We start from the raw sequence: 144,179 nt of genomic DNA, 5'->3' as shown, positions 1-144,179 counted from the left end.
AACATTCTCGTGCTTTCAAAAGTGAAGGAAATTACATTGTTGTGAAGAAGACAGCCTTAACCTGTTACCATAACCAAAGACAATGCAAAGAATCAGAATAATATCCCTCATGAATTTGACTCAAACAACCTTAACAATATATTACATCAAATACAGAAATATATTTTAAAAATCATATACAAATGGGATTTAATCCTTGAATGCAAGGTTAGTTCAAGATTTGAAAATAATTATTTTACTATATCAACGTTTACCATATCCATTATGTAACCATATCAACAGACTGAAAAAAATTATCTCAACAGACTCAGAGAAAGCCTTCAACAAAATTCAACATTCATGCATGATGAGAAAACCTCTATGTATACCAGCAAAAGAAAAAACAATTCCTTATTCTGACAAAGGACATGAGGAACTAAACTACCACTAATAGGATGCTTACTGGTAAAAGACTAAATGCTTTTCTCCTAAGAACCAGAGCAAGGAAAAAAAGATGACTGTTTTCACTTCTATTAATATTGTACTGAAGGGTCTAGCCGAAAATATTAACTATTAATTTAATTTTAGAATAGATATAAAACTTTTCAGATTATCCAGTTCATTTTGTGTGGTTTTAGTAGGTTGTCTTTTAAAGAATATATCCATTACACCTCAGTTACCAATAAGGCAAGAAAAATAAAATAAAAAGCATACAGATTAACATGAAACATGGTAGAACAAGGCAACACAAAGAGTTACCCCTTCATTCTGTGCAAGAGGATATTTACATTACGTTTTATAACAGTCATAACAGCTCTGTCAGTCTCCTTCCACCACTGCTCATGCTCTGCTCCTACTGCTGGCTCTCTACTTCCTAACCATCCCTTCTGGGAGAAATTCCATTGGCAGGTCCTTGGTGACTGGCAGACGAGAGACCAATTACATACCAGGAACAGAGGGGAGGAGAGAATGGCCATTATCTCTCCACCCCTTTTCCCAGAGGCTTTGGGAGACTGCAGCAGTAAACACCTGTTGATATGTAAATGTACTAAGGCCAGGCAGGAGATTCTGGAAATTCTCAGTTAATCCAACACACATGGTCTGTCTACAGTTAAGTTCTAAATATGCACCTTTTGAAAGAACATATAAACATAACCAAGGGAATGAAAGAGTAGGTGATTGAATCAATCAAAAGAGAGAGAGAGTCAGGCAAGTTTTTTAAATTATTTATACTAGTAAGCAATTATACAAGTTAAAAACAAAATGAAACCTTTTGCCTATCTAATTTGTGAAACACTATGATTATAACATCCAGTATGTGCAGATGTACAGAAACAGAGCTTTCAAATATTACTATTTTAGAATGAGTAATGGCTATCGGATAAATTTTCATAAAATAGAAATATTGGATTAATCTTAAAGTTCTAAACAATAAAGCACTCCCTAAAATATCAGGAATATCTCTGATGAAATGCAACGCTTCAGAGAAAACTTATTTTGCAGTAATAATGTTATGAAAATGTCTTCACTCATTAAGAAGCACTGTTTATATTTCTGAACATCTTTTCCCAAAAGAAAAAGCATGCACACAGACACATATACATTGCAAAAATACTGCAAGTGTACAAGGCAAGAAGTTCAAAGTGGTTATATCTTAATGCCAGGGCTATTTGTGTATTTAGATATTTTTCAGGTTTTCTATAGTGAACATATATGACTTTTTAAAGATAACGTTTTCAATAGAAAGTAAAAAGCTTGATTCTAAACTAGCAAAACAGCAAGACAAAAAAGGTAATGTAACACAGCTTCTATTATGAGACCTGGTCTTACAAAACAATGCTTTAAATCATTTATTTTTGTCTTTGGCATGAGCAGAGAATATTTCAGACTGGAGATGTGTTGGCATCTTTCTGCAATCTAAAGAACATGAGTTTGATTCTTATATATGGCTCCACTTCTCAAGGGGGTCTAGTCTAGCCTCTGTGCAACAGATTGTTCTTATGTGGATGAACAGTGGGACCACATAGTTATCTGCAAGGATAAACTCCCTTTAACTTCTCTGAGTCTAAAGGTGGTTAAGTGGTGCCAACCCCCCAAAATTTAACAAAATAGTGCTCATTAAAATGCCTAGAACACATTTATCTTAAGTGAATGCATATACATCACACATGAATAAGTTAGAATTAACATGCACTTTCTATAAGTAAATGGACACACAGATTGTATACCCATAAAAATGGAGATTTATAATCGCTTACCAAAATATGGAAGTGCATTATGGAAAGTACATTTTTATAAAGAGAAGAATAGATAGGCTTTCAAGTGGAATGTAAAATGCCAGGATATTTTCTGTCTTATATAGGCAATTTTAAGAATAAACAGAAGGGATTTACAGAATTTGGTTTATTAATAACACGTATTATATTTTGGGTTCAAAACTAGGTTTATTCTTTTAGGATGGGCAGAAATATGCAAGAAAGAAAGAAGGAAAGCCAAGATTTAAAGAAAGACTCTGAAATAAAATATGCACACACAGACTTGAAACAATCTGGTCCTAGGGTAACAAAGTAACAGGTTTTTCTCCACAGATTTCCCCACCCCCAGAGAGGCACTGAATCCCAGTGGGCAAACAAAAGGGACATATTGTAGAGGTGATTCATACAGCTGGGGAGGCGAAAGGCTGGACCAGGAAAGCCAACATTTAACAACGGCCTATCATGGAAAACTTGTTTCTCTCTTTTTGAGGAAAAGAGGCATGTTTGAATAAGTGACATGTTCATTAAAGTTTCCATTTTTAAACATTAACAGATATACCTCAAAATAACAACCAACTTTCCTTTTTTTTATAGAAACTCAGGTTTTTGTAAATATCTGTCTCTGCCTTCATCTACATATGTGCTGCTATCTTTCCATAAACTCAATCACAGTGTAATTTAGTCTGTATTGGTAAATGTAGAAAAGCTCTCAGATGGCTTAGAAGAAATAGAACAAAATTAGTTTGGATTTTTTTTCCAAGTGGATTGTCACAATCTGTGCATGTTATTTCCCTTATCGTTACATTTATGAAACATTCAGATCCCCTTTCCTCCTTTATCCATCTCCTATTTAACACAAACAAGGGAAAAATTAAGTGGATATAATCACCTCTCAATCCTTTACAAATTTTATACAATAGCTGAGAGACTGTAATGCTTGAAGAGCTGTTAATTGGCTCATATTTGGCATGTGACATAGAAGCAATGTATCTTCTGCTGTGCCCAGGAAAATCTTAATCAGTGCTCCAAACACAGATAGGCAGGGGAGAAATTTATGGTTATGCTGTCTTTTAACATTTCTGGATCTGGTTTCTGCCATCGCCATCCTTCAAAGGAATCTCCATTTTAACACAGCTGCCAATAGACTCCAGAAATAGTTAGGCATGAAAGCAACTTGCTCATAGAAATGTGCTTAGTCCCATTTCTAGAAAAGTCTGACTTTGACACAACACTCACTTGCTGTATTGAAACATGATTATTTACTATTTATAGAACACAATGATGATACATGTGCATGTCAAAGCCATAATCAAAATCCTTTCTTTCAAGTAACTCCACGATAGTCTCCAAGCGTCCATGCTCCTTTAATGTTCTATGGAATAAGGGTTGTTACTAGTATTCAAGTATCTTTTTCCCAACCAGTGACCATCTTATCAGAAATATTTAAAATAATCATATTTAAAAGATGTTTCTAATTCTCCTAGATTCAATTGATTTCTCCCTACTATGTGCGTACTAAACCCTTAATTCACATTTTTATAACGAACACTTCCAAAATGAATGTCAATTACCCATTTATGCCCTGTTTTCTCTCAGACTAGCCTTCCCTGTGTAGCAGAGTTCTTGTCTCCTCCCCTTTGAACCCTGTGCGCTCTTTTCCATTGTTTAAAATACAGTGCTGAAACATTCTTGTAATTGAATAAATTTCTATCATATGGTAATTTGGTTTAAGTCCACCACTACAGCTCTGGTATGCAGAAAACTTTTTTCACCATACTGAATTTAATTCCATCAGGGAACTCCATTTCTGCCAGGAGGTGGATAAACCACCATTTCTGATTCAACATAGCCTAGTCAGTTCCAGCTTAATATGGTCTCCATGGAAAAAACACATTTTCAGGATTTGCGTACACATTCCCTTCACCTTCATCTTTCATCAGATGATATCTGAGTTTAGGAGACACTTTCATAATGGCTGAGCATGGGATGTGACAAGTGAAAAAAACAGGGCAAACGGCCTATAATACTGTGTGTTCCATGGGATCATCCAGGGTTCAGATTCCTTATGGCATTTTTCTGGTCTTCACAGGGTCAAAGCTAACTTACCAATACTCCACCCATGTGCCAGACTTTGAGAAAGGAAAATGAGAAAAAGTGAAAGGCATGAAATTTCCTATTTTACAGCCAGGAAGTTGTATACATTATTCTGCTTATATCCAATTGACAGGAATTAGTTTCATGGATCATACTAAAGAAAGTAGAACATATGCCTTGATAACTATGCTTTAAGGAAGGAAGAAATAACTTTGACTAAATCGTTGAAAATAACAGGTAAAGTTGAACAGGAAGAATTAATTCATCTTGAGGAATTAAATAAGGCATTTTAGAGCATGCCTCCCATAAAAGGAACTGGAAGTACAATATTCAATTGATTTATTGAACAAATATTTATTGAATCTCATCCATATAAGTAATGGAAAGTTAGCAAATATGAAGTAAAAAATTATAGTATCTTCCTTAATGAAAGGTACTAATTATTAATTTTGCTATAATTTTATTCCTTGAACAAAATGGAAATATGAAGGTGAAACCTGGGGTTTTTGAAATAGTTTTTAAAGAGTTTAGAGTTTCCATGGGTCGCAAAACATGAATGTCAGGGATCAGATGTTAGTAAAGAGGACATTTTAGGCAAATTTTTTCTTTTTAACAGTACATAGTTACATAGATGTTTCCTAGAAGGGCTGTTTGCTTCTTTGACAAGAACTGCAAGAAAATTTAGGAAAATGAATAACCTGAAAAGGAGATAGTCTTGCAACTAACCTAACTTGATAATAGCTAGAATGACCCCCAGGATAGGAGCCCACTGTCACTCTAATAAAATCAAGGTTTGTACAATAAGTAGAAGGAGAATATATTTTGGGTAACCAGATAATGGCTTCTGCCACAGCTGTGTAATTATCCAAATTGTGGTCTTTATATGCCTTAATTCTTATGCAATTTAAAATCTCCTCTGCCTCCTCAGGCAGTCATTTGCTAAATAATTCCATCTCTCTCCTTAATAAATAATTCTCCATTTCTACAGCCTCTTCACTGTCAGAATTACAAACATGATCTTGTCTCCCCCAAAATAAAAATAAATCTCCCTTAACCCCAATGACCTATTCTAGCTACCTGGCAACTTCTCCTCTTTCTTCCACAGCCAAGTATTTCTAAAGTATAATCCTGACTCAGTGTCTCTGCTCATTTACTTCCTTTTCAATTTCTAGCCCAAAGCAGTCTGACCTTTGTTTCCACAACTACAACTATTGCTAAAGTCAACAGTGGTCAATGGTCTTCACTGTGTGTTCACTCAGGAGACATGTGTTCATTTTAGGAATATACATGCTAAATGGGAAGAATAGAAAGAAGATTAGCCTATCTTCTTTCATGTCTGACATTCAAATTTGTGAAAATTTCTACAATGTTTAGCATCAATGCCTAAGCCTTGATAGCACTGAAAATAAATCCACAAACTGATCTCACCCATGAATATAGACTAAAGAATCTTCAATCACATATCATCACATATATTAACAGCTGAATAAAAATATTTTAATATAAACAATTTAGGAATGCAAGGATAGTTCAGCATTAGATATTCCATTACTTTCATCATATTCATTTACGAAGGAGAAAACTCATAAGAATGTCTCTGGAGATGATTTAGACAAAATTTCAAAGCCCATAGCTGCTACAAATCATTTAGTAAAATAAGAATATGTAATACAAATAAGTAACCCTTATACACACCAGAATGGATAAAATGAGAAAGAAGGAAAGTGCCAAGAAAACAGTCTTCTTCCTTGTTCTTGGAACCTGACCCCCCTTTCCTAGGGCATTTACTTTAGAAAACTTGTTACGGTAAATTCTTTCTCTGCTGGAGGGTAGAAGACTAATTTGAATGGGTGCCTAGCTCCCCCCTAGGCACTCCCTCCTATCCTGAAGACAGTTAATTGAGTTTCAGTAGAGTTGAATTTAGACTGCATTCTAGGCTCTACTCTGTTGCAATAGCCTTGAATAAAGGTTTTATTATCTTCCTTTGTCTCGTACAAGCTTTGCCTCGCTGTTCTCAATAAAAATGCAAACATATGTACAGCAAAAAAAAAAAAAAAATGTACTAGAATAGTCATAGCAACACTATTTAAAATAACCTCAAATTGAAAACTGGCCAACTGGCCACCAACATTGGAGTGAATACATGAATTATGGTATATTCACAATATAATTCTATTCAACAATGAGAAAGAATGTAGTACAATTAGAGGCAAAAATATGGATCAGTTTTTACAAACATAATGTTAAGTAAAAGAAGCTAGTCACAAAGGAGTATATCCTGTTGATTCTATCCACATAAATTCCAAAAACAGGTGAAGTTATCTAAGCTTTTAGAAATCAGGTAGTTATTATCTGTGGCGGGTGCGGTGCCAGGAAGGGTTACTCAGTAGGTTTCTGGCTATGGTCGAGGGATATTCTGGTCAACATTAAAAAATGTGGATCATATTCTGTTTCTTAATCAAGGTGCTGGTTACATGGATGTGTTCAGATTGTGAAAATTCAGCACACTGTACAGTTGTGAACTATGCATTTTTCCTTATGGGTATTATCATGAATGTTTAAGTCACTTAAGGATCTTGTTAAACATGCAGATTTCAGTGCTATAATCCTAGAGATTCTGATTTAGGAAGCTTAGGATGAGGCTAGGATAGGTATATTTTAAAAAGCAGGTGGTATTGGCACCTTTAATAGTGTCTTAAATACTGCCTTACAAAGCCCTGGCACTGTTGTCAGTAAATATATTACATTCAGTTACTTTTCCCCAGAAAATATTGCTTAATATAATACCAGACCATCCTCTATTGCATCAGGAAAAAAAAAAAAGATGCTATTTTGAGTCATGAACCAAGGATTGACTTCTTTTAAGATACAGCATATATTTTATGTATTGCATCTAACTTTGTTAATTTGTCAGATTGCCTAGAAACCCCCATTCTCTCATCTGTGTTTGATCTAGGCAGCGTTCTGCAGAAGTGAGGAGTTATTTTTGTCTCTGCAGATTATACTACTATGTTCAATTCTACCTTCAGTCGTTTAGTCAAATGCAGTACTGAATGCTTCATGCACATGGTTCAAAGCTCAGCCCTTATAGTCAGAAAGCCTATGAAGAATCTTTAACACATTTCAACAACCTCTCTGAATCAATGTTTTCTCACCTCTAAAATGGAAATGTTAATAATAAAGTATTTTATGATTTAAGTGATCAAATGAGATGATGCATATGAAAGTGTAAACTGTAGAGCAATGTGAAAATGCCAGTCAATCCCACATTACAAAAAATTAAGCAAAGATTGTATCATAAGAAATAGAGATGTTAGCCCTCCAGCTCCTCCCATTGTCTGTTGTCCCACAGAAAGGTGGAATTTACCTCAAGGGGATCGATTGGATTAGCCACATTCTCTTCACGTGTCTCAAAGAGATGGCAGCTTCAGGAGAAAGCAGACAGTCCAGGAGATCTTGACACTACAAAACCATGCTCTTCAACCCTGGGGGCTAAACATGCCCTTTTTCTCAAGTCAGCTTTCATTACTAAACACCACAAAGACTCTCTGAAGCCACCCCCAGTCCTTCAATCTGCCTTTTCCTCTCTTCCCTCACTTTCAGCAGATGACTTCTCCCTCGTGTCCAATTTAACAAATACAAGGACACGGATGGGAAGTCTCACAATCTATCACCACTAAGCTCACCAACACGTCTCCATTCGCAGTCCCTACTATGGCAAGACAACTAGCCCTGGACAGCTAGACTCTTCCTTTCTACTTCATCATTCCTGTGAACAGTTCAAGATGTTTTAAGCCACCCCACCCTAAGAAGAAGTTTCCCTGGGATTCCATGTCCAGCTGGAAATGTACCTTTCTCTCACTTTTACAGCCAAATTCCTTCAGAGATTCAACTCATCATATCACTACGTTAGGACTTTCTACTCATTCCTTAACCCACTACAATCTGGCTGCTTCCCACTGTACCACCAACAGCTGTCTTTAGGACAAATGGAAACTTTTCAGTACTTATCATTCTTTTTCTCTTTTTTTCTTTTTGCCAAAGAGAGTATTTATTCTCCTATTGCTGTAGATTTTGCATCTCATTCATAAATATTCTTTTTTTTTCTTGGTATCATTAATCGACAATTACATGAAGGACATTATGTTTACTAGGCTCCCCGCCTTCACCAAGTCCGCCCCACATCCCCGATCACAGTCACTGTCCATCAACATAGTAAGATGCTGTAAAATCACTACTTGTCTTCTCTGTGTTGCACAGCCCTCCCCGTGCCCCCACACACACTATACATGCCAATCGTAATGCCCCCTTTTTTTTCCCCTCTCTTATCCTTCCCTTCCCACCTGTCCTCCCCAGTCCCTTTCCCTTTGGTAACTATTAGTCCATTCTTGGATTCTGTGCTTCTGCTGCTGTTTTGTTCCTTCAGTTTTCTTTTGTTCTTTTTTTTTTTTGAGAGGGTATCTCTCATATTTATTGATCAAATGGTTGTCTATAACAATAAAATTCTGTATAGGGGACTCAATGCACAATCATTAATCAACCCCAAGCCTAGTTCTCAACAGTCTCCAATCTTCTGAAGCATAACGAACAAGTTCTTACATGGTGAACAAATTCTTGCATAGTGAATAAGTTCTTACATGGTGAACAGTGCAAGGGCAGGCAGTCATCACAGAAACTTGGGGTTTGATCATGCATTACGAACTATAAACAATCAGGTCAAATATGAATATTCGTTTGATTTTTATACCTGATTTATATGTGAATCCCACATTTCTCCCTTATTATTATTGTTATTATTATTATTTTTTTTTAATAAAATGCTGAAATGGTAGGTAGATGCAAGATAAAGGTAGAAAACATAGCTAAGTGCTGTAAGAGGGCAAATGTAGATGATCAGGTGTGTGCCTATAGACTAAGTGTTAATCCAGGCTAGACAAGGGCAACAAAACATCCACAGATGCAGAAGATTTCTCTCAAAACACGGGGGGTGGGGTTCTAAGCCTCACCTCTGTTGATCCCCAATTTCTCACCTGATGGCCCCCCTGCGACTGTGCCTGTCTTAGGTTGTTCCTCCCTTGAGGAATCTTACCCGTCTCTGGCTAACCAGTGATCTTCTGGGACCATACAGGGAAATGTAAAGTTAGTAAGTGAGAGAGAAGCAATATTGTTTGAAAAGGTTAGCTTTTTACTTCTTTGCAGATTTATGCCCTGTGGCTTCTATGCCCAGCATTTGTCTTGAGGTATCTTTACCACTTGGAACAATTATGATACTCGGTAATTTTGTTATAAGGCACGAATTCTACTTAAGGGTTGTAATTAGGAAAGGAAGTAGAAAAGCTATAGAAGTAGCAGACAGAAGAAAACATGGAAAGATTGATCATTTCTTTGACATATCTTCTTGTAGAGTAACATAAACATGTATAGGTTTTAAACTACTAATTAAATTGCATACACACATTAACATAATAGGAATACAGCTACATAACCAAAGCAGACCTACAATTACCAGCCATCTCCAGTGAAACCAAAAAAACCAGTTAGGCACCCTAGGCATTTGTGAAAACTTATCAATGATATGATGGATATTGTCTAACTAAATTTGAATAGTTTGAGAAAAATCAGACAAATTAAAACAACACATTCCTGGGAACTGTTCACATCCCATATGTTCTTTTAACAGTAGATAGTCTGTAGTTGCAAGATTTTGGAGCGCTGCAACTTGCACTTCTCATAATTCTTGGTTGAGTTCCAACAGTCAAATTTGTTGTTTTACTGTATGCACAGGCCAGCTTAGATATCTCCTTCTTCATTCCCATGGCAAGTCCAGGAGCTGGTGGGATGAGTGCATCTACAGCTGTAGCAGTGCGTGGATCTTTGTTGGGGTTTTTTGATGATCATCTTCTGGAATGACTCTTCCAGAGAATGTTGATGTTGGAAGTTCTTCTTCATATCGTGTCTTAATTCATTTTCGGGGTAGCCAAATTAGGCTTTGATCCTCTGTATAAACACAAACAAACCCTTTGCCCACACTTTGATATGCCCTTTATATCATTGTGAAGAACTTATTGGAGATCACCACACAGGAACTGCTTTTTTTTTTTTTTTAAGAGAAAGGAATATTATCAGAAAAATGTACTTCCATAGCTGATCATCTGACACCCTTTAAGAGATCAAAATTAAGGATATTTAAAGCATGCATTAATAGTTGATTTACAGTTAGTTTTATCCTATCAGGGAGTAATCCCCTTTTTCTTTCCTTTTTTTTTTTTTTTGTTATCATTAATCTACAATTACATGAAGAATATTGTGTTTACTAGGCTCTCCCCTATACCAGATCCACCCCACAAACCCCTTTACAGTCACTGTCCATCAGCATAGCAAAATGTTGTAGAATCACTACTTGTCTTCTCTGTGTTGTACAGCCCTCCCCTTTCTCCCACCCCTCCATTATGCATGCTAATCATAATACCCCCTTTCTTCTTCACCCCCCGTATCCCTCCCTAGCCACCCATCCTCCCCAGTCCCTTTCCCTTTGGTACCTGTAAGTCCATTTTGGGTTCTGTGATTCTGCTGCTGTTTTGTTCCTTCAGTGTTTCCTTTGTTCTTATACTCCACCGATGAGTGAAATCATTTGGTATTTCTCTTTCTCCGCTTGGCTTATTTCACTGAGCATAATACCCTCTATCTCATTCCATGTTGTTGCAAATGGAAGGATTTGTTTTCTTCTTATGGCTGAGTAATATTCCATTGTGTATATGTACCACATCTTCTTTGTAGATTCAACTACTGATGGACACTTAGGTTGCTTCCAATTCTTGGCTATTGTAAATACTGCTGCAATAAACATAGGGGTGCATCTGTCTTTTTCAAACTTGAGTGCTGCGTTCTTAGGGTAAATTCCTAGGAGTGGTATTCCTGGGTCAAATGGTAAGTCTATTTTGAGCATTTTGAGGAACCTCCATACTGCTTTCCACAATGGTTGAACTAATTTACATTCCCACCAGCAGTGTAGGAAGGTGACCCTTTCTCCACAACCTCGCCAACATTTGTTGTTGTTTGTCTTTTGGATGGCAGCCATCCTTACTGGTGTGAGGTGATACCTCATTGTGGTTTTAATTTGCATTTCTCTGATAATTAGCGATGTGGAGCATCTTTTCATGTGTCTGTTGGCCATCTGTATTTCTTTTTTGGAGAACTGTCTGTTCAGTTCCTCTGCCCATTTTTTAATTGGATTATTTGATTTTTGTTTGTTGAGGCATGTGAGCTCTTTATATATTTTGGAAGTCAAGCCTTTATCGGATCTGTCATTTTCAAATATATTCTCCCATACTGTAGGGTTCCTTTTTGTTCTATTGATGGTGTCTTTTGCTGTACAGAAGCTTTTCAGCTTAATATAGTCCCACTTGTTCATTTTTGCTGTTGTTTTCCTTGCCCGGGGAGCTATGTTCAAGAAGAGGTCGCTCATGTTTATGTCTAGGAGGTTTTTGCCTATGTTTTTTTCCACGAGTTTAATGGTTTCATGACTTACATTCAGGTCTTTGATCCATTTTGAATTTACTTTTGTATATGGGGTTAGACAATGGTCCAGTTTCATTCTCCTACATGTAGCTGTCCAGTTTCGCCAGCACCATCTGTTGAAGAGACTGTCATTTTGCCATTGTTTGTCCATGGCTCCTTTATCAAATATTAATTGACCACATATGTTTGGGTTAATGTCTGGAGTCTCTAATCTGTTCCACTAGTCTGTGGCTCTGTTCTTGTGCCAGGACCAAATTGTCTTCATTACTATGGCTTTGTAGTAGAGCTTGATGGTGGGGAGTGAGATCCCCCCACACACTTTATTCTTCTTTCTCAGGATTGCTTTGGCTATTCGTGGTCTTTGTTGTTTCCATATGAGTTTTTGAACTATTTGTTCCAGTTTGTTGAAGAATGTTTCTGGTAATTTGATAGGGATTGCATCAAAACTGTATATTGCTTTGGGCAGGATGGCCATTTTGACGATATTAATTCTTCCTAGCCAAGAGCATGGGATGAGTTTCCATTTGTTAGTGTCCCTTTTAATTTCTCTTAAGAGTGACTTGTAGTTTTCAGGGTATAGGTCTTTCACTTCTTTGGTTAGGTTTATTCCTAGGTATTTTATTCTTTTTGATGGAATTGTGAATGGACTTGTTTCCTGATTTGTCTTTCTATTGGTTCATTGTTAGTGTATAGGAAAGCCACAGATTTCTGTGTGTTAATTTTGTATTCTGCAACTTTGCTGTATTCTGATGTCAGTTCTAGTAGTTTTGGAGTGGAGTCTTTAGGATTTTTTATGTACAATATCATGTCATCTGCAAATAGTGACAGTTTAACTTCTTCTTTACCAATCTGGATTCCTTGTATTTCTTTGTTTTGTCTGATTGCCATGGCTAGGACCTCCAGTACTATGTTAAATAACAGTGGGGAGAGTGGGCATCCCTGACTTGTTCCTGATCTCAGAGGAAAAGCTTTCAGCTTCTCACTGTTCATTATAATGTTGGCTGTGGGTTGATCATATATGGCCTTTATTATGTTGAGGTACTTGCCCTCTATATCCATTTTGCTGAGAGTTTTTTTCATGAATGGATGTCGAATTTTGTCATATGCTTTTTCAGCATCTATGGAGATGATCATGTGGTTTTTGTCTTTCTTTTTGTTGATGTCGTAGATAATGTTGATGGATTTCGAATGTTGTACCATCCTTGCATCCCTGGGATGAATCCCACTTGGTCATGGTGTATGATCCTTTTGATATATTTTTGAAATCCGTTTGCTAATATTTTATTGAGTATTTTTGCATCTACATTCATCAGGGATATTGGTCTGTAGTTTTTTTTGGGGGTGGGGTCTTTGCCTGGTTTTGGTATTAGGGTGATGTTGGCTTCATAGAATGAGTTTGGGAGTATCCCCTCCTCTTCTATTTTTTGGAAAACTTTAAGGAGAATGGGTATTATGTCTTCTCTGTGTGTCTGATAAAATTCTGAAGTAAATCCGTCCGGCCCAGGGGTGTTTTTTTTGGGTAGTTTTTTGATTACCATTTCAATTTCTTTGCTCGTAATTGGTTTGTTCAACTTTTGTATTTCTTCCTTGGTCAGTCTTGGAAGGTTGTATTTTTCAAGGAAGTTGTCCATTTTTTCTAGGTTTTCCAGCTTGTTGTCATGTAGGTTTTCATAGTAGTCTTTAATAGTTCTTTTTATTTCTGTGGAGTCTGTCTTGATTTTTCCATTCTCATTTCTGATTCTGTTGATTTGTGTTGATTCTCTTTTTCTCTTAATAAGTTTGGCTAGAGGCTTATCTATTTTGTTTATTTTCTCAAAGAACCAGCTCTTGGTTTCATTGATTTTTGCTATTGTTTTATTCTTCTCAATTTTGTTCATTTCATCTCTGATCTTTATTATGTCCCTCCTTCTGCTGACTTTAGGCCTCATTTGTTCTTCTTTTTCCAGTTTCAATAGTTGTGATGTTAGACTATTCATTTGGGATTGTTCTTCCTTCTTTATGTGTGCCTGGATCGCTATATACTTTCCTCTTAAGACTGCTTTTGCTGTGTCCCACAGAAGTTGGGGCTTTGTGTTGTTATTGTCATTTGTTTCCATATATTCCTTGATCTCTATTTTAATTTGTTCGTTGATACATTGAATATTTAGGAGTATGTTGTTAAGCCTCCATGTGTTTGTGAGCCTTTTTGTTTTCTTTGTAGAATTTATTTCCAGTTTTTTACCTTTGTGGTCTGAAAAGATGGTTGGTAGAATTTCAATATTTTGGAATTTACTCAGGCTCTTTTTGTGAGCTAGTATGTGGTCTATTCTGGAGAATGTTCCATGTGCACATGAGAAGAATGTGTATCCTGTTGCTTTTGGATGTAGTGTTCTATAGATGTCTTTTAGGTCCATCTGTCCTACTGTGTTGTTCATTGCTTCCATGTCCTTACTTATTTTCTGCCCTGTGGATCTATCTTTTGGGGTGAGTGGTGTGTTGAAGTCTCCTAAAATGAATGCATTGCATTCTATTTCCCCCTTTAGTTCTGTTAGTATTTGTTTCACATATGCTGGTGCTCCTGTGTTGTATGCATATATATTTAGAATGGTTATATCCTCTTGTTGGACTGAGCCCTTTATCATTATGTAATGTCTTTCTTTATCTCTTGTTACTTTCTTTGTTTTGAAGTCTATTTTGTCTGATATTAGTACTGCAACCCCTGCTTTCTTCTCTCTGTTATTTGCCTGAAATATGTTTTTCCATCCCTTGACTTTTAGTCTGTGCATGTCTTTGGGTTTGAGGTGAGATTCTTGTAAGCAGCACATAGATGGGTCTTGCTTTTTTATCCATTCTATTACTCTGTGTATTTTGATTGATGCATTCAGTCCATTTACATTTAGGGTGACTATTGAAAGATACGTACTTACTGCCATTGCAGGCTTTAGATTCGTGGTTACCAAAGGTTCAAGGTTAGCCTCTTTAGTATCTTACTGCCTTACTTAGCTCATTTATTGAGCTGCTATATACACTGTCTGGAGATTCTTTTCTTCTCTCCCTTCTTATTCATCCTCCTCCATTCTTTATATGTTGGTTGTTTTATTCTGTGCTCTTTCGTGTTTCCTTTAACTGCTTTTAGTGGGTAGTTGATTTTATTTTTTTGCCTTTAGTTAGTATTTGGTTGGTCTGCTTTCTTTGCTGTGATTTTATTTTCTCTGGTGACATCTGTTTAGTCTTAGGAGTGCTCCCATCTAGAGCAGTCCCTCTAAAATACCCTGTAGACATGGTTTGTGGGAGGCAAATTCCCTCAACTTTTGCTTGTCTGGGAATTGTTTAATCCCTCCATCATTTTAAAATGATAATCGTGCTGGATACAGTATCCTTGGTTCAAGGCCCTTCTGTTTCATTGTATTAAATATATCATGCCATTCTCTTCTGGCCTGTAAGGTTTCTGTTGAGAAGTCTGATGATAGCCTAATGGGTGTTCCTTTATAGGTGACCTTTTTCTCTCTAGCTGCCTTTAAAACTCTTTCTTTGTCCTTGATCTTTGCCATTTTAATTATTATGTGTCTTGGTGTTGTCCTCCTTGGGTCCTTTCTGTTGGGGGTTCTGTGTATTTCCGTGGTCTGTTCAATTATTTCCTCCACCAGTTTGGGGAAGTTTTCAGCAATTATTTCTTCAAGACACTTTCTATCCCTTTTTCTCTCTCATCTTTTTCTGGTACCCCTATAATGTGGATATTGTTCCTTTTGGATTGGTCACACAGTTCTCTTAATATTCTTTCATTCCTGGAGATCCTTTTATCTCTCCCTATGTCAGCTTCTATGCGTTCCTGTTCTCTGGTTTCTATTCCATCAATGGCCTCTTGCATCTTATCCATTCTGCTCATAAATCCTTCCAGAGTTTGTTTCATTTCTGTAATCTCTTTCTGGACTTCATCCCTTAGCTCTTGTATATTTCTCTGCATCTCTGTCAGCATGTTTATGATTTTTATTTTGAATTCTTTGTCAGGAAGACTGGCTAGGTCTGTCTCCTTCTCTGGTGTTGTGTCTGTGATCTTTGTCTGCTTGTAGTTTTGCCTTTTCATGGTGATGGAGATAGTTTGCAGAGCTGGAATGAGTGATGGCTGGAAGAACTTCCCTTCTTGTTGGTTTGTGGCCTTCCTTTCCCCCTTCGCGAGGCGCTATGTTCTCGCAGGTGTGGATGTGGTCTGGATATTGTCCTGTGTCCTCTGGTCTTTATTCTAGGAAGAGTTGTCTTTGTTATATTTTCATAAATATATGTGGTTTTGGGAGGAGATTTCTGCTGCTCTACTCATGCTGCCATCTTGGCTCCACCCTCAGTCCTTATCTTTCTTGATCTCACAGGTGGTTATTGTCATATATCTTCCTTCTTTTAAAGCAAAGTAATCCATCAAGGTGAAATTCATATAACATAAAATTAACCCTTTTTATGAACATTTCAGTGGCGTTTTGTTCTTTCACAATGTTGCGTGACCACCTACATCTGTCTAGCTCTCAAACATTTACGTCACTCCAAAACAAAATCCCTTACCCGTTGAACACCTCATTTTCCCCATTTCCACCTCCTTCTTAAGCCCTAGCAATTTATATCCCGTCTTTATGGATTTATTTATTCTATATATTTCACATAACAAATGGAATCCTGTAATGGGGGGCCTTTTGTCTGTGGTTTGTTTTACTGGGCATGTTTTGCGGGTTCATCCACATTGTAGCTTCCTTCCTTATTCTAATTGAATAATATTCCATTGTACATATACACCAAAATTTGTTTATCCATTCATCTCCCTTTTTTCTTGAAACATATTATCCTTCAGTTTTGGGAATATTACACCAAATTTTTCTTACTCCTTGCAGGCCCAACACTTACCATATTTTAGAGGTGTGCAGCTGTGCCGCAGCTGACTCTAAGCCAGAGCAGAGGATGACTGGAGAGACTGAAGAAAAGAATAAGAGATGGCAATCAAGATGTAGGTTTATAGGGGGAACTTATAGGGAGGCCAGGAGCAGCCACTTGGACACAGCATCTTCTACTGGGATGTACAGTTAGCAAGCTATTATGGTATAGCCATTAACCTAGCACCTGTCTGGAGCCAAACCACCCAGCACGGCCAGTGGAGATCAAGGAGCACCCAAGGAGATCAACGCCTGCCATCCGGACCTTCTTTGTTACCAAGGAGTTGTCCCCGGTTTGCCACCCTGGAATCTCTGACCTTGGCATACCCAGCAACATGTTTTGCTACATCTTACTTGATGGGAATACAGAGGGAGGATGGGAGCTATGTATTCTCAAGGTAATGAGGAACTGGGGCGTTCGGGATGTGCGTGAACAAACCAGCCGTCCAGCACACCTTACAGGAGGTTTGTCTCCATTGCAGCATATATCAGCACTTGATTCCTTTTTCAATGAAGAACGTATTCCATTATTTGCATATGGCACACTGTGTATATATGTACCAGCCTTCCCCAGAAAAATTCCAAGACATATATCTCTGTCCCAGGTATTTCTTCTGAGTTCCATGTACAACTGCTTTTTGATATTGCCACGTGGCAATTATATATATATGTATATACCAGCTTTAAATATACCTCAAACATAATATGAAAGGACTGATGTCACCATGTTTGCCAAAAGACATGCCTCCTTCTATATTCCCTCTCATTAAATGACATGGCCATTCACCCTGTCACCTAACGTAAAAACCTAGGTGTTGTCCTTGCTCTATTCCCCTCCTTCCTTTGCCGCAATGATCACCAATTTTTTATGTTTATCTATTTAATATCTCTTGAATCTAATCTCTTCATTCCAACCCCATCAGCATTAACCTTGTTCAAGCTACCATCCTATCTCCTGTGGATGAAAATCAGTGCTTTTTAGCTTGATGCCCCTACCTCTAGGCTCAGTCCTATTTTCCACATTGCAAGTAATCTTTCCAATGTACAATTCTTGCTGTGTCAGTCCTATGATAAAGGAATCTAATGATTCACATGGCTGTCAGTATAAAGTGCAAAGTCCCTTCAAGAACTGAGTCAGCTTACTTCTCCTCATCTCTGTCTACCTTTCCCAGAATCCTGTATCTCACACATAATAGGTTAACTTTAGTTGTCGATCAGGCCATTACCTTTCTCTTTAAAGGTCTTCGAACAAGCAGCTTTCTCGGTCTAGAACACTCACCTCACACAAATATCCCACCATTTCATCTTGCCAATTCCTACTCATTTCTGAAAGGTCAAGTCATTTCTTTCTGACTTCAATATAGATTTTGTTCTGATCCTGTTTTGGCGTCCTACAGTATGGCCTACTGTTCAGTCTACTGTGTTAGCTGCTCTACATCTGTCTCAGCATTATAGTTGTCTACTTCTGTTTGGTCAAGACTGTGTCTTCTTGCATCCTTCTTTTTTGAGAATATTAAAGCACAGTTTTCTAAAACTTACATGATTTCTGAATGAAAATATTTTTCAGATTCTGCACTTCTTTTAGTCTTCCCTTTGTGGGTGCGCAGTATATTTTTAAAAATTATCATTGGGTCTCAATGAAGCTACCCTCCTGCATTCCATCTACCATCTCTTCTGCATCTCAAGGTCAATTAATATAGAAAATCAATACACCCATCATGAAAATGTATTCAAGGTACCCCTGCAAAAGTTTGAGCTTTGGAAATTTAACTTGAAGGATTGTGATGAAAAGGGAAAATTGTGGAACACTCATTCTATTCACTCATCAAAATTCAAAGGAATAATAATTGAATACAAATAGTAAATATACTTTATTACTGAAGGAAGTCTTCTTTTAACATGTTTTGTACAAAGGTAATATTAAGAATTTAAATCATCTCGTAACTTTGAGAGCTTTAAATATGTCTTTGTAAAAGGTGGACAATCAGAAAATGCAAAGAAAACACAAAAGGTTTTTATGAAATATTTCAGAAGAGTCCTTCCAAGGAAACAGAGTAAAAGTCATGCAATGAAAAAAGATAAATCAAGAGCCCTCAGCAAGTATTAATGTCAGGGTAAAACACAGTGAATAGAATCAGAAATGAACACTCTGATTTCACTTTCAGTCTAAATGAAATAGAAAGCCAGCAATGAAACTGATGAAAAAGAAACTAGACTTTTCCTTAAGTGATCAACATTTTGAAATCACCCACATGTGACTTTTAAATAGGATAGTCTTCTTAGCATATGAAACAAAGTTAACAGCACTGCTTTATCTTTCTAAAGTCCACAAAAGGCACATTAACATATTCTCTAATTTAGCATTTATAAATTACCTTTTATTATGTAAGTCTCATAGAAAAAAAGTCCTCATAGGAATGCAACAGGATGTGATGGGCAGGATTTTGTATCAATGACCAAGGACCAAAATTCTAATCCAAGATGTATGACAAGCTACCTACCCTTGGACAAGTCATGGAGCTTCTGGCTTCTCTGTGCCACATTTTCCTCTCCTATGAAGTAATGAGTCAGTTGGACTAAACAGTCTCCAAGATCACTTTTAGCTCAAATTCTTGTATAAAATAAAACTGAAAAGCAAATGTCCTTTTCACAAAAATAATTACTTGCTACTGAGTATAATTGCTTCCTTTTGGTAAAAAGACATTTTAATGTGCATAGCACTGTTTTTTATTTACACAGTGTGCCTATCAAGACATGTGATGTTTTTGAATAAGCATGAAAACACTCTTTCAAATGAGTCTAGTTCCATCTGAGGTGGCTGAGTCCAGAGGTTGCAGACTTCTACTGACACTGAGATTTATCAGTTTGAAACTGTTAAAATAACCTATACAGAAAATATATACTTTTGAGTTAACTTAATATTCCATGCAATTATCCACATCCTAAAAATATGCTCCCTAGAGCCAAATCTTAATATTTTGACTGTGTTTTTCATTTTTCCTTTTTGGTAACAATGAAAAATATTTCATAGCCAGAATTGGACTATAGAGATAGAGTGATAAAGCTGGATAATGGCATTTGGTTTCTAAAATGTGTGGCTTAATTATAACATACAAAGATAAATTTTGTGTGCCTGGTAAAATAGTACTTTTTTTAAATCTCAAAAGAGTGATTCAAAATGTGGTTCAAAAATAACAGCATATTTAGAATAAATGTATGAATCCCCAGGGAGAATATTTTGAAGTTTAGCATTTCTCTGATTGTAGAAATTCTACTATGGTTTGTCTTTTTTAAAAAAAAATCAGTTCCATTACTCTATTAACAAACATATTTATGATAAACATAAAAATAAGATTTATGTTTAAAAGAGTACATATAAGTATATGTGTGTGTGTGTGTGTGTGTGTGTGTATATATATAATGTAATTTGCCTACTTTCAGATTCCAATTTCTTCCATCACTCTTTTTAAACCACCTTCATCTCCAATTTCCAAGATAAAATAAACAAATGATTAAAAAGAAATGTGAGAGTTTCCTTAGCAGAGTTATCCTTACACTTCATGAGGTGTAGGTACTTAATGAAAACTCATTCCTATGGCCCGAGTACTGGAGGACTTTCACCTTCTGGACAATCAGTGCTCTGGCTAGCTCTCCATTAGACTGAAAGAAACTGCTCTTGAAAGCAAAACGACATTTGGAAAGTAGGCAAATACCATTTACCCTGATGTGTTTTTTATTCCACAGATCTTTCATCAAGGGCATAAGTTGAGGAAACATCTCTATTAAGTCATAAGCTGTGTGACTTAAAGATTACTGTTTTTCTGTTCAGATCACGTCCCCCCAGTCACATGACAACAAACCCTTAGATTCCTACAAGCCACACACCTTGTTTGTTAAAACAAAGACAACACATATTGTTATCACCAAAATCTGTAGATTTCCTACATGAAAAGGTATTTAATTTCTGAGAAATGTAAGGAAAAAAAATTAAGAAAAAATAAAAATATATAGCCAGTTACTTCCTTCTATTCTCAAATTTTACTCCCTTGTCCCATGATTCTTTACATTCTTTTGTCTTTTATTCATGAATCTAGGTTTATTTTACATTCTACATTCTACCATATTGTCATTTTTCCATACTAAACACAAATTATCTTAAATAAGACTTTTTGTTTGTTATTCCATTTTACATAATTTAACACATTGCATTTGAAAGCCTGGTCAAGGAGAAAAAAAATTGGCAGATTTTTTATTTGGGTTTTACTTTTATATTATTGTCAATTCTGAGTCAACATCCTGTTTTTATGATCAATCATGGATTTGCAATCACTCTCTGAAGGAAAATTTTAAAACAGTTGTGGAAAAGTTAGTACCATGCGTTAAATTTTTATTAAATTCAAATTTGCACTTCTTACTATTGGTAGAAAAGTGCTACTATAATAATAATTCCCAGAACATGAACTCCGTGACTTAGTTCCTAAAACTCCTAAAAGTTTCTGACATTCATTGGCTGGAAAGATGCTGGCTGAGCCAGGTATAAAGAAGGTTGATTTTCCAAAGTATAAAGAAGGTGATTTTCCAAAGGAAGTTCCATCCTGTGAAAAGGTTCTTTTGTGTTGACTTAGAACAGGTTGATAAGCAGGTCATTTGTATGTGTGTGTTTCCTCTTTTAATTATGCAATGTACCAGACACCAATGAAAAACATTTTTCTTTATCCATGGAAGAATAAAATAATAGAAGGAATTTTTTCATGTCTTATAAACTCAGCAGCATTACTTGAAGTCCCAGCTCAATATATGAAAAGGAGACTCAAGATCCCAGAATCTATCTTTTCACACGTGCTTTTGTCCCTAGGATTCATCTTGCAGGCATTCCCAACTATAAGCCTTTGCACAGGTTCCATCCTGACTTCTTCCATTCTCTAGATAATTTTTACACCACTTTATGGTCTGTCTTGATATTATTCACCTGGGAAGTCTTTCCTGGCCATCTGAAATCATGTTCAGTGATGCTCCTAGTCCTTCCATAGTACCTTGTACAAATCCTCTGTAGCACTCAACAAATATATTACAATCTCTCATTTCCAGATGTGAGCCAGGACCATGTCTTAATCATTGTTTTATCATCAGCTCTTTCTATAGTTCTTGGAACATACTGGGTAATTAATAAATATGCTGTTGGATGAAGGCTCACTTAAGTGTTTTGCCAACCAATTTTACTCTGAGAGTAGTCTCTAACCATCCATAGCTTCCCAGCTTCATGTTGATCCTTGAAGTCAGCTGCTGTGCAAGCAGGTGAGGAATCAATAAGACAGACTTCCTAGAGTCTCAACTTAGTTCATGACCCTGAATTCTTCAGTGTCTACCCCTTCATGTTGACTCAACTCATGTTGTGTCAAAATATAAGCCTCTTTGGTCTGAATGCAGGACTCTGGTTCTTAGGTACTGACCTTGGCTGTCCTTAGCCTTGATTTGCCAATTGCTATGCAGACTGTCCATTTTGAAGTATGCTCAGAAACAACACTGCATAATTCAGCTCTTGGGCCAGAACTTGGCTTTGGCTAAATTTAGCTTAGCCTGTGGACAGAAATTTCACAGTATAATCACTTGGTATGGTTTTGTGTCCATGAAACAACATGACAACAGTCCTCATTATTTGTTTACTATTCTGTAACACATAATCCCCATCAAACACCTCCCCAATAATTTAAGGATTAAATAATTTAATGTTAAAATGTTCTAACAAAGAAAAGCTGTGGACTTGACTTCAATGGCTTCATTTTAATCTTAGTGAATTGTTAATCTTTTAACAAGTAGCATATAGCTACTATGGAAAAGCGTTGTGAACATGTATGTAATTTCTTAATTCATTATTTTTATTTTTTCATAAAATGGTCATCTATAAATTGTCTATATTCTTATGGTAATCCTTGTCTTTGTTTCCTCAGATTCACCAGTAAAATAAAAGTTATGACATTTAGGTACCTATGAGTGAGTTATAACAGGCTCTTCCTACCATTCCTCCCCAACTCAGTTCCTTGACAGTAAGAGAAGAGCCCTAAATATTTACCACTTAAGCCATAGCATTGCACACTAATAAATACTAAATACACTATTTCACTTTGTCTTTGCTGTATCCGTTTAATTCGCCAGTGGTATCAAATGCAAAAGCATCTGACTCACATTAAACCCAAGAGAATTAGGAGGATATTAAGTACAAACATGAAATTCATCTGATAAAAATACATTTAATACATTTATTCTATAACTTAGGGAGATAGTATAGTTTATTTGAACATCTTAAGTTTATTATTTTTTAAACCAAGCACTACCAAACACTGATTCTATACTCACTTCATAGACCCTATCAGGGCCTGTCCATAAGCCACTGGGGATGCTTTACCTGCACCCCTGTATCTGCCTCATGAGCACATCCAATCTTCAAATACTATTCTGACTTACATAATTCTGGGGACAAACATTCTGGACTTGCATGCTAACATATTTTCCCATAAAGAATAGCCATGCTTGAAAGCATGAATGAATATAGAGAGAAAATGAATATGAGAGAAATACGAGAGAAAAAAGAATATAGAAAGGAGATAAGGAAAAGGGAAGAGAACAAACTGCTCAATAGAAGAGACAAAGAAGAAAGGTAGACTATCAAGGATTACCTGATTTAACTGAACTAGAATCTTTCTGTGAAGGTATCAAGTATCAAGTATGCATTGTTAAAAAAATATTAAAGACAGAGTATCTGTAACCCAAATATGTTTTTAGATTACTTTCAATTGGTAATATATTAAATAAATTATATTTAATAGTTTATTATATTTAATATGATGTGTTATATGTAATATAATATATTTAGCATATCTGGGCATCTTGTATGGACTAGTGTGTCTGGTCTAAAGGTAAGTCATTTATAGGGATTAAGAAGGCTTCTGAAAAAGAATTTAAGTGTGACTTCTACTTAGGTTCAGACTATATGGACATGCTTTATAAATCATGGGGCAGTCTGGCAGATGCCTATTTGCAAAGGAAGCTGAACAGCATGCTAGCCTCCCAGGAGAGAATGCATTCTCAGAAAAGAAAGAATTGCCCTGCAGAATTTGAACAGGTAAATAAGAAATTTTAGATGTTGGAAAGAATGGGAGCACTGAGAAAAATGAAGTCGCTATTACTCAAATCTCCTCAGCCCCTAGATCATAGTTTGGCCCTAGGTTGGTGTACAAGCATAATTTGCACATAATTTTGATATCCTAGAGGGTCAGGTCTGCTTCAGTAGCAATTGTTGTGCCTCCTCGTGGGGACTGTGGAGCATCAGCAGAGAAAGGCAGTTCCTCCTGGGCCTGGCAGGAATGTGGTAGCCCTTGTCAGGAGCCACAGTGTAAATATCATAGTCAACATATACCTAAGCATAAGGGATATTAAATATCCCATAAAGGATGCTAATTTGTCTACCAACTTCATTCAAGTTCTCCTTGAAGTCCTTGAAGTCCTCAAAACAGAATCCAATCAGCGTGGATACCTTTTTCCCTGAATTTAAACTAGGCTATAGCTACAGAGTCTCCTTTATCAAACCTAAGTAGGATCTAGGGAATTTAGCAAATGCCACCTACATGAGGGTATAAAAGCTTAAAGTCATAGTGATAAGCCTTTCATAGGTGACCTCCTACAAATACAGTAAAGTTATTAATATTTACCATTTTTAAATTTACTATGTGCTTGCATTATTCCAAGCAATTATGTGTGTTAAATTTCTTAATCCTCACCTCTACAATTTGAGACAGGCTATATAATCCACATGGTACAGATGAGGAAACTGAGTCACAAGTAACAGTCACACCCCCTTCTCCTCCTGGAAAGTGAAGGATGTGGATCTAGAAGCCAGGCATTGTGGCTTCAAAGAACACACCCTTATCCTCTACTTCTGGCTAAAACTCAAGTCCTTCCACAAAGATTGTCAGTTTAGTTACTCTTGCTCTGGAAGGACTATTCCACTTCTGTGATTAACCAGCATCTTCTTTAAATAAGGTAATTTGAGGGTATTCAAAGGCTCCCCAAACCTTGACAAGGCAGGGAAGGGTTCTGTTTCTGATGGGAGTGGTGGCTCCGTGTTTCACAGGACATTTTGAAAAAATTTATTGTTTTAATAGAGGTAAGCTTGTTTTATAGGGAGGTAAGCTTCTTTTTTTCATCCCCTCTCTAGTCATTTTACTTTGTATTTTTAGGGAAAGAAATTACATTTAATCTTTTCTTCAAAGAAAAAAATTACTATCTTGCATTACTGATACAGAAATAATTCTATACTTTCAATAGTTTACGAGGTACTTCGAATCAAATATGTTCATGGTTGGGAAACTCGCCCTTCCCCCAAATGTATAAACTTACAGAAACAAGGCAGGAATTTAGAGTGTTTTCTTGTTAGACTCCATAAAGGTTACTTTAGTAAGTAACTTATAAGTTACATACACATATTACTGTTGAGGGAAAAGTAATTTGTTGTAATCATTTTTAATTATAGTTATTTTTAATTATCTTTGCTGTATGTGTAAACATTAAAAATACAAACGGTGCTGCTATAGCACAGATGGTTGGTGCTTGTTACCCGGGCTGTCAAGCATCATTTGAACACCACTGCCTCCTTTTCTCTAATTCTAAAGAAAAAGTGATAAAGTTGCTTCTTGGAAACGATTTTCATGTTTGAGAAAACTGTCTGTTACTAAGGATGGGAGAACCAATTTAGGAAAAACATTGTCACCTTCTCTCTGTCCCTCAGCAATGCTTTTGAAGTCCTCTCTATTTAAGACTTCTTTCACTCATAATGGCTCTAATTTATGCAGTCATCAACCTAGACATGCCTGTGTTTAGATTTGTTCTAATTCAATCAACTAACATCAAGAACCTGGAAGGGTAAAAAAAAGGCCCCCTTTTAAAACTTGAGTATGTGCATTGAAGTGACGATACGAGGTGTGCAGATGGCACCAGTGTTCCAAATATCTGGTTTTATTCATGTCCACACACACACACACACAAAAAATTATAAAACAATTGAAGATTTTTATTCTAGTAGCTCTCTAGTGTCAACATATAAAGAAAATAGAGCCAATTTTTCAGTTATTAACATGAGAACTATCATATCTGCCACCTGGCGACCAGCACTAGAGTGGGTTGAACCCCAGTTTGAATGCCCCCCAAATAGAAGATGAATTTGCTCTGTGAGCTTAGGGCCGAAAGTCAAAAGTTACATCATAATCCAAATGTTAAATCCCTCAGATCAATGCAATGAAAAAACCTACTGTTGGCTTAGCTTGACATTGGTCAATACATTATATTCCCATTTATTTTTTTTAGCTATTGCTCAATATTGAATGTTGTCTATGCTGGACTACAGCCATGAAAAAAGAAAAGAAAAAAGAGATCTTGATAATCAGGTTTGCAAAGAAAAGAATTTTCCTACAAACATGGAATCATTGACAAAAGAACAATTCAGGTTCCTAAAGGAATTCTACATGAAAATGAGCGTAAAATATTACAAAGAATTTGGCCCAGTGTCAGTCCCTTTAAGTTTTGGTGACAAAAGTGGGTAATAGCTGTCTACACCGAACCATGAGCTTTACTACCCATCATCCTGATGGTCTGTGAGGGCAGAAAGACCTGCAAGAAAAACAACCATATTTATTTCCTAAATTTTTTTTATTTCTCTATGTCTTAGGTCATCTAAATACAAATCTACATGAAGATATACAAAACACAAGAATAAATATTTAGATAATTTCTTCTCATTTGCAGATGTAAGAGATAAGTTAGTGAGATAGATATTTACACAAAAGTTCAGGAAGAAAATTCTGAATGTGAAAAAGAAGTTACTCTCTTTTTATCCAAGAATAATTGTTAATGAAAGCATAGTGAGATAATTGAAAATCAAACTGTATCACTGAAGGTGCTAGATTGACTGTCCCAGAGTGCATGTCTCTTTTTAGCACAGAAACAAGTGACAAAGATTACTCTGCCATTTTATATTTAATGATAAAATTGCCCTTATTAAAACCATAGTACTTTGCTAGGAACATGGATGAGTTATAGAGCACTTTCCTCTTAACTCTGGGAATGTGACAAATAGTACAGTCAAGATTAAACTCCAGTTTATTTGCATACATCCCAAAATGAATAAGTTAGAATTGAACAATTTCACATCCATTATTTAGGTTGGTGTCTATTACACAAGTCAGAATCTTAAAGTCTGCACTATAAAAGCTTATTTTAATTGCAGGTACAACTCATTCCATTGTAAGTCCAGTAACAAGCCTTGTAAAAATAGTGAGTCCAGCAATACATTCTTCAGAAAACAAATGAAGTGCATGAGGAGAAGTCTGTAGGCCTCTGAACCATAGTCCTTATTAAACTACACATAATGCATACTTAAAAAAATAATATTTTAAAGCATCATAGAGCTGCTAAAAAAAAAAAAAAAGAAGACAAAACTAAATGGAAAGCAGTAATCCAGAGAAGTGGGTCAGTACTGAAGCCAGTTTTGCCGTAAAGAAAAAGGTCAAAATCCAGTGACATACAGCTTCCAAAGCAAAGACTGGAGACTTCCCTTAATACTGGTATGATCCCTAAACTCCAGGGCTGCAAACATGATAAAAAGTGACGGAATGAACTTCCTCTGCAGAAGGAAGGATACAAGGAAAACGTTCTTGTCCTGACTTTGGAGCCAACTGGAAAAAAATAAAAATTCCCCTGAGAATACTTAACCATACATCAACCCTTACAGGAGATTTTAACACCCATTCACACTGTCTTTTGTGATTCCAAAAATCCCTTAAGCTTCATAAACTGGTCCTGATTTAGGATCGGTAGCATTGCTGGCACCTAAGTAAATGAAGATCTTCATGGAAGAAACTCACCTTTCACTCAAACCCTCAAAAGTCTTAAAATATAAAGTTCCAGAGACCACAGTTCACATTCGAAAGGAAAATATACAAAACAACACAGCACCTTGAGTGAGATGCAGCAGAAACACAAAGAACACTATCAAACACACAAAAACTTCCAAATGATCGGATACATAACAGTATGTTTGCTATTTCTAAACATACAATAAATATAATAAACTCTGATAACACTCTTTTTCTCAGTTGATAATGCATTTGTCCTGTTGTTCTCCTGAGCTCTCAGAGTCACAGGTTTGATACTTGTGCATCTGGCTCTCCTTGTCCCTGAAGTCCACTGAAATATCACGCTGATCTGCTGTCAGCTAGTCCCACTTCACACTTAACCCTAGTCATTTTCCTGATCCAAGAAAACTTGAACTTCAGGTAAGAAAGGACTCCTCCATTTTCTTTGTGGCAGCAAACCTCTTGTTACAAAATTACCCACATCTGACCCACTTTCCAGGTCAGATGCCTTCATCTTTAATTATTAGCCTTCACCTTTTTTGATTCACTCATGTAGATATTGCCTTCACATTTTTGTTTAGACCTAAGCAAACCTTAACCCAGATTTCACCATTTATTAACTTGTGTCTGGTTAGTCTCATGACTTTGTTACTTGTTTGCTGACCACTCTTATATTTAAAACTCCTGCCTAGAATTTCTCCCAAATGCTGCATTCATATATTGAACAAACTACTTGATATCTATGTGGATGTCTGATAAACATTTAAAATTTAAAATTAGACATGTTCAAATTTGAACTCATGATCTTCCTTCCAAACTTGCTCTTCTTTAAATCTCCGACTACACATGATGGTAGCTTTGTGCTATTCATGCTGGAATTCTAATCAGTTATAAACAGTGCCATCCCTTACCTGCTTAGAATGAAAACCTTTTATACAGATGTGTCATGTGTAGTTCCCTTGGGTACCAGTGACATCTCAGACTGAATCTCAGTTGAACAGGACATTTCAGGTACTAGATACTGGAACACTGGCTCAAATATATAAGCATCAAATATCAGCCCTACAGTTAAATCACGATACTGGCTCCATACTGCTTGGTTGACTTCTGCCCAACCTCATCTCACTTGCAACCATTTGCATATATGTAGTCCAGGACTCATGCAGTAGCTCAAATAGCCATAGAGACAAGGCCCTTCTGTCTTTATCCTCCAGTATATAGATGTAGATCTTCATCTGCTTTCATGTGCTCTCAAGGCTGTTAAGTGACTGCTTCTCCTCGAGACATCATAACTACATTCCATGCACAAAGAAGAAAAGATGCATATAAGGAGAAGTAACCATATTGGTAAAATGAAAGCTTTCCCAGAAATCCTCACCTTACCTTTCCTTGGAACTATGCCATATATCTTATCCCAATTGCAAGGAAGTCTGGGGAGCACATATTTTAGCTGTCACATTGGTTCTCTGAACATAATCAGGATGCCCTTAATCAGGAAAGAAGAGCAATGTATAACATGCAGACAGTCAATTTCTGCCATGTCCAGCAAAGTACATGGGCCTGTTTTGTAATCTAGAAGAAAGGTTATACAAGTTGAGTGAGTATGAAACAGTAGTTTAAAATTAAGCCCCCCTTTTCCTACAAATCTCTCTCATATTTAAAATTACAAAAATAATTGTTCATTGGAACATGCTTCCTTAGAGCCGACTCAGTGTTGGACTGTTTTGTTCACTTTGATTTTAAGCAAATTGGTCAGCTTGCTTCCAAGGTGAATGCCTGGAAGTTTAGGGAGTTTTGTTCCAATAAATTTTTCCAGTTCTTTTCAAATTCCTTCTGTCCCAGCTCCTTTTCATGGTTCAGAAGCTGAAAAGTAGAAGTGACTTGAATTTACTGATCTAAGAACAGTTATAAATTTATGAGTATGGTTGATTATAGTGTAAGGAATAGTGAGCCAACTAGCATTTTTTTAAGTAGGATTATAGTCTATATCTAATATGCCCCTTGTGAAAAAAGGGTTTGCTTCTGTGCAGGCTTCCTCTATCTGTTGACTGCCGGAAAAATTGGGGGTCAGCTCTGATCAAGGTTATAGGACTTAAGCAATATATATAGTTTTTTCAGAACTTTTTTCATGAGTCTGTTTTTCTTGGGTACATATAATTCATGCCCTCTAACTATATTATATACATCTTCATAAACTAGATGTTCTTTCAGAAAAGTAGAATAACATAAACTTAAATACTCCTGTAGAAGTAAAGCATTACATATGCCAAATATTTTCTGCACATGGTGCATTGTGTTACGACCTCTGAAGGCACTCAGAGGACTAGAACACATTGTCCTATTCACAAGAGTCATAAGCATATATACATACCCTCCTTCTTCATTTGAAACAGTGACGTTCACTGTGCAAATATTTCCATTAGTGAAATTTAAGTGTAAATTATGAATAACACGTGCTAGGAGATTTCCCATCTCATAATGGGAAGTAAGTAAAGAGAAGATTTGGAAAAGATGAATATACGGTTACTCTTTGCATGAGTGAGGCATGGCTGAAAGAAGGGGAGACCTATGGAAAGAAAGAGAATGAAAGAGGGAAAGGCACAGACACGGCAGTGAACACATCATAGGGAGAGCTGTGACATTACTTGACAGTGTGAGGGGCCCATAAAGATGTATTAGACTGATGAGAGCAAAATTCAAAAGGAGAAAAGTGAACAACCTAATATTTGATTCAGCAAGAAACCGGGAACCACGTCATTCTGAAACAGCAAAGAGATGTGATGAGACACTGTTTCAGGAAGATTAATTTTGTAAGCACTCTGAAGAATGGATTGGCATGAAACTGCATTGAAGGAGTATAGCTGGGAGTCTGCTGGAGTGACCCATGGGTGAAGTTATGAGAGCCAGGACAAAAATGGTAACTGCTGAAATGGAAATAAGTTTAAAAAGTAAAGAGTCATTATATGAAGCATCAGCAGTCTCCAGTTTTAAAGGGAACCCAGCTGACAACTGGAGGTTAAACTGACTGTGTGGCAGCATTAGCCATGGTTATACTAGTGCATACATCATTATGTATTTCTACAGATAGAACGGTTTACAAATAATGGACCCCAGGTCTATAATTGCTACCATTTCTAAAATAATCTCCCAGTTACTATAATTTGTGCTCTGATGATTTCATGAAAATGGTTATTTCTTGATTCTAATTACTTCGGTAGTTTCTGAAATAAATCACTGACTCTATCAGCTTTCTGAAATTTGTCTTACATTTGGCCTCTTCTTCATGAAGTGTTCTGGCTTATGCCATAGACTGATGATAAGACTAAAAAAAAAAAAAATCCGAAGTAGTATGCCACCTTGCCCAAGGGTTGTAGTAACAGATATTTTTAAAATGCTGACAGCTGTTCATATTTGAAATCCCCAACAGCATTATGCTTCCTAGATCTGATGAAGATGACTGACTGTTTATCAAAATCCATGCTTTTCTTTCTTCCTGAAAACTGGGCTGAGTAACATTTTCCTTTGGTATGACTACGTGACTGTTGCCAATGGGTTGTCAGCAGACTTATGTTCACCACTTCCAACCCTTGTCCGTATAACCACTCACATGGACTCTTTCATTCTATGAATTTTATAGAACTCCTATATGAATTCCAATTCCAAATGACCTTGTAAGCCACATGCCAAAGTTGTCCAGCCAGACCTCTGAAGAATTGTTCGAACCCCCCCCCACAAAGGCAGACTTGTTACAATCTTGGACTCGTAAGTAAATAAAATATAAACTTCTCCTTGTGCTTAATACCATATGACAAATGCCATATGATTTCACTTATTTGTGGAGTCTAAAAACAAAACAGACCAAAATGGACAAAATAGCTGTATAATCATAGGCACTGAAAAGTGACTGATGGTTACCATGGGGGAGGGGTCAGAATATGTGGGTGGGGATGGGGAGAAGGATTAAGGGCATAAAAATTCTCAATCATAATATAAATAAATTGGTCATGGAGATGGTAGTACAGCATGGAGAACATAGCTAATGATTCTGTGAGATCTTCCTGTGTTGACATATGGTGACTGCACTAGCTGGGGTGAGGATTTAACAATGTGGGTAACTGTTGAACCACTGTGTTGCATACTTAAAACCAATATAAGATTATATATCAACTATACTTCAATAAAAACAATTAAAAAAATAATTCTTTGGCTACCTCAAAGTTATAAAAATATGGACCTTTGTTTTATTTCAGAATATTTACAGTTCTGGCAATTATATTTAGGTCTTTAATCCATCTCAAGTTACTTTTTGTGTATAATGGTAAATATTGAAGTTTGTTATTTTTTTCATATGGTTATCTCATTGTTAAAGCCCATTTGTTAAAAAATAAATAAAACTTTCTTTTCCCTGGTAAGGTTAATTGATTCCTTTGTTTATAATCAATTGAATACAGATGTATGAGTCCACTTATTTATGGTCTAATTAGTCTCTTGTACATCTATACTTATGTCAGGACTACACTGTCTTAATCATCATGGCTTAAAATTACATACATAATATTATAACTTGAAATAGTATAGTGTAGGTTATTCAAGGTTATTCTTTTTAAAAAATTTTATGACTAATCTAGATCTTTCATATTTCCATTTACATTTTAGAACCAGCTTGTCAATTTCTATCAAAAAAAAAAACCTGCTAAGATTTTGTTTGGAATTGTGTTGAATTTATATATTAGAATAATACTGTACATCATCACTATGGTATATCACTATATTTATTTAAACTTTCATTACTTGCCCTCAGCAATGTTTTGTAGTTTTCAGGGAGCAGGTTTTTCTGATCTTTTATAATACTTATCCTTAAATATTCGTTTTTTATGCCATTTTAAGTTAAAGTTGTTTAATTTATCTTTTAACATTCATGCAATTTTAAGGTAAAAAAATCACTTCTTGTATACTGTCCTAGTAGCCTGAAACTTCACCCAAATCAGGGGAAAAATTAGGCTGCAGCGTTGAAAGTAGTGTCTCATAATTTATAATATGTATGTATGTATGTATGCAAGTATGTGTAAATATAGAGAGAGAGATTTAACAGGTTAAGGAACTTTTCTTCTATTCCTAATTTGCTGAGTTTTAATTATATTTTAAAATTCTCAAATGCTTTTCTTAGTTATTGAGATGATCATGGTTTATTTTTCTCTAATCTGCTAATGTGATAAATTACATGGATTTTTCCCAGTGTTAAACCACCTTTGCATTCCTGGTAAAAACGCTTCTTGTTCATGCTGTGTCTTTTCACTATATTGTTGGCTTTGCTTTTTAATAATAGTTGATTCTCATTATTTGTGGTATTTATGTTCTAAAGAGTTACCATAAACCTTGAATTAGCAAATATGGAACTATTGCACTTAGGGAAATACAGAGTTAGATTCCTGCAAGCTCAGGCCACATTGTCCTCAACCAATCAATACTTAATCTTGTTTTGTGTGGGTTATTTTGTTCAAAGATACCTTACTTACTACACACTGTTGAATCCTTAACATGAAGCCATGACTAACAGTACTATGACTCACGCCTGAGCAAAGCTTATTTAACACTTGATTTTTCTTCTGAGGGTACACGACGGCCTTCCTCCATTTAAGAACTCCAGACAGCAATTCAGCACGACACTTGGGGGCCATTTTAAACAGCAAAATCACCAACAAAAAGCACAGAAATGTTAAGAATGTGGCACTACGTGGACTGTGAAAATGACACTGTGTACAGTATGAACGCTGAAACAAGATAGCAGAATGCTGCCAGGTTGGACGTCAGCTGGGAACGTGCATCTAGTGACTCAAAGTTTTGGTTGCTCTGTATACTCAGGTCTGCAAATGACCTAGACAGCCACTTGTGTATTGGTTTGGAGTTATAAATAAGTTTCATCCAAGAGGCAAATTCATAAATATGAAACTTGTAAATAATGAGGATAGGCTGTAATTTGGTAAGGAATTTTTTTAATCAATGTTCATGAGTGACAATGGGTATAAAATATTCTTTTCTTATCAAAGTATTGACAAAGCTTTAGTATGAGGATTACACTGGCCACCTAAATGATGTGATTATTTTTCCCTTTTCATCTTTATTCTGAAAGTGTTATTTTTTACTTATTTATAGAAGTTCTCAGTGAAATGATGGGACCTGGAGTTCTATTTGCTAAAGTGTATGATTTTGATTGTTTAAAGAGATACAGGACTAATTTTACTTTTTAATGTTAATTTTTTCTTGTGTTTGTTTGGCTAATGGTGTTTTTAAAGAACTTATTTACCTTTTCTAACTTGTCAAAAGTATTGGCATAAATTTGTTTATAGTATCCACTAATTATTCTTGTTGTATCTATAAGATCTATAGTAATGTCTTTTCTCTCAATCCTTTTGTTGTTAATTTGTGTTTTCAGTCTCTTCCTGATCAGTATTACTAGCAGTTTATCGATTTTAATGCTCTTTTTAAAGAACTAACTTTAGAATGTGTTGACAATTATTTCTTCAATTTCTACTTTATTTTCATCATTTTTTTCCTTAGCTTATTTAAGATTTAATTCTCATGTTAACATAAATGCTATTGCAAAAGTCTTCACAGAACTAGGAAAAAACAAAGTTTTGATAACGGACTATAAAATTTCACCAAATATTAACAAACCCATCTAGCAATGGATATAGCCTAAATTTCTCAACTGTACATGACTTTCCCCCTCTGGCCAGGAGAAATTTGGCACTCTCTGGTGACATTTATTTAAGTCTTTGTTTCTTTCAAAAATATTTTGAAGATTTTAAGTTTTTCATGTCCTTCATTAAGTTAACTCCTAAGCATTTTATTTTTTTGAGGCTACTTTAAATGGGATTGTTTCTCTAATTTCCTTTTCAGATAGTTTGTTAATACCTGTAAATGGAACTGTAATTTCCTTTTCAGATTGTTCATTGATTGCAAGTAGAAATGCAATGGATTTTTGTTTGTTGACTTGGTATTCTCCAACTTTGCTGAATTCGTTTATTAGTTCTTACCTTTTTTCATATTTGGAATATTTAGGAATTTCTCTATATAATAAGAACACATCATCTGACTGATATTTGCCACAAAATTATCTGGGAAGCGTGACTGGATGGGGGTAAAGATGAAATAAACAGTCATAAATGGAAGACAAAAGAAAAGAATACATCATTTATAAACATAGAACATTTTATTTCTTCCTTTCCAGTTTGAATGCCTTTTACTTCTTCTTGTCCAGTTGCTCTGCTAGGATTTCCAGTACTATACTGAATGAAAGTGGTGAAAGTGGACATCCTCGTCTTATTCCTGATATGAGGAAAAGATTTCAGTCTTTCACCATTTAGTATGTTGAAACTGTGAGTTTTTCATACATGCTCTTTATCAAGTTGAGAAAGTTCCTTTCTAGTGCTAGTTTGCTAGGTGTTTTTCATGAAAGGATATTGAATTTTATCAAATCATTTTTTTGCATCAATTGAGATGATCATGTTCTCTTGTTTTCATTCTTTTAAAGTAATGTGTTTCATTGATTGATTTTCATATATTGGGCCATTCTTTCATTACAGAAATAAATCCCACTTTGTCATGGTGTATAATCCTTTTAATATACCACAAATTCAATTTGATGATATTTTGTTGGGTATATTTGCATCAATGTTTGTAAGGGATATCAACCTATTATTTCCTTTCCTGTAGTGTCTTTGTCTAACCTTTAATTTCAGAGTAATGCTCTCCTCAAAGAATGAGTTAGAAAGTGTACCTTCCTTTTTAATTTTTTGGAAAAGCTTGAGCATTTATAAAGTTAAATGGTTTATATAATTCACCAGTGAAGCCAAGTCCATGGCTTTTCTTTGTTAGGATATTTTTCAATTACAGGAGTTATTCTGATTCAAACTCCTAGTTTTACTCAATTTCCAAAGTTATATTCACATTTTCTATTTCTTTGTGATAATGTCTTGGTAGATTTTGTGTTCCTAGGAATTTTTATATGTCAATCTAGGTTATCCAATTTGTTGCAGTAAAATTGTCTATGGATAGTTGCTAGTTGGTCTTCATGTAAGGGGGACTGAAGTTAGGAACAACCTATGCCACTATCTTGATGTCATTCTGAAATTGGTTTGAATCTTAACCCTGATTAAAATCTTAGGTTTTATGAAAGATCCCAAATCATCTCCATTCTTTAATGCTGTTTCTCAATTGTCTCAGAATTCAGGCAGAGAAAAATGTGTTATTCATTGGTTCTTTATTAGCTGCATCCCAAACCCTCAACAAGGTTGCACCTCAATGTCCTCATGCGAAAACTAAAATTTATTACCAGGTGCCAGATACTCTATTGTGTTTTGCACATATTTTGACTAATGTAATCCTTCATAGTATCACGATGAGGAAAGTAAGTTATGAGGAATTTAAATACCTGAACTCTCATATTTAGTAACTAGGAAAGCCAGCCTTTGAGTGCAGGATGCTTGATCCTGAATTCTTAAACAAGACACTCTATCTCATGTGGTTTAAGGATTAAATGAAATAATTTGTGAAAAGCATTTAACACAGTAGCCAATGCATAATAGCTGTTTAATAGATGATATGATGTTTATTTTTGTTATTAGTACTTTTACAAGCTGAGTTTAACAGAAGACTCCCATGTATAAAGGAAAGAGAAAATATTTTGGAACATGAGAAATCTAAATCAAAATTTCAATTTTGCAATTAATTACACTACAATCTTCAAATTACTTAAGCTTTCTGTTTCCCCATTTCCTCTGCTGCAATAGAAGAGTAATAATATAAATTTCATAAGATTTTTATATTCATTCATTTAGCAAATTTTAGAAACTTCTGTTATATCATAACCAATTCCTGGGACTATAACATAAATATACTCTGGTGATGCAGAGTAGAACAGACCAATATCTGTTTTTCAACATTTTACTGATGACAATCTATGCACAAACTGAGCACTTAGATTTGCATTTTAAAGAGTGTATATCAATGATACCTTAATAATAAATAAATAAACAAACAAATAAATAAATAAATAAATAAAATCTACCTACAAAAAATTGAAAATTTTAAATATTCTTTTTAATTTGATAAGATTTAAATACCCTTTTTGGTTGAAATTTGGCAGCAAAATGTCAGTCTACAAAAGTGATGTAGCCTTTTCTGATCTGATTTTTAATTCTATGTTTAGATTTCAAAGAAATAGTACTGTATTTAATCTTTGCCAGGTGATTTCACTTTATGATTTCTTTATTCTCTTCCTTATTTCGCAAAGGGTTTGTAGTACTTGTTCTATATTTAGTCATACGTGTAAACTACTGAATAATCAAGTACATTCCTTTTTCAATTAACTATCCAACAGAAATATCCATTTAACTATGAATTGATGCAATAATTTCTCTAATGGCTGCAGTGATCTTAAATATGTATTCTACCAAGCACTTAATATGAAGTTTTCTCCAGCTACTGGGAAGTTCTCATAGGTTCGCTGATGATTCTTACTAAACCTGATTAGATGTGCTTGAATAGCACCACTTTAAACTGAAAACATGCCATCCTTATTAGCATCATCACTGATGAACTTCTTAATTAAGATGCTGATTCTAGCAATGATATAGTTTACAGGTACTTAAAAGTTGTAAACCTTTTCCTTCCACTGTGTTTCAAGTTTTGCTCCACATATTACAGACATTAGTGGTTGTATACATTTTAAAAATCATGAAATTATTTACCCCTAGAAATGATCTTAGGAGGTTCTCTAATCTCACTCTCATTTTTTGGCTTTGGATGATGAAGCTCCTTGCAGGTCACCTGGGGAATAATAAAACCCCACAACATTTAGTTCAGTATCATTTCCTCCTATAAACTCTATGTGCTCTATTCTTGGGGAGATCTACCTCTTTTTTTTCTTATTCTTTTTTTTCTTTGCTCACTTTTTTTTCTTCCTTTGTTTCTTATATCTAATATTAGTTTTATTTTCTGGCTTTAAAATTCCTTTCTCTTCTCCTTCATGGTTTCTCTGGCCACCAGTTACATTTATTTGCACTCCCGTGTTTGTTCTGTGACAAATAAATTGCAAGATAACCAAGAAGCAAATTGGTTCCATGTATCTGAGTAACCAAAGTAGCATAAAATACCTTTCAGAAAGTTAAAAACATCAATCTAGAAAAGAGTAGGGACTTAAAAAAATAGCTAGAACACAGAAAGATCATGAGTTAACTAAGGTGTAGGAAAACATCTCATAAAACAAAAAAGAGCAAAGTAGAGAATCTTAGCTGTCAGTTACCATATTAGGCACTTTGCAAATGTATTTAATCAAGTCTTTTGTAGCACTGTCAAGTGGTTAGGCCTGAAGAAAATTAATCTCAGAAAAGTCCATAATATACTACATAATATCATGCAACTACTTGTCAGAGTTGCGATTCAAATTCAAGTTCTCTACTACCAAAAATTCATGTTATTTTTTAGCTTATAACCCTTTCCATGATGGCCCCTAGTCTTTTCTAAGAGAGAAATATTGTGAAGTTGTTTACTTAGCTAATTATAAAGCCTAAAACATTTTCAAGGAAAATTAAGAGAATAAAATCATGTAAGTCAAATCAAGTTGATCATTTTTTTCTTTTGATTTGGTACATTGGCTTACTACCTAATTAACTAGTGGTTGGAACTGATTGGCAGGTGTGATAAACTCACTAAATTAATTTTTGTTGAAAAGGAAGTGATTGCTATCTATATATGGTTTGAGCTTAAGGATTCTCATATGTGTTACACTTTACTCAGTCTCAATGAATGGAAGTCAACTTTGCATATAAAGCATTCCATTCAAATTATTGCATTTGCTGCATGACAGTAAATTCCAATCAATAGGCTCTGATGCACTTTACATAAGCTTTTATTCTAAGATATAAAACAAATAATGCATTGATAAGAATCCAGAAGATTGCATATATTTTTTTTTGAAGTCACAGAATAGAGAAGATTAAAGATTGTGTCTATGATAATAGAGTCACTTGCTTGCATTTACACTAGTGAATGTTGATGGATAATTCTTTATGGGTCTCCTGTGCTTGAGCAGAGACACTTACTGCCCTTTGTTCTTGCCTGTCTTTTCAAGTGTAATTGTGTAGTAAACAGCCATGGAAGATTGTAACAGCACCTTCTTCTGGAGCAATAATAGGCAGGCAAATTTACTGTCTAATAGAAAGGCTTCAGGTTCCCTGAAAACAGGGTCCCTTTCCTGAACTTCATTGGTGAGTGCATGTATTACCTGTCCTCTGTGGGAGTTAAGGCTCAGGAAGTGAGCATGAAAATATGGTAGCCTGGTTATTGCTATTATTATGAGTAGCAAGCTGTCCTCTGACTTTGACCCAGGAGACTTTTGTCTTTTGCAACATCCATGATGCTGTGACAGGCTAACATATTAGCTTGCAAGTAGGGTAAACTCTTGCCCCTTCACAGTTCTAGACAATGAACAGAAAAGTTGCTCCTAAAAATTCTTCTAGAAAATAACAGCAGGCACTTGACAGAGGAACCAGTTTAGAAAAGGGATAAACTTAAAAGCTTTTTGTAGGGTTGCTTAGGTTTAGTTAGATCTCTGTGATCCTGGTCTAGTTATATCAACTTCCTTGGTCTGAAAGTTAGGATAAAATTGCTTCATTATTAACATGCTGTTATTTGTATTACAAACTACTTTTTGTTTACTGCCTTACAGCCAAATGTGTAGGATTGGTATAATTTTTTTTTAATGTTCCTTTAATATTTCATTATGCCAAAATTTTAATAGTTTGCCCAATCTACCAAAAACTCTATAATCTCATGTCCAGGAGAAAATTCAATAAAAATTCAGCCTTATTATCAAAATCAGTATTGTGAGTCAATATTACAGTAAGAAAAAATTAAATTCCTTACTTGAAGATATTTTATATTTCACTATTCTGTTCAGATTCAATAATTTTTTTCCATGAATTTGAGTTCAGGCTTTTTCTCACTTGTTTTTAACTCATGGGTTTATTCATAAAAATGTGTCATTACATGTTCAATTTTCAAAGAAATATTCTGGGAAATCAGATATACAGTGTAATATAGTTGGCCTATAAAATAATTATAATAAAAATTAAAATTTGCATTATTTAAAACTAACATTAACATGAAACAGAATTAAATAGTCTGGTAACCTAGAATGTGTAATTGGGTAGCAACAAATGTGTTTCTTTTGTTTAGAATGTTAGCATATGATGTTAATTGTTTTATAACAGGGCATCTTTATATACTCTCCAAATAAATTTAAGTTAGTTGTCTACAGAAATTTTGACCCTTCCCTTAATTTGAGAAAAAGTTTGTTAGGATTAGAAAATTAGAGATTTAAATATAGAATACCAAGAACAGTAGGTAGTTTTCAACACAAAATTATCTCTGCTTGTGTTGACATTTGAAACCTGAATGTACTTACAATGGAACATTTGCTTACATGGAACAATTGCCTTAATCTTAGTCTCTACAGTACTTTCCCATAGAATGTTCTATGTTACAGCTCACTACATAACCTGAAACATTGTGAGTGTGAGAGGAACCTTAGAAAGTGTGAACATCGCTTTCATAGATTCCTTCACCATCTTTCTTTGGTGTCTGCTACTAAACCCACTTAATCAGCACCCTGATAAATGGTGCATCCACTTAATTGGAATAATTGCCAAGGACAAAAATCAGTGTAGTTCATTTCCATGACTCCAAACAATGGATAAACTGCATACAGAGTCCATTTAAATAGCACCCCTGATGTTGTCTGTAGGCTTAGAACAGGTGTGAATTGGTATTTGCCAGCACGAACTTCCCACTGTGTAACCTTCTTGGGGCGTCATGCTGTTTTCCCGTTCTACCACAGCTGCTACATTAGGTTGTGTGACTTCAGATGAAAAAGTGAAATTCCTCAAAGTTCTGATTCCTCAGTAAAATCATCACATGAGCAATATACTGATAATACAAGCAAGAAGTATCTTGGGAAAGAGTAATTGAGTAATTAGGTGCTGAAAAAGAGAAATGAAATGTAGTCTACATCTTTTTTTTTTTTTAACTCAAAACACTACAATATCAGAATAATTCTCAGGCTTCTAATAAGAAAAGAACACCAGGGCACTTATATCCATGCATTTATCTCCTGCAAATTATATTAGAAACTTGGAATCGTTTTTCAGAAGAAGAGCTAGGTAGCAAAATATATCTTTCTAATTTCTGGTTTGTATGTTGTATATATATGGGTATGACCTTTTGATAATCAAGATGAGTGATTAATTAACACATTTATTTTCTCAGAATGTGCTAATTAAGCATATTCTACTACATTTTTCCCAGTTTCTTTTAAAACTAAATCCATATGCAAAATGTCTCTGTCTTCCTACATGTTTGTTTATTTATCTTGTGAATCTGTTTGCTGAAATCTGTTCATGAAAGAGGTTGAGTCTGGAGATGAAGAGGAGTGAGGCGAACTCAGATTCATTTCCCCTGGAGGTCCTGATGCACTTACTCTCTGTAAACTATGGCAACCTCCAGAGTGATGGAATTCATGAAACTCTAGAAGGGAAAGGTAGGCAGCGTGCTACCTTGATGTCATCTTATTCAAAGTCCTCATTTTAGAGATGAGGAATTTAAATCCTAGACAGACAGGTTTGGTGCAATTTCTCTTAGCTTGTTAGTGGTAGAATTAGATGTCTTGCCTCCCTTTCCCATAACCTTCACATTCTGCTTTATCTCCATATGACAGTAGCTATTTTATCAAACACTAAGTAGAAAATGGACCCTGGAGATTGCAAATGGTTTACATATTTATTGATCTACTGGATTGTTTCTGCGTGCTTTGCACCCCAAGCATTTATTCATGCAGTCATTTTTCTCATCCATTTATGCATTCTCTCAGCAAACTGTATGGGTTCTTGCTGTATTTCAGGCACCGTGAGGGGACCCAGAGATTCTAGAAATTGCTGTATCTCTGCCTTTAGGAATCTCCTGGGAGATTGGTTCTAGTATGATACATTTAATGGCCACCCTTTATTGACTGTGCTGTGTACCAACCTTTTTGTAACATCTCATTTAATCTTCACTGCAATCTTAGAAGGCAGGAATTATTGACTACATTATGTATCATGACAAAAATGAGATTCAACCCTCCTACACTGCTGGTGGGAATGTAAGTTAGTTCAACCATTGTGGAAAGCAGTATGGAGGTACATCAAAATGCTCAAAACAGACTTACCATTTGACCCAGGAATTGAACTCCTAGGAATTTACTCAAAGAATGCAGCAATCAAGTATGAGAAAGATCAGTGCACCCCTATGTTTATCGCAGCACTATTTACAATAGCCAAGAATTGGAAGCAACCTAAATGTCCATCGATAGATGAATGGATAAAGAAGAGGTGGTACATATACACAATGGAATACTACTCAGCCATAAGAAAAGGGCAAATCCAATCATTTGCAGCAAGCATGGATGGAGCTGGAGGGTATTATGCTCAGTGAAACAAACCAAGAAGAGAAAGAGAAATACCAAATGATTTCACTTATCTGTGGAATATAAGAACAAAGGAAAAACTGAAGGAACAAAACAGCACCAGAATCACAGAACTCAAGAATGGACTAACAGGTACCAAAGGGAAAGGGACTGGGGAGGATGGGTGGGTAGGGAGGGATAAGGGGGGGGGAGAAGTAGGGGGGTATTAAGATTAACATGTATGGGGGGGTAGGAGAAAAGGGAGGGCTGTACAACACAGAGAAGGCAAGTAGGGATTCTACAACATTTTGCTATGCTGATGGACAGTGACTGTAAAGGGGTTTGTAGGGGGGACCTGGTATAGGGGAGAGCCTAGTAAACATAATATTCGTCATGTAAGTGTAGATTAGTGATACCAAAAACAAAACAAAACCAAACAAAACAAAAAGGGCAGTTCCTGTGTGGTAACCTCCAATGAGTTCTACACAAGGGTATAAAGGGCATATAAAAGTGTAGGCAAAGGGTCTGTTTGCATTTATACAGAAGATCAAAGCCTAATTGGGCTACCCCAAAAATGAACTAAGATATGATATGAAAGAGAACTTCCAACATCAGCATTCTCTGGAAGACTCATGCCAGAAGATGATCATCAAAAAACCCCAACAAAGAGCCACGCACTGCTACAGCTGTAGATGCACTCATCCCACCAGCTCCTGGACTTGCCATGGGAATGAAGGAGATATCTAAGCTGGCCTGTGCATACAGTAAAACAACAAATTTGACTGGATCTATACTGTTGGAACTCAACCAAGAATTAGGAGAAGTGCAAATTGTAGCGCTCCAAAATCTTACAACTACAGACTATTTACTGTTAAAAGAACATATGGGATGTGAACATTCCCCAGGAATGGGTTGTTTTAATTTGTCTGATTTCTCTCAGACTGTTCAGGTTCAGTTGGACAATATCCACCATATCATAGATAAGTTTTCACAAATGCCTAAGGTGCCTAACTGGTTTTCTTGGTTTCACTGGAGATGGCTGGTAATTACAGATATGCTTTGGTTATGTAACTATACTCCTATTATGTTAATGTGTGTGCGCAATTTAAGTAGTAGCTTAAAACCTATACATGCTGAAGTTACTCTACAAGAAGATATGTCAAAGAAATAATCAATCTTCCCATGTTTTCTTCCGCCTGCTACTTCTATAGCTTTTCTTCTTCCTTCCTAATTACAACCCTTAAATAGAATTCGTGCCTCATATCAAATTTACCGAGTATCATAATTCTTCCAAGTGGTAAAGATACCTCAAGACAAATGCTGGGCATAGAAGCCACAGGGCATAAACATCCAAAGAAATAAAAAGCTAACCATTTCAAACAATAAGGCTTCTCTCTCAGTTACCAACTTTACATTTCCCTCTATGGCCCCGGAAGATGACTGGTTAGCCAGAGACGGGTAAGATTCCTCAAGGGAGGAACAACCTAAGACAGGCACAGTCGCAGGGGGGCCATCAGGTGAGAAATTGGGGATCAACAGAGGTGAGGCTTAGAACCTCACCCCCCCGTTCTGAGAGAAATCTTCTGCATACGTGGATGTTTTATTGCCCTTGTCTAGCTTGGATTAACACATAGTCTACAGGCACACACCTGATCATTTACATTTGCTCTCTTACAACACTAAACTATGTTTTCTACCTTTATCTTGTATCTACCTACCACTTCAGCATTTTATTAAAAATAATAATAATAACGAGAGAAATGTGGTATCCACATATAAATCAAGTATAAAAACCAAATGAGTATTCATATTTGAACTGACTGTTTATAGTTCATAATGCATGAGCAAAACCGAAAGTTTCTGTGATGACTGCCCTTGTTCTGTTCACTATGTAACTTATTCATTATGTAAGAATTTGTTCTCCATGTGAGAACTTGTTTGTTATGCCTCAGAAGATTGGAGACTGACAAAAATTAGGCTTGGGTTGGATTAATGATTGTGCATTGAGCATTGACTCCCCTATACAGAATTTTATTGTCGGTCAGACTTCCAATGGTAAAATAAATAAGTAACCGGGATGTAATGTATAGCATAAGGAATATAGTCAAGATATTGTAACAGCTTGGTAGGGTGATAGCTGGAACCTAGAATTATGTATATAAATGTTTTATCACTGTGTTGTACACTTGAAACTAATGTAATGTAATACTGTGCGTCAACTACCCTTCAATAAAAAATAATTATCTAAAAAAAAAAAAAAAATGAGATCCAAGCCTGTTTAGCCAATACACGGCAGAGGCAAATTTCTGATATGTCTGACTTCATGGTCAACTCTTCCCAAACTCTGATCCAAATTCTTTCTCTTTCTCTGCCTCTCCCACTGGTATTGTTAAAACAGTGACCAAAATTTAAAATGTATGTGTCTCATAGCTTTGTTTATTATAGGAAAATTTGGATGTAGAAAATGCCTATATTCATCCTATGAATGCTAACCTTTCTCATTCATTTCTCATCTAACAGGGAAGCCATGATTTCGCTCAGGACACAAAGCTGAAAGAAAACTGAAATATTCCCATCCACTCTAATTTATAAACTCAACTTTTTGCTCCCCTCTTAAAACATGCCTTTCCAATTTGCAAGGAGCTAAAAAGACACTTCTGGAAATAGAGGTTAATTATCAGATTTGTTTAGCATTTCATTTAGATGTCTTGCTCATTTCTTGAACTTGTGGAAACTGAAATAAACTATCCAACATCATTGCTACTACTGCTAAAGAGAACATGCACACCGGTGAACAACAAAGGCAACACTGCAAATGATACGGACTAATGTAACCCCCGGGGAGGGGGGGTGGCGGGGAATCCTGGGGCAAAATACTTTGAAACTGAAATTAGTCAAAGAGAGAAACAAAGTGGGAGAAACCCATTTATTTCTTAGAAGCAGTCGTCCACTTCTGCTTGCCCATGTCTCTTATGACCAGGCTGCAGAAAGGCCCCCACCCAACCTCTCTGGTCCAGATATGCCCTTGCTCACCCTTTTAATCACCTATTGACATGGAGATGGACTACTTTTCTCCATCCCTTGGAAACACCTACTGATATGGAGATGCACTAAGGCCGGGGGAGAGATTCTGGAAATATTGCAATTTTACCCACAACTAACAAACTGCAGGACAATAAGCAACCTGAGCAGAAAAAGTGGGCCCAGATCTATGTACATGACCCAGTTACACATACATAAACAACAGGCAGTTGGTTCAGCAAATCACAGTCTCAAGAAGTCATTGCACATCCCCTAGAATATGGAGCAGGGTGGAGGGCTTTGGAAAGAACCAAAAATCAGGATGCAGAGAGTACTTCTGATCAACACTTTGAATGTAAACATGAAAACAATATTGCAGGTATTAATCTTTGAATCTACTGAACTAAACAAATACTTAATGAATATTACTTTACACATGCCATCTCCAGTTCTGAATTTGCATCCATGGAACACATCCCAGGAAATGACACTTTGATCTATTTCAAATAGCAACACAAAGATACACTATATTGTCCTATAGCATTTTAATTCTGAACATCTAATTATATATTATACTCATGCTTTGCAAAATGAATATATAGTCTTTGAACACTGAAACAAAAATCAAAATGTATTAGAATTAAAGATAAAATGTTTTTTGAGAAATATTTAATGTAATGGTATCATTTTTGAACAGATGGCAAATCTTAAGTTTTATTTTTGCAACACACATATTGTTAACACTTGACCTGGTATGTTCCCTTTGGATAATGATTTTAACATGATAAAGTGAAGAAAAAAACAAGTAAAACTGTTATCCTGTTGGCAACTAAGATTAATTTGATACAGCAAATCATTGCTAAACAACTGGCAAAACATGAGGTATTTTGTGTATCTATTTTAAGAACATAAACTAGTTATTACAAAGGCTGGTGACAAGCAGGTATGTTGCAAATTTCAGATTAATTAAAATGCTGTTTAACAAGCCCTACTAGAATGTAAACGTTTTCCATGATTGCTGTCACAAGCTGGGTTTGGGTTTTGTTTGCTGGGCTTTCTATCCATTTAAGCTTTTCTATTCCCCCATCTCGGCCTCCATTCCTTTGCATTGAAGTGAACCCAAGCACGGCAACATTAGCCTAATGCATGAGAACAATGAGGTGAAGAAAAAGAGTCTGAAGGAGGAAGTCTAATTACTCTAGTTTCATAGAATAAGCTTTTAAGGCTAAGTTCACACTAGGGCAATTACCCACCTAATTGCTCTAGTTTGAAGCTGGTTTGAAAAGATGTTTTCAGCAATGTGAGGGGAAAACATGCAAATTTAGTGGATTGGTTTGATCCCTGTTGCCCTTTTTATTAAAGAAAAAACCCTCAAAGTATTGAGATGACATTCCTTGAACATACTTCTAAAGTAGCACAAAGCCCTTCCTGATAGACTGCCAGCCAGTGTGGAATCACTTCTAAATTCCCATGTCCTAACCTTACCCTAATAACTGATGAGTGAATAGAAAAAGAGTGTCGCTAAAAATACATAGCTTCCATTTGTACAGACACATCTGGCAATGTAAAATGTAATGAACTTCTTTTTTAAACTTTTTTTTATTCTCTTGTTTAACAGTATTTTCCAGAGTTAGGTCCTAATATGGCTGGTTAGTTTTATAACCTAAGCGCCTTAAACTGCAAGGTCTATGTATGTATCTGAGTTAGAACTGATTGATTAAATGCCCAGTAGGATGCAGTATTCAAATAATATCTGATGGCAAGGCTGTTTCACAGAAGAAGGGGAGAAGAGAGGAAGAGAGGGGGAAACGGGAGGGGAGCTTGAGGTGAGCACTGAACTAGAATTGCTGGGAGAGGTGAGAACTAAAATCATGAAGCCCATGCTTCTGGCTTCATGTGCTGCTATGGGCTGACATCTCTTACAGCAGCTGCTTGGATGAGAAGATAGAGAAAGAGATACAAAAAAAATTATTCAGAGCTAGCGTAGAGTTAGGGCTAAAGATTCCAATCATCTAAGCCAAACTCCTCATTGTAATAAGAAGAAAACTAAATTTTAGAGAGCTAGCAGAGTCACATAAAGAATTAATACAGCCTGTTCTCAGATCCAGGTCTCCTGCTGTCCGTCTGGGCATCAGCAGTTTACAGATGGGAAGAACAATAGAAATGTGTCCAGGTTAGTTTATTGCATTCGAAAAAAAGCGAAAGTACCATTGACCTTCAGGGGACCAGAGAGTATCAGACCTCTATATAAAGCAAGGTAGATAGGTCCGATAGGTCAACTGGTAAGAAATGTTGAAGGAAAGCTACAGAAACAATGGTACGGAGAAGGAATAAAGCTGACAAAAAGTATCAGAAGGTCTCTAACAGAAGAATGAGGGTTTATGTTCTAGTTTAATGCTGCTGGTATTTAGCGCATTCTTGATACAAGTTCACCTCCAAGTGCTAGGTGGTTTGAAAGAGATGCAGGCAGGATGTTGAACTTCTGCCCTTGATTCCACTTTATCACGTTGTTGGTCACTTTTCTTCAGATGCCTACCTTTGTGATGAGGATTGGGTGGGGATGTTAAGAGAGTAGACAAATGCAACAGGGAAAAAAAATGTTTGTCTCTTTAATATATAAAGCCATATATTTATAAAGAATAATGAGAAAGCTACTTCTCTTAAATTTAAGAAGAGTAAAGAGGAAAAGTCTACGGTTCATAATAGTTGAGAAATCATGAGAAAGGCAACAAATTGAACCTATGTTTATGCTAAAAATTTTTGTTCTAACATTATTTTAAAATTTGTGAGTATGCTTAGCTCTTTCAAAGATGAAAGGAAAATGAAAATAAGTAAGTTATTATCTTTGATTGCATTGGTGGTTATCAAGAAAAGGCTGTTTTATTGAGATCAAGGATGGCAAACATCTGGTATAAATGTTCCTATTTCTTACTGTTTCACCCATTGCAGACATTACTAATTAATCACTGTATTAGAGATAGTCGATTGATTTTTCATTAGCTTGGCATCTTTTCTTTAGACCAGTTGTCAGCAAATTATTTTTCTAAAGAGTCAGATAGTAGATATTTAAGGCTTTGTCAGTCATACCATCTCTGTTAAAACTACTCAACTCTGTGGCCTTAATTCCTAAGCAGCCATAGACAACATATAAAAGAGTAAGTGCATTCTATTCTAATAAAACTCTATTACAAAAACAAATTTAACTTGCAGACCATAGGTTGCCAAGTGCTGCTTCGGAGGTATTAAGTAGTACTTCTGTGCAGTCCTGAGTAGCTCTGGGTATTCAGATGCATATGATATGTGGAAAGAAGTCATCTACTACCGTGAGATTGCCTAAAAAAAGAAAAAAGAAAATGAAAACAACCCTTCATTTAGAAAATTTAGACCAATGTATAGGCAAGAAATGAATCAATAATCAATAATTTTTAACAATCTAATCTGACATCAGCTTAAATATACTGAATGTTTCACGTTGTAGGAAGCTATAGAGAAAGAGAACATTTTCTTCATATTCACTTCCTTTCAAAAGTTTTATGACTTAACATAGATCTTGGATACTGAAAAACCTAATTTTGTAGTCAGTGATTTTTTTGAAAGTTAAAGAATAGGTAATAACAAAGATGAGAGCTAGTACCATTTATTTTCATACATAATGGGAGATCTATTCAATGCCATAAGACAAGAAAAGAAAATGAGGCATAAGACTTGAAAATGAACAAAAATAGTCATTTATCAAAGAAAATTAAGTCATTTCTCCAGAAAATTAAGGAAGAGCTAGAGACATAATTAGAACTTGTAAGAGAGTTCAGGAAGATTGCAAAATACAAAATGGAGATGAACAAATCAATGACATTGATATATAAAACGCAATGATAAAGTAGTGAATACAATAATTATAAAATACTATCCCATCCAAAGAATTAAAATTGTGTTATCTAGGAATAAACCTAACAAAGTTCAAGAGTTATATGGAGAAAACTACAAAATCTTATTCATTATTACATATGACACCTAAATAAATTGGGAGTTATACTACAGTATAATATCAAGGGGGCTTGATATTAGGAAATGTCAATTTTCACAAGATTAATCTTTAAAATCAAATGAAAGTATGATCTAAATGTAATCAGGGGTTTCCATGAAACATGGAAAACTGACTACGAAATTCACATTAGTGAATATTGGGCTAGGAATAGTAAAGGACATTTTGAAAAATAAGAAAAAGGAGGAAGGAATGAATAGCCCTAGTAGATATTAAAAATTATTATGATTCTAAAGAAATTAAAAATGAATGATGCTGAGGTAACAATAGACAGATTTATGGAATATAATAGAAAGTCCTAAAAGACGCTCATATAAATATATAGGAACTGTTACAATTTAGAAGACAGTGTCACAAAAGAGAGGGAGAAAGACTTTTGAATGAGTGTATGGAAAATAAACACATACGTTAATACATTGGGTTTCCTAATTCAAACTCTTAAAAAATGAATTGCAAATACATTTAAGAACTGAATGTGGAAGGCAAACAGACTAGAAAATCATTTTAAAGGCATTGAGAAGATTGTTCATAATTTTTGTAATTCACAAAGGAAAGATAGAACATATCAAATTTAAAATTCCCATATGACAAAAGATAATGTGAACATAAGTTACAAAACAAACCACACACTGTGTATATACGCAAAGCATATGATTCACAAAGCGATAGTACCCAGTGTACAGCAGCAAGAAAGGACTAAATAGTAATTGCCCATGAGCCAAAGATCTGTCTTGGCAATTCATTGCAATTGAACATACCTACAAAAGATATGAAGGTATTTACAAATCCACTAGTAATCAAGACAGTATCAATTGAAAGAACAATTAAGACTTAATATATATTTAATTTAGCAAATTTAAAAGTTCCATGTTATCAAGTGTTTGTAGGCATGTGAGAACACTGAAAAGCTCTTAGTAAGTGAATTGATACAATATTTGTGGAGATGTATTTTTCAATACTTCATTAAAGTTAAGGATCCATAAGACCTAAAACTCAGCATTGCTAAATATGCAGTCTAGAAAAAAATCTCACCATGAACAATAATATTCATTTCCTAATAGTGAAAAAATGAAATTGACTTAACAAAGAAATAACAGGGATGACATATGCATTATAATATAGTCAGCAAAAATGAATGAACTAAGTTTACATTAGTCAACAAGATAAAATTTGAAAACAAAATATTGAGTAAAAAAATCAGATGTGGAACTATATGCTATGCTTGCATAGTTTTATTTTTTATTTTTTTTTTTTATGCTTGCATAGTTTTAAAACACAACGTAAAAATGTGAAACTAAGAGAGTGGCTTCTGCTCAAGGGAAAGAGACAAAGGAAGACAGGAAATAAGATGGCTTGGGGATAAATGTTCTGCTTTAATCTTATCTATTGTGTTTCATTTTTGGAGGAGTTAATAAAAGGAACAGAGGGAGGGAGGGAAGGAGGAATGAAGTGAAAGAAAACTATTTGTGTTTTAGATATGAATAAATATAGTATTTTCTACATGTTTGAAGTCTATCATTACTTTTAAAATGTTATACATAAACCCTGTCTTCACAGTGTTTACCTATTGAAAGTGTAGTTGAGACAAAGGTGCAATAAGCAGATACGTTTCAATAACCCCCAGTGTTCTAAGGATGAGGATTTATGTTGGAGCCCTGGAGAGTGCTTTAGGCCCATCCGGGAAAAGAAGATCATCAGGCTTTCTGTAGGTTTTAAAGAAGTAAAAAGGATTAAGTTGGTATACAAAGAAAACGATTGTCCTCTCATATTCTGGTCAAAACGTCTAGTTTAGAAGAGTGATAATAAATGAACTGTAAAGACACCAATTATAATAAAAGACTTAACCTTATTATATTTGTTAAGTATTTATAAGTAAAATGTACTAGAAAATGTTAGTGAAAATTCAGTTATTTTTATGTTTTCCTGGAAAATTTTAAAGAGTTCAAATCCTATTGTCAAGTAAAATAATATTTAAACATATTGTTTTAATTATTCTTGAGATTTTACATATAAAAGTTGCAATATCTGTAATTAGCATATCTCAGTACAAAAAATATGCTTTACAGATCAGGTACTACTATTATTTAGTTATTCATTTACAGTGTTATATTTTATTTGTGGCATTTATTGTCATACTTTCTAACTTTAAAATAGTCTAGAAGGGAGAAAATAAGTATCAATCACATATTACCTATAAATAAAATAAAAGTAGACTTTTTAAAGTGAAGATCTAATCAGTTTGATGAGGACACTACAAATCTAGCATTTGGATCATTTGTTCATGCTAAAGTTATAAATTTCATCTCAATAAAATTTTGTAAATATTTTTATTTATGTGTTTTATTTTATCTCCTAGTTTTAATGTATAAAGGAAAAGAATTTTTCCAGGGTTCTCAGGAAGCTGGTTAATTTTAATAATTATGTAAAATATTTTTGGATATTAAAACCATATATTTATATAAAGCTGTGTTGATAACTGTTTAACAAGTTTAACAAAGTTTCCAGAAAAATTCATATCTATCTCTCTATATATCTGTATCTATTGATCTATGCATGTTCACATATCATATCTGTGTGTGTTTATTGTACATTTACTGGTATTAAGCAATTATACAATATACAATATTTTATAAAATGTACAATATTTTATCTTAAATTTCATATAGCCAAGTGGTTCTCATAGAAGGATTTCATCAATTTTTTAGGACTCTTGTAGCTCTCCCAACCTATAGTTAGAATGAATAACTATTGGTTCATACTATAATTTGTATTAATGAGTAAGGAAGAAAATGAAACAATAAAGACATGTCAGAACTTCACTTTTTGTCATTGATGGGAGGAACTTCTTTGCTAAATCAAATATCATTTCCAAATGCTGGAAGAATATTTCCTCCAACTTTTGTGTTATTGGCAATGTAACAACAGACACAACATATTTTTAAGTTTAATCTGCATTATCAATATTTTCTCTGACACTTTAGTAAGTCAATGAACAAAACAAAAGTCCTGATTTGTAATATTTGCCTATTTCCATGGCACAGGTACTTGGACCATGTCCAGTACGAGACACCACTTTGACTTACTGAGAGTTAGGAAGAGATGTACCATTCTATTGTATAGCATTCCCATCATAGAGATAAATACATGTAAAGAACTTCAAGATAATAAATATAAAATGCAGAAAAATAATTAGGTGGTGATGAGTTTTGAGTATTTGTAAATATCTGTTTTCAATATAATTCATGTCATCATAACCTTATGCAATTTAATTTTTAGCTATGAGTAGGTTTAACAACCAGCTCAGAAAATTCCCCCAAATTTACCAATAGACTCTTGTTAATTGGTAGTAGTTGACTCTTAGACGTACATACATACATACATACAAACACACATGTAGAATACTGTGCAATTATAATAATATGGTCAGTATTTATTGCTTCTCTCAGTCCAAAATACTATATAATAAAAAATAAATAAAATAGAATGCCATATAAAATATCATCTTTTATCAGTATTTCAGTATGTTTGTCAACTACTTTTGCAATGACATGGCAGATTAATTCATGAGAAAAATATTATCAGTTATTCAATTTTATTCAGGTTGATTTGGACAGGTTAGAGGATATGGACTTTATTATATATCAGAAGTTCAGTTATCCTTAAATTATTCTGTAGGATTGCTTCCCCCCTTGCAATCTACTTAAACCTTAGGCACAAAGGAATTACCCCTCTGGAAATAGATGTTTCCCTGCAGAGGTGTATCATCTGTCAATTGCGCCCAACAGAACTAAATATGCTGTGAACTATTAAGCATGCAGTTATGTTAAGAGAGCAACCGTCATTAAGGTCACTGCACTTGAGGCTTTCATTTTAACTTCCTTTGGGTTCAAGGCAGACAAAAATCCTTTGCTTTACTACTTTCTTCCTCAGCCCAGAGGCAATGTAAGGGGGAATGAGAAAGAAAGCCCCTTCTCCCTAAGTTTTTGAAAACTTTAAAATGTAATGATAGAAAAAAGGCTGCAGTTTGAAACGTAAAAGGTCAAGGTAGCCTACTAGATAGACAGCGAATATATAACTTCTTATGGGAATCTCCCAGGCGTGAGATTATTCTGAGATTTTCAATCTTATAGTTAAATAGTAACATATCAAAAAAGACGGTGAAAATAGTTGCTTTATAAAATGTTCAGGAGTCAGTCATTTAGCTCTCACAAAATGTCTGTAGCTTTATTCACAGGCCTTAAACTTAGGAAATTTGAGATATGAGTATTTAGGAAAACATCCTTCAAAAATGAGCAAACTTCCTTTTAAGATTAACTTGGAATGAAACATTAAGTGTGTCATTTTCACAAAGCAATCATTTGCTTATTTCTAACCCCAGATATAATCAATATAGAACAAACTGGTGGTCAAATTCATGCATCAGTCACTAAGAAGTTTCCTTTTACAAAGCTGCAAGGAATATATAAGAAATTTACCATAGGTTCAGAGAAGTGAAAGCTCAGCCTCAAAGTTTCTTGGACCTTAGGAGCCAAACAGCAATAAGTTGCTGTTATCATCACCTGTACCAAATGTATCTAGTGCTGTGGCCCACATATTGGCCTCACTCCTGATTTTAGTGAAGTCTGGACACTCCTGTGCAGATTCTAATCCTCTTTTCACAGGCAATATTTTACCTCAACCACTGGCATCTTAGTTTTCTGCATTCAACTCTCTTTACTCACACATGAATAGCTTAGAAGTGGAGGGGAATGACTGGGGTGATTCTCAACCAATGGTAAACTTGAGTTGATGATTAATTATCTCTTCATTCTGTCTTTTTTAGGTGGACAAATCTCAAAGACGTTCTATACTCAGCCCTTCCTAGTTCAGTCTCAAGGCTCTAGTTGCCCACACATGCCACCTTTATGAAACTTTTTTTTCTCTCTTCTGATGTCCACCCTTGCTCTTTGGAGTTAGCTTTCAAATACCACCTGAATATAAGTCAGACTCTGCATTCAGGAGAACTTAAGCTAAAACAAAATCAAGTCATCACACAGGGATCTGTTATACCAGTTTTGAAATTCATTTTTCCTATACTCTCTCCCCCACAAGAAGTATTTTAAAAACACTCCTTGTTTTATTACTGTGTGCCATTTCTCTTTCTTCACTGTGTAGATTTTAGCTACCACCATACTATCCCAAATTTGCCCATTTCTCTATGCATGCAACTTTCTTAACGTGCCCTATTAAAGATATACTTCATCCTTCAGAGCTTGACTGGCTGCTGTCCCCATCCATGTTTTTCAAGTCTATGTCCTGGCCCTAGAAACCTTTGTGTAAGATAGAATCTAGACAAAGTGGTAGAACAATGGGAGAGAGAACAGGGCCATGAGTACAGTCATAAGTACATTTTTACAGTCACTTTGTGAAGGTAATGCCCCTTTCTTTATATCAAAACAAAAAGGAACAATCCTAGTGGTAGAAATCTTATAAAATTTATGCAATCATTTGCAAAGACTAAAATGAGCTCTGCAACAGAACCAAGACATAACTATAAAAAAACTAAAAATAAATAAATAAATTAGTGGTAAGCCATTTGCATTTCTATAGAAACATTCGAAGCGTTAATTTTTTTCTTCTTAAGGTATCATTGATATACACCTTATGAAGGTTTCACAAGAAAGACAATGTGGTTATTACATTCACCCTTATTATCGAGTCCCCCCCAAACCCCATTGCAGTCACTGTCCATCAGTGTAATAAGATGCCACAGAGTCCCTACTTGTCTTCTCTGTGCTACACTGTCTTCCGCATGACCCCACACATACCATGTGCACTAATCATGATACCCTTCAATCCCCTTCTCCCTCTCTCCCCACCCACCCTCCCGAACCCCTCCCCTTTGGTAACCACCAGTCCCTTGGAGTTTGTGAGTCTGCTGCTATTCTTTTCCTTCAGTTTTGCTTTGTTGTTATATGGAAGAGTTAATTTTTTAGTGACCTAGAGGTATCTTCTCTTTCCTTGATGCTTTCTTATATATACATGTTAAATTTGTGCAGAAAATATTGTACATATCCCTATAATCTACTGAAATACTACAGTTCTTTACAGTTGTTTCCATTTTCCACGTTTAAGGTATTGAGTTAACTCAGTATACACTGTGCCACACTCAAAACTCATTAAAGTAGACAAGAATAAGCATTTCCAACAATGTAACATCGCTTTATATGGAGAGATTGGCTTTCAATAGGAATTCCTATAAAGCTCTTTATTATGTGCTTATATGCAAACATATACAGATACATGTACAATTTAACTGTAATTTTTACACAGAGCCCATTGTACCTTACTTAAAATTTATAAGGTAGAGTATAAAATTTGCCAATTCCATAAGGAAGGAACTTGAAATACTGACAATTACACATAGCACGTTCATTGCCAGAGTTTACACACCATTTGCTACCAACCTAATGGCTAGAAATCGCACATGTATATTCACATGCATACATATATTTTATCTTCACATTTATTTTCCAATAGACAACCAGAGAAGAAAAATGGAAACCAAAATAAAAAATATGTTCACCTTCCGCTGTTTCAATAAGACATTTACATAAAAGTAGTGAAAGAAATACAGTTCACTACTTCAGTAAGGAATCTACAGAAATCATGATGATTAAAATTACCTGGATTTATTCTTGGTATAAAGAAGTAAAATAAATATTCTCTAAACACTTCTCTATTCTATCTTTATATTTTGGTGTTTGTGTGTGTTTTTCTTGCTTATCCAAGTCTGTGTTTTCTTATATTGGACAATGGTGAACACGTGTTGCTAAAGGAGACATGATTGTTTTTGCTTGGTCTTAAGACATCAGTCCATTTTCCACAAAAATGAGCAGCCTGAAATGTATCCCATCTTGGTGTATGTGGAAAATACTAACAGCAAAGGAAGGAATGAGAAAAAACTCAAAACAAGCAGGAACAAATAAAAGTAAATTGGCAGTAAGTGCATGAGTATTAGAGATAATCCATGCCTTTCAAATAGTTACTAAGTACTTATATACAATATGAATGTTGAGACATGCCAGATAATAATCTAAACAATTATCTTTCACACCAAAAAATAAAGATTACTAGTGATGGGGAAGGATGGTTGGGGAAGGAGGAGAGAGAAAACAACTCAAACCGAACAAAATAATTATGAAATCCTTGTGCTCATCCATTTGACTCTGTTTTCATATCTCACCAGTTTCTTCTCTTTCCAAAAATACCGCATTAGCCTCCTAGCTGGTCTCATTATTTGTCGTGTGTTCCTGAATGGTCTTTCATTTTCACTATAGCTGGAGCAACCTACTTGAAACATTTAGTTAAAGCAAAATAGTGCTAGTTGATGTGACAGATTAACTCATGTATATGTCATAATACACAAGTAATAGAAGTTTTACAAAAAGTTCTTTCTCATTAATGTCACAGTCCAAATTTATTTTGTGTATATAGGTGAGATGTTCTCCACATGATCGTTTAAGGACCCAAGTTCTATATTGCATTTGTTGCATTTCAGTCACAGGACTACATCAGAATTCAGGAGGCTTGAATATTGGTGAGAGTTGTGATTCCACGTGCTCTCAGATCCTGGGATAGTAGTTCTGGTTCTATGAATCCATTCCCATGGTTTCTGCATGTTTGGCACCTACAACCTTTTCAGGAGGTTACATTGGTCTGCTGAGCTCCTTCGTCCAGCAGCCCTGATATCCAGAAGGGCCCAGGGCTGCCCATCGCCAGTGACTGGGTACTGCAGAAGTTTGGAAACCCAGAGCCCATTCCTCAAAGTGGTACAGATCTGAAAATTAATTTACACTCCAGAACACCCAGAAGGATCAGGTGAGGATTTCACCTCAAATTGCACTTTTGTTTAGCTTTTATGTTTTCCCCTCACCCTCATCAGTTTCTTAATAAATCACTTGCACATGAATTCCCAGCTCAGAGGAACCTGCCCTAAGATCACCCTCTTTGTCCACTCTCCTCCTAACACACTGGTGCCGTGGCTTTTCTTGAACCTGCCAGAATGCCTCAAGGTCAGGGACTTGTAGATGCTCTTCTTTCTGCCTGGAATGCTGTTTTCCTGCCTATTGATATGGTTCATTCCTTTCTTTCCTTCTGGCCTTTGCTCAGATATCACCTAATCAGAGAAGTCTTCTGTGACCACCCTATATCCTCAGCACCCCCACCCCCAGTACATACTCTTTCCCCTCTTACTCTCCTATTCTTCATAACATTCATCTACATCTGACACACTCTATATTTATTTACGCTTCTAATCGACTGTATTCTGCATGAGGATATACATCTGATGTGAGGTGCTGATTTTATTTGTCTCCATTCCCCAGCTGCATTCCATCACCCAGTACCATGTCTAGATCCATAGCAGGCATTCAGCACATATTTTTTGATGAAGTTTACAAATGAATGAATGACTAGGCCAAACTTAACTATAAAAAAACCTGTACGTAATGTTCATTCTATAAAGCTTTGTGCTGTCTTTCTAATGTCCAAAATTAAAGAACCCCTGTTAAGAATAATTACTGGTAAATATCTTAACCAGTTGTGTCTCAACAGACTTACTGCAGAAATACCTGTTGTCTTCACTGTAGCAGACATCGTGAGCAGCATGTATTGTAGGATATTGTCTTGGCCAAGCTTAGCTGCAGCCTATATGGAATATGCTGTATAACAGTTCATGGAATCAAAAGTTCTGGTAATATTAATGAACAATATATGCTTGCTATGCCTGAAAGCTGCCAGGGAGTTGAGCACATTTATTGAAGATAAAATGTACAGCAGAGAGGCCTCTTCATGGAGTTTTGTGCTGTTAGAGAATAAAAAGGTACAGGACATGGATGACTTTCAGAATTAAATTCTTATACAACCGATGGAAGACAGTAAAACTTTCCCAATAGTTTTATAAGAATGAGTAAAGGTAATAAGGGAATAAACTGTAAAGATAATGCTGAGGTGGTAAGTGCATTAATAAATTAAAAGAGAAAGAATCAAAGCATGATATGAAATCAAGAGTTAATTTTAAAGTAACTTGATCAGAACATTAGTAAAGGCAGCTGGAGACAAGAGGCTGCTAGAGAGGTCTGAAGCATTGGGTCCACATAACCTCTCCCTTTATTTTTCTGTCCCTAAGAAACACATGCCGTCTGTCACTGGCTTAACTGGCTCTTAGGATCATTGGTAACTGTGTGGGAACTTTCAGTGAAGTTGAGTCAAGTCCTTTCTGGATGACACATACTGAGATGGAGTCAGGCTGTCTGTCCATTATTATCCACAATGTAAGCACCTAAGTTTTAATCTGAACAAGGGACTTAGGACTGAAAGTATATCACTATATTGGCGTATCATATTGACTTTCTGATAATGTTCTAAAGCCAGTTGAGTAAGAGAGAAAATGCCACTGGGTACAAATTGTGGCATCAATTCTCTGCCAGAATGATCAATTGGATTTATATATTACCTCTAGCTACATTCTTAAAATCTATAGTTTCACTTGCTCTTCAGTGCACAGCTCACAGCTTAAATAATTGCAGATTCAAATGAATTTTAAAAGGATTGAACAGGTTTTAAATTTAAAAATGTGTGAACATTGTTGTTTTAGCTACTTTTAGTTATTTAATAATTTAACTCAATAGATTCACCTTTTCTCTCTTTCCTTCTTCCTTTCTGTCTCTTTCTAATTCTCCTAAGAGTAAAGATTCAACAAAGCTTCCTGTTCATTTTTCAAAAGATTTGGAACTATTAATCAATAAAAGAAATATAATATGTGTGTGTAGATATTTAGATGCATTAAAATGGATCATCAAAAAATATTAGAAGCTCTGAATTTAAATTCTCTGCCCAGTCCTAACTACCTCTTTCTTATGATTAGATTTTTAAATCCATTCATTAGACATAAAGAGAATTAAACATATGTCTACTCAAAAAGTCTTCTAGCAGAATACAAAATACTGAAGCCTTTTATGCATGAAATCTTTGTACAAAATTGCAAAGCTCTGACAGTAACCCTAAACAGAATGTGATTTGCAGGAAATTCCACATAGACTAGATAAATTCAACAAAAATAAATAATACAAAGACTATTTTGATCTGTCTCATGATTTCACTTCATATTTTGGACAATAAAAAAATTACCTAAAAAATCTTTCACTAGAAAAATTAAAGTGAACAATTTCAAATTGTTTCAAACATTGGTAGCTTCTTATGCCATAATTTAAATGTATGATGTTTAAATTTACTGAACTATGTTTACTGAATATTTATGATCTGACAGGCAATATGCTAAGCCTTTAATATACATTAATTGAATTTGCTTTCACAAACACCCAGCAAGTTAAGAGTAATTACCTCTATTTGACAGATCTAGAAACATAGACTAAAGACAGATTTATAGTGGATGTGGGTGATTGATCTAAGAAGAGAATGTTATTCTCTACAGTAAACCCTTAGAACTATTGGAAAAAATAAAGCAAAAGCTATTAAAATAAGCAACCAAGAACAAAAGAAAGTTAAATTCAGACTTTTCAAAATTGAAACAGAAATCAAAATATTACTCCTTCAATGACTCAATACTGTAGTCAAAATTGTTCAATAGAGTATCAGAGCCAAGTATAGACCTCAGAGGTTTTATTATAAATCTCTAATGGGGAAGAAATCCATCCCATAAACTATAGGAGCTTAAATGATTTATTTACATTAAGAAGGTAGTTATGTACAACCATATCAATGAAACAAGAACCAGGAAAATTAAAAGCAAAAATACCTTTCAATTAACTGTGGTCATAACAGTACAAACAGACATAAGAAAAGATAAAAGAGAATCCTCATGGTTTGTCCACATCTGGCTGTGGGAACCAAATTCATAATAGGCGTACTGCTTAGGCACAAAACAAAAAGAAATGTGAAACTTCTGAGGACAGGTGCTTCCTAAGATGGGGCATACAGCTTTCCCACCAAAAAAAACCTTTACCAGGATAAACTCACAAAAACAAACTATACAGGACATGTGACATCATGAGAGAAACTAATATTCAAGGAATCAAAACACTTCTCACCAATACAAATAATGGAACAATCAAAATGGCTTTAAAATGAGTAGGGTTGTCATTCACCAAGCTAAGACATTAAGACATGGAAGCAACCCAAGTGTCCATTGATAGAGGAATGAACCACATTTTTGTAGTACTTAAATAGAGGGGAATATTACTCGGCCTTAAATAAAGCAAGAAAATTCTAATGTATACTACAGCATGGATTAATCTTCAGGACATTATGCCAAGTGAAATAAACCAACCACAAAAAAACAAATACTGTCTGATTCTACTTAAAGGAGGTACTAGAAGAGTCAAGATCATAGGGATAGAAATTAGGATGGTAGTTGCAAGAGGCTGGGAGGAGACAATGAGGAGTTGTTTCAGTTTTGCTAGATGAAAAGTACTCTGGGGATGAGTATGAGTGGTAGTGAAGGTCGCCCAACAATAAGAATGCACTTAATCCCCCAAACTGTACATGTAAAAATAGTTAAGATGCAAAATACCATTTTTATTTTACCACAAGAAAAAAATGTTAAAAATTAGTATAAATGAGAAGAAGCAGCAGTACCTTACCCATTACTAGTGTTGATGTTGTGACACTCAACAGAAGACTCAGAAATGACAGAAGGTAAAATCAGCAGACAAGGTGTTTAAAATAGTGATGATAAAGATACTTAGTAGAATACATGAAAATAGAAATTGAAGACAAAAAATTAAACCTAAGAGATAAAAAACATAAAATCCAAAGTGAGCAATTTACTGGATAGACACTCCAGAAATAAAAATGAGTGAAGACAAAGAGTTAGAAATAGAAACTACCCAAACTAAAGCACAGAAAGTGATACACCTGAAAAGAAAAACAAAGCCTCTGAGACCTGTGGTTAGTTTTAAGCAGTTACACCAATGTGTAATTTGTGTGCTAGAAAAGAAGTAGAGGAGAGTATTTTATTTGAAGATACAATGGTCAAATTTTTTGAAATCCCATGTATCTAAAAACTCAGCAAATCCCAAGCTGGATAAACAACAACAAAAATAAAAACATACTAAACAAAGTCATATTTAAATTGCTGGGACCAATGTTTAAGAGAAAATTCATAAAAGCTATCAAAAATACATTATTTGTATACATATATTTATATACACATATATGTAATATGAAAGAATGGCATAGTCTTTTCATCAGAAATTATGCAGATCAGAAGATAAGTCAGACCAAAATGCTAAAGGAAAATTCTGTCAATCTAAAATTACATATCTAGCTAAAACATCACTTTAAAAATGAAAGCAAATTGAAACATTTTTAGACAGTTTGAAGAAATTCATCACCTATAGACCTATAATCCAGGAAAAATTAGAAATTATTTAATGGAAAAAGAATAACTTGAGTAAAAAGTTGAATCTATACAAAGAAATGAAGAATACTGGATATGGTATAGATGTGGTGAATATAGCATATTTTAATTCATTTAAAACTTATTTACAAAATGATTAACTGTTTAAAGCAAAATGTAATGACAACGTATTAAAGGATTTATAATAAATGAAACTATATAAATATTACAGTGACAGTACATATGATACGATAGGAAAATTGAAGTATAGTGTAAGGTAATATATAAAATTTATATTACTTGAAGATAAACTCTCATAGTTAATACTGTATCTAACTACTGTATAATAGTACTCAAAGGTAAACTCTCATAAGTACATATTATAAGCCCCAAAGTATCCACAAAACAAAATAAGGAAAATACCCACAGAAATAAAGCAAATATGCCAACAGAGCAGATAAAATTGAATACTTAAAAAAATAATCTGAAAGAAATAATGAAAAGAGCAAAAAAAATTACAAAAAGTAGATGGGATGAATAGATAAGAAATAAGAAGATGATATATTGAAATAAAACATATTGATAATTACATTAAATGGTTTGAAAATGGAAATTAAAAGACAAAAATATGGTTAAACTGCATTAAACCCAATGATGTGTTGTGTATAAAAAACTCAATTTGAATGTTAAAGACATAGATAAATTAAAATTAAAGGATGGAAAATATTTTATTGTGCAAACCTTATGTTTTTATCGTATATAAATTAAAATATAATTTATATACAATCTTATGATGGTTTCAAATACACAACACAGTGGTTCAGCATTTGCCTGTATTATCAAGCCCTCACTACCTCCAGTACAGTCACTGTCCATCAACATAATAAGATGTTACAGAATCATTAACTGTATTCTCCATGCTGTACTACCATCCCCATGACTATCCTATTTTATGATTGTGAGTTATTGTGCCCCTTAATCCCCTTCTTCCTCACCACCCCCAACCCCTCCCCTTTGGTAATCACTAGTCCCTTCTTGGCGTCTGTGAGTCTACTGCTACTTTGTTCCTTGTGTTTTGCTTTGTTTTTATATTCTACAAATAAGTGAAATCACTTGGTATTTGTCTTTCTCCTCCTCTGCAAGCCATACTCTTAAGAAAGAAGGAATGACCATATTAATGAAAATTATACTTCAAGGAGTGAATAATATCAGTAAAAGGAAGAACATTTCATAACGATAAAATGATTAAAATGTTTTAGAAGATATAACGGTTCTAAATGTGTATATACCTAATATCTGAGCTTCAAAAAACAAAGCAAAAGCAAATAGAAATGAAAGGAGAACTAGAGAAATCTAATTGGAGTTGGAGATTTGAGGCATTTCTCTTTCAAGAATTAGTCTAAAAAGGTAAAAAGAAAATCAGTAAGGTTATAGAAAACCTGAGCAACACTATCAAATAACTTGATCTAATTGATGTATAAAGAATAATATACCAAAAAGCAATGGAATACACATTTTTTCCAAGTGCACAGGAAACATTCATTAGGATAAATTATATAACAGGCACAAAACAAGTCTCAAACCACTTAGAAAAATTGAACAATATAGAGTATATTCACTGACCACAATAAAGTCAAATGTGAAATCAATAAGAACATATCTGGAAAATCACTAATTTATGGAAATTCCACAATACTTCTAAACAATCCATGGGAAACTGAAGGAACAAAACAGCAGCAGACTCACAGAACCCAAGAATGGACTAACAGTTTCCAAAGGGACAGGAAATGGGGAGGGTGGGTGGGAAGAAAGGGATAAGGGGATTAAGGGGCATCATGATTAGCACACATAGTGTAGGGGGGCCTGCTGGGAAAGGCAGTATTGCACAAAGAAGACAAGTAGTGACTCTATAGCATCTTTCTATGCTGATGGACAGTGACTGTAATGTGGTATGTGGTGGGGACTTGATAATGGGAGAAACGTAGTAAACACAATGTTGCTCATGTGATTGTATATCAATGATACCTTAATGAAAAAAAAGAATCCTGGGTCAGAGAAAAATAACAACAAATAGCACCCGCTTCATATTCATACCAATTCTCCTTGATCTCTGAATGCTTATGCAGGGAAAGCAGGTGAATGCCACATATGCAATGGATTTATATTACAGCTAAGGCGCCCCAAATAAGGGATTTCTAATTTTTTATAGACTCAATAAGTAAACTTGACAAACATTTGCCCCAGAGATGATCTCTATCATACTGGATTATATTTCATGAAAAGTAAATGTTTTTTAGAGATTTTGTTACTGTTTATTGACTTCTCTCTTTTAATATAAAACAGATAAAATTTTATTTATCAATAGTCATGGTAAGGTCATTGGTCCCCCACTGGGAATGATTTTGTCCTGGAGAGAACATTTGGCAATTTCTGAAGATATTTTGGCTATAACAACTGGGTAAGTGTTACAGGCGTCTAGTGGTTAGAGGCCGGGAATGTTGCTGAACATCGTATAATGTGCAGGACAGTCCCCAACAACACAAATCACTGGCCCAAAATGTCAATAGTGCTAAGGTTGAGAAACATTCTCAGAGGTGAATTATGGTTATTATTATTTCCAAAATAATATAATATGATGATTTCATAATTATTTGTGTAGCATGTTCCTTCTGTTACATATGGGTTAATATCATTACAGAAAACTACATTATTTTCCAGTTTTAATCAGAAATGACTAACGTAGTGATAAAATAAAACTATTAAGTTAAAGTTATTATGTGTTAGGTAAGAACCTGAAATTTTTCTTCATCAAAAATACAAAAATACAGAAATTTTTAATGACAACTTTGTAATGTGGCTTACAAATTTATGGACACAATTCTCAATAAGGGAAATTTCATAGCATTACAAAATGGAGGTGTTCTTTTATACACTCAAAAATGTGTATAACTGATTTGTGAGCCCCCCTCTATTTTTCTCCTTACAACAAAAACTACTCAGTTATGAGAGGTAGTGGTATTTCACTAACCTATCCCCTAAAAGAATTCTTAAAAAATAGGAAACTTGCTGGCTAAAAGATAGAAAATAATGTCAAAAAATAAATGGCTCATTAGAAGCAAGGCACTTCTAGCATCATAACAGATTACATGATCGCTAGAAGTTTCCAGACTTACCTTTTTTGTTTATTGTGGCACTCCCTCTCCCCTTTCTTCCTTTATTTCTCTAATATCCATGTTTTCATATACTTTTTTTAGATCTATACAATTTTATTCTGAATCCATCAGTAAGCCTCTTTTTGTCCAAATTAATGAATTTTGGTAAACAAACAAATTTTAACTAGACTTTAACATTTAGAGTTTTATTTCCTTATTTGGTGATCTGCTCTGGATAAGATAGTTCACTTGCGTAACCACTTTCTCTGTAGAAATGTTTTAAATTATATGTTTCCTACTAAGCAAGTATACATCTGAAATATTCTTAGGATATTGACATTTCAAAGATTGTACAGTATAATGCATCCTTGAAACATTCTTTTAATTAGCAGCTTTCAGGTTCAGCCAATAATCAGTCAAATGACTACAAGAACAGCATCAAATTTATTATTCACTAAACACTATTTAAAAATAATAATAGTGTTTGATACAAATTTTGAAAAACATTAATTCAAAATATTTTATGTGAAAGTTTATTATATTCAAATATAAAGGCAAAAATTAGTTCAAGGAGTTGTAGTCTTTATATTGATTTTTCCAAAGAATGATTGACAATTTTTTTGCTTCAAAAAATAGATAAAATTTATTTTAGCATCTGAAATGTTTTCCCAGATAATTAATCTCCAACAATAGTTAGCTTATAAGTGCTGCTTTTAAAGAAATGTCAGTATTTTACTCTTTAGAAATTAATTTCAAATTATTTGAGGGAAATGAACCCTTATACGCATATACTCTGTTCGATAAAATGAATATAAATAATCAGCATATAATTCCCTTCCGTAGTACCTAGTTTGGACAAGCTAATGCAAAACCCACATGAAAAAAGAAATCAGTGAAATAAGAGTGATGGTTTTATGTGTACTTCAAACTGGAAGTGTTGGCCCATTTGCAAAAATCTGCATCAACAAATAGGGTTTGTTACTCTTCCTGAATTAAAAGTCTTTAATACCTATTAAAAATATGGTCACTAGAGTGAGAATTATTTTACCAAAAACAAAAGCCATTTAAACCTTTCATACAGAATCCATGTAGCAGGGAAGGTTCATGCTTAGGGAGGGCCCATCTGGCCTTGCTACAAATGGTAAGATTTGTACATATGGGCCATAACATATGCACAGCTAGCGGAACCAACCCCTGCAACTAAATAGTAATTAGTGTGGGGCAGGTTTTTTATGTCTCCTAGCACACTCGCAAGTCCTTCCTGACCTACATCCAAATGGACATATGATTACATAAAATGGGTAGTTTCTTTCTCAAGCATTTATTTGTGTGCAAAAATGTAGGATTTATTTAGCAGCCGCCAACGAAAGAACTGAGACCCATATGTTACCCCATAAACTTACCGGTTAGCAATTTGTTATAAGCAAGATGCAAATATTATGGTAAACATTCAGAACATTTATTCAATGAACCTTATGTTGTAAGTGGAAACAACAGTATGTCAGAAAATTTCATAATCAAGATTTCACCACTGGTCCCACTTTATGTGTAATTCAATATTTCCAGAATCTACAGTTTTCCAATTAGAGACATCAAGGTCAACAGAGTTGTAAATATAAATAAAGTAATATATGATTCAATTAGAAAGAAGTAGTGAAAACCTATAGGAGCTTGAGGAGATTGCACAATGCTTAGAAGTAGGTCACTGTGGACTTATTAGGTATGTCAGACAGAATACACTCTTGAATATTTGGTTGAATTTGGTTTGGATCTGAATGGAATTTGATGTGGTACTACACCATAGGGGAGCTTTAGGCTACAGAAAGGTCAGAGAACTGTAAATGAATATTAAATTAAGGGTTTAACTAATGTTTATCTGAAAGTAATTAATGTAGTCAACAATATAACAAGTACAGTGTGAATCCAACTCTGTTACAGATATAAAGGTATTGAAAGGCTGTTGGATTTTTAGCTTTAAGAGCTTTAAATTTTGCCAACCCAGACCACAGATTTATAATGAAAAATCAGAAACTGTGTAATCCAATAAAAAGTTAAACCCAGCAGTCTACTATAGTTTTGAGGGGTTAAACTCTAGTTTTATTAATTTCTCCTATTGCTTATAAATAGAAGAATGCTTTTTATTCAGTTTTGACCTGTGAAAAATGGAAAGAAATTATGGTAGGCTTTTGAATAGATCATTGTTATGTGCTTAACATATTGTCAAAATTTTTACAGACATTAAATAATGTTGATATAGATCAGTTTTTATTAGGAACTCTTAACTATTCACAAAGAGACATGGACCAAGATTTACATCTGGATCTTAGAATTTTGAAACATTCAGTGCATAAATTAAAATTCTTTCAGTTGTAAATATTGGAAACCTAACTTTAATGGCCTAAAATATACTGGATCACATTATTTCTGGAATATTTCTAACTTCAACCATGGCTTAATCCAAAAATCTCAAAAATGCCATAAGGATTTTTGGATTTGTTTGTTTCCACCTGAAAATTTTGGCTGTCTTCTTCTGTGTTGGCTTGATTACTGAGCTGGCTGCACACTTGGTGGTGGGGTGGCAGCCGGAAGCAGCTCCAGAGTTCACATCTCCACCCTTGAAATCTGGCGGAAGGGCTTCTCTTATACAGAAGCCCCATCGAACATCACCCCTCACCTTACAATCTTTTATCATCCCTGCGTAAGGGGAATGGCATTTTTTTGTTTGCTATTCATTTCCATATTTTCTGATTCTAGAATACTACACATAAGTCACTCGTTGAAAATTGTTCAGTGAGTGAATAAATGAATCAATAAATCCTTTCCAACAATATGACTTGGAATAAAGATAAATGGTTTCTCAAAAGCAAAATTTGTTTTTTTTAGAACTACAAGGACAGATGCAGAAGCCACATCAGCAGATGCTAGATGTCCAGTCTAACATTTGTAGCAAGGAGATGTCAAAATCTGCTTGTGCCTGGGTTATCTTTGAAAGAAACTCTCTGTTTCTAAAACTTACTTTCATTGTTGTTGTAGTGATCACTGGTAATGTTTCTTGAAGGAAATTATTCATTCAATATTTTAAGACAATAATTTAAATTCTGTTAGTATATATTAACAAAAAATAAGAATATTTTATGCTAAAACACTCAAAAATGAAATTTATTTTACCATTCTTCTAGAAGTATTAAATTTCCCTATGCCCAGAGGTAACTAATTTCATGGTCATGTATAATCCAACCAAAACATGGTTGGAAACCTTAATTCATATTCCTATTTAACCCATCTTTGTGTTACTTCCTAACAACATTCTGTGAAAGTCATTTATAAAAATTGTATGTCCTACAGATGATCAGATCAAAGTAACTTGGGTTACATGGAGCTCCAGAACTAAATCCAAGAACAGTGATCAAGGGGACTTTAATTTCTCTTAAATGTCTCTTGGGCAATGATTATAGATACTAAAATTCTGTAAACATATCCATTTTCCACTTAGAATAACTTTTACTATATCCTCCTAGAATTTCATATCCTTGTATAAGCATTTGTGGGATGTTTTTATATTATAATAAGAAAATTTATGAAAAGCTCTTAGAATAATTACTGATGCAGAAAGTGCTTAATAATTATCAACTATATTCATCTTTATTATTATTACTATGTGACAAATGTTCTTTCTAAAAAGAGGAATATAACTGGTTTAAATTAACAGAAAATGCTCAATACAACCTCCTGGCCCAAAAATACTTAATATATTTCACCAAAGGGAGATTTTCTGACCTTCCACATGAGAGAACAGGTGTCAGTTAATAAATGTTTTGATCTCTATCAACATGACTGGGTACTCAATAGCGGGTAGAGTCAGGACTTCAGTTTTTAACATTCTCTCAATTTCTCATGATAGCATAAAAAAAATCAACCCTATAATATTGTTGTATTACAGTTATCATCAATGTTGCCAGTAGAGTGGTTTTAGAAAAAAACAACTTTATGCATCTATGAAGTGGCCCAAAGGTCGTTTGGTATTGTCGTGATCATATACTCATAGGCTCAGTGTAGGGGCTTTAAATATTATAAACATACTAAAGATACTAAGAAATTAGCAGAATTCAATAATTAAGAAGATGATGTTGCAAAAAAGAAATAAAAGAACAAAGGGAGGGAGGGAAAGAGGGAAGAAGGAAGGGAAGAAGAGAAAGGAGCAGAGAGAGGAAAAAAAGGAAAGAAAAAGAGAGAGGGAGAGAGATGAAAAAAATACCACTAAACTATAAAATACACTACAGGGAATAAAGGTAGAGTCCTCCTACAGAAATATGGTAATTTCAAGTTTCCTACATATAAAATGATGGTTTTAAAAGCTCTTGTATTAATAAAATTCTCTTTTATTTCTATTGTCTTTTTTCAGTACTGAATATTAACACTAATTATTGAAAGTACCTCTGCATATGGCTCTCAATCCCAAGTTTTGGTAAGTTCAGGGCTGGTTTTGAGTTGAACCATTGTATCCAAGTTTGCTTCTTGCCAATGGTGTGTTTTTTCTTCTTGTCCTCAGTCTTAACCATAAAATGGCCAGCAAACTGCTCAGTGGAAGTATATTTAAACTCATAAATGTAATTTGCATTAAAGGACATTATATAGTTAAAATGCAAAGATGAAACAGAATGAAAGGTACAAGCTTTCAGTCTTAAAACATGGGGATATAAAGTACAGCATGTTGACTATAGTCAATAATATTGTGTTGATCTCGAAAGTTCTCACCCCACACAAAAAAATTTGTGACTATATGTGGTGATGGATATTCACTTATTGCCTGCCGTGATCATTTACAATATGTACGAACACTGATTCGTTATATTGTGGATGTGAAACTAATGTTATATGACCTTATGTCTCCATAAAAAAATAAATTAACCAAATATCTACATCCGTAGGATACACTGCATTCTATTTTATGTGCATATAAATGAAAGAGTTCTAGACAGATTGTTTATAAAAAACCAAATGGCACTGAGTATTGTCTTGTGTAATTTTAAAAAGATAACACTAAATTTGAAGCATTTAAAAGTATGTGATTATGCCACATTTTCCCATGTGTCTTCTACAATTTTCCCCAATTAAAAACCACAGAACCCCAATTCAGATTACACTTGTTTTTTCTTAACAGTTCCCTACAATTCTACAGAATCCAGGAACACAAGTGCTGTATCATGGAATCTTGGCGGGTGGGGTACTCATTAGTGGCAAAGCCAGGGCTAAAGACCATCTCTCCGGACTCCACCTCCAGAATGTTTTAATCGTCCCCATCACAATGGCCCTGGCCCCATCCCACACCCTGCATAGCCATAGTGGACCTGGTCTCTTTATTCTCCCGCTTCTGTCTACATCCACAGTCCAACTTCAGTATAAACTTCTGCTACTCATTCATTTATTTTATATCAAGTCAGACATTTGAATTCTACTTAATTAGACACCCCTCTCTGTCTAATTATGATGACTTCTTCAAATACTAGAACCAAAAAAGCTAAAATTCAATAAAAGAAAACTCCTGTTTTGCTGCATGTTGCCAGGTAGTTCATGCTTCTGACTGGTGCCTCCTTTGGGTCCTTGTTTTTATTTTTCTGATGTTTATTATGGGGAGAAGGGAAAAGAGATATTGTAGTGGGAAAAGACGGAGGGGTGTTGGGGAGAGCAGAAAAACAAATAAGGATGTATTTCATGCAGTATACGGCTTCTGAGTTTGTCATCCTTGAACCATCCTCACGCGCCATGCCAATGTGCCTGTTGATTTTACCTTGGCAGTATCTCTCAGGTCCACCCACTTCTTCCCATCTGGACCATCTTCACCCTAATTCAGCCTTCTCCCAGTTAGCGCCCATCAACTTGCACCCACTCTTGCCATCCACTGTGTGACCCACACTGGAGACAGAACAACTGAAAAGGACTTGGCAGCCTCATGCTACACTCCATAGAGAATAATAATAATCATCACCTTTGCTGAAATTTGATAAATACTTGTTACGTGTCAGGCACTTATTTTTTTTCGGTAAACTGAGCCCTTAAATGTAAGAAATTATTTCCCTTTTTCCTTTCTTTCTTTCTTTTTTTTTTTTTTTTTGCATGCCCTAAATGGCAAGTCAGTCTTAGTACTTGCTTATACTGCTTTTTATGTCTTGGTGGGAAAGCGCATGCACACACACACATCAGTGTATGGCAGGTATTGTACATGGTTTGAGATAAACCATGATTTAGGACTATGTTTTCTTGGTTCCTGAAAAAAATATTTTTCTCAATTGAATTACATGTTTTAATTTTATATTAAAACCTATGGTTTGGGAAAACCCTGCAATCTCTGTGTCTATGGTATGTTTGCTATCTTTTTTTTTTTTTTAATGTCAGTGCCCAGAACACAAGGTTTCACCTTTTATCATCAGTCTCAGGTTTGCTTGCATTTTTTTGAGGTATATATGTTTTATTTTTGTCTTTGACACCCACACTCATTTTTAATGTAACTAAACACACACTTTCTACTTCATGCAACATTTAAAAAGCATAATGCTAGGTTATAAAAGGAAACTACCATATATCAACTATATGAGATATCTTTCAGAGTTTTATATTTGAAGTCATACAATCTACAAAGAAGTAATACAACTGACTCTTGAACAATGTTGGGGTTGGATCAGTGACCCTCTGTGTCCCCTGGCCATGCAGTCAAAAATCTATGAATAATTTTGGGATCTCCCAAAACTTAGCTACTAATAGCCTACTGTTGACTGGAAGCTTTACTACTAATAAAAAGAGTCAATTAACACACATTTCATATATTGTATATACTATATACAGTATTCATAAAATAAAGTAAACTAGAGAAAATCATTTTTAAAAATCCATGTATAATTGGACCTGGGCAGTTCAAATCCTTATCATTCAAAGGTCAATGCTTCTCCAACAATCCTCTTTCTAACAGATTTAACAACTTAGAAACTTTCCAAAATATATTCATTGTTCCCAACATTACTTCTTTTATTTCATACGAAACTTGTGTTTATCATGATTGCTAATACAATTATACAGCAAAATAAAAAGCATCATCAAATAGTTTAATAGGAATATAGGAAAATGTAGTTTGGTTCATCAAATGATGCGGAAAATAATGTGAGCACAAAAAAAAATCCGATTGCAAGAAAAATATTAGTTGTACTAGTATCTGTATCTCCTCCACACTACAGTAAGAAAGGAAGCACAGATTCTTGAGAACACAAACAGAAGTGTATGGATACATTTAAGATTCTAAGTTAAATAAAATGGCAATATAATATAAAATATTTATGCCTACATACTCAATGTGCAAATTGTAAGTTGTATGAGGGAAAAACATACCTTGTTCAGATTTGTATTAATGATTATCACCTTTCACACTGATAATATTATTTCTCATATTATTTAAGTATTTAGCAGATAATGAGAAACAAAGAATTATTCTAAGGTCATTATTTTCCCTAAAAAACAAAATAGAAAAAGAATGATATGTCTTGTGTGTGTATGTATGTATATATGTATACAAAATTTCTGCAAACTTTCTCTTTCTGAATTACTTTTGTCTAGTGAATTCTTTCACTGAATTATCTGTTCATATCTATCACAAACTGTACAGTCATAATATGATTTTTTTAAAAATCTCTGTAGGTCTAGCTGAATCCTGCAAACCAAATCTCCTAAAGTATTTTCTTATATTATCATAAATGTTTAGATATGCTGTTTTCTTGATTAACTTGAAGCATATGCCTTTGTAAAAATAGGATCACTCATCTTTACTTTTTCTCCTCTATTTCTGGAGTCAAGGCAAGGCAGCAGAGCATCCCTTGGTCTAATTAGATTTCTTTAAGGCAAGACAAAAATGCAAGCAGGGAAGGATACCACGGACTTGCCCACTCCCTCCCAGCGGCCGGCCTGGCCCAGGCCAGCAGTGATGGGCCTCCAGATAGGAGAGCAAACAAACTGACATCACGTCCACAGTTTATCATTATCATCTTTTGTTTTTTAAACTTGATCGATCCCTCCCTACCACAATGATGCTTCAGGGCAGCTCTCTCCCTGCTGGGGAGTGACTGACCATCGGGTATCATTAAAGATGGTAGGTAGAAAGGAGGTGGGGAGTGTGGGCGAAGAGTGGGGGTGGGGGGTGGGCGCCGCGGCAGGAAAGTCAGGGTCAGAGGCAGCCACCGGCGCCTGCTCCTCCTTGTGTCTTTTTTCCTTTCTGAACTCCACTGACCTTTCACTCAGGAGCGGCTGGAGCCGAGAGAGCTTTAATTGAATGGATTCCTCAGATGGGTTTGGAGTGTGGGTGATGAAGCAAGGAGGAGGGAGGGCGGAAGGCCGGAGACTGTGGTGAACAGAGAGAACAGGGGGAGGGCACTTCACATGACCTTCAAAGGCTAATTGCCTGGCCCTCGCTGGAGCTGGACTTGCGCAGGCGCCTGCGGTCTGGGGTCGCCAAAGCTCTCCGGCCGCTGCCTGAACCCCAGCTTCAGAAACAGTGCTGGCAGCCGCCCCCCCATGACCTCGGGTCCGATCAATAGCAAGCTGGCCAAGGTGGCTGCAGCACCCCCCACCCCCTTGCCCTTCCTGGGCAGAGCTACATTAACAGGCTCTGCTCCCCAAACCTCCCTCATTAATCTGAGCCCAGGAAGAAGAAAAAAAAAAGAGGGGGTGCAGGACTGACCAGTACTGGGGTGTGCGTGTATGTGTATTTCAGTTTACTTCACTGTTAGTTTAATGGAGTAAAATCGAAGCCAGTGAGAGAAACCAAACCTCTCCTCCGGTAGTACTTTCTCTCTTGTTTCCATTGTTTGTTTCTGAAATTATAAATCACAGGGAGTAACCAGATTAAGAGTTTATCCACGAACACTGCCTCTCCCTACTTCTCCGGGCTGTCTAAACACTGCCTTTATGGGGCTTTTGTGTGTGCATGTGTGTTAAGTGGGTTCTTTTTTTTTGAACATAAGTAAAAAGGAGTCAGTGAATGTCAGCTGAGTTAAATGGGTGACAAGGGAGATGGAAAGAAGAAAATTCATCCCTTCTTGTCTTTGAGAGCAATTTAATTAGGCCCGAGCCCCCTGTGAGTGGGTAAGAAAAAGGCTGGGGGTGGCTTGTCTAGGCTTCCTCTAAAGGCAAAAGCGGCCTTGGCCACTACATAAGTGCTTGTGCACACACACAAAGGATTTTTAAAGGATCATGTAAGAAGATCAACCGATAAGCAGCTAATTTTGTGTACTTAGGGAAAAAACGAGTGAGCACGCTCCCGCTGGAATACCCAGGGTAATGGGATAAAAAAAGAGGGAGGAAAGATCTTAAGTATTTTACTGTTAATGCTGATCACTAAAATTAAAGATTTATAGTGCTTGCCAGGGTGGCTAGCTGTGACTCCTGGGAAACCCCTGTGGGGGTGTGTCTATGTGCATGTGTGTATCTGTGCTTGTATATGCCTTTGTGTGAAGTAGGAGGTGATATAGGCATATGCATACAAATATGGATTTCTTTATGTATGCACCATTCAGTTATTTTGAAAATTGTCATCAGAAACCACTTTTTAAACTAATTGGAGTGTGCACAGAGGAAACCTCATTTTTGGTTCAAATGAATTTTCTGAAATGTCATTTGATTCTGGAAATATGACTGATCTGCTCAATTTCTTGATAAGAAATGAAATGAGCCGTTGTCCTTCAGGATATCATAGACTTGAAATGGGGGATTTTATGGTTAATGCCATCAGATAGAAGTGTCCTACTTTGAAAGGAGAAGTCCATCAGCCTCAGGGGAAGGCTAAAGTCTGCACTCATCTTTAAATCAGCTGCTGCAGTTAAAGCTGGCATAAAGCAATGATAGATTTTCTTTTTCCTGAGCAATAATTACAAAATAAATGGTAATAAATAATGAGATGGTGGATACAAAAAAGTTAATAGTTTTACAGCTTAACATTAAGGATTCCACATTGAGTTCCTAACGTCAAAGTTCAATATGGAAGTCAAGAGTGAACAAAGAGGCTAAACTAGTATTTTTGGACTACAATATGGAATATCAAAGTTTTGGAAGTATGATTAATGTAGTCATTCTTATAAAACACTATATCAACAATGAAGATAGAAAATCAATAAGAGAATGAAACTGATGACAGCATTCATGAAAAAGTACACATAACCAGAAGCAAGGAGAAGATGTGGGCCATTGACCCCAGGCACAGCTGAATGAGAAAATACATAACCATGCTTAAGAAAAGGTAAGCAATGAAAGGGGGCACATTGAGGTGTGTGCATTAAATGGACTGCAACAGGCAGAAGAAAACCATTGCAAAATATTGCACAGGAAGAAAGCTCACTGTGACTAAAGCTTTTATCAACAAGCTTACACAACTACTGACCAATCCCTTCACTCTTAACAATCCCAAACTGGGTATTAATATCATCTTCTCTCTCTGTATGTATGTTAAGAGATTGTATACCATGGTCAGGTTGTATTTAGAGTTCTGCAACAAATAAAGATTCCCATGAAACTTAGTCAAAATGTAATAGAAAATATCTGTGAGAAAGGAAAAGATAAAAGATAAGATAAGAAAAAGATATGTTTCAAAGTAGTGTACTTCAAGGCAGAGGCAAGAGTGAGGGAGATAAGGGAAGAAAGAAGCAAAGAGAGCCTGTAGACATGGGGAATGGAAGAATAAAGAGAATCAAAGGAACAGAATAGATTTGATGAAAGGAAAAGGGGGATGGGGATAATGTATTTTACATGTTTTAAATTACCTAGCTCTTATTATTTAAATACTTTCTAATTTCAGTTACTACCCAGAAATATGAGAACTTTATTTTTAGACCCACATACCAATGAGTTAATGTTCATCAGTACTTGCTTACATGCAGAAAATAACATAATCCTAAAATGTTTTATATTCTATCAATGACATAGAAATGCACATACTCACCACATGATATCAAATTGTGTTCATTGACTCATTATAAATGCTAGCATAGCACAGCTTTCTCATGGCCTTCTTAGAATAAAATCTACATTATTAAAGGAAAATTGCTTTTAGAAATTCAGGACTTCTTTGAAAATAGGCAATCAAAATTCTCACATATTTAGAGGAGTCACCTTAGTCTAACCCATTGTAAAACTGAAATAAGAACTTTCCATTTGGCTTTCTGTTTAACATGCAGCTATTCCACAAAATGGCAATAGAGGCAAAATTTTGATACCTCCATAATAGTTCGATTCTTTTTTAAATGTCATCTCTCTTTGCCTGACCAATAGTTTGTATATACTTGTATATATTAAAGAGTTAGCTATATATAACTATAATGTTTCTTTTTTTAACATTTCTTCCTTGTCACTCCAGCTATATCTGCAAAAGAATATAAAACAGAATAGTACACAGTTGGGGTGTAGGTTATTTACTTTAGAAATTAAATGATTTCCCATTTTAGAGTGTTTAATGCTAATAAAAAGGCATTAACTTCATGAATTTCAAATCCTTAAGATAAATCAGCTCAGTGTGTGTAAAAAACAATAGATTTGTTTAAAAGGTGTCAATCTATTCTGTTTCATGTAAACCAGCCAAAAATGAAGATTTTATTTAAGTCTTAACACAGGAGTTTCTACATAAAGATGCATCCTGTGTATTTTCTTTCTTTTTTTTTAAGCTCTTGTAAACTCACATGGCATACAGGAGTCTTAGAGCATGACATACATTTGTTTTGTCCCGCATTTTGTATAGCAACCACTGAAAAAAGAAGGGCCCAGAAAGAAATACAATCACACAGGCATTGATACAGCAGTGCTAAGAGGAGAGGATATAACTCAGCCTTAGATTGCACCCTCAAGAAATCATGTTGCATTTCACAACAGGTAAGCATCTTGACGAATCCTTCTGAGTATGATGAAAGCAGCTTGCAAAAATAGCATAAGACAACATCCTGGATAACATCTCAGATACATCAATTTTGTTCTGGGGACCTTTACAGTATTATACTTCACTAGAGGTATAGCAAGGTACTTCTTCAGCCGCATCATCTATCTTATTAAGCCAATGCCAATAATTTTTTTTTTATAACTCCAGATTTATCAGTTTCTTAAATTTATACTTTTCCAATTGTGAAATTTTATTAACATTGCATTGATAAAAGTATGAACATAGAAAGAGTACTCTGGCTCTCACAAATAATACAAATCCTTTAAACTACAGAGATTCCTCAGAGTGACATTATTTTCAAATTTAGATATTTCATATTATTCTTTTAAGTGCTATTATTTGAAGAGTGCATATGTGGAGCAGAAGAGAAACTAAATTTTTCCACAAATACCCATCTTCTGAACCCTGCATTTACCTATTTATTTCTTCTTTACTCAACATCTCCTCGATGAACTCCTCGATGTGTCTAAGTGTATGAAGTTTGTTCACTATTATATCCTCAACCCTGAGCCCAATGTCTGACATATAGTAGGCATACAGCAAAAATAATAAATATATGTAGATTAAAATTATTGATACTGTTAAGCAATAATAGAATAAAAGCTATAATTTTAAAAAAACTGAATTTCTATGTTTCCTTTTTTGAATTCCAGCAGGAAATTATCACTCAAGCCATAACACACTTACATACATAATAAGCACATATATTTGCCATAGACTGTGTGAAAATGGATATTACCCTGTAACTACCCTAGAACATCAAGCACACAAAATGACATATGCTGGAATTTAAAAGTAGAACAAGATCCCAGATGAAACACAGTAAGAGACTTCTCTATTCTATTATAAAAACCAGAGAAAGGGAGGTTAAGAAGCCTGATCAGGAAGAATGTCAGAGACTAGAAAAGAAGGTGCTGAGGACAGAGGCATACTTGATTTCTAAGACTTTTTTAACATATTAAACATAACTTTGGAGAACCATTAAAATCTATGAAATACTATAAGCAAGTGGCAGTTGAAGAATTCACTTGAAATGGCCCCTTTCATCTGCTTCATGTTCAAACCGGCTTCCTGGCAGAACCAGGTGATCATACTCATATGGAGAGAACTCTCCTCAAGTGCTGTTAGTATCCCGTTATGAAGGAACCAGCCATTCAGTGGGTAACATAAATACTGTTTGTTCACATTTCTACTGGCAGAACTTAATCATGGTACTGCCTCTGACCGCTACTGGTTAAGACCACAGCTACAAGTAAGAACATTTAAAATAACTAATATAACTGTAACACCATAGGATCTCAGAATTTTGCAACATGCTGTGACACTGTTGAACTTAGAAAACAGATTCAGCCATGTAGATAGGAGAAGATTTAGACCTTTACATTCTTTTTACTATTTTCAGGTTTCATGGGGTTAGTAAGATCATTGATGATACCAACAGATTTAAAATAAAAAGGGAAAGGTGTGATATAATTTAAATTTTAGATATTACATTATTCTTACTTTTTTTCCTAGGGTTATGTACTACATAGTAGGCAAACGAATGGTGACTGAAGAATAAATTAATGAATAGATATAAATAATCTCTCTCAGAAAGACATTTTTTATAAAAAAAACATTATTGGATGCTAAATATATTATTTCCCATGCCATTATATATTTCTAAGATACTTCATAATTTAAAGCAATGAATTTGGATGTTTTTCTGAGGATATTTCCAAGCAAAGTGTTGAATATGAAGCCAAATTTCTTCTTGGAGCTTAGAGTCAAATGTGAGAAACAAGAGTTTAAACTAAGGGAAGAACTGCTTAGGAAATGGAACCAGGAAATTGTCAACTTATTCAGATTGCAAAAGATGGCAAAAGTAAGAGACTAGCTGTCAGGAAAGTGAATCCTGGAGAGAAAGGCAAATATGTGCTGGTTAATCTTTTGCTAGTGCTTTGGAAGGAAGAGAAGTCTCAGTACTCTAAAACAAAACCATGCAGAGGGCTCTTTGAGTAGATTAGGCATCTGACTCATGGATACCCTCCTCCATCATTTCAGTAGAAACCAGAAATAAAATTGAGATTACCCAGGAAAGATCTGTGGAGAGATCTCTATTTTTTTTTTTTATTTAAATTTTTTTTTTTTTTTGTAGATAATTATTTTTTATTGAAGGGTAGTTGACACACAGTATTACATTAGTTTCAGGTGTACAACACAATGATTCAACATTTATATACATGATAATTCTAGGTACCAGCTATCACCATACCAAGTTGTTACTATATTTTGACTATATTCCTTATGCTATACATTACATCCCGGTTACTTATTTATTTTACAATTGGAAGTGTGTACTTTTTTTTTTTTTTGTGAGGGCATCTCTCATATTTATTGATCAAATGGTTGTTAACAACAATAAAATTCTGTATAGGGGAGTCAATGCTCAATGCACAATCATTAATCTACCCCAAGCCTAATTTTATTTTCGTCAGTCTCCAATCTTCTGAAGCATAATGAACAAGTTCTTACATGGAGAACAAATTCTTACATAGTGAATAAGTTACATGGTGAACAGTACAAGGGCAGCCATCACAGAAACTTTCAGTTTTGCTCATGCATTATGAACTATAAACAGTCAGTTCAAATATGAATCCTCATTGGATTTTTATACTTGATTTATATGTGGATACCACATTTCTCTCTTTATTATTATTATTATTTTTAATAAAATGCTGAAGTGGTAGGTAGATACAAGATAAAGGTAGAAAACATAGTTTAGTGTTGTAAGAGAGCAAATGTAGATGATCAGGTGTGTGCCTGTAGACTATGTGTTAATCCAAGCTAGACAAGGGCAATAAAACATCCACGTATGCAGAAGATTTCTCAGAACATGGGGGTGAGGCTCTAAGCCTCACCTCTGTTGAGAGATTTCTTTTTTTAATAAAGTGAATTCCATGAGAGATCCAAAGGGTTTCCAAAAGTATTTATATCCTCAGAAACACTTGCCAATTTGACTGAAAGGGACAGAAAGAGGACAAAGTGAAAGAAGACTGCTAGATCCTCAAAATTCCACTAGCACGAATTAGGCAGATAAAAACTACTCAGTTACATATGGCCACTCAGTGGGCAGAGCTGTGGGCCTTGGGGCAGAGCCAGTGGCCCAGAGGGCAAACCCATAAACCCAGGCTTTGAAACCCTAAGGAGTTTGTCCAGTTGGATTTTAAAACAGCTTGAGACTTCTTTTTTTTTTCTTTAATTTTGTTTTCCCTTTTGAATGGGAATATCTATAGCTTTTAATTAATGCCTATCCCACCATTGCATTTTGGGAATTGATTGCTTGGTTTTGATTTTCACAGGTTAACAGTTGGAAAGGAATTTTTTCCCCAGGAAGGATTATACAAAGTGTCTCAATCATATCTAATTTATATGAATTAGATAATGAAATTTGATATTTCTGAGCTAATGTGACTTAAAGGAGATTGAACATTTGAGTTGATGTTGCAGTGGGTTGCTGCTTTGGGGAATCTGGGTTAAAGCACATGTTATTTTGGAGTTGAAATAGATGTGAACTTTTGAGGGCCAGAGTGTGGACTGTAGTAGGCTGAATAATGGACCCTTAAAGATATCCATGTACTAAGCCAAGGAACCTATAAATATGTTACATGCACAGGGACTTTTCAAATTTTATTAAATTAAAGTCTTAAAATGGGAAGACTATCCTAGGTCTGGGTAAATGTTATATAATCACTAGGCTCCTTATGAGACAGAGACAGGGGTCAACAAAGAAGACCAGATGACATAAACAGAGGCTGAAGGAAGGGACCACACTTTGAAGATAGAAAAGGAGGCCATGAGCATAAAAATGTTGATAGTCTCTAGAATCTGGAAATGGCAAGAAAATAAATTCTCCCTTGTGTTCAGATGGAGCACAACCCTGAAGATCAGTTTTGAACTTCTAACCTCTAGAACTTTAAGAGAGTAAATCTCTGTTGTTTTAAGCCACAAGATGTGTACTAATTTGTTAAGCAGCATTAAAAAACTATAATTCAATGATATGAATAGAATATGTAGATATAAAATGTCCAATAAAAATAGCATGAAAAATGGGGGAGAAGAGAAATGGAAGCAGTTGTAAGTTTCTTACACTACTTATGAATTGATCTATTATTACTTGAAAGTAGACTGTGCTAGGTTAAAGATGTATCTGTTAGAACTAGAACAACTAGTAAGAAAAAAAAAGAAGATAACAAATAATAGTGGAGATAGAATAGAATCCTAAAAAATACTCAATCCTGTCAAAAGAAGGTATGTAAAGAGTAAACGCAAAACTACAAATAACAGAAGAGAAAAATAATGTGACATAGTTTAACCATTCTGATAATTAAGTTAAATGGAAATACTTAAATTTCTAATTAAAAGAATCGAACATTATCATTAGATTAAAAAGTGAGATGAAACATATAATTAACAATAACAACAAAAAGCAACTTTATATATAATGTCACAAGTAGATTAAAAGTAAAAGATGGAAAAGTGATATATTTTGTTAAGACTAGTTATAAAAAAGCTAGAGTTATGGTATAAATATCAAAGAAGATTTCAGAGAAAGAATAAAAGAGATAAACAGAAAAATTTTATAGTGATAAAAGGTTTATCAAGAGACTGAAACTGTCTTAATGGTGTGTAAAACTAGTAACTTGACTTTAAAACACATAAAGCAAAAACTCATAGAACTGAAATAGGCAAATGCAAAATTATAATTGGAAATTTTCAACACTTGTTCCAAGTAATTCAGAGAATTATAATTATAAAATAACTAAGATATAATAGAATTCAGTAACACAACATTCTTGACCAAATGATTTTGTATTTATAGAATACTCCACCAATCAGCAAAAGAATACACATTATTTTTGAATGCAAATAGAATATACAGGTATTTTGAGAAATAAAAGTAATTTTAAGTTTGAAAAGAAAATAAACATGTATACTTTTTGACCAAGTAAAATTAACTAGCGTTAATATCAAATGATATCTGGAAATAAAATACTGACAAGATAAATATTTTCTCAATAACTAGTAAGTGAGGAAATCATAAGGGAAATTACACACAGTACATTTAACTGAATAAAAATGAATGCAAAGTCTTTTAAATGTTGTGGGAAAAATATAAAGCAGCTTTAAAGGAAAATTTATAGCATCTAAAGCAAGAAGTCCTCAAAACATTGACCTAAAGATTTTACTTTAAGTGAGTAGACTGTAAGAAAAGATAAATTAATCAACAAATAATCAAAAAGAAGAAAATACCAAGAATAACAGCAAAAGAAAATTAAATGGGAAGCAGAAAAACAATGAAGTCAAAGAATTCCCTAAATTGATTTTTTTATTCAACAATGTTTACAAACTTCTAGCAAATTAATAAAAAAATAAAGAGAAGACACAATGACCAATAACAGAATTTAAAAAGGGAACATCACTACAGATCCCATGACACAAAAATGATAATAAGAAAATACTTTGAACAACTTTATGCCAATTTAATTACTGAGATAATGTAGGAAGTGAGTCAAAAAAATACTCATTGAAAAAACATAATCTAAATAATCCTATGTTTTAAATGAATAAAATGACCAAACTTACAGTTAAAAACCTTCCTACAAAGAAACCCTAGGCCCATAGAATTTCACTGGTGAATTTTAATGAACATTTTAAAAATACAATTCCACAACTCTTTCTGGGAAATAAAAGAAGAGGATATACTTTTCAAATAATTTGATGAAAGAACATTAATATGATATGAAACTTGGAAATATTATTCCAAAAAATTACAAAAAATATCGCTGCACATAAACACTCAAATACATATCTCAAATTTAGCAAATTCACTTCAGCCATACATATACATAAAAAGGATCATACATCATAACCAAGTTGAGTTTATCCTAGGAATGCAAGGATGGTTGGAAACGTTCAAAAAACTATCATTGTAATTCACTCTACTAATATATTAAAAAATGAAAAATATATAACCATCTCAATAGATTCAGAATGGTGCAGAAAAGCATTTATAAAAATTCAATAGCAATTCACATTTTAAAAAAATCTTAGCAAGCTAGGATGTGGCAAGAGCAGTTCTAAGAGAGAAGTTCATATCAATAAAGGTCTATCTCAAGAAACAAGAGCAATCCCAAATAACAATCTAAGTTTACAAGTAAAGGAACTAGAAAAAAGAAAAACAAAGCCCAAAGTTAGTAGAAGGAGGAACAAAATAAAGGCCAGAACAGAAATAAATAAAAAATAACAAGACAATAAAAAAAATTCAATGAAACCAACAGCTGATTCTTCAAGAAGATAAACAAAATAGACAAATTATTCTTATCAAGATGAAAGCAGAGAGGACACAAACAAATCAGAAATGCAAAGGGAGAAGTTATAACTGACACCACAGAAACTCAAAGAATTACAGAGTTCAATGAAAAATTATATGCCAATAAATTAGACATCCTAGAAGAAAGGGCTAAATTCCTGGAAACATGCAATTTTCCAAGTCTGACCCAGGAAGAAAGAGAAAAATCTGAAGAGATCAATTACTAGCAATGTAATTGAACTGGTAATCAAAAAGTCCCAGCAAAGAAAAGTCCTATAACAAATGACTTCACAGCTGAATTCTACCAAAAATTTAAAGAAGAGCTAATACCCATCCTTCTTAAATTATTCCAAAAAAAAATGAAGAGACCTGCATTCTACAAGGCCTGCACTACTGTAAAACAAAACCAGGCAAAGACACTACAAAGACAGAAAATTACAGACCAATATCCATGATGAACATAGATGCAAAAATCCTCAACAAAAGATTAACGAACCAAATTCAAAAATGCATTAAAAGGTTCACCCATCAAGTAGGATTTATAGCAGGGATACAATGATGGCACAATATTCATAAATCAATGTGATACACCACATTAATAAAAGGAAAGGTAAAAACCATATAATCATCTCAATAGATGCTTAAAAATCATTTGACAAAATTCAATATCCCTTCATGATATAAACCCTCAACAAGGTACATGTAGAGGAATAAAGCTCAACATAATAAAGGCCATATATGACAAACCCACAGCTGACATCATATTCAATTTATGATGACTATAAAAGCTTTCCCTCTAAGATCAGGAAACAGACAAGGATGCTCACTCTCACCAGTTTTATTCAACATAGTACTGGAAGTCCCAGCCATGGCAATCAGATAAGAAAAATAAATAAAAGTCATCCAAATTGATAAGAAGTCAAATTATCACTATTTGCAGATGGCATGATACTCTATATATGGAATTCCCTAAAAATCCCCCCAAAATCAATTAGGACTAATAAGTGGAGTTGGTAAAGTTACAGGATACAAAATCAATGTACAGAAATCTGTTGCATTCTTATGTACTAATAACAAACTAGCAGAAAGAGAAATCAAGAAAACAATTCCACTTACAATTGTATCCAAAAGAATAAAATAACTAGGAATAAACTTAACTAAGGAAGTGAAGACTTATACTCTGAGAGCCATAAGTCACTGATGAAAGAAACTGAAGACAAAAATAAATAGAAAGCTATCCTATGCTTATGTACAGGAAGAATTAATATTGTCAAAATGGCCATCCTGCTCAAAGCAATTTACAGATTCAATGGAATTCCCATCAAAATACCAATGATATTTTTCAATAAATTAGAGCAAATAATCCTAAAATTTATATGGAACCATAAGAGACCCTGAATAGCCAAAGCAATCTTGAGAAAGAAGAACCAATCTAGGGGTATCACACTCCCTGTTTTCAAGCTAAAGATACAATGATTGAAACAGTATGGTACTGTCACAAAAATAGGCACATAGATCAATGGAACAGAATACAGAGCCCACAAATAAATCCACACATATATAGTCAATTAATATATGACAAAGGATGCAGGAATATAAAATGGGGAAAAGACAGTCTGTTCACTAAATTGTGTTAGGGAAACTGGACAGCTACATGCAAGAGAATGAAACTGGATCATTAACACCATACATAAAAGTAAATTCCAAATGGATTAACAACCTAAATATAAGACATGAAACCACAAAACTCACAGAGGAAAACATATGCAGGAATCTCCTGACATCAGCATAAATAAATTTTTTCTGGATATGTCAAGGGAAATAAAAACAAAAGTAATTAAATCAAACTAAAAAGTTTTTGTAAAGCAAAGAAAACCATCATCAAAACAAAAAGGCAACCTTTTTATGTGAGAATATATTTACAATTATTTATCCAATAAAAAGCTAATATCCAAAATATATAAAGAATTCAAATGACTCAACACCAAAAAATTAAATAACCCAATTAAAACATGGGCAGAGGACCTAAATAGATATTTTTCTAATGAAGACATACATCAGCCCACAGGCACATGATAAGATGTTCTACATCATTAATAATCAAGGAAATGCAAATCAAAACCACAATGAGATACCACCTCACACCAGTCAGAATGGCTAATATCCAAAGAATGAGAAATAACAAGTATAGGTGAGAATGTGAAGAAAGGGAACCTTCCTACACAGTTGGTGGGAATGTAAATTAGTGCAGCCACTGTGGAAAGCAGTATAGAGGTTCCTCAGAAAAATAAAAATAAAAATACCATTCTACCCAGTAATTCCACTTCTAGGAATTTACCTAAAGAATACAAAATCCCTGATTTGAAAAGATATAGGCACTCCTATGTTTATTGCTGTATTATTTATAATAGCCAAGATATGGAAGCACCTAAGTGTCCATTATTAGATGAATGTAAAGAAGAGGTGGTACATATATACAATGGAACATTATTCAACCATAAAAAGGAAAGAAATCCTGCCATTTGCCACAACATGGATGGACCTGGAGGGTATTATGTTCAGTGAAATAAACCAGGCAGAGAAAGAAAAATACCATATGATTTCGTTTATATGTGGAATCTAATAAACAAATAAATAAATGAACAAAACAGAAATAGACTCACAGACACTGAGAAGGGACTAGTGGTTACTGTGATGAAGGGGATAAAAAGGCACAAAATCTCAGTCATGTTGTAAGACACAGGGATGAAGCAGAAAATAGAGAATCTAGTAAAAAATTCTATAATATCATTCTATGTTAACAGTTATTGGGATGGACATTTAATAATGTAGTTAACTGTCAAATTGCTATGTTGTATACTTGAAACCAGTATAATACTGCATAGTAACTATACTTCAATAAAATATAATAGTAATTAAAAATCTAAGAAATCTACAGATAAAAGCTATGAGAATAAATGAATTCAACAATGATAAACTCAATATGCAAAATTAAGCTATATTTTATATAATGTCCATGAATAACTAAAAATTGAAATAAAAATATACCATGTACAATAGCTTCAGAAAATTATGAAATTCTCAGGGATAGATTTCAATAATACCTGTCCAAAATCAAGACACTGAAGATTATAAATCATTGTTGATATTAAAGAAGAGAAATTCCATGTTCCTGAAGTAGAAAATTCAATCATCTTAAGATGTTAGTTTTCTTACTTTGGTCTATGGATTCAATGCAAACTCAATTAATGCCTAGAATTCTTGTTTTAAAAAAATTGAAAAAGCTGATTCTAAAATTTATGTGGAAATAGAGTGGACTTAGGTTAGTCATCAATTACTCATTCATGGCATCATGGATGAATCTCAAAACATCATGCTAATTGACAAAAACATAGAGAAAGACCATGTATTTTATGATTCCATTTACATAAAGTTCTAGAAAAGGAAAAATTTTATAGTGACAGAAAGCATATCAATGGTTGTAAAGGATGAAGGTTTAGAGGTTAGGATTGATTAAAAAGAAGTATGACTGAACCTTTGAGGAGATAGTAATATTCTATATCATGATTTTGTTGATTAAACAACCATGCATATTTGTCAAAATTCATTGATTTGTGTATGTAAAATAAGTATATTATGTTAATATGCCTCAATAAAGCTGATTAAAACTAATTTGAATAAAATTTCTTTGAGGAAACCAATTTGCTACCTGATTTAAGAATGTTGATGTCATAGGGATTTGCAAAGACGAATCTACCTTAGTGTTTCCTAAAAATATATGGCCCTGGATAAGTGAATAATTGAAAGAATGAATAAATAAATGCTATAATAAATGAATAATTGAGTTTGTAAACAGAGTAGGCACACCAGTGATTGCTTCATAATTAGAAAACAATAAATACTTGTAGTTTTGATGTGATTATACTTTGAAGTTATATAAACTAAGACATCTTTTATGAATGTGTATACAACTGTGTATCTGAGAGTGATGGAAAAGCATTAAGTAAAATAATAATTAAAATAACAATAAAAATTTTATAGACCAAGTCAAAAGATTCAGGCAAGTTCAGTATCTATGTTCAGATGAAGATGGAGAAAGGGAATGTTATTTTAGTTATGAGCAAAATTTCTAATACTAAATAATACAGAGAGCCAATATTTCATGTGGGGAAAAACAGCTTCCTGAAACACCAGTTAGCTACCTTTATATTAAAATGATACTGATAAAAATCTCTAGCACAAATGTAAGATTTTCCCAACATGGGCACAGTGGTCAAAACCTCCATATGGCAAGCAAACTCAGAAATAGCTAATGTTACAATAGAAAAAATAAAATTCTTGAACAGGAAGGCCATTCAGACATGATCCTTTCTAAACATCACTGTTACCTCCTCCACTCACTCCAGTTACAGATTATAAAATGAAAATTTTGCTATGTGTTTTCACTTACCTAAATTCGTAGTATGGTAGAGCCTAAAACAGGTAGCCCCAAATGGGTTTTTACCAGAGTGTTCTTTCTATAATGTTGCACTGCCTTTTATATTCATCAAAACATGATTCAACTGGGAATAGGCAATGCTAACATTATACAAAAATATCTCTAAGCACCTCTTGGGAAATCACAAACTTACTCCTTAGATTTAGAGCAGTCCCTGGGGCAGATTTGTAGTTTCCTGTCAAATGCAACAAGTCTTTCGCCAGTCAAATTACACCTACCTCACACATTTTCAAAGCTGAAAAATCATAGATCCCAGCAATGACTGGCAGCAAGAATGGACTATAAAACACACTCAAGACCAATACCGAATCTAGATACCAAAGGAATAAAAAGCCAGAATTTCAGGGTCTGGATAATAGACATGTAGTCGACTCTCAGTGCAGTGTTACAAAATTGTTATCTAAATATCATTGATAGCTTGTTACTATACAATTATAATACGTTGTACTCTTTTAAAAGAAAAGATATTTCAAGTAAATTCACACTATATCACAAATTTAATCACTTCATAAAATATTTACTTAGCTATATAGTTCAAAGAAGGGAGAATGTTCTGCAAAATAACATAGTTTATGTGTTGTCTTAGAAAAAAATATCTTTGCTTAGCCCTTTTCTGTGACAGAATGAATGCAAAGTAAGATATTCTGAATAAATACTTTATGTCCTTCAGAATGTTTTAGTGATGATTTCTGTGGTACTGGGAAGAGGCTACATGAAATAAATTTGCTTGGGAGGATTGTTTTGATTATTTTTATTGTCCAGGATATGTTGGTAAATTATTATAGTTGAAATGTGAGGGAAGGAACAAGTTCAAATGTAATCGTAATAGATATTTTGAAACTGCTCGATTGCTAAATTAAATGGGGAGATATGATGGATGCCGTTATCCTTGAATCATTTGTGTTTTTGAGGGTGGCACCAATTTTACCTTTGCCTCTGGAATACAATATCATTTTTTACTTATATTTTCCAAAAAGGGAAAATTAGGTGATTCCACTTGGCCTTTCCTGCTAGAATAGCTTTCACAACATGGTAAGGAACAGATGTGAGGGATCTGCCTACTGCTAGTACTGCCAGTCCCATTATAAATTTGGGGACTAGGGGTATACCCAAGTGGTAGGTCTGAGGAATTAGTGGACCCACTATAAGATAGCCCTGGGCCAAGAATTCAGCATAGTCAGTTGGTAGGTATTTTTGCTTTTTAGTCGACCTATTTGAAGCATGTCCCCTTCTCTGAGTTTGGTGATATTTTTCCTAGAGTCTTACATGACACTTTTGGCATTTCTGCTCTTTTTAATATGGGATATTATATTTTCAAAGTTCAAAATATTATCTCAAAATTCATATTAGAAACATATCCATGGCACTGACTAAAGGAGAGTACCCCCATATTCACAAACTTTCCCTTATTCGACCTTATATTCTATCCACTAGAACGACCACCCTCAGCATCCACCACCTAGAATACTTTCCTTACGCTTGACAATACATGTTAGTCAGCTACTGTAACTCCCTTAGCATATACTCCTGATAGTCCTTTAGCTGAGTCAGCACTTCTCATGAATTACATTAATGTCTGACTCCCATTATGGGTTTGCTGAACATAGGGGTATCTAAGGTAGATTTTGAGGAGAGCAAACATCATCCTTTAACCCATTTAATGCTTCTGCATAGTCTCCAAAGAAAAGGGGATCTTCCAACTGGGAGAGTAGGTCACTTCTGTAAGCTTAAAGGGTTCAGGAGATCTTGGGTTCAAGGTTCTCCAGTGTATCTTTTCAGATATTTCTTTCATATATCAGAGTCTAACTTCTTTCAAATCAGGACCCTGAATTTGGCATTAAAGATTTCCCAAGCCTAATAAGTCAGCCTTTTATTTCAACCTTACATTGAATACCTGGGGTGAGACTTCTGCTCTATCATTCTGTTATTGGTGATAAATGTCTCATTAAACCTTCAAGTATATCAATCATGTATATCAATTATGTATATCAATCATGACATCAGTCAAATATATCAGTCATCACATTTTGCTTTAATTTGTGATTAATCATCCTGAATGTGTTATTTTCTTTCTTCAGATCATCAATTCTACTCATTGACAGTAACCCAATTTTATAGGTTTTACCATCACTCCCATAACTATCAGCACCATATAGATTACATAATTCAGTGTATCTCCTTCCACTGTATTTCACTAACTTTATCACAGTTGGAATTCTTATCACCGACACTTATATAACTCCACTTTCCACCAATGATGTGGTCACAATCCTCAACCACTATTGGGTGATCCAACTCAGAATTCCATCCTTAGTATCTATTTTTTAGGACTTTCCTGGTACCAGCTATCTTAGTTGGATTCTCTAGAAGTGAGCACAAGGCAAGGACTCATGTGCACACAATTTATTGATTGAATACTCTTCAGAAAAACATGTAAACAAATAAAATATAACTTTTGAGAAGATTACTTAAAAAGCAAGGGTGAAGTCTTAGGCAACATGTATCCTTTTCTTGATTTACCAGTGCTCTGGAAAGAGATGTAAATGTGAGACATTAGCAGCAAATATCCATAGCATCTGGATCATTAAAAAACCTAGCCTGGCAAAGGGAATCTGAACAGGACACCAAGAGTGTCTACTGTTCTGATACATAGTAAATAATGCTAATTTATATAAAAACAATATTTCCCAACATCTATTAATTATACATGACCGATATCATCATCATATAACTATAATTTTATTAGAGTCACTTGAGGAATTTTTCATAATGTATATACCAAAAAATTATCAGAATTGCTTTGAGGATCAAGATGGAGAACATAATTGTATTTTGAAAATAATTCCCAGGTACTAATATCCACTTTACAGACACACACACACACACACACACACACACACACGCCATTTCAAATCATTAAGAAGTCCTTAGAATTTGACTCTTCACTACTATTTTTTTTTCACCTGAAAATGTCTTTATTCCACTTTTGTTTCAGTAGGATGTTTTCACTGAATATAGGATTTGGGCTTGACAGTTTTATTCTCTTAGCACTTTAAAGATGTCATCTCACAGTCCTCTGGCTCCCACTGTTTTTGATGAGTAGTCAACATGATTTACATTGTTCCTCTATATGTAATGAGTCATTACATCTGTCATCTGATTGTTCTTTCTTTTCTTTTTATTTTTGAGAGGGCACCTCTCATATTTATTGATCAAATGGTTGTTTACAAAAATTAAATTCTGTATAGGGGACTCAATGCACAATCATTAATCAACCCCAAGCCTAACTCTCAACAGTCTCCAATCTTCTGAAGCATAATGAACAAGTTCTTACATGGTGAATAAGTTCTTACATAGTGAATAAGTTCTTACATGGTGAACAGCGCAAGGGCAGTCATATCACAGAAACTTTTGGTTTTGATCACACATCATGAACTATAAACAATCAAAAATCCACTGACATCATCCACCACATAAACAAAAAGGACAAAAACCACATGATCATCTCCATAGATGCTGAAAAAGCATTCGACAAAATTCAACATCTATTCATGATAAAAACTCTTCACTACTATTTTAATCTTCATCTGTGACAACAACTCCATTTGACTTTATTTCCATCAATATATTTTCCCAAATACATAAAGCCATTTTATACAACTGTACTTCAATAAGTCTTAATTTCTTCCTCAATCTTTCTCTCCCTCTCTCTCCTTTACCCACCTCCCCCACCCTCTCTCTCTCTCTCTCTCTCTCTCTCTCTCTCTCTCTCTCTCTCACACACACACACACACACACACACACACACATATACACATAGCTTCCTGGCCTCTTTTGGTCTTCATGAAAATATCTACTCTTGTCAGATTCTACTTACACACCACTATTATTGTAAGATTATGCCTCTACACTTAATTTATTACTCTATTCTTAGGGATCCTGCAGTTATATTCAAATTCAACTCACTGTAGTACATTTAAACGTTTATTCTAAAATTTCCATTTACTAGACTATAAAATCATTGAAAGGACAGTCTGAGTTGTATTTTCTGAGAGAGATTTTCATTGGATATAGAATTATTGATTGACAGTTACTTCAACACCTCAAAGATAGTATTCCAAAGTCATCTTACTGTATTTGAAGTCATATCTCAGTGAGGTTTTGATTTGCATTTCTCTAATGGCTAATTGTCATTCATTGTTTCTGTTGGGAATTCAGCTGTCCATCGTATTGTTGCCCCTTTGTAAGTAACTTCTTTCCCTCCCTCCAGATGTATTTTTGCATTTTTTTCTTTATCTTTGTTTTTATCAGTGGTTTTACTTGATGTCGTAGGTGGTGTTTCCCTTTTATTTGTTCTGTGTGAAAGTCTATGTTTTAAGTTTTTCATGGACTGTGACCTTTAATTCACTAATTACCTTTTTCAGCTGTTTCTAATATACTCCTAAATATATCCATTCTTAATTTTGGTCATTATTTTTTAATTCTAGAATTTCAGCTTATCTTTTCAGATTACATTTTTAAAACAGACTTATTGGGATATAATCTATACTATAAAATTAAGCGATCTAAAATATGCAGCTCACTGTTTTTTTTTGTATCATTAATGTACAATTACTTGAACAACATTATGGTTACTAGACTCTCCCTATTATCAAGTCCCCACCACATACCCCGTTACAGTCACTGTCCATCAGCATAGTAAGCTGCTACAGAATCATTACTTGTCTTCTCTGTGTATATTGCCTTCCCCATATCCCTGCCCACTCACTAGATTATGTGTGCTAATCATAATGCTCCTTTTTCACCCTTATCCCTCCCTTCTCACCCATCCTCCCCAGTCCCTTTCCCTTTGGTAACTATTAGTCCATTCTTGGGTCTGTGAGTCTGCTGCTGTTTTGTTTCTTCAGTTTTTTCTTTGTTCTTATACTCCACAGATGAGTGAAATCATTTGATACTTGTCTTTCTCTGCCCGGCTTATTTCACTGAGCATAATATCCTCTAGCTCCATCCATGTTGTTGCAAATGGTAGGACTTGTTTTAGCTCACTGATTTTTAATCTATTTAATATAATATACATTATAAATTAATATAATTAATATATTTAGACTTAATATATTTTATATGTATATTATTTATATGTAAAATATATATTTTTATATGTTTAGAAACTAACACTACAATCAAAATTAGAACATTTTCATTGTCATAAAATCTGGTATTTATTAGCATTCATTCTTCATTTTCCCCCATTTCACTGAGCTCAAGGTAACCACTAATTTATTTTACGTCTCTCTAGGTCTGCCTATTCTGGATATTTCAAGATTTATACAATATGTAATCTTTTGTGACTTTCTCTTCACTTAACATAATATTTTCAAGATTCATTCATGTTGTGTCATTCCTTTTTATTGCTGTGTAATATTCTATTATGTGGATACAGAACCCTTTCTTCACCCAAACACCAACTGAGAGATAGTTAGGATTTTTCCCATGTTTTGTCTTTTATGAATAATGTTTCTGTAACATTTGTGTACAAGATTTTGTGTGGACATAGTCTTAATTGTTTTTGCATACATAGTTAGCAGTGGAATTGCTGGGTCATATGGTGATTGGATGCTTTTGAGGGACTAATAAACTGTTTTCCAATATGGTTGCACCACTTTACATTCCTACCAGCAGTGTGTAAAAGTCTAATTTCTACAGACCCTTGCCAACACTTGTTTTCTGACATTTTCATTGTAGCCATCTTACTGTATGTGAAGTGGTATCTCAGTGAGGTTTTGATTTGCATTTCTCTAATGGCTAATAATATTCAACATACTTTCATGTATTTATTATTTCTATATCTTCTTTATAATGTGTTTTCAGATTCTTTATCCATTGTTCAATTGGGGTTTTTGTCTTCCTAATATGGAGTTTTAAGAATTCAAATTTTTTAAATCCCTGATGAGGGTAAAAGCCCCTTATTAGATATATTGTCTGCAAATATTTTCTCCCAGTTAATGTGCTGTATTTTTTATTTATTTATGGTGTCCTCTAAGACATATAAGATTTTCATTTTGAAAAAGACCAAATTATCTTTTTTCTTTATTTTCAATATTATTTATGTTTTTGGTGTCATATTTGAGATTTTTCTCTTTGCCTTTTTTTTTTTTTTAGCATTTTGCTATGATGTGTCAAGGTGTTGTTCTCTGTGTTAATCCTATTTAGATATTTTATTCACTTGTTGGATGTGTAGTACTTCTCATTCAATTTCAACCATTATTTCTTCATATATTTTTCTGTTCCATTCTCCTGCTTCTCTCCTACTAGTACTTCCATTCTGTGTATGTTGGTATGCTGAATCATGCCTCACGTTTATTTGAGGTTTTGTTCTCTTTTCTTCATTTTTTCCTGATCTTAACAATCCATAATCTATCAGTCTTCAAGTTTACCAGTTCTTCCTTTTGTAACTTAGAACTGCTGTTGAGCATCTCTATTGAATTTTTCATTTCAGTCATTAAAATTTGCAATGAAAGCATTTCCCTTAGTTACCTTTTATAACTATTTCTCTTATATTAATATTATTTATTTGATAACATATTATTCTGGTTCCTTTTATTTCTTTGAGTATGTTGACCTTTATTTCAGCGATGTATATTTATAATAATTGCTGTGAAGTCTTAATCTTACATGTGGATTCTGTCAAAGGCAGTTCTATTGCCTAATTTTTATTTATTTTTTCCTATGTAAGGATCACACTTTACTATTTCTTTGACTGTCTTACTATTATTTTTTTTTGAAAACTGGATATTTTAGATAGTATATTGTAGCACCATGGGATCTTGTTTTTTTATTTGGTCAGTTACTTGAGTATATTATTGTCATGATGTCTATTTCCCTACCGTGATAGCCAGACATGATGTATTCTCTGTTCTGATGTCACATCATAGTGGGAACAGCCTTGGGCACGTGCACTATCTCCTTATGAGGACAGTACACATCCCTAGGCCCTCTTTTGGCTGTCTCTTTGTGTAATATGTCCATGTAGTTGTCTGCCCCTGCTAACCAAGGTGTTAGCCCCCAATACTGTCAACTATTTGCTCTATGCTGGAGTGTAAATTTCTCCTGAATGTCTTCCAACTAAATGTAGGCCTCTTTTCATGTCTTCAAGACTTAGTCTGATTCTGTGAAAGCTCATCTTAACTTTATTCTCCCAGAGTCTTCTTTCTAAATGTCTATAGTTGAGCTTGTTGCTATCATGAAGCTACCATATGCTTGTTAACTGCTTGACCCCCAAACCTCCAGTTTTCAAGAATACCTTTAAATTTGAACTGCCTGGCACTCCTTTACAAATAAAATCAGTGCCCCTAGGGAGAGCTATGGAGCTCCTCTTCTTATGGCCTACCTCTCTCCCCTGGGAAAAATCTCTGTGCTATTTCTTCAGAGCTGTGGGTAGTGACCCACTTCTTTCAGATACACATGTCTGATTTATGAGCTGGGTGCTAGAAGTAATATGCATTTAAGTTTCTTCCATGTTTTGTCATGACTTGGTAGGTCATTTCTTTTTAGTACCCTTTGGTCTTCTCATTTTGTGTTTTCAGATATGGAACTTCAACCTCAAGGTCAATTGGGATGAGAGCCACAGAACTCAATGCATCATAATCATCCAAAGTCCATAGTTTACAGTTCACTCTTGGTGTTATACATTCTATGTCTTTTGACAATGACATATATCCATCATTATAATATAATAAATGAAAATTATTTTCACTGCCCTCAAAATCCTCTGTGCTCTGCATATTCTTCTCCCCTCACTACTCCCTGTGCCTTCCTGGCAACCACTGATCTTTCTACTGTCTCCATAATTTTGTCTTTTGCAGAATGTCATATAGTTGGAAGAAAATAGTACATATCTTTCAAGATTTGTTTATTTCACTTAGTAATATGCATTTAAGTTTCCTCCATGTCTTGTTATGGCTTGCTAGGTCATTTCTTTTTAGTGCTGAATAATATTCCATTGTTTGTGTATAGCGCAGTTTATTAGTTAATTCGCCAACTGAGTATATCTTTGTTGCTTCTAAGTTTTGGCAATTATAAATAAAGCTACTATAAACAACTCTATATGAAAGTTTTTTGTGCGCATAAATTTTCAACTCCTTTTTGTTGAATAACGAGTATGATTGCTAAATGAAATGGTAATAGTTACATAGTTTTGTAAAAAAAAAAAAAGCTCCAAACTATCTTCTTAAGTGTCTGTAGCTTTCCTATCAGCAGTATACAAGAAGATCCACAACTTTATCAGCATTTGATGTGGATGTTCCAAATTTTGGCCATTATAATACATATGTAGTGGTATCTTATTTTTGTTTGAATTTGCATTTCCCTAGTGATAGCTGAATATCTCAGATTTGGAACATCTTTTAATTTGCTTATTTGTTATCCATTTGGAGTTAATTTTCATCGTGGCTATGATGCCCATGTCTACATTCATTATTTTGTATGTGTACATCCACTTGTCCCAGGACCATTTGTTGAAACTATTTTTGCCCCATTGTATTGCATTTGCTCTTGTCAAGTATCACTATATTTATGGGAATCTTTTTTTTCTGGATTTCTTTTCTGCTCCAATGATCTAGTTGTCTATTCTTTCACCAACTCCACACTGTCTTAATTATTGTAGCTTTTCAGTAAGTGTTGAAATTAAGTAACATCAGCCCTCCTGCTTTGTATTTTTAAATAGTGAATTATATATTCTGTGTCTTTTGCTCTCTATATAAACTTTAAAATAATTTTTAAGTACTTGTGATATAATTTGGTGTGATTTTAATTTTGACTGCGTTGATTCTGTGGATCAAGTTCAGAAGAACTAACATCTTGACAATATTAAATCTTCCTATCTGTGACCATGAGATATTGCTCCATTTATTTAATTCTTCTTTAATTTAATTCATCAAAGTTTTAAAATTTTCCTTATATAGATCTTGTACATACTTTCTTAGATTTTTATAAGATATTTCAACTTTGGAGTGCTGTTGTAAATGATATTATATTTTTAATTTCAAACTCTATTTGTCCACTCTTAATATGTAGCAAAAAATAGAATGACTTTTATATATTAATCTTGTATCCTGCAACCTTTCTACAATCATTTAATAGTGTTTATTGATTCTTTGGATTTTCTATGTAAACAATCATGTCATCTGTGAACCAAGACAGTTTTATGTCTTCCTTCCCATTATCAATACTTTTTATTTCTTATCTTGCCTTATCGCATTAGTAAGGAGTTCTAGTATGATACTGGAAAAAAATGATGAGATGGGACATTCTTGTCTTGTACATGATCTGGTGGGAAAGCTTAAAGTTTCTCGCCATTAAGTATGCAAGCTGTAGGGTTTTTGGATATAGTCTGTATGTCAAGTTGAAAAATCTCACCCATCCTAAGTTTCCCGAGAGTTTTTATCATGAATGGGTGTTGGATGCTGTTAAATGTTTTTCTGCATCTGTTGGTATGATCATGTGATTTTTCTTTTTTAGCCTGTTGATGTGCTGGATTACATTAATTTATTTTCAAATACTGAACCAGCCTTGCATAACTGGGGCAATTATCACGTGGTTGTGGTGTGTAAAAATGTATATTCTGCTGTTATTCCATGAAGTAGCCTATAGATGTCAATTCTATCCAGTTGATGGATAGTGTTTCTTGAGGTCAGCTATAGCATGTATGGCATTCATTATGTTAAACCTTAGTCCTGGTCTCTCAAGTTTGATGCCTTTGTCAAAAATTTCTCCTCAGCTTCTCCATCTTCCATTTATTCCTCCCAGATTTGTCAACGAACTACCTCTGTGGTAAGAAAGACTCCAAATGCTAGCTCACTTCCAGCATTGCTTCCTCTTCAAATATTTGTTTTATATTTCATAACTTATTTATTAGCTCTTTAATGTTAAATATTGAAGATTATTTTTTTAAATGTTTCATTCAGACAGTTTAGGTCTTCTCAGCAGGAGTGTTAATTCAGTATCTATTTCAGAATATCGCCCTTCATCACTGGATCTTATTCATCTTTCTATCCTGGTAATAGCCCAGTAGAAAAGAGGTACTCAATAAACATTTCTCTCTGAATGATTTCAATTAGCATTAATATTTATCGCATCTAGTGTAGACAATTATTTCTTTCAGGGGAAAGCAAACAAATTAGCAATTGCCTTCATGTTTCAATATGACAACCTTTTTGCACTTTTATTAATAGATTATATTGTACAGTTTTAAGTCTTGGTTGAAGTAAACATGTAGGATAAAATATTAATCCCAATTTCTAATTGTGCCATGCCACTTCCCCTGTTCAGTTTTCATTGCACAGAATCTGCCAGAAGCATTCTCAAACCTAACTACAAAAATCTTACCTGGGAGTATATTTCTTAACTACTGATAAAGTAGGAATAAAAATCATTCATCGCTGTATGATAAATGTGTATTACTGGGCTTTAATTGCCCAGTAAACACCATATTGTATCCTCCTGACTTAATTATTTCATATTATGTGGAAAGTCTGCCCCAATGCCCCTATACCTTATTTCTTTTGAAATCCAGGGTCAGTTGGATACTGTGTTTATTCCATTGTTTAGGTTCTTCATATGTCATTTATATTCCTCAGTTGAGACTTCTTTCTTCTAACTGCCCAGAAAATGAACCGCTCCTGTATGTCATATAGACCTTGTTATGGTTTTTGAGTTTTCCTTCTAAAAGAGCTTTTCTTTCTTAGTCCTTTTGAATGGTGCACTTGACTTTGGCTTCTTCCTTGGCAAAAAAAAAAAAAACCCAACATACCATCTCTGAGACTTGATTTTTCTCAAGAAAATGTGTTCACTTCACACATTCATTCATTCATTTATACAATAGACATGTATTGAGTATATCCTCTATACATGTCTATTGTATAATCTCTAAGAATGTAGAGATGAAAGAATAAAGGCAGTCCTTTCCCTCATGTCATGGGAAATGAAATGTAACAAGAGCTTCTATTGACATAACCTCTATATTTGAATATAGATGAATCTCTGTATAAAACAATCTGGCATACTGATGCCGTTTTCCTCACTTTTAAACAGTATGGATTCAATATATTAAAGAGGGTGAGTTTTTAATTTTTTCAAGCAATAGCCATTAGTTTTTTTCATAAATAAAACTAAAATTCTAACAGTCCAAAGCCCCACATCAACTCAGTTCATTATTCCTTTAAATCATAATGCTTGAGAGACACAGATTGTCTGTCACGTGTTCCTTTGAGTGTAGCTTATATAGTTGTTTCAAAGTTCATTCTATTTTCTAATGCCTAAAGAAGCTCCAGGAACACCTCCAACTCTGCTTTTTTGTTTACAGAAATCCTGTAGGTAGACTTAAAATCTGTAATCCTAGCATTTTTAGCTCACTGCGTGTGCCATACCCACTGCTTCAGTGCTCAGCCATCAAGACTCCAGTCTCTTACGCATTTCATATATATCACAGCAAACCATATACACCTGTAGGTATTTGCAGGATGTCTCAGAATTCACTTGAATTTTTGTATTAACTACTTTTCTCGAAATCTTTGCTCTTAGTCAAAGTTGCCATAACAACAATGGAATTTTTGATGCCATGATATTTTGTTTACCTATAAATATCTCTGGATAATATCATTAAACTCTACTTTTTTCTTTGCCAGTTTTACTCCTTTCTGTTTCACTCTCCTTTGTCCTCATGTTAGGTGAGGGTGATTATCACTAACAGGTCACACAAAACCTGGTCTGCCATCGTCTTTGATTGATTGGGAGAGGAAACTCTCAAAGCTCATACATGCACACTGGAATTCTGTAGGAACACTGGGACCAGTAAATAACGAGCTCGGCGAAACTATTACCTTAATCCATGTGAAAAAGTATTTCAAGTACATTCTCAGGAATGTCAGAGCTTAATCTGCTTACTAAATTCATATTACAGAATGATGACAATAAAAACTATTTTATCTCACTTTTATTATACGGCAGGCACTGAGTTAAGTGTTTTTTAAAAGCTTCCTTTAATTTAATCCTTACCCAAATCTTGTCAAGCAGGTGATATTACAACAAGATGAAAAACTGAAAACTGAATCTTATAAATGCTAAGGAATTTACAGAAAGTCTTATTGTTACCAAGAGAACATGTGCATGTTGAATACATGTCTGTCCTATGAAAAAACTCTGCTCTAAACCAGGGTTCTGTGAACGTTTTCTGTAAGGACCAGATAGGAAATACTCTAGATTTTTGGGGCCACACTGTCTCTGCAACAGCTCCTCAACTATTTGCAATGTCCTGTAACAGCAGCCAGAGACAACAGGTAAACAATACATATGCCTGTATTTCAACAAAACTTTACTTAAAAAGCAGGTGACTGACCAAATATTCTAACTTAATTTAAAATTATTTTAGTGGCTGACTAATTTCTGTTTTACAATATAGTGATATTAAATGCAAGTTATTCTTTATGGGGTATTCACACCAATATATAACTTCACCAAAAAGGAATCATGCTCTACTGAGTAATTTTTCTTCAAAAATGGGTTAAACTGCAAAACCTTTTCCATGTTCAATCTTACACAGTTTATCATAACAAAAACACTCTTCTATATTTAGCCTCTCCCTGTCAAGGAGCTCAATCTTTTTTAAAACATTATCTCATTAATTCTGCCTACGACCCTGTGAGGGAGGGAGATGACAAGTATTAAGAAATGTTCAGAGTCTTTTAGATTCAACTCAAAAGTTGAAAGAAGCCGAGTGACAAGCGTTTGCTGCCCTCACAGTCACCCAATATCCTTAAAATACGGACTTTGAGTCTTTCAAAGGCAGGCTGTTCCTCGGCTGGGTGCTTCTGGGAAAAAGGGACCCAGCACCAGAAAATCCATTTTCCTAAAATGTCCTTATTTGGGACTATATCTCCCACAAGGATTTGATTTCCATAGAGTTTTTCATCACTTTTTGCATTATAAAGATGCTCTGTTCTACAAACCAGCTGTTCTCTTTCTTCTAGCTGATGACTATATTTAAGCAGTGGGAAAAATAATCCAGAAAAGTAAAGTATTTAGGGTCTTTATGCTATATATACATGTATACACATATACATATATATGTGTGTGTGTGTATTTACATGTATAGATGTTCCTATGCCTAGTAATATAGTATCTGAGAGTAATTTAGGTTTAAAATGAGGCAATAAAAGTTACCATTTTAGGTCTTGAGTGATAATCATCGTAAGTATAATACTGAAATTTGTTCAAATTTAAAAATAATCTTCCTCAATTCCTTTCATCAGGACATACCTTCGTGCCAACACATATAACAGACCTATATTATTCTTATGAAATCCAGCTCATCTGACTTATCTTTTGAGCTTTGTCAGCAACTCAAACCTGTGCCGCTGATGACATTTCTCAAACTTCCTGATTTGTGCCTCCATATAGTTTAAGCAAACCTGTCTAATGTTATCCACAGAGTACATACATATTCATGGAAATACATATCTGAACATGCATCTCCTCCCACCAAGAATGTCTGACTCAACTTTTCCACTCTTTCACGATCCTCCTTTTAGTAAGAACATTGGTTCAAGTTCCTATTTTTTAAGATGTCTTTCATGATCAAAGCACCTAAAAGGAGGTATCCATTAATTTTTTTTAATTTTGGAATGTCATTATATAAAAGGTACAACTCTAGAGACTTTGGGGCATGTTTTGACAAATTAGTGTCTCCTTAAAGTATATATAAAAAGATAAGATATAAATTATAAGATACAAAGAAAAAAAGGATAAATACATAAATGAGTATACTATATGTATTAGGATAAATAAAACACACAGGTGTTCACACACATGCATGCATAAGAATAACACAAAGTAGAAAATTTATATTGCCAAAAATAAGGTAGTATACAAAATTGTACATATACAAAAATAATGCATAATGTGAAGGTTATGTGAAGGAGACATTTCTTTCAGGGTTAGGTGAAGAAAAGATTTACTCAGAAGATGTTTGAGGGAAAGCATGCAGCACCTACAGAATTTGTATATGTAGAAACAAGAAGCTTGAGGAAATGCATTTCAGGTCATACCACAAAACAATGAATAAGTTAGCTTGATAAAATATATGGTATATGAAAGAAAGTAGTAAACCATACAGCTAGCTACAGATTGTGGAAGATCATGATGGGTAGATGTCATTTTGAGTATCGGAGCAAAAGTGGGACTTGATAGCTGTGCTTTAGGAGCATTAATCGAAATATAGAATATAAGATGGGTAAGATAGATTGGAAATGGGAAGATGCAAGTGAGAAAGACTAGCTCAAGTTTTCACATTAGTTCAGAATAGACAACAATGGCAGCGGAAATGAAGAAATAAATGAAAGCAGATAAAAGAGATCATATAGAAATAGGACTGAGGAAACAGAAGAAGAAGGAGATATCAATCAGTCTCTGCTTTAAAAAGTACTTCCAACTACATAGTCTTGTGCTGAATTTAACTACGGGATTTTATATTTGACAGCCTAACCTTATTGTCCACTAGATGTCTAATAGTCATCTTATCCTGCACATGATTGCCACCAAGCCTGATCTGCCTACAGCTGCCTTCAGCTCAGTAAATGTTAGCTATATTCTTCAGTTGCTGAGTACTAAAACTAGTCATTCTAGACTGCATTCTTTATCTCATACTTCATATCAGATTTGGTAGAGAAATCCTATTTGATCTATATTCATTTGCAGTTCAAAAGAGAGTTACCTCTTACTATCTCCATCACCACCCCTGCTCATCCAAACCACTACCGTGCCTCTCCTGGATTATCACAATAACTCCTAAATCTCTACTTTTGTCTTCCTACTGTCTACTTTCAACACAGCAACTAGAACTATTATATTCCTACTCTATTCAAAACCCTGTAATGGATTTATAAATAGAATAGTGATGCAAAGCTTGTGGCCAAGATTATGCCATATGGTGCTGAGAATGATGTCATAAAAGATTCACTGCTTGCAACAATAAACAAGTTAAAAAACCTTCAAATGGCTTCCCATCTCACTAAGGAAAACAAATCCGAAGTCCTCACAAAGGCCTACAAAGAAATATATAACTTGATTTCCTTTTACTTCTCAAATCTCACCTTTTACTTATATATTTCCCCATCTTTGCTATTTCTAAATGTGCCACACATTCTTTTCTTTTTAGAAACTTCACACTTTTCTCTCTTTCTGCCTAGATAAGTTTCCCTAGATAGTCACATGTTTCTCTTACTTATTCATTCAGATATCTGCTAAAAAATCACTGTGTCCAAGAGATCTTCCCTGACTATCCATCCCCCCAAAATTGTCAATATCCATTATGACTTCCTGTTCCTCTTACCTTGCTTAATTTTCCCCATAGCATTTCTCCTAATCTCACTTATTATATTTATGTTTTTTCACATCCATTGCATGTCTTCCCCATTAGCATACAAGCTCCGTGAAGACAAGGATTTGTTTTATTCACTGTTACACATATAGGATCTAGAACAGTATGTGGAACATAGTAGGTACTTATGAAATATCACTCATGGTTTAATTAACAATGAAAAAGCCAAAGAGATATAGTGATTTGAAGAATGTTTCTACCAATAAAATTAATGAAGGAAACAATACAAGAATACATTATAGATAGATTGGATATTTTGCTTTTGGACATTTTGAGTTAGACCCAATACTGTATCACAGACAGATGTGCAGGAACTGTGGGAATAAAATGTAAGAGGGTGGTGATAAAAGAATTATCATATAAATCTAGGGTTTCACAAAATTTTCAGATATGCAAAGAGTAAAACAAAGGAATAAAGAATACAGAAGATGAACAACAAAAATGAAGTCAATGTGATCAGAAACTTATAAAAGCCAGAAGGGTATGTTTTCATAGAAGCCATAACCAGTTGCAAGAACAGTTTATTCAGCAATTTTACATGCTGCATATCCATGGTTTTGAGAACTAAGAGATTACTGTGACTTTTAGAAAAGTAATGCTTTGTGATGGAGTGTTAAGAGAATGAAGTTTCCTGGTTTCCAACATGAATAGATAATGAAAAACAGAAGTAACAAATATTGATTACAATAATATGTTTGTTCGTTCTTTCCTTCAACAAATGTTATCAAGTGTATATGAAGTATATAGCAGGATAATAATGATGATAGGATGGTATATAAAAATGAATCATAGGGAAAACAGTTCCATTCACAATTGCATCAAAAAGAATAAAACACCTAGGAATAAACCTAACCAAGGAAGTGAAAGGTCGGTACCCTGAAAAATACAAGACACTCTTAAGAGAAATTAAAGAGGACACTAATAAATGGAAATTCATCCCATGCTCTTGGCTAGAAAGAATTTAGGCCATCCTGCCTAAAGCAATCTATAGATTCAATGCAATCCCCATCAAAGTACCATCAGCATTCTTCAATGAACTAGAGAAAATAGTTCTAAAGTGCATATGGAACCACAAAAGACCCCAAATAGCCAAAGCAATCCTGAGAAGGAAGAATAAAGCAGGGGGGATTATGCTCCCAGACTTCAAGCTCTATTACAAAGCCATGGTAATCAAGACAATTTGGTACTGGCACAAGAACAGACCCATAGACCAATGGAACAGAATAGAGACCCCAGATATAAACCCAAGCATATATGGTCAATTAATATATGATAAAGGAGCCATGGATATACAAGGGGGAAATGACAGCCTCTTCAACAACTGGTGTTCACAAAACTGGACAGCTCCATGTAAGAGAATGAAACTGGATTATTGTTTAACCCCATACACAAAAGTAAACTCAAAATGGATCAGAGACCTGAAGGTAAGTCATGAAACCATGAAACTCTTAGAAAAAGACATAGGCAAAAATATCTTGAATATAAACATGAGCAACTTTTTCCAGAAAGCATCTCCTCGGGCAAGGAAAACAAAATAAAAAAATGAATAAATAGGACTACATCAAGCTAAAAAGCTTCTGTACAGCAAAGGACACCATCAGTAGAACAAAAAGGCCTCCTACAGTATGGGAGAATATATTTGTAAATGACATATCTGACAAGGGGTTAACATCCAAAATATATAAAGAACTCACATGCCTCAACACTCAAAAAGCAAATAACCCTATTAAAAAATGGGTGGAGGATTTCTTCTCCAAAGAAGAAATTCAGATGGCCAACAGGCACATGGAAAGATGCTCTACATCACTAATTATCAGGGACATGGAAATTAAAGCCACAATGAGGTATCACCTCATACCAGTTAGGATGGCCAACATCAGAAAGACTAAGAACAACAAATGCTGGAGAGGATGTGGAGAAAGGGGTGCCCTCCTACACTGCTGGCAGGAAAGTTCAACCATTGTGGAAAGCAATACAGAGGTTCCTCAAAAAACTATAAATGAAATACCATTTGACCAGGAAAGTCCACTTCTAGGAATTTACCCTAAGAAAACAACTTCTCAGATTCAAAAATACATATGCACCCCTATGTTTATTGCAGCACTATTTACAACAGCCAAGATATGGAAGCAACCTATGTGTCCATTAGTAGATGAGTGGATAAAGAAGAGGTGGTACATGTACACAATGTAATACTATTCAGCCATAAGAAAGAAACAAATCCTACCATTTGCAGCAACATGGATGGTGCTAGAGGGTATTATGCTCAGTGAAATAAGTCAGGCAGAGAAAGACAAATACCAAATGATTTCCTTCATTTATGGAGTATAACAATGAAGAAAACTTGAAGGAACAAAATATCAGCAGACTCACAGACTCCAATAAGGGACTAGTGTTTACCAAAAGTGAAGGGTGTGGGAGGATGGATGGGGAGGGAGGGAGAAGAGGATTGTGGGGTATCATGATTGGTGCACATGGTGCGTGTGGGGTCACGGGGAAGGCAGTGTAGCTCAGAGAAGACAAATAGGGTCTCTGTGGCATCTTATCACACTGATGGACAGTGAATACAATGGTGTATGGGGGGACTCTATAATAAGGGTGAATGTAATAACCACATTGTTTTGCTCGTGAAACCTTCGTAAGAGTGTATATCAATGATACCTTAATAAAAAAAATGAATCATAGATGAATCCTGACCTGATAAACTTAATTAAAAAGCATGAGTGCCCAACAATGCGTCAAGGACTGAGCTCGCCTTGGGGGATTCAACAGAAAACACGGCTCTTTTTTTTCAACCATACATTCATCCATTCAACATTACTATGTGGTACAAATGGGAAATACAAGGGACAAACATGATTCTTATCTCAGTGGCGTTGACATTCTCATAATAAAGCAGACAAGTGGATGCAAATAATTAAGATTCAACATAAGCACTCAAATTATAGCACATATAAGAAGTTATGGGGCATAACAGAAGGCATAGTTTTATTTTTCAAACAACGATAAATTTAAAAAATTCCCTTTGGACTTCAGAAATAATGAAGAAGAGTATCTATAAAATGTTGGGATTATGGGAGTAGAGTTATTGAAGACTCTATTTGTATTTGCTTGTCTTTAAGATGAAATGACTTAAGCACATTTGCAAATTCTGAGAATGGTCCCAGAGAAGGACAGGCCAGAGAAAAAAAAAAAAAGAATGAAAATTATAAATAAAGCAATAAATTCTTGAATCTACATTATATGAGACTGATATGATCAGCTTTGAATTTACATGTTCACAATTAAAATAATAAAATATGATTCTAACAGTATACTAGTGGAACTAAATATATTTAAAATTTACTTATTGTGCACTGACAACTCTAAGGCACATTTTACACACCAAATTTAGATGTTTAACACTTTTAATGAATGGGAATTTTGAGCTATCACTTGGGGGCACTGTCTCCCAGACAACAGTTTTGTGTCAACAGTGTTACCATTTTCATCTCTACAACTGTGCCTATGTAATTATTTGAAAATTTTATGCATTTTATCTTTATTCTTTCCTAAAGAAGAGTTGACAATGGAGAAATGAGAGTAATGATACAAGTATAAAGAACAGTAATTCTTACAAATTAAATAAAACTGGCTTACAGAGATAAAAATCAACAGACAGAACAAAGATGGTAATTCTCTCCCCTCCATTAGAAACTCTCCAAAATTAGGCTTACTCATTGGGTATTCAATTATGAGGGATAAGGAAAATATTTTAAAACGTATACAAAATATTCTAAATACACAATCGTTTGTATCTAAATATGTAATTGTGTTGAGAACTTTATAATAACTTTTTAACTTTCTGGGAAAAGAATCTTTCCTCTACATGGAAAATTTCTCCTTTGTATTTTAAACGTTTGGAAAAATGTTCAAAATGTATTATGCATCAATTTTAGGGATTGCTTTATTGCATATTAATTGCTGTTTCCAAAACTAATATTCCAAGCAACTCTATTCCTTCTGGTTGCAGATAGGTATACTGTAAAAATGCTGTATATTTAAGTTCAGAGAGTGTCGTGTTATTCTAAGTTAAAAAGGATTTTTAATGCAAGACTGCTCAGAACTTTTACTATGAAAATGTGCATTTTTATTCTCCAAAAAGAGAGTATGGTAAACAATGTTACCAAAGTAATTTGACTACAGAGTCGTTTCTTTTCTTTTTTAATTTTCACAAAGCACCTATTAACATCCACCAGAACTAGCCTTCTGCAAAACATAGTTTAGAAAATGCTCTGCACATTCTTTAGTGGAATTGTCATGATTCAAATGATAGTCAAACTCTTAAGATTTGGAGGTGGGAGTGATCCTAGGAGCAGTCCATTACAAACTCCACAAACTCCATGCAGAAATCATTTCAGCATCTACCCTGACGGTCATCCCCATTTTAGGTCTCTATTTCATGGAACTACATTCTATGCCAATCCTACTTTTTTGAAGTTCTTCCATTTATTGAGTCTACATGTGACTCATTGGCCCTCATTCTGTTTGCTCTGTCTTCTATGTGAAAATTCTTCAAATATTTAAAGACATCTTACATATCCTCTACTAGTTCTTTCCTTCTAAATAAACACACCCCAGTTTTACAAATCCCCCACATAGAAAGGAATTATCAGCCTCCCCATTGTATCAGCTCTTTCCCTATGTACACTAGACTAGACAGCTGAACATGATGTTCAACAATTCCCAATGAAGTTTAGACATTCATTAAGGGTCATTCTTATCTAGAGTGTTGTTTTTTTAATGGAAGGATATTATTAGCTGCTATCAAGCTTACTTATGGTAAAGGGAAATCACAGCTCTAGCCAAATAAGATTTCCCCATCTATACTTACACAGTTAACATTTTACAGTTAAGTTTTGTGGGTAAACCTCTCTCACTACAGTCAAGAGATTCCCATACTACAGATTGCTTCCAAATGCAACTTTCTATCCCTCTGCAAAAGATCAAATAATTTGTAAGTGGCAAAAAGACAGGCTCATGTTTCTAAATCTAGAATAGCTGATTCTTGGTGTTAACGTGTTTGCCAAATTTTTGCTTGTAAACTGAACAAAAATATATTACATATATGCATTTTTGTGTACATACAGTATATACACACATTTTTTACTTCAAAAAAGAAGTGAAAAACATTTAAGTAATACGATTCTTATTGTTAAAAAGAAACTTAATCAATTTCTAAACTGCAATATTTTTTCTTTCCCTCTTGCACCCACCTCAAAATAGTCTGATTTTTAATTCAGTGCTAGAACAGTCAGAGTTCCCAATTGAAGCAATAGAGTGTTATCTTATTTAAAAGACAAAAGAGTGAAAAAAAAAGCATTTACTTTGGATTAGGGCCAACATATTTACTAAGCTACAAAGATTTGCTCAATGTTATCTCACTAAATAATTATTTCTTCTATGTCCTTATAAACCCTCTTTCTGGAAAAGAAAAATAGAAAGTGTTAATAAGATTGTGGTGTTGCAGGAATAGTGCAAAAACAATGTAGGTAAACGTGTAGAGAAATTAGTTCTGAAGTGTGGGATAATTGTAGTGGGCCCTGGGCAAAAAAACAAAACGTAGACATGCAGGAGTCATAGCACATCTTGTCTTCACTTGTCTTTGTTAATGCAAGTGAAAAGGTTAATGCCGTTCAGTTCCATCAACACAGAATGAGGAACTGTAGCACCTTTGAATTCTAAAGTTACCCACAGTGCAACTGATTTAATTCCTGTGAGAACGCTACTATTTACAAGTTTGCTCAGGAATATGAATGTCAATTAACCACGGACTCCCCGCTCCTGGACAATCTCTTTCTGCTTTATTTATTGTTGTTGTTAAAAGGAAATTGTTTTTTAAATCATTATCACATGGAATGATTCACTGTTACTCGAAACTATTCTTCGATTGGAAGAAAAACTGTGAGATGCATGCTGGCCCAAAGCAGTAAATCTCTAGGCTCAAGATCACCAAATAATCACATTCTCACCCGGGTCCTTAAAATCTAAAACTCCAGATAATCTTTGGCATTTTTGGACTTTCTGCACCAATCGAGTGTAGCTAAGGATTGCATTACCAGCTTTCAATGTTCTGGTGTAGCTTATCATTTTTAAGTATCAAAATACCAACATGTATATGTATGCATAAGCATGTGCCATGTTATTCCTGACAATTGGCCATCAGGCAATAGCTTTCCTGGCCCTTCTTGCTTCAGCGTTGTCTCCCTACAGCCTTCTCCTTGGCTGAACATCACCCACTCCATTCTCAAAATGCCTCCCCACACACTCTCCTAACCCTTATTACTATTCACTTCCTGCTACTACCGTCATCCTCATTTTGCTGCCCTTTCCTCATTCTATTCAAGGCTGAGCTCAGATCTGGGGAGAAAACTCCCTTGATGCTCTTAGGGTTAAAGGGAGGAATCACACCAGGATTTACGTGGTGGACAGGGTCAACCTCTTTCCAAGTTGATGGTTGTGAAATATCAACTTCCATAGCTTGAAGACAGAGGCAGTGGACCTAAATGCTCCACTAAAGATGCTCAAAAGGACTTGGACCTGACCAGCAACACCAGCGTGGCTGTTCTGTGGGCACTGCTCTATGGAGGGGGCTGAGAGAAAAACAGGCAGCATGCTCAGCCTTTGCTGAAAGTTTATAGTACGATAATAAACCTTTACCACATGTTTTTATATCTTCACATGGTCCCTTGGAGCTTTATAACATATTCATTCATTTTAAAATTAAAATTTATGGAAACATTAGTTGCATTGATGTTTTAAATTTTATGTGTTAAACACAATATAAAATACAAGTATTCACTCTGGTATTTCTGTTTAATGTCAATATGCAGAAATAAGTTGGTATTATCATTTGCTTTAGTTTTGCACCTATGATACTGGGAATATAATGTGGTCTCTTTGTCAGCAACAAATTCCTTATTGATGTCCATTCTTCTCACCAACAGCCATCTAACTGACTATAAAATTCTGGCTCTTCTGTCTTTCTTGTTGATCTTTCATTTGCCTAGCAATGTTTTGATTTTTCTTGTCCACCTCTGCAAAGGTCATCTACTTCTCACCAGTTTCCTGCAATCTTCAGATAGACTAAAAGCTTATATTAGAATATGTAGGCAATAAACCCATATTACTCTTTTTGAAATAATGCTTAAACATTACAACATAATTTATCAGGTCTTTTTCATTGGGAGTGAGATGCATGGAACTTACTTTTTTTTCTCTTAGTATATAAAGTATATGTTGACTTCCTCATGGTCTCTCCTAAGAGATGAAAAATAGAGAGACAGCATCACTGAAAGGTGTCCAAGAGCCAGTTTTCTGCATGACTTTATTTATATGAAACATGTACTTTATGCCAACAGAGGCCATAGAAATGAATGGGCACATACTCCAGACTGTGCACCAAGACGGGCAATTCACTTTCATACCTCACACTTCACCTAAGACCCACATTAGCGTTTCTTATCCAATGGAGGGACAGATAAGTCAGGAGATGCATGTCTGAGCCAGGAAATAACAAACATGGATACGATCTCTGTGAGGTGTGGTGATCATCTTTTTTAGCACCAATAACATAAGTGAATGAACATTTAGAGACTGATATAACCCAGGAATTTTTAGTATCACTGACTGCCTACCTGCTTAATGCTAATTATGCTATTTATTTTCCTTTAATTAAAGTTCTTTCTGTATTATGAGTAGATATAGTTTCATGTAACAGATATTTCCTTGAATGAGAGGAGGAAAAATGTCCTGGAAAGGCGGCATTCCTAATGACTATGGTATTTACACAAGCATGCCATTATATGAGTAGTTTGGATGTACTCTTTAGCAAAGGAACTAAAAAAAAATTGCTGAATGAATCAGTTGCAGTTCTGTGGCTGCAAGCTAGAGGAAATCTCAGCAGAACATTTTGTAGGCAATGTGTGTGTGTGTGTGCCTACCTGTAGATGAGAAAGAGAGAGAAAGCTTGGAAGAAACTTTAATGTCATTATCTTGTATTTGCTTCTATGAACAACTAGAAATAGCAAGTAGAAGACTTGCAGATTCAGTTTTCAGGCCCTAGAGGAGCAGCCTCTACCCTTTATCTCCCTTTGATGAAGGTCTCACCAGAGTCACCCTCCTTTTTCTTATTCTTGATCTCTGCTGGTTCGGGCTCCCTTTTAACTTCTCACAATCCTCCAGACTAGATGACACAAATTAAAACAGCAACAAAATTATTTTATGAGAAAAGGAGTAATTGAAGTGGGTTGAAGGAAGAAAGAATAGACGGGTGAGGACAGTGGTAAGGTCACTTTTTCACACTTTGTCTGTAATTCTCCCACGAAATCTATTTATTCTGAAGGTAGGGAAGCCAGAAGTCTCCCATCAGGGTTACAATGCCCTGGAGCATTCTGTGTACTCTCTAACAAGAATTCTAAATCCAGTGTGATTGAGAAAACTTGAAAGCTTCTTGATACGTTAAAAATGTGGTAAGGAGTACTGACTAGGGAGGGATAGCTGTAATTTAGGAATAGTGTCTCAGAGACTCAGGAGAAATTGAGGGGAATAGCTTAGACCTTTATTCCTATAAGGAACACTATGTAATTGCAGAAGGAGTTTAAGAGACACTTTTGATCCTTTTTCTCAAATGGATTAATAATATTCCAGTGGGAATTAATCTCCCTTATTCACAGGTTAACACTTAAGCACATCATCTCAAGAGGTAAGGTTCTACAGCCACTTTCCTGGATTCAAATCTTGTCTATGCCACTCTCTAGCCATGTAACATAAGGCAAGTTATATACCTTCCTGTACCAACCTCCATTTCTTCATCTGTAAAATGAAGATAATAATAGTGATCATTTCATAGTTTCTTATGAGGATTAAATAAGTTAACACATACTAAGTGCTTAGAAAGTGGCCTGGCTTGGAGTTAAGTATAAATGTTCATCACAATTTTACTCATTCATAGATAATGAATACTTCAAAGACAATAAATATATTATCTTTCCACAGGATGGGCACAGAACAAATGTTGGTAACACACTGTTATCTCCAATGTACAACTTCTCTGAATCTCAGTTCATTTTCAGATAGGGCAGGGTGGTGGGATGGTGGGAATACTCATTTCCTAAGTATATGTTGAATAATAAATATATAATCATTTCTTCCAGATTTTTTCAACATTTTGAATGTTTCATCGCAGGATTCTGATACAGTTTTTTAATTTATTGTACATACAAATTGAAATTTATATTGATTATATGCATTTGGCCTAACTCTCTTAGGGAAGAATAGCTCTTTTATCAAATACCCAAGTTTAAGAGACCAGCACCTCAGATAAAACATCTCTATGAATCCTTATTAACATAACAGGGTCAAATATAAGAACAGAAGCAGGTCATGCAGAAGATGTCACAGAAGGAAGGAGTAACATCAACTGTGGAAAAATATAAAAGGAAATATGTTTTAAAAGGTCTGAGATTGCTTTAAGAGAGATTGACAGACTCAAGGCAACCAGGAAAAAAAAGATCAGCAATGAACAAGATTTAACAATGAGTTCTTAACCTATATTCTTTAAATTCCAAAACATTCAATTTGCCAGCATGCCAGACAACACAGACGTTAATTATAGATTCTAAAGACTTTGCCAACAGCCACAATGTATAATTATTAAAATGTATCTCATTCTTTGCCCGAATCTATACAGGTGGTCAAAAGACAATGCAATATTGGGACAAACAAAGCCTCCTCCCTTGAGCCAGCCTTGAACTAGAGTCAGGCTTCCTGAGAGAGTAAGGGTTTCGGTGGCTCCCCTTTGCGTTTTCATTTACACCTCCTGCTTTAGATCAACATCTGCCCCCACGCTCTACTGAAACTTCTCACTCTAAGGTCACTAACTATTGTTTCACAGCAAAATCAAGTCAATGATCCTTTTATTTATTTTTTGCTCATATTTAGTAAAGTTTTCTACCATATTTAACACACTTAATTCTTGATAAGCCTTATTTCCATAACAATTATTTCTTCTTTTCCAACACTTCTGGCATTTCTGACCATTTATCTCCTGATTTCTGCGCGATTCTATTCTTTTTTTTTTTTTTATTTGAAATAATACTTTAAGGGCCTCTTTTACATCTTGATATTTTTTTTTATTTTGGTATCATTAATCTACAATTACATGAAGGACATTATGTTTACTAGGCTCCCCCCTTCACCAAGTCCCCCCCATATCCCCGTTCACAGTCACTGTCCATCAACATAGTAAGAAGCTGTAAAATCACTACTTGTCTTCTCTGTGTTGCGCAGCCCTCCCCGTGTCCCCACACACACTATACATGCTAATCGTAATGCCCACTATCTTTTTTTCCCACCCTTATCCCTCCCTTCCCACCCATCCTCCCCAGTCCCTTTCCCTTTAGTAACTATTCGTCTATTTTGGGTTCTGTGCTTCTGCTGCTGTTTTGTTCCTTCAGTTTCCTTTTGTTCTTATACTCCACATATGAGTGAAATCATTTGGTACTTGTCTTTCTCCGCCTGGCTTATTTCACAGAGCATAATACCCTCTAGCTCCATCCATGTTGTTGCAAATGGTAGGATTTGTTTTTTTCCTTATAGCTGAGTAATATTCCATTGTGTATATGTACCACCTCTTCTTTATCCATTCATCTACTGATGGACATTTAGGTTGCTTCCATATCTTGGCTATTGTAAATAGTGCTGCGATAAACACAGGGGTGCATCTGTCTTTTTTCAAACTGGAGTGCTGCATTCTTAGGGTAAATTCCTAGAAGTGGAATTCCTGGGTCAAAAGGTATTTCTATTTTGAGCATTTTGAGGAACCTCCATACTGCTTTCCACAATGGTTGAACTAATTTACATTCCCACCAGCAGTGTAGGAGGGTTCCCCTTTCTCCACAACCTCGCCAACATTTGTTGTTGTTTGTCTTTTGGATGGTAGCCATCCTTACTGGTGTGAGATGATATCTCATTGCGGTTTTAATTTGCATTTCTCTGATAATTAGCGATGTGGAGCATCTTTTCATGTGTCTGTTGGTCATCTGAATTTCTTCTTTAGAGAACTGTCTATTCAGCTCCTCTACTCATTTTTTAATTGGGTTATTTGCTTTTTTTTTGTTGAAGTGCGTGAGCTCTTTATATATTTTGGATGTCAACCCTTTATCGGATCTGTCATTTATGAATATATTCTCCCATACCGTTGGATACCTTTTTGTTCTATTGATGGTGTCCTTTGCTGTACAGAAGCTTTTCAGCTTGATATAGTCCCATTTGTTCATTTTTGCGTTTGTTTCCCTTGCCTGGGGAGATATGTTCAAGAAGAGGTCACTCATGTTTATGTCTAAGAGATTTTTGCCTACGTTTTTTTCTAAGAGTTTTATGGTTTCATGACTTACATTCAGGTCTTTGACCCAATTCGAATTTACTTTTGTGTATGGGGTTAGAGAGTGATCCAGTTTCATTCTCTTACATGTAGCTCTCCAGTTTTTACCAGCACCATCTGTTAAAGAGACTGTCATTTCACCACTGTATGTCCATGGCCCCTTTATCGAATATCAGTTGACCATATATGTTTGGGTTAATGTTTGGAGTCTCTATTCTGTTCCATTGGTCTGTGGCTTTGTTCTTGTGCCAGTACCAAATTGTCTTGATTACTGTGGCTTTGTAGTAGAGCTTGAAGTTGGGAGTGAGATCCCCCCCACTTTATTCTTCCTTCTCAGGATTGCTTTAGCTATTCGGGGTCTTTGGTGTTTCCATATGAATTTTTGAAATATTTGTTCCAGTTCATTGAAGAATGCTGTTGGTAGTTTGATAGGGATTGCATCGAATCTGTATATTGCTTTGGGCAGGATGGCCATTTTGACGATATTAATTCTTCCTAGCCAGGAGCATGGGATGAGTTTCCATTTGTTAGTGACCTCTTTAATTTCTCTTAAGAGTGTCTTATAGTTTTCAGGTTATAGGTCTTTCACTTCTTTGGTTAGGTTTATTCCTAGGTATTTTATTCTTTTTGATGCAATTGTGAATGGAATTGTCTTCCTGATTTCTCTTTCTATTAGTTTATTGTTAGTGTATAGGAAAACCACAGATTTCTGTGTGTTAATTTAGTATCCTGCAACTTTGCTGAATTCGATATTAGCTCTAGTAGTTTCGGGAGTTGTTAGGGTAATTTATGTACAGTATCATGTCATCTGCAAATAGTGACAGTTTAACTTCTTCTTTACCAATCTGGATTCCCTGTATTTCTTTGTTTTGTCTGATTGCCGTGGCTAGGACCTCCAGTACTATGTTAAACAACAGTGAGGAGAGTGGGCATCCCTGTCTTGTTCCCGACCTCAGAGGAAAAGCTTTCAGCTTCTCGCTGTTCAGTATGACGTTGGCTGTGGGTTTATCATATATAGCCTTTATTATGTTGAGGTACTAGCCCTCTATACCCATTTTGTTGAGAGTTTTTATCATGAATGAATGTTGAATTTTATCTAATGGTTTTTCAGCATCTATGGATATGATCATGTGGTTTTTGTCTTTCTATTTGTTGATGTGGTGGATGATGTTGATGGATTTTCGAATGTTGTACCATCCTTGCATCCCTGGGACAAATCTCACTTGGTCATAGTGTATGATCCTTTTGATGTATTTTTGAATTCGGTTTACTAATATTTTGTTGAGTATTTTTGCATCTATGTTCATCAGGGATATTGGTCTGTAGTTTTCTTTTCTGGTGGGGTCTTTGCCTGGTTTTGGTATTAGGGTGATGTTGGCTTCATAGAATGAGTTTGGGAGTATTCCCTCCTCTTCTATTTTTTGGAAAACTTTAAGGAGAATAGGTATTATGTCTTCTCTGTATGTCTGATAAAATTCTGAGGTAAATCCATCTGGCCTGGGAGTTTTATTCTTTGGTAGTTTTTTGATTACCGCTTCAATTTCATTGCTGGTAATTGGTCTGTTTAGATTTTTTGTTTCTTTCTGGGTCAGTCTTGGAAGGTTGTATTTTTCTAGGAAGTTGTCCATTTCTCCTAGGTTTCCCAGCTTGTTAGCATATAGGTTTTCATAGTACTCTCTAATAATTCTTTGCATTTCTGTGGGATCCATCATGATTTTAACTTTCTCATTTCTGATTCTGCTGATTTGTGTTGACTCTCTTTTCCTCTTAATAAGTCTGGCTAGAGGCTTATCTATTTTGTTTATTTTCTCAAAGAAACTGTTCTTGGTTTCATTGATTTTTGCTATTGTTTTATTCTTCTCAATGTTATTTATTTCATCTCTGATCTTTATTATGTCCCTCCTTCTGCTGACCTTAGGCCTCATTTGTTCTTCTTTTTCCAATTTTGATAATTGTGACATTAGACCATTCATTTGGGATTGTTCTTCCTTCTTTAAATATGCTTGGATTGCTATATACTTTCCTCTTAAGACTGCTTTTGTTGCGTCCCACAGAAGTTGGGGCTTAGTGTTGTTGTTGTCATTTGTTTCCATATATGGCTGGATCTCCATTTTGATTTGGTCATTGATCCATTGATTATTTAGGAGCGTGTTGTTAAGCCTCCATGTGTTTGTGAGCCTTTTTGCTTTCTTTGTACAGTTTATTTCTAGTTTTATGCCTTTGTGGTCTGAAAAGTTGGTTGGTAGGATTTCAATCTTTTGGAATTTACTGAGGCTCTTTTTGCGGCCTAGTATGTGGTCTATTCTGGAGAATGTTCCATGTGCACTTGAGAAGAATGTATATCCTGTTGCTTTGGATGTAGAGTTCTGTAGATGTCTATTAGGTCCATCTGTTCTAGTGTGTTGTTCAGTGCCTCTGTGTCCTTACTTATTTTCTGTCTGGTGGATCTGTCCTTTGGTGTGAGTGGTGTGTTGAAGTCTCCCAGAATGAATGCATTGCATTCTATTTCCTCCTTTAATTCTGTTAGTATTTGTTTCACATATGCTGGTGCCCCTGTGTTGGGTGCATATATATTTATAATGGTTATATCCTCTTGTTGGACTGAGCCCTTTATCATTATGTAATGTCCTTCTTTATTTTTGTTACTTTCTTTATTTTGAAGTCTATTTCATCTGATACTAGGATTGCAACACCTGCTTTTTTCTCTCTGTTTTTTGCATGAAATATCTTTTTCCATCCCATGACTTTTAGTCTGTGCATGTCTTTGTGTTTGAGGTGAGTCTCTTGTAAGCAGCATATGGATGGGTCTTGCTTTTTTATCCATTCTATTACTCTGTGTCTTTTGATTGGTGCATTCATTCCATTTACATTTAGGGTGATTATTGAAAGGTGTGTACGTTTTGCCATTGCAGGCTTTAAGTTTGTGGTTACCAAAGATTCAAGATTAGCTTCATTACTATCTTTCTGTCTAACTTAACTCGATTATTGAGGTATTATAAACACGGTCTGATAATTCTTTATTTCTCTCCCTTCTTATTCCTCCTCCTCCCTTCTTCATATGTTGGGTGTTTTGTTCTGTGCTCTTTTTAGGAGTGCTCCCATCTAGAGCAGTTCCTGTAAGATGCCCTGTAGAGGTGGTTTGTGGGAGGCAAATTCCCTCAACTTGTGCTTGTCTGGGAATTGTTTAATCCCTCCTTCATATTTAAATGATAATCGTGCTGGATACAGTATCCTTGGTTCAAGGCCCTTCTGTTTCATTGCATTAAGTATATCATGCCCTTCTCTTCTGGCCTGTAGGGTTTCTGTTGAGAAGTCTGATGATAGCCTGATGGGTTTTTCTTTGTAGGTAACCTTTTTTTTTCTCTCTGGCTGCCTTTAATACTTTGTCCTTGTCTTTGATCTTTTCCATTTTAATTATTATGTGTCTTGGTGTTTCCCTCCTTGGATCCCTTGTCATGAGAGTTCTGTATACCTCTGTGGTCTGAGAGGCCATTTCCTCCCCTATTGTGGGGAAGTTTTCAGCAATTATTTCTTCCAAGATACTTTCTATCCCTTTTTCTCTCTTCTTCTTCTTCTGGTACCCCTATAATGCGGATATTATTCTGTTTTGATCGGTCACACAGTTCTCTTAAAATTCTTTCATTCCTGGAGATCCTTTTATCTCTCTCTGCATCAGCTTCTCTGTGTTCCTGTTGTCTGTTTTCTAGTCCATTAATGGTCTCTTACATCTCGTCGATTCTGTTTTGAAGTCCTTCCAGAGCTTGTTTTATTTCTGTATTCTCCCTCCTTAGTTCTTGCATATTTCTCTGCAAGTCCATCAGCATGGTTATGACTTTTGTTTTGAATTCTTTTTCAGGAAGACTGGTTAAATCTATCTCCCCAGGTTCCTTCTCAGGGGAAGATGCAGCAGATGTTGAAGCTGTCTGGGTTAGTCTTATGTAGATCAAATTTTTTGCCTTTTCATGTTGATAGGTGCAATGGTGAGCTATTGGCTTTCTGTCAGCTGGGAGGGCCAAGGCTTTCCACTAACTCTTGGCCTTTCTTTACTGGGACAACTGCGACCCCTAGTGGCTTGTGTTGGGCACTTGCATGTAGAGTGGGTCTCTGTATCTTGCCGGGCTGGTAGGGAGGAATCTCCCTTGCTGTGGGCGTGGCCAGCCTCAGGCTGCTGTTCTGCTATGGCTGCGCCCCGGAGGGGTAATGGACAGGGGGCTGTTTGGCTGTTTACCTCCCTGAGGAGTCTCAGAGCTGTTGCCCAGGGGGTTAGTGCGCCCAGAGTTCCCTGGAATTTCCAGCTGTTGGACTGTGACCCAGGGTGCTTCCATCCAGTTGTGGGGTCCCTGTCCCTTTAAGGCTTTCAAAAAGCACTCACTTTTCTTTGTCGCATGGACACCAGCTTCGGGACCCACTCACAGGTCTTACTGTCCTGTTTCCCTAGTTTCCAGCCCTCTACACACGCACTGTGTCTGCTCTCTGGTGCGGATGGCTGGGGCTGGGTGTTCAGCAGTCCTGGGTTCCCTCACCCTCCCGCTCCAACTCCTCTTCTCCTGCCAGGAGCTGGGGTGTGGGTTCTTGGGTCCCACCGAGCTGCGGCTTGTATCTTACCCCTTTCACCAGGCGCTGGGTTCTCGCAGGTAAGGATGTGGTCTGGCTGTTGCCCTGTGTCTTCTGGTGTCTCTTTTAGGGATAGTTGTATTTGTTGTATTTTCAAAAATATGTATGTTTTTGGGAGGAGATTCCCACTGTCCTACTCATGCACTCATGCCGCCATCTTGGCTCCACCTCGATTCTATTCTTCTTGATCCAGTAACTCACTGATCTCCATCTATGTGCTGTCCTTGAGTCATCTCGTCCACTCTGATGGCCTTCATCCCCCTATACACTGAGGATCTCAATTGTCAAAATCAGGGATCAGCAAACTCTACCCTGTCGGCTGGATTTGGCTTGTCATTTGTTTTTGTAAATAAAGTTTTATTGGAACACAGCCACGCCTGTTTGTTCTGTCAATTTCTGCTTTCACTCTAGAAAGGCAGAGTTAAACAGTAACCAAGAACATATGGCCCTTAAAGCTGAAAATACTTAGTCTGTCCCTTTACCAAAAAAAAAAAAGTAAACATCTTAACATCTTATCTAGCCCTTAAAATGAAAATTTTCAGTCTAATATATCTAATTATCTAAAGGAAATGCGTTCTTTGACATACTGAAAGCAGCTAAAACAACTTATTCAAGTTGCTTCTCCTCCTCACTTTTTCTCTTACTGGTAATATATGTTTTGCTCTTTTCCTTCACCTCACCTCACGCTGATTACCATGTTCTGATTAATAGCATTCATATTTGTCTTCTCAAATAGGGGAAAGCTCAGTGTCTGTACTGAGGGTTGGGACTTGGCTGTAGTAGGACAGACTCCCATAGCAAATACAATAAAATTAATGCCTAAGGTAGAGATGTCAGCTACTTAGAAGAGTAAGGAAAGCCTTTGCAAAGGAAGTGATATCTGAAATAAGTCTTAAAAGATGAGAAAGAAATAGTCAGCATCAGTAAGTGTGATACATTCCAGGCCAGCAAGCATCCTGCACGAAAGCTACAATTAAAGGAAGAGTGAAATAGTTTTGGAAAGTGGCAAGTGTTACGTGTAAGGTTGCAGTAAAGGCTGGGTGGGATATTTGCAAAAATGTAGGCTGAAAAGAAAATTTAAGCCTGGATGTCAGTGTTTTGTTTTTTTATTGTTTTCTTTTTTAATTGCATGCTTGAATGATTAGATTTCATATTAAAAACAAGAAATAATCTTAATTTCTAAACAAAAAACATATGATTAACATTTATGAGAGATATAGTAACAGACTAGAGGGTGAGCATGTCACACAGTAAGGAAAAACTTTGTTATAGGCAAAATTTAGGAGTCCATTGTAATACTCCGTTAAGATAAATTACTTAATTAAACTAAGTCAATGTCAACAGGAGTAGATAGGAGAAATCTAATTTAAGAGCTGATCCGGGATGGCTCGACATGACTTATGGTCTACTTAGGTGAAAGAGGATAGGGGCTGAAGGAAAGGAAGTGGGGGTAAAGGGAAAATTTGACAGGTCTAGCCAAACCAACAGAGCAGGCAATGGTGCTCTTAGCCCCAGAATGAACCCTCTACATTAGAAGAAATTATATCAGGGACAAGAGAATGAGTTTATTTAGGACTATGTTCAACTTGAAATGTCATCAAGACAATCTGGTCAACCCATGAAAATGTCCAGAAGGCAATTGGAAATTCCTGAGTAAAGGTTATGATAGAATTAAGAATAAGAAAATTTATCTACAGATCAAGATATGTTATAGAATGAACTTGAAGACCAACTTATCCAGCCACTAGATCACCCCTGTTTTTGAGAAGCTAGTGTAAGCATGTATTTTTTTTAGATAAAGCACATATTTTTTAACAGGTTGTCAGAATGCTAAGCTGTTGTAAGAGTAACATATTAAACATTGATTCACACTGATATTGAATTATTTCACTGACAGACTTTAGCTAATTAAAGAAAGCTTTAAAAACACAGGATCTAGGGCATAGAGTGAGAAACATAAAGTCAGAAACGAGGTTCTAGCACACAGTATGAGTATGGCAGGATACCCATACCCAGAGACCAGACAAGGTGGGGTGGGGAAGGAGCAGAAAAATAGGGAAGAAGGTCAGGAAAAAGTGAAGATGGAAGGTGAAGAAGGGCCATGCCTACTTTAATCCCAGTTGGACCAGTTCTCTGAATATATCAAGCATTCTTGTATTTTGTTGTATTTTGTTTTTGTTTTAGTTATTGCTCCCTTTTAAAGATCCTTAGAATTACAAGATATGATACATTTAAGTTTTAATTAAACATTTAGAAATTGACAGCCAGCCAGCCGGATTCTCTAATTATTCTTTCGGTTTATGAGTAAAATATTAAAAGATGGACTTTTAGAAAGAAAATTGTTCTTTGGTAGCTTTAAATAATGCAGAAGGATCTCCAAACATTGCCTATAATATACAATTCATTGCATTTTAGCTCCTTACAAATGCTTTAAAATCCCATGTATCCTAGCTATTTTTTCTTAATAACTCTTTCTATATATGCATTTTCCTTCAGCCCTTAAAAGATTAGGGAGAGGTTTAAATAGTAACTATTTGATTGTGCCACTCTGTTTCCTAAATCCACAAATGATATTTTTAATGCTCAAATTGTAAGGCGACACTCAATGCAATTGCATTTTTTAAAAATTCGTATTACTGACTTCAGGCCTCGGAAAGCTTTCTTCCATTAGCATCACTAGAAATGTAATATTGATATACATAAGCATACATTTTGTAACCCCAATTTGAGGTTACTACATTGAGGGATTGGGGTGGGAAATACTGAAGAAATCTCATGAAGGAGAAAACTCAGGCAAATATTAATTAGAACAAAACTCAATTTTAAAAATTTTGTTTCTTTGTTGCTTTGATGCCAATTACTTTATATTCCTATTTATATAATTTATTAGTGGAGATTTATTAAAATATGAAATTTTCCTTGCGTTGAAATTTATGAAAAATCTGTCATGAAGTATATACATATTTACATATATATATGTATATATCAGTGTTGTGTATATACATATATATCGGTATTGTGTTTGTATATATACATATGTATATAAGTATGTGTGTGCATATATATGTATGTTGTGTGTTTGTTCAGTTGTCTAATGGCATAAAGGAAAATATAATTTATCATTTGAAACTAGAAACTTAATATATGATATCCAATTTTATTCTTGTTGGTAAACCATTACTTATAAAAAAATATATTAAAACACTGTGTAATTTTTTACTCCATTTTTCAGTAGCATGTTTTGGATATAATGGTGACTTTACTACATTACAGAAGACCAAAATGCCTTTTAAATTATTAAAGATTATATATTATGATTATGCTGATTTAAGTTGAAGCTAAGGCGTACTTTGTGTTTTCAGATTCTGTGTCAAGATATATGTTAAAATTGACATGATTAACTAGCAGCATTTCTTCTTAGTAATACATAAAATAATAGTATATAAAACAATAATGTCATATTCAACACTATCCTGTATTAGTTTGTTTCATTTCTTCGAAAATAGAGAAAACAATGTGGTATAGAAGCAGTTAACAGAATATCCCTCTTTTATTATCAGCAAGTCATTTAGGTGTTATTTTTTCATCTAAGTTTGTATAAACCTTGCAAAAACTATATAAGCAATGAATTTCAAAAGACTTTTCTAAGGCAATAGTCATTTTGTATAAATGGATAAAAATGTTGGAACAAGGTAGCACAGAGAAGACAAGTAGGGAGTCGGTGACATTTTACTACACTGATGGACAGTGACTGCAATGGGGTATGGGGGGAACTCGATGATAAGGGTGAATGTAGTAACCACATTGTTCTTCTTGTGAAGCCTTCATAAAATTGTGTATCAATGATACCTTAATAAATAAATTAATTAATTAATTAATTAATTAATAATAAAATGTTGGAACGGGTCAGGTAACACGTCATCTAAGGTCATGACCCATGTCACCAGCTAAGACATTTGCCAGATTTGAATCAGACCAAACTACCACAGACCTGCACATGTTTTTGTTTTTCCTTTTTCTTTCAGCTCTCTCAAGACACCATGTGGCTTCTGAGAGGTTTATCTTTGCTCCTTTGAGGTCTTTCTGCTACACTGCCGGTGGTAAACATGATGAGAGAACTCTAAGACTGCCTGAGGTTGGTCCAGTCTAGTCACAAGTAAGGTTGTCATCCAATCTATCCCTAAGTACATACTGTAAATCAGTTTTCTAGGCTTTTGCGTAATTTTTCTTCCTCTGTTCTTAGGGTTTTTTCCATGTATTACAACTTCCTTTTTAGTGGAATCATTTTGATCTCCATTAAAATTTGGAACTATACACAGCACAGTCTTGAAAACTGCTAAGGAAGGTAGGGAAAGCAACTCAAGAGAATATTTAGGGATGAAGGAATGGGTCTGCAGTGTCATCATGCACTGATGAATGTGCAATATGAAAAGAACAAATGAGGCATTATCCTGTGTCCTCCACATACATCAAGAGAGGAACAGTAAAATTATGATGACTCAGACGGCACTAAGGTAAAATCTGTGGGTGGATTCAGTTCAAAAGAGCTTAAACAAAATAATCCCAAACTAGTTAAATAACAAATTAAGGTTTTATTTCTTGCTTTAGAAAAGTTCATTCCACAAGGAACTTTATAAATGATACCCTTATCTGAAAATGACCATTGACATTTTTGTTTGTAAATTACCTTGTTGGAATTACATCGGAAAATAAATGCCCACCTAATATATTAATGAATGTTATTAAGTGGAAAGCAGTAAGTATGAAAAGATCGCATATCAAAAATTATGTATTAAATAACTAAATTGTTTTTTGCAAAATTAGAATGTACTTCTTAAAAAATGTGTCATATATTTTGAACATATTTATTTTGTCATAAAATTGCATATTAAATCTTAGAAACTTGTGCTGTCAGCACAACTTCTCTTTAAGTGAAAGTTCATTCACTTCTGGTTTCACTCCTATCACCTAAAAATGTGAGTGATATTGTTATATCCAAACAGGTAACCACACTCATTTTACCGAGAGCAAAGTATGAGAAACTGCGAAGCACAGCAGGCAGCATTCTGTTAAGTGATATTAAGAATAACTCTTCTTAAGGGCATATTTTTAAAACAGGGTACGAGGGACCTAAAGAACCATTTAGGAGGCAGAAAGGAATGAGGTAGGAAAGGATCCCAGGCAAATGTACTTTTGGGGGGCAGAGCTGTGATAAGCACTGAGCCAGCCTCAGAGGTTCTAACACAGGGCCTATGGATCAACTTACCTTGAATATTTTTCAGGTATGGAACACACATACATGTTTGTAACATCTGCATTTGCAGGATGACCGTAGTTTTATGATACATGTTATACGTGCTAAAGAGGAGCACTTGAGAACACTCAAAATCTATGTTAATCAAAGCCAAGGTAGTTTCTCCAGCTAACCATAATCCTCAAGAAAGGGCTCCCGACACTGTAAGAGTTCACAAAATTGTAAGAGTTCAGCTGACAACAGAGTAAACAGATTATTGTGTTATTGCTGGCTGATTGCCGGAGTTATTTTGGAGCTTCATAATTCATTTAAAGAGATTTTTGACATTTATGAAATGACTTCTATAATCAACTGACAGTGCAATATCCTATAATTGTTCAATTAAAAATGACTACTAGTGCAGTCATTTATTAGTAGAATCAGATAATTGTCTTGCCACTAAAGAGTACTTCTCACTTTGCACATCAAATGAAAATGTTTGAGTATAAATCTGTGACACAGCAGCCAAAGTCCTGGGGATTTTTTAAGTGCTTATGCAATTATTACAGACCTCTGAAGTAAATATGGTTTAATGTGATAATCTTAAATGGATTGTGTGTGAGCTTTACAAAATACTTTTCTGTATAAATCACAGCATCTGTCAGGAGGAATAGGAGTTCATTTCCTACAGATATGAAGTTCATGATATTCCTTCCTACACATAGTTTAACATGTGTACTTAGAACACAGGACAGCATGCCTTTCCCTCAGTCCTCATTTAAATATATTTTTTCTCCTGAAGACGAAACCGATTACCAAGGTAGGGACCTAGGAATGCTTACACTGATAAATCAGTTTTATATGGAACACCAACTGCCGTACTGGGGTCAGTTTCAGAAGCTCTGACTTCCAGATACATACCCAAGATAGAAATGCGGATCCACACAAACAGAAACGTTCCCACACGCACGCGCGCGCATACACACACACACACACGCACGCACACACACACACACGCAATACAATTTCAAATGCTAGATTTCTCTGAAAACACTTTCACTCAGATTATCACGAACCATCTGTTAAGCTAAATCATAAATCAGTCTTTGATTAAATACTTTTAAAAAACCCTCACCACCCTGAAAACAGATCATTCAAAGGCCGACCTAAAGAAATTACTAAATGGAAAAAACAGCAGTCACCCCCTTCCAGATAATGATTTCTTTATTTTTATTTTTAAATTAGCACTGTGCTTCTTTGGACAAACTGGCTAAAACTCAAAATTTATATTCCAATAATGATAATTAAGGAAATTCAGAGTGTGCTCAACAGATGGAAGATGTTACTTCGTTTGAGGATGCTACAAAATAGAATTTAGTAGTGTCATTTCAAAGTCGCAGCTCAATTTTAATTTTTAAATAAATAATCTGATTCAGTTGTTTGTTACTTTCCATTTTATTTGCAGGAAAACGTTAAACGTTTACAGATCACTGTCAGATTCAATCGCTAACTCCCGCTTTCCTTCTTAACCCATCAGCAAGGAGAGAGCATTTGAATCACAGCTGCTTCGGGCTTTTTGTTTTTGTTTCCCTTCAAAACATTTTTTTCAAGCCCGTTTTTCTTCTTCTTGTATAGATTTTAGGAAGAGTTTTGATAAAGACAGTCCTGGCAGCTGGATGATAAATATTATTTTCTTAACCTGCCTAGCTTTGTCAGCCACCTGCGACTGCCGCCTGCCACACGTTGGAAGCAGCTCATTAACTTTCCCACCGCTTCCCAGGAGTCTGCCTTGTTTTCTCCCACCTTGGGTGTGTGCTGCCGTCTCGCTGAACGGTGAGCTACCCGGCTGGGCCGAGCGGGCTTTGGCACGGCGAGCAGAGCACGCTTCAGGCAGCCTCCCTGCTAAGGCTCAAAATCTCTCTTAAACACATTAAGCAGCCCATTTTGGATTGATAGTGCAGTAATTATTCTGCTTCACCCTAAAAACCATCCTGGGGTAATTGGCGCCGAGGAAAATTACCCAGAGTCCTCCACCACCTGGTAGTTAAGGAACGAATCCAGGGAAAGATAAGTGAAGCAGGAAAAAAAAAAAATCGGCACTTATTTGATTTTAATCTCACCACTTTGCAAGCATTTAAATTGCCTTAATCAGGTGGTTGGCTTCCAGCCTAGCTGGTAATCTGTTATCAAATTTGAAACTAGATTTTTTAAAATGTCAGTGTAGGCTGAGAATTGAAGTCTATTAACAGTTATGAGCCTCCCTCCTAAACTTCCATAATCTATGTATTAATAATCCGTTTTACACAGCTGTCAAATAGTGTTTATTACAATCTGTATTAATAATCTAGATGTAAAGGCAAGAATTAATTATTATTTTTTTATTTTTATTTTAAAGTTGAGGGAACACACAATGCTAACATCCTTAACACTAAAATCCTTTTTTTTTTTAAAGCAATAGCTTGAGTCTATGGAATAACCTTGATAAATGTAATTGAATTTTTCTTTGATAAGATTAACTAGTGGTAATTGTGAATGGGGAGGTCTGACCCACTCCAAATAAGATGTATGACAAGATGAAAATAATCAATTTTTTTTCTTTTCTTTATTTGAGCACAGATTTTTTAAATGGAAAGAGAAAATCCAGGCCTTGCAGGATGAAACATTTGTGTCTGAAATGTTTTTGTCTACACTGCTTATCTCCCATCTCCTCAGTGTGTCTAATTGTGCTGAGCTTGGTTTAAAATGAGATCAACACACTGAACCCCAGAAGGCTTAATTAAGGGAGGGACTTAATATATACCAAAAAGGGGACTTTTTCTTTCCTTTTTTTTTTTTTAACAAATGTGGCATAAATTTTACCTGCAACATCCTTCACTAAAATCATCCCAAAATTGTTAGTCCCATTAAATTGACTCTTTTTTTTTTTTATGAGAGATAGAGAAGGAAAAAAAAAGAAAATAATTTTACTTTGAAAAATCTTAATTACTGTGATAGCAGGGTTGGGTTATGCCTTTTTACGATTCTTGTATGATTTGCATTTTGAGTTGAAGTTTTGTTCTTCACAGCACACAAGCCAGCAATCAGGAGCATATAGAAATGGCTTGATAGATTCCCCTTTTAAACATGCTTATAAAACATTTTGCCTATGTAGCTTTTTTGTCTTACACATTCCATGGGGTTTCTCACATACCAATCAACAAAGCCAATCCCTTTTAATTCATTTTCTCAGAAGTTTAAGAGCTTGGAAATGTATATTAATACAGAACAACTGAAATATTTTTAAAACGGCAGCACTATTGTAAGGAGTTTCGTTTGAAAAGCAAAAAAAATGCTGTCATTATTTTTATTCTTCTTTCATGGTCTTATCTGACCAGAGAATTGGAGTCAGTAGATTAGACTACAATAGAAGCTGCTCCCGCACTTCGGACTCCTGGTTCCCTTCTGGGTTTCTGACTAGGTTCGGGAAAGACCCTTTTAGAAACATAAAATCTCATGACAATGAAATTAATCCCAATGTACAAAACAAAAGCAGCAGACAACCAAACACTGAATAAAGCCAAATGTGAGTTTGAGTAGCTATCAACTTCAGTGTATAGAATATGTACATCCATTTGCTATATACATCCATTTGCACTGCAGCAAGGCACGCTCAGTACGGATGTCTTTTTATTTGTATGTGTGTGGATTTCCTGTTTTAATGCAAAATTCCCTTTATTATTACTGCTTTATAGCATGTTAAATTCAAATAAACATAATAGCTTGCCTCTTTTTGAAGATCAGGTCCCATTAAAATGTGGTCGTTATAGATAGATAAATTCTATATCTGCTGGTTGGGGCATTTCACTTTTGAAATGATCAGATAGGTTGTTAACATACACCTTTGACAAAAATCAGCTCCAGGAAAGAATTTAGGGAGAACTATAATGGATGTCTTTTTCCTTTCTGAGCATGATGTCAACCATCACCTTCAAAACAGAGAGAGGGTATTTGGGCTTTAAGCAAATGCCATAAGTTAACTCATGTATATTCTATCTAAGTTGCAATTTCTTAAGATTACCAGAACACTTCCATGAGCCCTGCACGGAGCCAGGCCCCAAGCTTCACAAGGTCAGTTCTTTTATTTGGGATCTTGCCTTATGTATCTCTTCATCTAGCTATTAACTTATACCTAAAGAGTCCTTTATTAAACTGGTAAATGAAGTATTTTCCTGAGTACTTTGAGCTGCTCTAGTTAATTAATTGGACCTACAGAGAGGTCATGGGAAGCTCCAATCTGTAGCAGGCAGGTTAGAAGCACAGGTGACAGCTTGGGGCTTGTGAGTGGCGTCTGGAGTAGGAGGTGGAGGGCAGTCTTGTAGCGGGGAGCCCTTAACCTGGGGAATCGGGTGCTGTCTTCAGGCAGATATCTGAATTGAGCTGAGTTCTTGGACACCCTGCTGGTGTTGGAGAATTGCTTGGAGTCATGCGTGGGAAGACCCCCTCCCGCACACACATTATATACATTGGAATTGGGTCTGGGAGCCCTGTAGGGGTCGGTGTGGAACACAGGTCCCCTCACTCACCATCTTCCATGCCACGGGAACGGCTTGCTCGTCAGACAGGTTTCTCATGACCACTCTCTTCAGTCAGTGCGTATCATATGATGCTAAAATCAGAAGACTGTTTAGAAGCAAAGGTACCAATTTGTACACAGATTTAGAGAAGTAACTGCTATATTCGATTATTCCTTTTTTTTTTTGAGGACGATTATTGCTGCCTTTAGGTATTTGGAGACCTTCTTTGTGAGAGAGATTATACTTGTTCTGTATGTTTCAAGAAGTAGAATTTGGGCCACTGAGTAAAAGTAACAGGGACAAGGTCTGTTTTTCCCTCAACCCAGTGTAAGAGAGCTCTTAGAGATGGTCAAAGCCATGCAGAGATGAAATGGGCTACTTCGGAAGAGAGAGAATTTTCTGACGTGGGTGGTCCAAGCAGAGTTCAGAAGCCACCTGGTAGAATGTAGAAAGAGGGAATAGAAAAGGTTGAAGTAGGTGAGGTCAGAAGAGGTCAGAATCACTGTGTACTTTAAAAAGCTACAGATGTACTTCATATACCTATGAAACCATCCTTTTTATCTTAAACATTATTATTGTATTAAACCAAAATTTAAAATCTAATACCTGTTAGCACAAAACACTTGAAATTAATACATGCTATAGACAAAGGGATTGGGAAAAATAAAAGTCCAAGTAAGCACAATACTACAGCTTATTTCATTGGGGGACAGTCACCCAGCATCCGGCTAATACGTTAGGTACAACTAATACTTGGCAAGCTGTCTTCTCAATCCTGGAGGTAAAAATAAGAATACTATATTTCATTTGTCCTTAAGAAATCAACAATCCACTTGGGGAAAAGATATGTGAGCAGACCAATTATGATACATTGCGGTATGGGCCACAAGAGAGCCTGGGCTAAGTTCTTTGAGAGACCAAGGAGGGAACTCAACTCTACCTGGAAAACTGAAGCTATGGATGAAATAGATGTGTCATTTCTTGAATCAGAAAAGGTAAATAACTAATGACATCTTATTAGATATCATTATATATGGCACTTATTTCAAAAGAGAAGTACAGAAATAAGGTTAAAAGAACATACCTCTACCTACAGAAGTTTTATAAAGTCCATTCCCTTGTGACTAATTATAATAGTACTGACAATAGCTAATATTTCTAACACACTTATTATGCACCAGGCAATATTCTAAATGCTTACTCACATTGACTCTGTTGCTCTTCATAACAATTATAGATGTATTATTCCTATTTGCATTTTATATGTGAGGAACCCAAGACACTGACAGCTAAATGTCTTGTTGAAGGTCAGTTCAAAGAAGTAGAAGGCAGAGACAGGATATGAACTTAAGCAGTCAGTCTCCAGAGCCCAATACAGTAAGGTTTTTATTTTCAATAAAGTGCTTTATGATGGACCTATATTAAGCACTCTATATTTAATAGTATTTTTTGTAGATTTTTTTCTTCAATATCTCAAATATCCAACATAGAGGCTGCTGCCCAGAACCACTTCACTCTTTGTGCATTATGAAGTTAGCTGGTTCTAAGCTCCATAGCAATATATCCTTGAGAGCAAACAAGAACTGGCTTACTTTATTCCTCAGCTTTTGACAACCTTTATTATTTCATTTATCTGCTATTCATAGCAAGATGTAAACATCTTACTTCCCAGTGTGATCCTCATATCAACAGTGGGTCAGTTTAAAATATTGGGAATCAATATGTTATAAAACATCAGCCAGTACTAAAAAGGCAGGCCCAGAGAAAATTCATTGACTGTCAAATAAAAAATAAACATCAACAGTTAAAAATGTAATAAGATAATAAATAAAAGCAGAGAATTTTTAAAAACTTCTTAACCCAAAAAGCAATTTGACAAGTAAGATATACCTGTATTAAACACAAAGCCACTTACAGTGCAGGGACCAATGAATTTTTCATGCAGGTAGACAGAACAATTCTTTTATAAACTTAATAGACAGACTACATGACATTAGTGCCATTGATGGTGGGGTATGGGACTCAGGAGGGGAGACGTACTGCAGCTTCTGTGAAGACATTAGTTAGCACAGGCTCTACATTTTTTAATGATTTGTAGACATTTAAGACTAAATGTTTTAAGCCTGAGGATCTTTTTTTTATCCCAGATATGTATGCACACATTTCTTATGTGCACATACTCAGCTCTGTTTTTACTTTCTTAGATTCAGATCTGCTTATCCCTCTCCTTCAAGCTTGCACGATCTGATCCTGCTGTCAGGTGGTCAGTCAGTCTGTGTCTGTCCATGAGACATCTTTTTCTTGACCTGTCATCAAATCCACAGTTCTGTAGAAAGCCCTACCAAAAAGTGACAAAGGCAGAGCATTTCATTCCTTTCAGGCTGCTTAACATTTAATGTGCAATGGCTAATAATGAGAAGGAAATAAATAATATTCTTGAACCTTCGTTCCTGGATAAAATAGAAAAGCAATAGTCTAGGAGGAGGGTCACTGTGGTCCTGTAGGCCTCCTAATTCACCCAGTGAAAATATACAGTACTTCACACACTTCTGCATACACTAGGACTTAGCAAATGTTTATTTCCTTCAATGCTGATGCTTTTAAGGCTGGCGCATTCCCACCCCCAGCAGGAGTCATGGTCTTCTACACGGGCATCTCCTTTCTCCAGCTGCTTTTCTTTCTGACCCTAAGTGCCTGCTATACCCATGAGGCTCTTAATTTGAAATACAAGCATAAGCTTAGAGAATGAGCCTCTAATTGTGAAAAGGCAAGGATCAGAAAATACTCAAAAAAGTTTCTTATTTTGTTGGTATTTTTGGCAGAATTTTAACCCAACGTCCTAGCAACCACAAATACATTCATATATTTATCTATTGATTCAGTTAATATTTTTGAGCCTCCCTTGTCTTAGACATGATGCAAAAATTTGTGGAGAAAATATACAAGCCCTACCCTTAAAGTCCTTATCTTCTAATGGGTGAAAGGTATGTGTGTATGTTTGTGTGTGTGTGTGTGTGTGTGCGCGCGCGCGCGTGTATTGGATATTTGAATATGGTAAACTACAGTTCTACAGAGGGTGTGAAAGGACATACAGAGAAGAGGCACCAAGAAACCTGGGATCTGATAGGAAAGGTTGGAAAATTGTCTTAGCTATGATATCTGCACTCTGACTTATATAAAGAATGGGAAGTGGTTTTACAAGCAGAGGGAAATCATACTTTGGTGAGGACAGAAACAAATCAGGTGCTAGCAATATAGAGAGCAAGAGAGCAAGGGAGAGGGTAGCAAAGGATGAAGGTACAATTGAAGGTCTAGGTCAAATTATAGTGTCTTAGATGTGCTGTTGGTTAGGCCATGGAGTAGGTGTGCTGTGGGTGGGGGTGGGAGTGAGGTGCTGGCAGTGGAATAAATAAGGAAAAGGAGGAAAGAAAAGACTAGTTTTTAGAATAAAGGACTGGTTAAAGTAGTTTAATCATGATTCAGATTATATTGGAAACCTATGCACCTGTCCCTGACCTCATCTCCCACCACTTGTCCCTTGCTACAGTTGCTCCCAGTCACACTGATCTTTCATTTTCTAGAACTCAAAAGCACATTCCTGCTTTAGGCCTTTGCACTAATTTTACCCTCAACCCAGAATATTCTTCCACCTGGTCTTCATGTAGCTGGCTCTTTCTCATGCTTCAGCTCCCAGCTTGAAAATTACCTCTCTAGAGAAAATGTTCTTTATTACTCTGTTGTAGACAACCTCTCCATCCCTCTCTAACTCTATTGCACCATTTTTTTTCTTAATAAAATGTATTCATTATTTCATACTAAGTTTCATAAATAAATGTTCATTTATTTCATTACTCATTGGCTTTCTTTTTTTGATTAGATAAAAATCTTTGGGGGCAGGAACTATGTCGGTCTTGCATAACATTGTAGCATTGGTCCCCAGCAAAGCACCTAACTAACAACCCGCTACATAGTCCAAATTATCAACTCATTCAATAAATAAAGAGGAAAGAATAAACAAATGAACCTGCTTATTGCCAAATATGTAGTATTAATTTTCCTGATCTTATCTGGAGCATTTAACAATACTGTTCAAAATGTCCTTCTTGTCACTCTCTTACCTTGGATTTCAGCAATGTAGTGCATTGGTATTCTTAGTTTTTGGAACACTTCCTGTCAATTGCAATTTCCTTTCCCCCTAAAACCTCCTTAAATATTAGCATTACTTGGAAATTTACTCTTCGTAGCCATCACAGATTTCCAAGATAATCTGAATCATGGTTAAACCACTTTAACCAATCCTTTATTCTAAAAACTTACATACTCTTCAGCCCATACCTTTCTCCATCATGTGGTTTAAAGCTGCTCATACAGATGCTCAGTATTTCTGAACCGATATTACTATGTTTCCTAATATCTAAGACTTCTAAAGTCATATACTCAAGTTTCCCCATATTGCAAACCTGTTGCTGCTTTCATATCTCTCTGGCACCATCACCCATCTAGTTGCCAAAATCATCTATTCATTTATGCATTTTCTCAGTAAATGTTTAATGAAATATGGGCTATTTTCTGGGATCTTGGAATAGTTACATCAGTATATAAAACAGACACACACATACACACACACACAACACCAAAAACAAAACCTGCTTATATTAATCTTTTATTTTGAGCTTTTGCATTTTATTATATATATTTTTAAATTTTCTTTTGGTATCATTAATCTACAGTTACATGAAGGACATTATGTTTACTAGGCTCCCCCCTTCACCAAGTCCACCCCACATCCCAGTCCACAGTCACTGTCCATCAACATAGTAAGATGCTGTAAAATCACTACTTGTCTTCTCTGTGTTGCACAGCCCTCCCTGTACCCCCCCCCAATATACATGCTAATCGTAATGCCCCTCTCTTTTTTTCCTGCCCTTATCCCTCCATTCCCACCCGTCCTTCCCAGTCCCTTTCCCTTTTGTACCTGTTAGGCCATTCTTGGGTTCTGTGCTTCTGCTGCTGTTTTGTTCCTTCAGTTTTCTTTTGTTCTTATACTCCACATATGAGTGAAATCATTTGGTACTTGTCTTTCTCCGCCTGGCTTACTTCACAGAGCATAATACCTTCTAGCTCCATCCATGCTGTTGCAAATGGGAGGATTTGTTTTTTTCTTATGGCTGAGTAATATTCCATTGTGTATATGTACCACCTCTTCTTTATCCATTCATCTACTGATGGACATTTAGGTTGCTTCCATATCTTGGCTATTGTAAATAGTGCAGCGATAAACATAGGGGTGCATCTGTCTTTTTCAAACTGGACTGCTGCATTCTTGGGGTAAATTCCTAGAAGTGGAATTCCTGGGTCAAATGGTATTTCTATTTTGAGCATTTTGAGGAACCTCCATACTGCTTTCCACAATGGTTGAACTAATTTACATTTCCACCAGCAGTGTACGAGGGTTCCCCTTTCTCCACATCCTCGCCAACATTTGTTGTTGTTTGTCTTTTGGATGGTAGCCATCCTTACTGGTGTGAGATGATATCTCATTGTGGTTTTAATTTGCATTTCTCTGATGACAAGCGATGTGGAGCATCTTTTCATGTGCCTGTTGGCCATCTGTATTTCTTCTTTAGAGAACTGTCTATTCAGCTCCTCTGCCCATTTTTTAATTGGGTTATTTGCTTTTTGTTTGTTGAGGTGTGTGAGCTCTTTATATATTTTGGATGTCAAGCCTTTATCCGATCTGTCATTTATGAATATATTCTCCCATACTGTTGGATACCTTTTTGTTCTATTGATGGTGTCCTTTGCTGTACAGAAACTTTTCAACTTGATATAGTCCCATTTGTTCATTTTTGCGTTTGCTTCCCTTGCCCGGGGAGATATGTTCAAGAAGAGATCACTCATGTTTATGTCTAAGAGATATTTGCCTATGTTTTTTTCTAAGAGTTTTATGGTTTCATGACTTACATTCAAGTCTTTGATCCATTTCGAATTTACTTTTGTGTATGGGGTTAGACAGTGATCCAGTTTCATTCTCTTACATGTAGCTCTCCAGTTTTGCCAGCAATATCTGTTGAAGAGACTGTCATTTCGCCATTGTATGTCCATGGCCCCTTCATCAAATATTAGTTGACCATGTATGTTTGGGATAATGTTTGGAGTCTCTATTCTGTTCCATTGGTCTGTGGCTCTGTTCTTGTGCCATTACCAAATTGTCTTGATTACTGTGGCTTTGTAGTAGAGCCTGAAGTTGGGGAGTTAGACCCCCCCCCACTTTATTCTTCCTTCTCAGGATTGCTTTAGCTATTTGGGGTCTTTGGTGTTTCCATATGAAATTTTGAACTATTTGTTCCAGTTCATTGGAGAATGCTGTTGGTAGTTTGATAGGTATTGCATCGAATCTGTATATTGCTTTGGGCAGGATGGCCATTTTGACGATATTAATTCTTCCTAGCCAGGAGCATGGGATGAGTTTCCATTTGTTAGTGTCCCCTTTAATTTCTCTTAAGAGTGTCTTATAGTTTTCAGGGTATAGGCCTTTCACTTGTTTGGTTAGCTTTATTCCTAGCTATTTTATTCTTTTTGATGCTATTGTGAATGGAACTGTCTCCCTGATTTCTCTTTCCATTAGTTTATTGTTAGTGTATAGGAAAGCCACAGATTTCTGTGTATTAATTTTGTATCCTGCAAACTTTGCTGTATTCCGATAGTAGTTCTAGTAGTTTTGGAGTGGATTCGTTAGGGTTTTTTATGTACAATGTCATGTCATGTGCAAATAGTGACAGTTTAACTTCTTCTTTACCAATCTGGATTCCTTGTATTTCTTTGTTTTGTCTGATTGCCGTGGCTAGGACCTCCAGTACTATGTTGAATAACAGTGGGGAGAGTGGGCATCCCTGTCTTGTTCCTGATCTTAGAGGAAATGCTTTCAGCTGCTCGCTGTTCAGTATGATGTTGGCTGTGGGTTTATCACATATGGCTTTTATTATATTGAGGTACTTGCCCTCTATACCCATTTTGTTGAGAGTTTTTATCATGAATGAATGTTGAATTTTATCGAATGGTTTTTCAGCATCTGTGGAGATGATCATGTGGTTTTTGTCTTTCTTTTTGTTGATGTGGTGGATGATGATGGATTTTCGAATGTTATAGCATCCTTGTGTCCCTGGGATGAATCCCACTTGGTGGTGGTGTATGATCCTTTTGATATATTTTTGAATTCGATTTGCTAATATTTTGTTGAGTATTTTTGCATCTATGTTCATCAGGGATATTGGTCTGTAGTTTTCTTTTTTGGTGGGGTCTTTGCCTGGTTTTGGTATTAGGGTGATGTTGGCTTCATAGAATGAGTTTGGGAGTATTCCCTCCTCTTCTTTTTTTTGGAAAACTTTAAGGAGAATGGGTATTATGTCTTCTCTGTATGTCTGATAAAATTCTGAGGTAAGTCCATCTGGCCTGTGAGTATTATCCTTTGGTAGTTTTTTGATTACCGCTTCAATTTCGTTGCTGGTAATTGGTCTGTTTAGATTTTCTGTTTCTTTCTGGGTCAGTCTTGGAAGGTTGTATTTTTCTAGGAAGTTGTCCATTTCTCCTAGGTTTCCCAGCTTGTTAGCATATAGGTTTTCATAGTATTCTCTAATAATTCCTTGTATTTCTGTGGGGTCCGTCATGATTTTTCCTTTCTCGTTTCTGATTCTGTTGATTTGTGTTGACTCTCTTTTCCTCTTAATAAATCTGGCTAGGGGCTTATCTATTTTGTTTATTTTCTTGAAGAACCAGCTCTTGGTTTCATTGATTTTTGCTATTGTTTTATTCTTCTCAATGTTATTTATTTCATCTCTGATCTTTATTATGTCCCTCCTTCTGCTGACCGTAGGCCTCTTTTGTTCTTCTTTCTCCAATTTCGATAATTGTGACATTAGACCATTCATTTGGGATTGATCTTCCTTCTTTAAATATGCCTGGATTGCTATATACTTTCCTCTTAAGACTGCTTCTGCTGTATCCCACAGTAGTTCGGGCTTTGTGTTGTTGTCATTTGTTTCCATATATTGCTGGATCTCCATTTTGATTTGGTCATTGATCCATTGATAATTTAGGAGCATGTTGTTAAGCCTCCATGTGTTTGTGAGCCTTTTTGCTTTCTTTGTACAATTCATTTCTAGGTTTATGCCTTTGTTGGTAGGATTTCAATCTTTTGGAATTTATTGAGGCTCTTTTTGTGGCCTAGTATGTGGTCTATTCTGGAGAATGTTCCATGTGCACTTCAGAAGAATGTGTATCCTGTTGCTTTAGGGTGTACAGTTCTGTAGATGTCCATTGGGTCCATCTGTTGTAGTGTGTTGTTCAGTGCCTCTGTGTCCTTACTTATTTTCTGTCTGGTGGATCTGTCCTTTGGAGTGAGTGGTGTGTTGAAGTCTCCCAGAATGAATGCATTGCATTCTATTTCCGCCTTTAATTCTGTTAGTATTTGTTTCACATATGTTGGTGCTCCTGTATTGGGTGCATATATATTTAGAATGGTTATATCCTCTTGTTGGACTGAGCACTTTATCATTATGTAATGTCCTTCTTTATTTTTGTTACTTTCTTTATTTTGAAGTCTATTTTGTCTGATACTAGGATTGCAACACCTGCTTTTTTCTCTCTGTTGTTTGCATGAAATATCTTTTTCCATCCCATGACTTTTACTCCGTGCATGTCTTTGAGGTGAGTCTCTTGTAAGCAGCATATGGATGGGTCCTGCTTTTATATGCATTCTATTACTCTGTGTCTTTTGATTGGTGCATTCGGTCCATTTACATTTAGGGTGATTATTGAAAGGTATGTACTTATTGCCATTGCAGGCTTTAAGTTTGTGGTTACCAAAGGTTCAGAGTTAGCTTCTTTAATATCTTACTGTCTAACTTAACTCACTTACTGAGCTATTATAAACACGGTCTGATGATTCTTTATTTCTCTCCCTTCTTATTCCTCCTCCTCCCTTCTTCATATGTTGGGTGTTTTGTTCTGTGCTCTTTTTAGGAGTGCTCCCATCTAGAGCAGTCCCTGTAAGATGCCCCGTAGAGGTGGTTTGTGGGAGGCAAATTCCTTCAATTTGTGCTTGTCTGGGAATTGTTTAATCCCTCCTTCATATTTAAATGATAATGATGCTGGATACAGTATTCTTGGTTCAAGGCCCTTCTGTTTCATTGCATTAAGTATATCATGCCATTCTCTTCTGGCCTGTAGGGTTTCTGTTGAGAAGTCTGATGATAGCCTGGTGGGTTTTCCTTTGTAGGTGACCTTTTTTTCTCTTTGGCTGCCTTTAATACTTTGTCCTTGTCTTTGATCTTTGCCATTTTAATTATTATGTGTCTTGGTGTTGACCTCCTTAGATCTCTTGTCATGGGAGTTCTGTGTACCTCTGTGGTCTGAGAGGCCATTTCATCCCCTAGTGTGGGGAAGTTTTCAGCAATTATTTCTTCCAAGATACTTTCTATCCCTTTTTCTCTCTTCTTCTTCTTCTGGTACCCCTATAATGCGGATATTATTCTGTTTTGATCGGTCACACCGTTCTCTTAAAATTCTTTCATTCCTGGAGATCCTTTTATCTCTCTCTGCATCAGCTTCTCTGCATTCCTGTTCTCTGTTTTCTAGTCCATTAATGGTCTCTTGCATCTCGTCCATTCTGTTTTGAAGTCCTTCCAGAGCTTGTTTTATTTCTGTATTCTCTTTCCTTAGTTCTTGCATATTTCTCTGCAAGTCCATCAGCATGGTTATGACTTTTGTTTTGAATTCTTTTTCAGGAAGGCTGGTTAAATCTATCTCCCCAGATTCCTTCTCAGGGGAAGATGCAGCAGATGTTGAAGCTGTCTGGGTTAGTCTTGTGTGGATCAAATTTTTTTGCCTTTTCATGTTGATAGGTGTAATGGTGAGCTATTGGCTTTCTGTCAGCTGGGAGTGCCAAGGCTTTTCACTAGCTCCTGGCCTTTCTTTCCTGGGCCAACTGCGACCCCTAGTGGATTGTGTTGGGCAATTGCGTGTAGACTGGGTCTCTGTATCTTGCCAGGCCGGTATGGAGGAAGCTCCCTTGCTGTGGGTGTGGCCAGCCTCAGGCCGCTGCTCTGCTCTTGTGGGGCCCCGGAGGGGTAATGGACTGGGGTGCTGTTTGGCTGTTTACCTCCATGAGGGGTCTCAGAGCTATTGCCCTGGGGGTTAGTGCTCCCAGAGTTCCCTGGAATTTCGAGCTGCTGGACTGTGACCCGGGATACTTCCGTCCTGCTGTGGAGTCCCTGTCCCTTTAAGACTTTCAAAAAGCACTCGCTTTTCTTTGTCCCTGGGGTGCTGGCTTCGGGACCTGCTCACAGTTCTTACTGCCCTGTTTCCCTAGTATCCAGCACCCCACGCACGCACTGTGTCTGCGCTCTGGCCCGGATGGCTGGGGCTGGGTGTTCAGCAGTCCTGGGCTCCCTCTCCCTCCCCACTCCGACTCCTCTCCTCCCGCCGGGAGCTGGGGTGAGCAGCGCTCGGGTCCCACTTGGCTGCAGCTTGTATCTTACCCCTTTCACCAGGCACTGGGCTCTCGCAGGTGTGGATGTGGTCTGCCTGTTGTCCTGTGTCTTCTGGTCTCTCTTTTAGGATTAGTTGTATTTGTTGTATTTTCAAAAATATATGTTTTGGGGAAGAGATTCCCACTGTCCTACTCATGCCGCCATCTTGGCTCCACCCTCCCTGCTTATATTAATCTTAGAATCTTTTTTTCTCACTTCCTATTTCTAGTCGGTAATCCAGTTTTGTAAATACTTCCACTTACAGACTCTTAAATTCATCCCATTTGCTCCATTCATTTTCTGTCTGCTTTAGGCCAAATCCTTGTCATCCTTAGCATTGCATTAGCTTTTTAACTGGACAGCAAGTCTCCAGGTTGCCCTAGAATCCCCCTCCAAAATACTAGGCAAATCATTCTAACATGCAAGTCTTGCTATGATCCTCCCCTAGATTAAAATCTTTCAGTGGATCAACATCCCCACAAAACAAATGTTTTGTATATACATCTACCAAAATAAAGTCCATGGGACTGACACAGACCAAGTCAAAAATCAAAATTATGTAAAGGAAGGAGAAGAAGGAGCCCTAGGTGAGCACCCTAAATACTCCAAAGTTTTTATTACAGAACATCCTCTTAACATGCAATGTGCTGGCACCAGCTGGAATAGACCAAGCGGATCCAATCAATTTATGCATGTATTTTTTCATCTTAGAAATACTGCTTTCATTTTTTCTCTATCATTCTTTGTGCTTGCTGTACGTTCTTATTTTATATTTCTCATAAAATTATTAAGTTTAACTTTAACTTCCAATTCCTGTTGATTTATGAATACATTGAACAAAACAGTTCTCCACTGTAGATTTGTATGGGCCATGCTAGCTGTTTGTACTAAATACATGTGTCATAGTGAAGAAGATTTATTTATATACATAATTCTCATTTCAGCCTCAATTTTCTTTTAAGGAAAACTCTATAGCAAGTAACAATTTATCTTTGGGGCCAATGTAGAATTTGTCTTGATTGCAAATGAATAAAGCAAATAAAATCACTTTCTTTTGAATAATTTTTGGAATGATGTGCTATTTATAAAGTTATGATTTCCTTTGGACTAGAAATAATCTTATTCTTCAGTAATCTCTATTTTTTTAATTGGAGGTAAAAACTATAGGCATAGATTCTCTTATTAGAAAGATATCTTAAGTAAAGCCTTAGCAGCCATTGTTTTCCTTAGCAGGCAGAATCAATCAATCCACCTATCAAACATTTATTAGGTGCCTGCCTCAAGCATGGCACTGAGCCAGTCCTGGGCTGGGCATTAGTGAAACACTAAGTACAAAAAGGAGGAAATGAGATGGCAAATTCCAAATTACAAAAGACATTAATTAAAATATTTTTATTTTCACCAATACAAATTGCGTATATATATATATATGCTTTTGTCATGTAAAAATTTTTGTAAGAAGAATTATTTTTAACTTGGAAGATGAAAAGTATCATTTAGAATCTGGTGTTGTATCCTACTGTACGAACGTTCACAGTATTCAGATCTCTTCCAGGAAAGCCGTTTCTTAGAGCTTTTGTGCTGTTTGGTAACTTTCTATGATTATTCCGCACTGAAGCAATGAACCAGTCTTCATCCTACAAGTAACAGCATCAGGTCACTGTGCCGGCTTAGGGGGCTCTCACAGAAGGTTAGTGTGGAAGGAACTAATTCTGAACTCAGGGCTCTTCCCCAGTGGACTCCAAGACCCCATTGTTCCGTGTGATTCTACATTTACACACAACATCCACTTGAGCTCTGAACTTGAGAGTTCAAGTAATCCCTGGAGAGCTTAGTCCCAAGAGACCAAACAGAAAGTCAAAGGAACTATGCTTCTGCTAAATCAACAAGGAACACTTACTGAAGTTTAGCCAAGATCTTTATGTATAAAATACCCTCTTTACCTAGATTCTCAGATTGTCCTTATTACAGTTTCAAAATTTGAATTGGACGAGGAAATACAAAGTGAAAGAAAACCCATTTAGTATCTTTTGCAGGGTTCTTTATCACAATGTGAGTTAGTTAACAAGCAGAATCTTCTGTACATCTAATTATTTCACCAGTAAACAACTTTTAAACATGACAGTGTAGGGCAATTGAATAAGAACAGACTACATTCGCCCAATAATGTTTTAATTTAGTGATAGCAGGAAATAGGAGCCAGCCAAGTCAAAGCTATTAATTTTTAATCACCCAAGAAAATTATTTAAGCACTTTTTTGGGAGGTTGGATGATCTGAAGACCTTTCTCTAACTATTGTGGACCCATTTTCAGTATTGGTCTGGCAATTTCCCACTTCAATTATTTGAATGTCTCTTTTGACATAATTCAAAACAAAAAGACCCACCCGTTTTCAGACGATCTACTCATTAACCAGCAGTTCAGCACTTTCACACAGAGGCCCCAGTAAATATCAAACCCCTGACTTCCCCCTTTATCTTCCATTATGTTCTCAGTCACCACAACTTAAAACTTACCAGGGCTATATACTCTGCTATGTATTCTTGGACAGTAATATTAATCTCTTTCAGCATCTTGGTTAATAAGTGTTAACCTCCTGATTTAAAATAATAACCAAATATATTCAATTGGTTTAGCCTTTCTGTAAAGGAATTTGATTATACTTACCAAGAGTCTAAAGCAATACATACTTCCATTTTTTTTTTTTTTTTTTAGGAATCTATTCTGGAGATTTAATATTTATAGGTGAAGATGTTTACTATATTACCCCTAATGAATTTAAAAATGAGAATGTTCAGGGTATTAGAAATAGTACCAAACTAACAATAACAAAAAAAAAACCAGAAACAATCTTAATAATTGTAAAAATAATTAAACTAAGCTCTTGAAAGTGGAGGGGAAAAAAGCAGATCAATAATTCCAACATGCAAGAAGGTACATGCTATATTAATTCCACTTCTTAAAAGTTTAAAAGAACAAAATGAATCTAATATGATATAAATCAAAATAGTGGTTGCCTATGGAAGGTGATAATGATTGAAAGGAAGCACCAAGGAACTTCCTGGGGTGATGGAAATAATCTGTGTCTTGTTTGGGTATTGATTACATGGTTATACTCCACGTGTATTTGTCAAATTTCATTGATCTGAACACAGTGTATGTAATTTTACCTAAATTACAAATTAAGCTTTGCACCAATATGCCAGTTACTTGGTTATTGCCTCTCCACTCCAACTCCATTCTTCTATTGTCCACTGTGGTGCTGAAGCTGGGACTCAACCAGCCACGCTTCTTTCTGGGTTGCCAGATATCTCCATGTTAGGCTCTGCCAGCAGAGGGCAGTAAGGGAAGGCTAGGAGGCTGGAGGAAGAAGGGAATTCTTGCCTCTTACTCTTCACTTCCTGCCAGCTACCAGTGTGTCTTGTGAACATCAGAGCTGCAGCACCAGCTATAGCAGCAGCTGGATCCAGTGTGTGATTCCTTCAACATTTTCAACCCCACCAGCCCCCTCGAGACACCAGCACCTGGTTGGAAGCTGGTCCTCAGGCCAGGGTCCCAGGCCAATGGAGCCTCCTTCTGTGGGAAAAGACACTGAAACCAGCTGAGCAGTGGCTCCTCCTGAGAAATCTGGGTTTCAGAAACACAGAGATCTTTCTTTAGGTTTCTACTGTGTAGTAATTCTATCTTTCCTTTGTCCCCTCAGTTCTAGAGGTGGTACCTGTATTTTATAGGTGATACTTTCTTGACACCCTAGAATTTTCTTTTACCCTTTTAGTTACCTAGTTAGCAAGTACCCCTAGGTAACAGCTCTTTATATTAAGTTCTTTTTGTTCAAATCATTGGTTTGTGGTTTTGCCTTTTGCCTCCTGCCCACCCCCCCCATAGCCCCACCGCCACATATCTGCCACCTATTAACTGGCCAAAATTCTTAACCTCCACAAGCCACAATTTCCTAACATGTGAAATGGAGCTAATATTAGTACCTACCTCAGGGCTGTTATGAGATTAAATTAAACAATACATATAAATGTAAAATACCTGGCAAACCTAAGTATCCAATATTATACAGCCTAAGAAATTTATAATCTGGCTAGTAAGATAATACAAATATACTCTAATTCATTAGTTATACAGTGGGTACATGAAAATGTTTTTATTTTGTCTTTAAACTGTATATATGCACTCTTCTATATTAGTATTTATTTTGCAATAAATAAAAATTACACTAAAATAGAGTGGGCATGAGATAAATGTTATGAAAGACTGTATATCACATAAACACAGTTATGAAAAAAACACAGAATGTAAGAATCTACACTAAGTTACATTGTTCTTCATTTGTCAAGTTTTTTTAAGTGAGTTATATATAACTTCTATAACAAAAACAAGTAAATCTAAAATGTTAAAAAAGGTTTCCTTCAATTAAGTGAATATGTTTCCTATTACAGAGAATTTTAAAAGGACGGAAAGAGCTCCCTTGTTGTGGTACAGGAAGGGGTGTGTGTACGCGTTCTTCAAACCACAATTCCCACAGCACCACCCGCTCTGCCATTCTCAAAAGCTGGCTGCGTCCCCTGAAAGCTAAGTTCTGCTTGCTACCTGGGTATGTTTTCAGAAAGCTCTGTGGTAAACATAGCCATTTAGCCAGATCTTTACTATTCCTATCATACAATGACCCAAAAAATGACAATAACAGAATATCTTGTGATATATATAGGCAGAGACTGAGAAAGAGGTTTCCGCAGAAGAACAGTGTCAGCCGGAGTTTGAAGATGTTGAGAGGATGGATGAGCTGCTGTTGACTTAGAGCTGAGGATGCCGAAAGTGAG

The sequence above is a fragment of the Manis pentadactyla genome, chromosome 14 (assembly GCF_030020395.1).
Source record: "Manis pentadactyla isolate mManPen7 chromosome 14, mManPen7.hap1, whole genome shotgun sequence".
In the NCBI taxonomy this organism is placed as follows: Eukaryota; Metazoa; Chordata; class Mammalia; order Pholidota; family Manidae; genus Manis; species Manis pentadactyla.
The sequence above is the reverse complement of the archived record's forward strand: the minus strand, read 5'-3'. Positions refer to the sequence as shown.